General features: G+C 36.5%; 4 protein-coding genes across 4 annotated transcripts; 2 read left to right on the top strand and 2 right to left on the bottom strand.

Annotated features, from left to right (window-relative positions):
- Positions 1-14,873: 14,873 nt before the first annotated feature.
- On the bottom strand, positions 14,874-16,254 carry LOC149961053 (uncharacterized). Its single transcript, XM_090153148.1, has 5 exons — positions 16,204-16,254; positions 15,633-15,860; positions 15,452-15,576; positions 15,332-15,383; positions 14,874-15,290 (listed from the first exon to the last, which is right to left on the bottom strand). Exons 1-5 carry the CDS (start codon positions 16,252-16,254, stop codon positions 14,874-14,876), a joined length of 873 nt encoding a protein of 290 aa, XP_090009274.1.
- Positions 16,255-27,262: 11,008 nt separating this feature from the next.
- Positions 27,263-69,412, top strand: LOC149961052 (uncharacterized). Its single transcript, XM_090153031.1, has 4 exons — positions 27,263-27,782; positions 42,015-42,887; positions 68,551-69,348; positions 69,396-69,412. The coding sequence occupies exons 1-4, from the start codon at positions 27,362-27,364 to the stop codon at positions 69,410-69,412; spliced, it is 2,109 nt and encodes a 702-aa protein (XP_090009157.1). The 5' UTR covers positions 27,263-27,361.
- Positions 69,413-69,442: 30 nt separating this feature from the next.
- Positions 69,443-89,223, top strand: LOC149961051 (uncharacterized). The gene is made up of 7 exons (XM_090174919.1): positions 69,443-69,665; positions 70,071-70,647; positions 76,031-77,191; positions 83,189-83,548; positions 86,814-87,563; positions 88,229-88,413; positions 88,487-89,223. Exons 1-7 carry the CDS (start codon positions 69,450-69,452, stop codon positions 89,219-89,221), a joined length of 3,984 nt encoding a protein of 1,327 aa, XP_090031045.1. The 5' UTR covers positions 69,443-69,449; the 3' UTR covers positions 89,222-89,223.
- A 2,033-nt stretch (positions 89,224-91,256) lies between these two features.
- On the bottom strand, positions 91,257-96,722 carry LOC149961050 (uncharacterized). Its single transcript, XM_090152920.1, has one exon. The coding sequence runs from the start codon at positions 96,720-96,722 to the stop codon at positions 91,257-91,259; it is 5,466 nt and encodes a 1,821-aa protein (XP_090009046.1).
- Positions 96,723-120,863: the final 24,141 nt, after the last annotated feature.

Raw genomic sequence — 120,863 nt, 5'->3', positions numbered from 1 at the left:
CAAAGTCATATTTATCCATTATGGTGGTCAATCTATTTTCGGTATCTTTTGAAACGTTGATTGATGATTGGGTTTGGTTTTTAGCATCATCTAGTACGCTTACAAATAAGGGGCTGTTCACAAATTACGTAACGTGGTAGGGGGGAGGGGGGGTTTTGGCAAGCGTTACGAATTGTTACGTGGGGGGAGGGAGGGTTTACTAAAATGTTACGTAACACATCTTATTTTTAATATCGTAGAATAAAATTTTCATCACTTTCAGAAACAGTCGCAATTATTAAAAACATAAGCATTTTCATTGGTTTACTCACGTTTAAAAGAATTTCATACCCATGGGTATAAAGTGTTGCATAAAAATACAGTTGTAATTTCAAATGTAAGTTACAAACAACCAAATTTAGTACCTGATCTTATTGTACTTTATTACCAGCATATTAGTTGTTACGTACTATAATAATTTAAGGGGGGGTTCGATATTTGTTAAGTAATTTAAGAAGAGGGGTCTTTCCATTTGTTACTCTTTGTTACGAGGGGGAGGGGGGGGGGGAGTCCAAAAAGTGGTTTTTCGGCGTCACGTTATTTGTGAACAGCCCCTTAAACTCGGTTGACCCCATATTTACATAATAATAATCAGCTAGGCTAATACCCAAGGCACCACCTTAGGCCTAAGTCATCATGCGACTTTTGAAGCCCTTAATTCAGGGGGCCGGGTTACAATGCGTAGGAGGGTGGTGGCAAGCCCTGCATGCCACGAGATCGAGCCAACAGCTCCCTACACTAACTATTACCGTTAACCTAGACAAGTTTTTATGGAAGGGGAAACCGAAGAACTCGAGGGAAAACCCCTTAAACCAGTGGGGAGAGAACTTGCAAACTCTACGCAGAAGGAGTTGTTCCGAGTTTTCACCCAGTGCCACAAGCTGGGATCGAACCCGGCTCCTCTTGCTGCGAGGCGAAAGTGCTAACCACTCCGCCACCTCACATTCCCTCCTCTCTTGGGTGGTTTTACAAGTGATTTCAGAGCTAGCAATCTGTAAATATACAGAAATTGGTTTGGTGTGGGGTGGTCATCCCCACCTGAAGATTGTCGAACCACACCAAAATAGCGCTGTAATGGACAAATATAAAATTAGCAAAAAGTAAGAGAAAAAACTAACTCACAGTTGAAGCTTTTTTTTGCAAATCGTTGGCACATGAGAGTTTCTTAATACCATAAATATACACATTTCAACAACTCAATTAAGAAAATCTTTTTCTCAAAATATTATTACCTCTAATGGATTTTGATTGAACTTATTCGTAAGTAAATATTTGAATCCATGAGAATGAAGATCCTTTGCTAACTCCAAAGTGCTCTTCAGAGTAACTTTAAATCCTTCACAAGTTTGATTGCTAAGAAAAAAGGTTTTGTGTTCTTTGGGTAAAGAATTTCTAAATGCCTCCCACTGAATTATCCATTCTAGTGCATTTTCAAGTTCTTTTTTTTATTAAACATTAATAAATGTATTCTACTAATAAAATCACTCAATACGTATTACTACTAGCTTTGATGAATTCTGGAAAATCCCTACGCATGGCCTCCTACCATTTAGAAGATCAAAGAGTTTATCCATTCTCAGCGTAAATATCTCAGTAGGTTCAGAATCTTTAAGTGAAGGAACACACATGCAATCCCGTTGATACACTTTTACTAAAGAGCTAAAGAATAAATTAAGTATTTGACTTAAAACCTGAGCACAATGAAAAGGCAATACACACCTGAGTGGCAAGACTGACAGACATCTTTTGGAAATTATTTGGATTTACATGACCTTCCCTTAGTTTGAGAACTATTCTCAAAGAAGTATCTTTATGTAAGTCGTGAGATGACGATAATGGTTGAACACAACCGGTCCCTCGGGTGTCTGAAAATATATTTTTTTTTCATACATTTTCCGAGTAACAAGTTTCCCTGAAGTACTAACCTTACCAAAATTTTTCCATGGTTCAATAAGTTATTTCTAGCACATTTAAACAAATGTACTGCATCGCTAAACATATAAATCTTTGACTTCTCATCACAAGGATGTACAAAACTATTCACTATTGGACTGTCAGGAGTAGCTGAAAATCCTAACATCTTGAATACAGATCTGTTGGTTGATGCGCCATCAGCTACTAAACCATCAACCATGGCTCCACATTGATGCAGTTTAATAATCGCTTGAAGTATTAATTCTGTCAAAACCACAGTAGGAGTTGCCCTTGATGAACAAAAGGTCCCTATTGTTTGAACCCAGCCACCCATGTGAGGTTGAAAAAGAAACACAAGCACGTGATCTCCTTCTTTATTTTGATGAGGCTCATGACTAATGCTACCGTAGTTAACTTTTCCAATAACTTTTCTTTCCGAGGGTCTAAAGTCCAGGTGCTTACTGACCTGCATCTCATCATGCATAAGTACCCCACGGCGTTCATTCAATGGTATCTGCGATAATTTTTCTTTCAATGTTGGAAATAGCGTTTCGTCAAAGCCAAAGTTTGCTTTTAGGTTTTTTATTTTCCTATTAAGCGTTGAAACGGATGGTAGTGGAAGGTACTCATTAGTACGCTGAAATTTATAAGTTGACTGAGACTTAATTTTTATAAGTAGCGAATCCAGAAGCATTTTATCAGAATACCTGTGTCCGACTTTTGACTTGACCTGAGTATTAGATAGTGCTTGATCGAGGATAATTTTCTGCCTTTCGGGTAGCTTTTCTATTGCTTGTTTTCCACCTTCAAGTTGTTTAATTGTTTTTCGGCATTGTACTAGTTCAAGTCTTAGAACTTTGATAATGCTTGATTTTTGTTTCAGTTTGTGTCGCAGATAATACTTCTTACGAAGAACATTAGCAGAGTACGACTTGAATGGTTCTCACACGTATTATTAGATCCTAATACTTCTTTCATCGCAGCTTGATCTTGTATTGACTCTGATGTATTCGTTTCTAAAACTGATGCTGTCTCAGCTTCGTGGAAAACAGGTACAGATTCATTAGTGTCCAAAGTTGATGAACCCTCACCCTCCTGATAAACAGTTACAGAAGACTGAATACATTGCTGTAAACCACCCAATTCTGTTGATTTTAAGCTTTCAAATCTTTTACAGGTTTTTTCCCAATGTCATAATTTTGCAGTGATTCTTCTGATGTTCGTTTAGAGAGGTTGGTTCTACTAGGAACAATGTTGATATTAATTTCTTTTAGTGGAGAGTTCTGATTAGATAACTTTGATGGCGATAATGGAAGACACACTGGCATTGATATAAAAGTTGTTTTTGAGAATGTCATTTTCTTTAAAATGAAGTTCACATAAAACATTTGTGCTCTTTAACTTCTTCTCCTGAAACACCTCCTGCCACAGTTTCAATTTTTCAGGCGTTTTAGGAGCTTTAAAATAATGTATTTTGGCAATTTCATCGTCTTCTAATTTATTTTAACACCGCTGCTTGGTTCTGCAATTTGAAACCCAACATTTGGATTTGGGTTTCGCCATTTCAGAATGTTTACCAAGGCCTACGGACAATAACTTATTATTCACTTATTTATTAATAATACATGGTGCTGTTTTATATAGACTCTTTGATAATTCAACATAAAACTATTTTTCAACCATATTTACCTCTACACGTTATGACGTTAGGCAATCGTTTAGTAATAGATCTTACCGATGAAAACAGGAACAATACCTTGACAGCCAACTCGACGCGAAAAATACAAATTATACAATTTTCTATTTCAAATTCCGGCCGCCGCTCTATTGCGCTAAATACCGCATCCCAGGAGAGCCAGAAACCGAGGGGGGGAGGAATTTACTCTTTCCAAGCCAAAGTGACTCAACCATCTCTTCTATAGCCTTGCCGTGGATAATGATAATTATGGTTTGGTTGAAGAGGGTGAGGTGATTATAACGTTCGAATTACATGATATATGTAAATCAAACAAAAATATTTTAGAGTGGCTAGTGGCTACAAGAAAAGAACCTCTTGGCTAAATCTAAAAACTGTACAAATTGCGGTCTGAGTATGACACGGAACGTAAGGATTCTCTGGATGGATTTGTTTGGCGTTGCCAGAAAAAAAAGTAGGGTACAGAAGCGCAAAGCCCGGGTCTGCGGAACTTCAAAGTCGGTCAGAGACAATTCATTCTTCTCGAAATCCAAGCTTTCATTCCGAGAAATTCTCTTAATCGTTTATTACTACGTGTACAATATTTCCCCGCAATCTTTTGTATCGCAAGAGTTGTACATATCTCAGGTCACTCTTGTTGATTGGCGAATGTTTTGCCTACAACGCGGTTATTACGAAGAGCCAGAGTATTGGTGGACCCGGGCAAACTGTTGAAGTGGACGAGTCCAAATTGAAGTGGACGAGTCCAGGTTGAAGTGGACGAGTCCAAGTTTGCGAAACGTAAATACCACCGGGGTAAACGAATGGAAGGAAAGTGGATTTTAGGTGGGATCGACAGAGATACCAACAAATGGTTTATGGTTCCCGTGGAAAAGAGAGACGCAGCGACACTGGTTCCGATCCTCAAATCCTGGATTTTGCCCGGGACCACCATTTTGACGGATTTCTGGAAAGCATACGATTGCCTCGATGAAGAAGAATTTACCCATTTCAAAGTCAATCATTCTTTGCATTTCAAAGATCCGGAAACTGGTATCCATACGAACAGGATAGAGGGAGCCTGGGCCCATGCAAAAGCGGCCATGCAAAGAGGTGGAAGAAACCGCGAATGGTACGCGGGCTATTTAGCCATGTACATGTTCCGGACATGGGCCCGAAGGGAGGGCAAAAACGTTTTTTTGGCCTTTTTGTAAGCATGCGCCGAACTATATCACCCAAATACGACCACTCCAGTTGTAGATGAAGCCGGACCTGCGCCAAACGAATAATGCCCATTTTTTCCTTTTCTAATTTGTTTCTTTATCAGCCCTACTTTACCCAAAAGCTTTGTATAATGCAGTACCATTAAAAAGCCAATTTTTTCAAGTTTCCCATTTTTTGGCTTATTTTTTTTCTTGTAAAAACATGTTTCCGCAAAATAATTTTTTTTTAGATTCCTTCTTCACTAATTAACAATTAGAAAAAAATTAACAAAAAAACCAGCCCCCCCCCCCCGATTTTTTTATATATATATATATTTTTTATAGAGGACAAGTAGGGGGTTATTTTAATGTTAAATAACTTTTTGCCGGAAATGAATATTTACAAAGATATGAATTTTTAAACATTTTCCTTTTGCAGGGAATAAGCCTGTTCGATCTAACCTTGACGCATGCGCAGTTCGTTCACTGGTTCTTAAAAAGTATTGTCGAATGATAATGGAGGTAGAAATGTATGGAGAAAATCTAGTCAAGCTTAATGTAAAGAAATTAAAAGTTTATTGCGGTAGCTTATCAATTAATTGCAAGAGTAAATGGCGTAAAAAAGAATACATTGAGGCTATAGAAAAATATTTAAGGGAAAAAAATGAAAATCGTAACGTAGAGGAGTCAATTACGTTAAGCCTTAGTGAGAATTTCCAGCATCATGATCAACAGGTGGAAAGCTTTTTAGAAAGTCTGAATGAAAATGTACCAATATGTTCCTCAACACCAATTGTAAATCACACTAAAAGAAGAAAGGGCCAGTTATTGTTAAATAGGGGATGCCATAAATTTTTCATAGGTAAATTGGTAATTTGAACTTTTATATTTAAAAATAGTGTGTAATATACCATTTTTTGCTCAGAAATATCTGGAAAAGAAGGGCCAGAGCCAGACACAATAGAAAAATGGCAATTAAATCCACACCCCTCAGTAATTCCAAAGATAACTTCAGTTAATGTTTACGAGTATCTTGTTCAACGAAAGTCGAATATTGACAGTTCCAGCAATAAGAATTTCAAAGGTTTCAGTCGAGCTGTAGCACATGATGCTGCCAATGATATTATAAATGGAATTGAGACTAGTTTGGTAAGTAAAAGTTATCTAATATTAAACATGTTATTATAACTTATTTCTGTCGTAGGTTTTTGAACAATTCTTGTACGTAAAGTCTCGCTGCTACCCTTCAATGAAAGCGGAGAGTTATAGAGTTATGGTAGTCATTGACCATATAGATTGTGTTATATGTAGAGGTGTCTGTGAATGTGCCGTTGGGTATGTGGTGGGGGCCCAACTACCTTTCTGTCCTTTTTGGCTAAAAAAATTATTTTTGAATATTAACGGACTCATGATGGTCATATTTTTAGAGATCACAATGTCTGAACAAATCTACGCATAAATAATTCCGAGAGGAAAGTGTCTTTATATGCAACCATCTAAGCGGAACCAGGGTTAGAATTAGGAGAATTTGGCTGGGAGCTAGAAAAATGTGCTTTTTCCAAAAAAAACCAAACTAATTTAGACTTATAATAGGGACTTGGCAGTGCTACGTCACATTTTTTTTCAATAGATTTTAACGTGGGGAGAAAATGTTACCACAATGGCAGCCATGGCCAAAGCTACGGAGTGCCAAGTCTCTATAGAAGAAACTTTTCCCCCGCCAAAATCGGCTCCGTAAACTTGGCCCCTCCAAACCTCATAATCAAAATTTACTTAATCCATCATTTTGCTCTCATTTTGCTCTATTACGCTCCGTGTCGTAACCATTTTGCTCCGTCTCCATTAATTACTTATTAACATTTTAATTGGGGGGGCTAAGTTTACAATAGGCCCCCTCACTTATGATAAAACAACGATTAAATAGATAATTAAATTGGCTTTGTTTTGCTCCATTATGCTCCACAAAAATCAAATTTTGCTACACATTGCTAATCGAGATAACTAATTTCTAATTGGGGGGGCTAAGTTAACGCTTTCCCCCCCAGTTCACCGATCTCTTTTAAACTTAGAATATAATTTTTCGCTCTAATGCTCTAACGATTGCACTTAGTTAGAACTTTTGCTCCATATGCAATAGGGAGTTAATTGCATTTTAATTCGGGGGCCAAGTTAACATTTGGCCCCCCCACCTGTTCCGATTAATATCAAAATGTGAATTCTTTAACTTCTCATCTTGCTCTGACGACCGCTTAATTCCAAAACATTTGCTCCATTTTAAAACTGAAGTTATTCAAATTTTAATTGGCGGGGCCAAAGTCACGGTCGCCCCCCCCCCAAATCTCTTCGCAATTCGAAACGCAAATAGCCATTATTTCGGCATTATTTTGCTCCACAGTATTTTATAAAAAATTTCATTTGCTCCACAATTAATCCGGAGATATAAACCATTTAATTTTTCAAAAATTACGTTCGACCCAAATTTATTGGTAATTATTAATTAAAAAATTTACTTTGCTTCGTAATATTTCGCCGAAAATTTAAATTAGATTGAATTCATCTGGAAAGTGTTTATTATGGGTGGGGTCTCTGTAGAGGCTAACGGTTAATTTGAACCAACCAATAAAAATAATAAAGTGTTAAAGAATAATCTCTTAATTTATATATACGATAACGATAAATTAATTTTTCTATAAAATTACTTAATTTGAAAGTTATTTTTGGTAAAGTCAGGTAATTTTTTCAGAGTAAATTAATCGATATTACTTAATATTTTCGAACCTATAAAATCACCTAATGTGATAGTTATTTTTGGTAAAGTCACTTAATATTTTCAGAGTAAATTATTGGATATTACTTATTATTTTCGAACCTTTAATTGTAAATATGTTCCCTAATAATTTTATCAAAAACGTTTTAAACGAATTGCTTCATTTTACAATGTAATAACAGTTCATCTATAAAAACGTTATAAAAAAAGGTTAAAACAAGACTTTTTTCACTGACAAATGACTTAAAATTCTAATGAAATTGAAAGCGTTTAATTTTAAACTCCATTCTTAATTCTGATTAATTTAATATTAATTACATTCTACAATGTTCAACAGTTTATCTATAAAAATGATACGAACGTGTTAAAAGAAGTGCATAAAAGATTAGTTTTTTTTACAATTCTAGGTAAATTTAAAGCGTTTATTATAAAATCCTTTCTTAATTCTGTGTAATTTAATTTTTAATTGGTGGGATCCGAATCACGTTCTGCCTAACCCATAAGCCACTTCGTGATGAAAAACTCAACTGCACATTAATTTGCTACGAAATATTCCGACGAGATATTCTAAGATATTAGGCAAAAACTCATTAACTGGAGGGGCCAGAATCACGGTCAGCCCCCACAAACTACACCGCGAAGAGAAACTAAAATACCCATTATGTTAATCTCATTTTGCTCCGCAATATTCCAATAAGATATCAAATTGCTCCATATTAAATTCTAAGATATTATTCTAAAACTCATCAATTAACTGGCGGGGCTAGAATCACGATTAGCCCCCACAAACTACATCGCGGAGAGAAACTAAAATACCCATTATGTTAATCTCATTTTGCTCCGCAATATTCCGAGAAGATATCAAATTGCTCCATACTTAATTCTAAGATATTATTCTAAAACTTATCAATTACCTGGCGGGGCCAGAAACACGGTCAGCCCCCACAAACTAGATCGCGAAGAAAAACTAAAATACCCTTTAGGTTAATCTCATTTTGCTCCGCAATATTCCGAGAAGATATCAAATTGCTCCATACTTAATTCTAAGATATTAGGGAAAAAACTCATTAACTGGAGGGGCCAGAATCACGGTCAGCCCCCACAAACTACATCGCGAAGAGAAACTAAAATACCCATTATGTTAATCTCATTTTGCTCCGCAATATTCCGATAAGATATCAAATTGCTCCATACTTAATTCTAAGATATTATTCTAAAACTTATCAATTACCTGGCGGGGCCAGAAACACGGTCAGCCCCCACAAACAAGATCGCGAAGAAAAACTAAAATACACTTTAGGTTAATCTCATTTTGCTCCGCAATATTCCGAGAAGATATCAAATTGCTCCATACTTAATTCTAAGATATTAGGAAAAAAACTCATTAACTGGCGGGGCCAGAAACACGATCAGCCCCCACAAACTAGATCGCGAAGAAAAACTAAAATACCCATTATGTTAATCTCATTTTGCTCCGCAATATTCCGAGAAGATATCAAATTGCTCCATACTTAATTCTAAGATATTATTCTAAAACTTATCAATTACCTGGCGGGGCCAGAAACACGGTCAGCCCCCACAAACTAGATCGCGAAGAAAAACTAAAATACCCATTATGTTAATCTCATTTTGCTCCGCAATATTCCGATAAGATATCAAATTGCTCCATACTTAATTCTAAGATATTATTCTAAAACTCATCAATTAACTGGCGGGGCTAGAATCACGATTAGCCCCCACAAACTACATCGCGATGAAAACTAAAATCCCTACTACGTTGGCCTCGTTTTGCTGTAATAATACGCTAAAATTTAAATTTGCTCCATAATTAATTCGGAGCAAATTTAACTTTGCTCCATAATTAATTCGGAGCTATTAACAATTTAGTTGGCGGGGCCAAAATCATCTCCCCCTAATTTATTTGCACCTGAAAACTTAAATATCTGTGATATGTTGGCAAAAAATAGTTCAAAACATTTCGATATAAAGGACATCGCACTTTTTCTATGGAAAATGGCTTTCTACGGATTTTGTTGAAATTGAGATATGCTTTAAAACTTAGTCAACGGTTCAAAATTGTCCATGGCCACTTTTCCCTAGGTCTCATGGTTTGTCCAGAATTAAAGGTCAAAGTTCGTAGAATTTTAGTTTAGTCTATTTATAAAAATATATCTTTTATACCTAATATACTATTCCCTTGTGGTCTTCGGCGTACCATTGATACAGTAATAGAGTAGTTAACGTTTTTACCTCTTGAAATGATAAATACATTTTTGGTTTTAAAGTTTAGTATTATCAACTTTTCCAATCACATGTAATAAACTAAAAAATAGAAGCAGAAAAAGATTAATCAAAGGGTAAACGAAAAAAGGCTGAACGGGGTCAGTTAGAATTGTATAGAGGTTAACAAGATCGAGGAAGGATCGACGATCAACCAGAGAAGGCCAGTCGGGAGTGGCAATTCCCTGCTCACGTGGTAGGTTTCCTAATGGAAACATTATTTTCGAGGCACGAGCTGAGACATTGTCCAACCGATTGATATCGACTCCAAAATGTGGGTTCCATTTTAGTTAGTTCTATTTTTTAGTTTATTACATGTGATTGGAAAAGTTGATAATACTAAACTTTAAAACCAAAAATGTATTTATCATTTCAAGGGGTAAAAACGTTAACTACTCTATTACTGTATCAATGGTACGCCGAAGACCACAAGGGAATAGTATATTAGGTATAAAAGATATATTTTTATAAATAGACTAAACTAAAATTCTACGAACTTTGACCTTTAATTCTGGACAAACCATGAGACCTAGGGAAAAGTGGCCATGGACAATTTTGAACCGTTGACTAAGTTTTAAAGCATATCTCAATTTCAACAAAATCCGTAGAAAGCCATTTTCCATAGAAAAAGTGCGATGTCCTTTATATCGAAATGTTTTGAACTATTTTTTGCCAACATATCACAGATATTTAAGTTTTCAGGTGCAAATAAATTAGGGGGAGATGATTTTGGCCCCGCCAACTAAATTGTTAATAGCTCCGAATTAATTATGGAGCAAAGTTAAATTTGCTCCGAATTAATTATGGAGCAAATTTAAATTTTAGCGTATTATTACAGCAAAACGAGGCCAACGTAGTAGGGATTTTAGTTTTCATCGCGATGTAGTTTGTGGGGGCTAATCGTGATTCTAGCCCCGCCAGTTAATTGATGAGTTTTAGAATAATATCTTAGAATTAAGTATGGAGCAATTTGATATCTTATCGGAATATTGCGGAGCAAAATGAGATTAACATAATGGGTATTTTAGTTTTTCTTCGCGATCTAGTTTGTGGGGGCGGACCGTGTTTCTGGCCCCGCCAGGTAATTGATAAGTTTTAGAATAATATCTTAGAATTAAGTATGGAGCAATTTGATATCTTCTCGGAATATTGCGGAGCAAAATGAGATTAACATAATGGGTATTTTAGTTTCTCTTCGCGATGTAGTTTGTGGGGGCTGACCGTGATTCTGGCCCCTCCAGTTAATGAGTTTTTTTCCTAATATCTTAGAATTAAGTATGGAGCAATTTGATATCTTCTCGGAATATTGCGGAGCAAAATGAGATTAACCTAATGGGTATTTTAGTTTTTCTTCGCGATGTAGTTTGTGGGGGCTAATCGTGATTCTAGCCCCGCCAGTTAATTGATGAGTTTTAGAATAATATCTTAGAATTTAATATGGAGCAATTTGATATCTTATCGGAATATTGCGGAGCAAAATGAGATTAACATAATGGGTATTTTAGTTTCTCTTCGCGGTGTAGTTTGTGGGGGCTGACCGTGATTCTGGCCCCTCCAGTTAATGAGTTTTTGCCTAATATCTTAGAATATCTCGTCGGAATATTTCGTAGCAAATTAATGTGCAGTTGAGTTTTTCATCACGAAGTGGCTTATGGGTTAGGCAGAACGTGATTCGGATCCCACCAATTAAAAATTAAATTACACAGAATTAAGAAAGGATTTTATAATAAACGCTTTAAATTTACCTAGAATTGTAAAAAAAACTAATCTTTTATGCACTTCTTTTAACACGTTCGTATCATTTTTATAGATAAACTGTTGAACATTGTAGAATGTAATTAATATTAAATTAATCAGAATTAAGAATGGAGTTTAAAATTAAACGCTTTCAATTTCATTAGAATTTTAAGTTATTTGTCAGTGAAAAAAGTCTTGTTTTAACCTTTTTTTATAACGTTTTTATAGATGAACTGTTATTACATTGTAAAATGAAGCAATTCGTTTAAAACGTTTTTGATAAAATTATTAGGGAACATATTTACAATTAAAGGTTCGAAAATAATAAGTAATATCCAATAATTTACTCTGAAAATATTAAGTGACTTTACCAAAAATAACTATCACATTAGGTGATTTTATAGGTTCGAAAATATTAAGTAATATCGATTAATTTACTCTGAAAAAATTACCTGACTTTACCAAAAATAACTTTCAAATTAAGTAATTTTATAGAAAAATTAATTTATCGTTATCGTATATATAAATTAAGAGATTATTCTTTAACACTTTATTATTTTTATTGGTTGGTTCAAATTAACCGTTAGCCTCTACAGAGACCCCACCCATAATAAACACTTTCCAGATGAATTCAATCTAATTTAAATTTTCGGCGAAATATTACGAAGCAAAGTAAATTTTTTAATTAATAATTACCAATAAATTTGGGTCGAACGTAATTTTTGAAAAATTAAATGGTTTATATCTCCGGATTAATTGTGGTGCAAATGAAATTTTTTATAAAATACTGTGGAGCAAAATAATGCCGAAATAATGGCTATTTGCGTTTCGAATTGCGAAGAGATTTGGGGGGGGGCGACCGTGACTTTGGCCCCGCCAATTAAAATTTGAATAACTTCAGTTTTAAAATGGAGCAAATGTTTTGGAATTAAGCGGTCGTCAGAGCAAGATGAGAAGTTAAAGAATTCACATTTTGATATTAATCGGAACAGGTGGGGGGGCCAAATGTTAACTTGGCCCCCGAATTAAAATGCAATTAACTCCCTATTGCATATGGAGCAAAAGTTCTAACTAAGTGCAATCGTTAGAGCATTAGAGCGAAAAATTATATTCTAAGTTTAAAAGAGATCGGTGAACTGGGGGGGAAAGCGTTAACTTAGCCCCCCCAATTAGAAATTAGTTATCTCGATTAGCAATGTGTAGCAAAATTTGATTTTTGTGGAGCATAATGGAGCAAAACAAAGCCAATTTAATTATCTATTTAATCGTTGTTTTATCATAAGTGAGGGGGCCTATTGTAAACTTAGCCCCCCCCAATTAAAATGTTAATAAGTAATTAATGGAGACGGAGCAAAATGGTTACGACACGGAGCGTAATAGAGCAAAATGAGAGCAAAATGATGGATTAAGTAAATTTTGATTATGAGGTTTGGAGGGGCCAAGTTTACGGAGCCGCCAAAATCCCCTATTTTAAAAAGTGATCCCTTTGGGAAAAAGGACCGAAAGGTAGTTGGCACCCATGTAATAGTAATTTCTAAATAAAAATGCCTTCACAAAACTAATGGTGCTTCACATTTTTAGCAAGTCCGGTAGGTGCAGTCATGTGGGAGCATTGTTACTTTTCTTGGAGCGCTATGGTGAGATGACACCCGGAGATATCGAGATTGCATGCACCTCAACCATTTGTGGCTGGAAAGCTCCAAAATTAAGGAATGTTCAACCTAAGCCACTTAAAGAAATCTCTTTGAATAGGCCAAAACTTTACTCCAAGATGAATGAATCCACTGACATGGAAAGTGAAAATAATGAATGGGAAAAATTTGATCCTAGACACCCTGATGATAGAATTGAAGACCCTGAAAGAATTAAACGTTTTGTTAAAGCTTTATCCGCAAACTGGCGCTAGGCATTTTTGGGATCTTGATGGTGGAGCGGAAACTGTTCCTCTACCTCATCACAGCAATGAGGTGGAAATCCAGCAATGAATCAAGTTAAGATATTTCTCTTGATCTGCGCTCTCAAGCCTCAAATCTCATCTTCCATCCTGGTACGTGAAATAATTATACCTAGTTTAAGAACCAACTATAAAGACTTACCAATTCTAATTATTACAGCTTCGACATTCATCACAGTGAATGATTCTTTATTAAAAGACTTCGTTGAAAATCAGAAAATTTCCCAGAAATTAGTTGAATTCATAGAGAAAGAAACCTGTGATCAATCTTCTAACAATTTATGGAAAACCGTACGAATAGGGAGAGTAACTAGTTCAATGTTTGGACTAATTTTTAACTGCAGAGAAAAAAAAATTCCAACATCAATTGTAGATTCCATTTTACACCCCTCAAAGTTAAATAAATATGCAAGACTACCACCCGCTATTTTGCGTGGTAGAAATCTGGAACCAGTTGCCAGAAGCGAATATGAAAGCTTATTTGGTTTCAAAGTTCAACCTAGTGGCTTGTCACTAACAGCGGAGCGATCTTTTATTGGAGCCAGTGGAGATGGCATAATTACAGATCAAAATGAAAGTACTCCAGGTGTTTTGGAAATTAAATGTTTAGCAGCAATTAAGGGGACAGATATTACAAAAATGGCAGTCACTACCATTGTTGATAATTTTCCTAGCTTCTGTATAAAACGAAACAATGATGGAGTAATAAAACTAGATAGAAAATCGAATTATTATTGCCAAGTTCAAGGGGAGATGGCTGTGAAAAATCTTAGTTGGGCAGATTTTGTTGTATACACTGAAGCAACGGCAGATGGACTTTTTAGAGAAAGAATATACTGAACTGTTGCCAAAACTGATACATTTCTTTACAAAATATATTGCTCCATTTTTAATAACTATACAAGTTTAGTTAAAAGCAAGTGTTTTACTTTAAAATAATTGTTCCTAGACACCAGGTGCTTTCAAATTTTGTAATGATTTAATGAATAGATTGATTAAATAATGTTTACAAAAGTGGTTCATAGATATTTGTTATATAAGAGAAAACTGCAAAAATGCTGCTTGCCATTTTAGTTATCGTTACTGGCATAACACCGTCAAATATGTGAAATTTCTTAACTCGACCAATGGCTCTCTCTACATGAATTCTTAACTCTGCAATTCTTCGTGTTTCAATAATTTCATTTTCAGAAAACTGAGCCTTTCCTTTTAGAAAAGGAGGCAAGTTTAGTGTACATTTTTTTCTTTCAATAAGTCTTCTATTAAAAAGCCCTTATCCGCAACAACATTATCATTTTCATTAAGTTACAAAATTAAATTCGATTGATCAGTTATTGTTTTATCAGATACTCTCCCTCCCCATCCTTCAGATACGAAAGAAATTACGCCACCTGGTGTAATGCCTACAAGAAATTTTATGGTGTTATGTTGTTTATAGTTAGAAAATGTAAGGTTCTGAGCTGTTAATGATGTTGAACGTTCTATGAACAGCTCCGAACAATCAATAATTATTCTAGTGTTTGGATACTTCAAATAACCCCGCGGCATATATTTGTCAACAAGAGCTCTGGAAGGAAATGGAAACATTTCCTTTAATTCTATTTCCATTAACTTGATGCACGTTTGAAACAAGTCCGAAAATGTGGAAGGAGAAATGTTGAACCGATCAGCAATATCCTGAGAGAATAACCCTACCTTGAGTCTCATCATTACTGCTAAGAACTGATCAATTAAAGGTAGTTTAAAAGTTCGCTTTCTTATACCAGGAGTTTGCTTTTTCTTTCCTCTTTTAAAAGACATTCTTTCAGCTTTCTCCTGAAAAAAAAGTAATAAAACAATATGAAAAAGTGCACAATATAAAATTTTATTTGTTTATGTCCTACCTAAAAAGCCACAAGAAAACTGCATAAGTTGGCAATCCGGTATAAAACTTAGTTATTTCATCGTTGTCCTTTAATTTGTCAGAGCTCCACGTTCGTTGTTTTATGGTTTCTTCAAGGTTTGATATCTTTTGTTGCAAATTTCTATTTTCCGTTTCGAAATCACAGTAATCTGTTTGAGTACCTTGACTAACAAATATTTTTTATCTTGGCTATTCATTGCGAAGTCATCGTCAATAGGGATTTCCATTTGAGTATTTAATGACTCTGAAGTTTCAATAGGAATGTTTATAGAAGTTTCTCTCGCTACCGTTTCACTAATGCTGGCACCAATGTAGTCATGAAATCCTAATGAGACTTTTAGCCTTCTCTGCTGCACCATAGTATCCACAAATTGATTATACTTTTCATCCTAAAATAAGAAATACGAGACAGTGAAAAAGGCAAAGGCTTAAAATAATAACGTAGTTTTATAACCTAACAAGATTCGTAACTTTTGCTTACCTTAATTTTTTTCTTTTTTCGTTACTGATATTTCTCCTATACGTTAGTTGAAGTTGAGCTTCAGATTTCCTTATACTTTTAGGCAAATTTAAGGTAGGAACCCAATCAGGATCACTAGGTTCCCATCCTGGAAAACCCGATACGAAGTGTCTGCTACAAACTCGCGAGTTCACAGATGGAGTAAAATATTTCCTATTCATTATTTTACCCCATAGTTTAATTCTGGCGGCCGGAAATCTATGAAACCTTACATTTTGCATTCCGAACTTGCTTTTGCAACCCACGACACTACAAGAAACCATTTCCGAATTTCAATTTTTCCAATTAAAAATGACTCCCTTCAAACTACCATTTAAATAAGCTTACGGGGAAACTAAAAATGGCGCGCGTATGAACCAGTAATACCATCTGCGCATGCGCGTTTCTTTCCCCCGTTTTCCCCCTAAGTTAGATCATTCCTCGATTTGAATGCGTTTTGGATAACGTGGGGCTGATGATGGAAAATAAAAAAGTGCAAAACATTACTAACTTACTATTTTCGGTATTTTCGCGGTATTTCAACGAATTTTAGGGGTTTTGGTATGGAAAATAGGTTAGGTTATTTATATTATTAGGTTAGTTGTATTAATATCGGGTTGACGATACTTGATGCGTCAGGCTTCGTGCTGTCCTCTAGGTTGCGTTATAGATGGCCCATAGCTTTGTATAAGTCAACATCACACAGAAGTCATATACTATGACATAGTATGATTAAAAAAGCCTTAAATGCGTTGAAATACGGGGAAAATTCCCAACCCTTAAAAGTTAGTACTGTTGTGCATTTCAGCCTTCTTCTTTTTCGTCATCAGTCCTACGTTATCCAAAAAGTATTAAAATCTAGGAATTTAAAGATTCGTCCAAGTCATCAGTCCTACCTCATCCAACACGAGTGCACGGCGCCGTCAGCCGCCAAGGTATAGTCTTTGGGCATTTTTTAATTAACTTTTTAAATAATGCTTTGCGGGGAATAATTTTCGCACCATTGTATTCTCCTTAAAAAGTACTTTAAGGGGGTCGAGAAAGGGGGGCAAAGGGGGTGGCTGGGCTATTGTTCAAAATTTTCAAACCCGTCTCAAATCTCATTGAAATTTTCAAATCCCTATCAAATCTCATCCAAAGTTTCAAATCCCTATTAAATCTCATCCAAATTTTCAAATCCCTCTCAAATCTCATCCAAATTTTCAAATCCCTCTCAAATCTCATCCAAGTTTTCAAATCCCTCTCAAATCTCATTGAAATTTTCAAATCCCTATTAAATCTCATCCAAATTTTCAAATCCCTCTCAAATCTCATCCAAATGTACAAATCCCTATCAAATCTCGTTAAAATTTTCAAATCCCTCTCAAATCTCATCAAAATTTTCAAATCCCTCTCAAATCTCATCCAAATTTTCAAACCCATCTCAAAGCTCATTGAAATTTTCAAATCCCTCTCAAATCTTGTTAACATTTTCAAATCCCTCTCAAATCTCGTTAAAATTTTCAAATCCCTCTCAAATCTCGTTACAATTTTCAAATCCCTCTCAAATCTCGTTAAAATTTTCAAATCCCTCTCAAATCTCGTTAAAATTTTCAAATCCCTCTCAAATCTCGTTAAAATTTTCAAATCCCTCTCAAATCTCATTAAAATTTTCAAATCCCTCTCAAATCTCGTTAAAATTTTCAAATCCATCTCAAATCTCGTTAAAATTTTCAAATCCCTCTCAAATCTCGTTAAAATTTTCAAATCCCTCTCAAATCTCATTGAAATTTTCAAATCCCTATTAAATCTCATTGAAATTTTCAAATCCCTATTAAATCTCATCCAAATTTTCAAATCCCTCTCAAATATCATCCAAATTTTGAAATCCCTCTCAAATCTCATCCAAATTTTCAAACCCATCTCAAAGCTCATTGAAATTTTCAAATCTATTTAAAATTTTCAAATCCCTCTCAAATATCATCCAAATTTTCAAATCCCTCTCAAATCTCATCCAAATTTTCAAACCCATCTCAAAGCTCATTGAAATTTTCAAATCTATTTAAAATTTTCAAATCCCTCTCAAATCTCATCCAAATTTTCAAATCCCTCTCAAATCTCATCCAAATTTTCAAACCCGTCTCAAATCTCATTGAAATTTTCAAACCCCTATTAAATCTCATCCAAATTTTCAAATCCCTCTCAAATCTCATCCAAATTTTCAAACCCATCTCAAAGCTCATTGAAATTTTCAAATCCCTATCAAATCTCGTTTAAATTTTCAGATCCCTCTCAAATCTCATCCAAATTTTCAAACCCATCTCAAAGCTCATTGAAATTTTAAAATCCCTCTCAAATCTTGTTAAAATTTTCAAATCCCTATTCAATCTCATCCAAATTTTCAAATCCCTCTCAAATCTCATCCAAATTTTGAAATCCCTCTCAAATCTCATCCAAATTTTGAAATCCCTCTCAAATCTCATCCAAATTTTCAAACCCATCTCAAAGCTCATTGAAATTTTCAAATCTATCAAATCTCGTTAAAATTTTCAAATCCCTCTCAAATCTCATCCAAATTTTCAAATCCCTCTCAAATCTCATCCAAATTTTCAAACCCGTCTCAAATCTCATTGAAATTTTCAAACCCCTATTAAATCTCGTTTAAATTTTCAAATCCCTCTCAAATCTCATCCAAATTTTCAAACCCATCTCAAAGCTCATTGAAATTTTCAAATCCCTCTCAAATCTTGTTAAAATTTTCAAATCCCTATTAAATCTCATCCAAATTTTCAAATCCCTCTCAAATCTCATCCAAATTTTGAAATCCCTCTCAAATCTCATCCAAATTTTGAAATCCCTCTCAAATCTCATCCAAATTTTCAAACCCATCTCAAAGCTCATTGAAATTTTCAAATCTCTATCAAATCTCGTTAAAATTTTCAAATCCCTCTCAAATCTCATTGAAATTTTCAAATCCCTATTAAATCTCATTGAAATTTTCAAATCCCTATTAAATCTCATCCAAATTTTCAAATCTCATCCAAATTTTCAAACCCGTCTCAAATCTCATCCAAATTTTCAAACCCGTCTCAAATCTCATTGAAATTTTCAAATCCCTATTAAATCTCATCCAAATTTCCAAATCCCTCTCAAATTTCATCCAAATTTTCAAACCCATCTCAAAGCTCATTGAAATTTTCAAATCCCTATCAAATCTCGTTAAAAATTTCAAATTTCTCTCAAATCTCATTGAAATTTTCAAATCCCTATTAAATCTCATCCAAATTTTCAAATCCCTCTCAAATCTCATCCAAAATTTCAAACCCATCTCAAAGCTCATTGAAATTTTGAAATCCCTATCAAATCTCGTTAAAATTTTCAAATCCCTCTCAAATCTCATTGAAATTTTCAAATCCCTATTAAATCTCATCCACATTTTCAAATCCCTCTCAATTCTCATCCAAAATCTCAAACCCATCTCAAAGCTCATTGAAATTTTCAAATCCCTATTAAATCTCGTTAACAATTTCAAATCCCTATTAAATCTCATCCAAATTTTCAAATCCCTCTCAAATCTCATCCAAAATCTCAAACCCATCTCAAAGCTCATTGAAATTTTCAAATCCCTATTAAATCTCACCAAAATTTTCAAATCCCTCTCAAATATCATTGAAATTTTTAAATCCCTATTAAATCGCATCCAAATTTTCAGATCCCTCTCAAATCGAATCCAAATTATCAAATCCCTCTCAAATCTCATCCAAATTTTCAAACCCATCTCAAAGCTCATTGAAATTTTCAAATCCCTCTCAAATTTCGTTAAAATTTTCAAATCCCTCTCAAATCTCATCCAAATTTACAAATCCCTATTAAATCTCATCCAAATTTTCAAATCCCTCTCAAATCTCATTGAAATTTTCAAATCCCTATTAAATCTCGTTGAAATTTTCAAATCCCTATTAAATCTCATCCAAATTTTGAAATCCCTCTCAAATCTCATCCAAATTTTGAAATCCCTCTCAAATCTCATCCAAATTTTCAAACCCATCTCAAAGCTCATTGAAATTTTCAAATCTATCAAATCTCGTTAAAATTTTCAAATCCCTCTCAAATCTCATCCAAATTTTCAAATCCCTCTCAAATCTCATCCAAATTTTCAAACCCGTCTCAAATCTCATTGAAATTTTCAAATCCCTCTCAAATCTCATCCAAATTTTCAAACCCATCTCAAAGCTCATTGAAATTTTCAAATCCCTCTCAAATCTTGTTAAAATTTTCAAATCCCTATTAAATCTCATCCAAATTTTCAAATCCCTCTCAAATCTCATCCAAATTTTGAAATCCCTCTCAAATCTCATCCAAATTTTGAAATCCCTCTCAAATCTCATCCAAATTTTCAAACCCGTCTCAAATTTCATCCAAATTTTCAAACCCATCTCAAAGCTCATTGAAATTTTCAAATCCCTATCAAATCTCGTTAAAAATTTCAAATTTCTCTCAAATCTCATTGAAATTTTCAAATCCCTATTAAATTTCATCCAAATTTTCAAATCCCTCTCAAATCTCATCCAAAATTTCAAACCCATCTCAAAGCTCATTGAAATTTTGAAATCCCTATCTAATCTCGTTAAAATTTTCAAATCCCTCTCAAATCTCATTGAAATTTTCAAATCCCTATTAAATCTCATCCAAATTTTCAAATCCCTCTCAATTCTCATCCAAAATCTCAAACCCATCTCAAAGCTCATTGAAATTTTCAAATCCCTATTAAATCTCGTTAAAAATTTCAAATCCCTATTAAATCTCATCCAAATTTTCAAATCCCTCTCAAATCTCATCCAAAATCTCAAACCCATCTCCAAGCTCATTGAAATTTTCAAATCCCTATTAAATCTCACCAAAATTTTCAAATCCCTCTCAAATATCATTGAAATTTTTAAATCCCTATTAAATCGCATCCAAATTTTCAGATCCCTCTCAAATCTCATCCAAATTATCAAATCCCTCTCAAATCTCATCCAAATTTTCAAACCCATCTCAAAGCTCATTGAAATTTTCAAATCCCTCTCAAATCTCGTTAAAATTTTCAAATCCCTCTCAAATCTCATCCAAATTTACAAATCCCTATTAAATCTCATCCAAATTTTCAAATCCCTCTCAAATCTCATTGAAATTTTCAAACCCGTTTCAAATCTCATTGAAATTTTCAAATCCCTATCAAATCTCATCCAAAGTTTCAAATCCCTATTAAATATCATCCAAATTTACAAATCCCTCTCAAATCTCATCCAAATTTTCAAACCCGTCTCAAATCTCATTGAAATTTTCAAATCCCTATTAAATCGCAGCCAAATTTTCAAATCCCTCTCAAATCTCATCCAAATTTTGAAATCCCTCTCAAATCTCATCCAAATTTTCAAACCCATCTCAAAGCTCATTGAAATTTTCAAATCTATCAAATCTCGTTAAAATTTTCAAATCCCTCTCAAATCTCATCCAAATTTTCAAATCCCTCTCAAATCTCATCCAAATTTTCAAACCCGTCTCAAATCTCATTGAAATTTTCAAACCCCTATTAAATCTCGTTTAAATTTTCAAATCCCTCTCAAATCTCATCCAAATTTTCAAACCCATCTCAAAGCTCATTGAAATTTTCAAATCCCTCTCAAATCTTGTTAAAATTTTCAAATCCCTATTAAATCTCATCCAAATTTTCAAATCCCTCTCAAATCTCATCCAAATTTTGAAATCCCTCTCAAATCTCATCCAAATTTTGAAATCCCTCTCAAATCTCATCCAAATTTTCAAACCCATCTCAAAGCTCATTGAAATTTTCAAATCTCTATCAAATCTCGTTAAAATTTTCAAATCCCTCTCAAATCTCATTGAAATTTTCAAATCCCTATTAAATCTCATTGAAATTTTCAAATCCCTATTAAATCTCATCCAAATTTTCAAATCTCATCCAAATTTTCAAACCCGTCTCAAATCTCATCCAAATTTTCAAACCCGTCTCAAATCTCATTGAAATTTTCAAATCCCTATTAAATCTCATCCAAATTTCCAAATCCCTCTCAAATTTCATCCAAATTTTCAAACCCATCTCAAAGCTCATTGAAATTTTCAAATCCCTATCAAATCTCGTTAAAAATTTCAAATTTCTCTCAAATCTCATTGAAATTTTCAAATCCCTATTAAATCTCATCCAAATTTTCAAATCCCTCTCAAATCTCATCCAAAATTTCAAACCCATCTCAAAGCTCATTGAAATTTTGAAATCCCTATCAAATCTCGTTAAAATTTTCAAATCCCTCTCAAATCTCATTGAAATTTTCAAATCCCTATTAAATCTCATCCACATTTTCAAATCCCTCTCAATTCTCATCCAAAATCTCAAACCCATCTCAAAGCTCATTGAAATTTTCAAATCCCTATTAAATCTCGTTAACAATTTCAAATCCCTATTAAATCTCATCCAAATTTTCAAATCCCTCTCAAATCTCATCCAAAATCTCAAACCCATCTCAAAGCTCATTGAAATTTTCAAATCCCTATTAAATCTCACCAAAATTTTCAAATCCCTCTCAAATATCATTGAAATTTTTAAATCCCTATTAAATCGCATCCAAATTTTCAGATCCCTCTCAAATCGAATCCAAATTATCAAATCCCTCTCAAATCTCATCCAAATTTTCAAACCCATCTCAAAGCTCATTGAAATTTTCAAATCCCTCTCAAATTTCGTTAAAATTTTCAAATCCCTCTCAAATCTCATCCAAATTTACAAATCCCTATTAAATCTCATCCAAATTTTCAAATCCCTCTCAAATCTCATTGAAATTTTCAAATCCCTATTAAATCTCGTTGAAATTTTCAAATCCCTATTAAATCTCATCCAAATTTTGAAATCCCTCTCAAATCTCATCCAAATTTTGAAATCCCTCTCAAATCTCATCCAAATTTTCAAACCCATCTCAAAGCTCATTGAAATTTTCAAATCTATCAAATCTCGTTAAAATTTTCAAATCCCTCTCAAATCTCATCCAAATTTTCAAATCCCTCTCAAATCTCATCCAAATTTTCAAACCCGTCTCAAATCTCATTGAAATTTTCAAATCCCTCTCAAATCTCATCCAAATTTTCAAACCCATCTCAAAGCTCATTGAAATTTTCAAATCCCTCTCAAATCTTGTTAAAATTTTCAAATCCCTATTAAATCTCATCCAAATTTTCAAATCCCTCTCAAATCTCATCCAAATTTTGAAATCCCTCTCAAATCTCATCCAAATTTTGAAATCCCTCTCAAATCTCATCCAAATTTTCAAACCCGTCTCAAATTTCATCCAAATTTTCAAACCCATCTCAAAGCTCATTGAAATTTTCAAATCCCTATCAAATCTCGTTAAAAATTTCAAATTTCTCTCAAATCTCATTGAAATTTTCAAATCCCTATTAAATTTCATCCAAATTTTCAAATCCCTCTCAAATCTCATCCAAAATTTCAAACCCATCTCAAAGCTCATTGAAATTTTGAAATCCCTATCTAATCTCGTTAAAATTTTCAAATCCCTCTCAAATCTCATTGAAATTTTCAAATCCCTATTAAATCTCATCCAAATTTTCAAATCCCTCTCAATTCTCATCCAAAATCTCAAACCCATCTCAAAGCTCATTGAAATTTTCAAATCCCTATTAAATCTCGTTAAAAATTTCAAATCCCTATTAAATCTCATCCAAATTTTCAAATCCCTCTCAAATCTCATCCAAAATCTCAAACCCATCTCCAAGCTCATTGAAATTTTCAAATCCCTATTAAATCTCACCAAAATTTTCAAATCCCTCTCAAATATCATTGAAATTTTTAAATCCCTATTAAATCGCATCCAAATTTTCAGATCCCTCTCAAATCTCATCCAAATTATCAAATCCCTCTCAAATCTCATCCAAATTTTCAAACCCATCTCAAAGCTCATTGAAATTTTCAAATCCCTCTCAAATCTCGTTAAAATTTTCAAATCCCTCTCAAATCTCATCCAAATTTACAAATCCCTATTAAATCTCATCCAAATTTTCAAATCCCTCTCAAATCTCATTGAAATTTTCAAACCCGTTTCAAATCTCATTGAAATTTTCAAATCCCTATCAAATCTCATCCAAAGTTTCAAATCCCTATTAAATATCATCCAAATTTACAAATCCCTCTCAAATCTCATCCAAATTTTCAAACCCGTCTCAAATCTCATTGAAATTTTCAAATCCCTATTAAATCGCAGCCAAATTTTCAAATCCCTCTCAAATCTCATCCAAATTTTCAAATCCCTCTCAAATCTCATCCAAATTTTCAAACCCATCTCAAAGCTCATTGAAATTTACAAATCCCTCTCAATTCTCGTTACAATTTAAAAATCCCTCTCAAATCTCATCCAAATTTACAAATCCCTATTAAATCTCATCCAAATTTTCAAATCCTTCTCAAATCTCATTGAAATTTTCAAATCCCTATTAAATCTCGTTGAAATTTTCAAATCCCTATTAAATCTCATCCAAATTTTCAAATCCCTCTCAAATCTCATACAAATTTTCAAATCCCTGTCAAATCTCATTGAAATTTTCAAATCCCTATTAAATCTCGTTGAAATTTTCAAATCCCTATTAAATCTCGTTGAAATTTTCAAATCCCTATTAAATCTCATCCAAATTTTCAAATCCCTCTCAAATCTCATCCAAATTTTCAAATCCCTCTCAAATCTCATTGAAATTTTCAAATCCCTATTAAATCTCGTTGAAATTTTCAAATCCCTATTAAATCTCGTTGAAATTTTCAAATCCCTATTAAATCTCCTTGAAATTTTCAAATCCCTATTAAATCTCGTTGAAATTTTCAAATCCCTATTAAATCTCATCCAAATTTTCAAATCTCTATCAAATCTCATCCAAATTTACAAATCCCTATTAAATCTCATCCAAATTTTCAAATCCTTCTCAAATCTCATTGAAATTTTCAAATCCCTATTAAATCTCGTTGAAATTTTCAAATCCCTATTAAATCTCATCGAAATTTTCAAATCCCTCTCAAATCTCATACAAATTTTCAAATCCCTGTCAAATCTCATTGAAATTTTCAAATCCCTATTAAATCTCGTTGAAATTTTCAAATCCCTATTAAATCTCGTTGAAATTTTCAAATCCCTATTAAATCTCATCCAAATTTTCAAATCCCTCTCAAATCTCATCCAAATTTTCAAATCCCTCTCAAATCTCATTGAAATTTTCAAATCCCTATTAAATCTCGTTGAAATTTTCAAATCCCTATTAAATTTCGTTGAAATTTTCAAATCCCTATTAAATCTCGTTGAAATTTTCAAATCCCTATTAAATCTCCTTGAAATTTTCAAATCCCTATTAAATCTCGTTGAAATTTTCAAATCCCTATTAAATCTCATCCAAATTGTCAAATCCCTCTCAAATCTCGTTGAAATTTTCAAATCCCTCTCAAATCTCATCCAAATTTACAAATCCCTATTAAATCTCATCCAAATTTACAAATCCCTATTAAATCTCATCCAAATTTACAAATCCCTATTAAATCTCATCCAAATTTACAAATCCCTCTCTAATCTCATCCAAATTTACAAATCCCTCTCTAATCTCATCCAAATTTACAAATCCCTATTAAATCTCATCCAAATTTGCAAATCACATATAAAATTTGTAAATTTTGTAAATTTATGAAATTTGGGTTAAATCTTCAAATCTGGACCAAAAATTTTGAAGATTTCAAATTTCGTACGCATTTCAGACGAGTGTCGGACCCCTCGGTGGAACAGCACATCCAAGCATCATCGCGGAAAAAGATTTTCGAAAAAAGTGTCTAGCAGCCGCTCGCTAGCAGCACTTCTCTCTGAAAATATGGCCGCCGGATAACGCCGCCGAAACGGAGGGGTTCAAATCGACTCAAGAAACGTTTTTAAAGCCGCCATTATCGTTCAGGCAACCGACGAGCAAGCGCTCTACCGAAGAAAATTCATCTCCCCAAAACCGTTTTTTATCACCCTCCCCGTAGACTGCAACGGCGGATGCACAAATACAGCGCTCCCAAGCGGATTTTGAGCACGCACGCATGCGTCGTTTCAAAAACGAAGCTGGGGCACGAGCAAGCGAATGGGTGTTTTTTTGATTTTTCCACTTCGTGCAAACCAATTATCGGCAAACATGGGAAAATTGTCATAATATAAGAAGAGATTTAACTTGCAATGGTTAAATTAGAGCTCTTGAAGAGCATAATGTACATAAGATTTGTAAGATATCTTCTTCACAATTCATATCCCCCAAAGAATTATTGAAATCTTTTAATTCAACTATCTACGATGGTAAATAAATATTCGTACTATATTTAGCAAATATATGTAAATTTGTCTTTTGATAACAGAAATGTATATGATGTCTATGCTTGTACAAGACAGTGAATAATACGTGTAAGCTTTAGAAGTATACTGTTTAGGTCCGTGTATAGTGACCTCCAAAACAAAAAATTTGTGGCGGGAAATTGGGCTGCATGGACAATGAAGTTTTTTTAGGGCGATAATTTGGGCTGCTTTTTTACTAAGATTGTGCGAGATCCTTAAAAGTAATCTGGCAACTCTGGTGCGAAACTACAAGTTTTTCTAATTTCGCTCGTTCGGCTCGCTTCATGTCTCATGCGTCTCATGGTGATCGATTGGACAGGTGCATTTAAGAGTGTATTGTCTGTCGCGGTGTCTGCATCTAGCCTTCCTCGGTGCTGCGACGTCACGTGACCCATGAGCAACGAAAAATCCTGCTCTTACAACCGAGGACTTCGTATAATAATTGTATGGATTATAGTACGCTATTTTATTGATTTTTTTTAATATTGTTCATGCTGCTCAATTAATAGTTTATTATTTTTTATTATCTTTGGTAGTATTAATCTCCATAGCAACTAGCTGAAATCCGCCCGTAAGGCGGGCCATGAACGAATTGTATAATTCGTCCATCATTCCATGGGCGGGCATAAAGATTGTGTTACATATCGCAGAAAGAGAAGAATTTTTGGTTTAACTGCAGGCTCCCCCGTGGTCCTCGTAATATGTCGGAGAGACGCAACGGCTACGAAAAGAATTTTCTCTTTCAGTCGCCAGATGGCCTGCGGGCGTTAATGCCTGGTATACGAACTATTGGAGCTCCATCGTCGCAGTCAAACTGGTTTTCTCTTACGAGTAGGGGGGCGGGAAGGGGAGATGGGGGGGGGGGGGAGGAAGGCGAGAGATAAACTTGGTCTGACGCACGGTACGTTGGGGCAGCAATCACAGCATTTTGGCGCGAGACGGCCGGGGTATGAGGTCCTACGTTGTACGAATGACGTACCTTTAAGTATATGTAAACAACTTTAATATGAAAAAAATGGATGATCTAGAACGGCTGACGCGGAAAAGAAATAAAATATGGTCGATGACATCGGATCTGTTGGAAAAAATCGATCAAGAACTAGACCATGCTGCCTACACTCGGTCTAGTAGTACGCTAGAACAATTTTTAGAACAACTGTTGGCCAAAGACGCGTCATTAAAAGAACTGGATGCGTTAATAGAAAAGGAAATTACCGACGAATTTGTATACGAAAAAGCGGTTTATGAAGCGGAATGTTGGCAAGAACGAATAGTGCTTTATGGGACGATGGTTCAGCAATTGATGAAGCAGACACGAAGTTACATCGACGGGGGGGCGTTTGTGCCGTTGGTGAACCAAAATGCTTCCGGTGTAGCGGTGAAATTAGAAAACGACGAAGATGGATTGATCAGCTCGAATTTATACTGTAAGTTTTATTCTTTTATCTTTTAACACCTAGTTTTTTTATTGTTTATTTATAAATTTATGATAATGATTTGTTAAACGTTGGTGTCTAAGGCCTTCGGCCGACACCATTTGTCCGAGGGGCTAATCACTCCGCGTAATCGGTGTACAGAGCCGTACCTTTGACTGTACTAATGGGATTACGCGTAATCTTTGAAGTCCCTGCCTTTGGCAGTGGTAATCTAAGCGTAATCCGGTGTACAGATTTTCTAAGAGTGGTTAGCCCCTCGCATTTGTCTTCTCTCGTGAAAAAAAAGTATTTGCTATACAAAATATTTAAAATAAATAGAATTAAAATAATGTTTACAAACTTTACACAAATCAATTTGGTTTGTAATAAATTTAATTTGATAATAATATTTAAATAATACGAATGATACTTCATGGTTTTGAAAACAAATTTAAATTTTATAATTTAAAAAAAAACCGTTACAATTATACGAACTTTCTGGTACGTGACCCCTTGTCAAGCATTAAATCTGAACTAAATTTTACAATCACAAAATATTTATTTCTTAATCAAAAGTAGTTTTTTACATTCCTTTAGTTATAATTCCCCAAAATTTTTTATGCTAATTTTTTCTTTATCTAAATTTAATTTACCGTAATCTTTTATACTAACAGCTTCTTTAAAATATCTTTTAAAATAGTGATATTTAAACGTTACAATTTCACCGTCATTTGGTTTGCTGTATCCAAAGAACCTTGATTTTTTCTTTCGACGATCAGTGCTACATCACGCAACTTCACCCATGCTTTTTCCTATAGAGAAAAAAAACGCGCCTAAAATGGCGGCCATGGAAAAAGCTACGAGGTGATATTACTCTAATAGAGTACTGGATTTTATAATTAGGCGGGTGCCTAGGGCAACACATTTCTAGGGGCGGCAAATTTCTGGGCATTGGGTGGGTCGTTGAGTCGGGTTTTTAAATTAAGAAAAACTTACTTGATCAGGTTTTCTTTTACGAGGGTAATCGCGTTGGCTCGAATATTAACAAGGGTGTTCATTTAAAAAATTAAGTTGCGTTAATGTATTTAAAAAAAACATTTTAATTAGGCCAGGATCTATTCGTGTTCGAAAACTATCGCTACGCCCCCTTTTGTTCGCCATTGAGCCTAGATAGGTAGTAGTAGCACTCGGTAGCTCTGGCCATGGCCGCCATTGTGGATGCGAATTTTTTATTAATGGGAAAAAGCATGGGTGACGTCATGTGACGTAGCACTGATAAGTTTTTCCTCATCGTTATATGTAAATTTGACTTTATAAATAATGATTCTTGCATTTTAATATAGATTTGCATCGTTTGCTTATATTTTAATAAGTTTATTTATGAAAAAACGTTCTTATGACTTTAATTTGTCTGTACGCCAGCCACGTAAAGCTCGTTTCGGTCGAAAATAAATTAATTGGGTTTTATAATGAATCAATAACTAACTATTGAAAAATATTAATTGTTATATTTTTATCCATACAAAGCTAAAACTACTTTAATTTGAGAATAATGCAATTAACATATTTTTAAGTAAATAAAATGTGGAGTGAAAGTTTAATTTATTTAATATTTATCTGCAGAATGCAGGGTAGGAACTTTATTATAATAGCAAGTTGGCTACTATACAATTTTTAACCTTTTATTAGTTTTTAATTCATATGTTTACAATCAAAGCAGAAACTCAAACACGGTTAAACTTGTAACATTATTTTGTCATAATTTAGATTTTACCACAAAGAATTCAAAATATCTAAATCTGTTATTGATATGAAATCAAATCATGAATATACACTATGAACCTAAAAACACAAAAATTTACAAAAAGGCTCTTATCTTTCTATTCGCCACAAGCCTATTTCTTTAATCTTTTTGAAGTACTTATGTTCAGAATGGAGAAGTACTGATTTTAATGTATCACAATCAATCTGTTATTTTACTTAAGGGGCAGTTTGTTGTTAAGGAAAAGATTAAGTGTAATATAAATTAATGAATAGTTGATAAATAAGAGTCTAAAAGAAGATGAAATGACTCAAAACTGAACCTGCAACAAACGGGGAAATCCCATCGTAGAGTCAAGGCCATTGAAAGGGGAAGCAATTGTAAGTCGTGTTAACTTTGTTAAAAGTCGCGAACATAGCGACGTGTAAGTCTTTGAGCTATATTGGTGTTAATCTGACTGTAAATTGGAAGTCACTCGCGGGTAAAATAGTATCAGCAGTGCTACCAACCACCTTTCAGGGTTGCCACAGTACCTGGAAAAGTCAGGGAATTTGAAAATTATAGGTCTTAAAGTAAAAAAAAAAATTAAAACATTTTTTAAAATGCAGGTAATTTTATTTGGTTTTAAAATAGATAACTCTAACTAAAATATAATTTTAAAAATTTTAAATTTTTGGAATAAAATAAGTTAGGGAAAATCTCCGGAAATGGTCAGGAAAAGTCAGGAAATTGAATTTGAAATGACTGGCAACCCTGACTTTCGGGCATTGCCATTGGTCGTCCTTATGCCATGTCAGTTAAGCAACGGTACTGCCAAAAATTTTAATTGTTAGTAACGTAACGGGACAAGACTTTAGACGACTTGCAAAACCTAATTGCCGTGTTTTGGATCCTGTGAAAAGCGCAAATAAATACATTTACTACAATATACGAGCGTAATTATAAAAAATAAACTAAATACAAAATAGCTTTCTGATGAAACGTTGTCTACTTTAAGTGACCAAAAGCAGAAATATCAAGTTGGCCAGACCATATTTTTGAGATCGCGCCTACTGCCATCTTGTGAGGATAGTGGTAATTTTGACTAGGTCGTCTAAACCGCTGTAAAGTAAGCTTGCCCAGCAACACCATATTAAATCGACCTATATCTAAAGATTTTAAGAAACCCAAAATTACTGATTGATTAGTTAAAAACAAAATTAACGATTATTTAACAAAATGGAGCAACTAAATAATTGAAGTCGTTAATTTGATCGATGTCAAGATTTGTTTTACGATTGTTCTCTTCATATCTAGATCGACAGTGTTAATCTGATATGTTTTATCTATTGTGAAATACTAGAATAATGTACTAGTGAATAATGATAATAATGAAAGATAATGTACTAGTGAATAATGATAATAATGAAAGATAATGTACTAGTGAATAATGATCATAATGAAAGATAATGTACTAGTGAATAATGATCATAATGAAAGATAATGTACTAGTGAATAATGATCATAATGAAAGATAATGTACTAGTGAATAATGATCATAATGAAAGATAATGTACTAGTGAATAATGATCATAATGAAAGATAATGTACTAGTGAATAATGATCATAATGAAAGATAATGTACTAGTGAATAATGATCATAATGAAAGATAATGTACTAGTGAATAATGATCATAATGAAAGATAATGTACTAGTGAATAATGATCATAATGAAAGATAATGTACTAGTGAATAATGATCATAATGAAAGATAATGTACTAGTGAATAATGATCATAATGAAAGATAATGTACTAGTGAATAATGATCATAATGAAAGATAATGTACTAGTGAATAATGATCATAATGAAAGATAATGTACTAGTGAATAATGATCATAATGAAAGATAATGTACTAGTGAATAATGATCATAATGAAAGATAATGTACTAGTGAATAATGATCATAATGAAAGATAATGTACTAGTGAATAATGATCATAATGAAAGATAATGTACTAGTTAATAATGATCATAATGAAAGATAATGTACTAGTGAATAATGATCATAATGAAAGATAATGTACTAGTGAATAATGATCATAATGAAAGATAATGTACTAGTGAATAATGATCATAATGAAAGATAATGTACTAGTGAATAATGATCATAATGAAAGATAATGTACTAGTGAATAATGATCATAATGAAAGATAATGTACTAGTGAATAATGATCATAATGAAAGATAATGTACTAGTGAATAATGATCATAATGAAAGATAATGTACTAGTGAATAATGATCATAATGAAAGATAATGTACTAGTGAATAATGATCATAATGAAAGATAATGTACTAGTTAATAATGATCATAATGAAAGATAATGTACTAGTGAATAATGATCATAATGAAAGATAATGTACTAGTTAATAATGATCATAATGAAAGATAATGTACTAGTGAATAATGATCATAATGAAAGATAATGTACTAGTGAATAATGATAATATTGGAAGACAATGAAAGTTACAAATATTAATATTGAAAGACAATGAAAGTTACAAATATTAATATTGAAAGATAATGCCAGTAAATAATGATAATAATAATAATTAGCTAGGCTAATACCCAAAGCACCACCTTAGGCCCAAATCATCTAGCGACTTTTAAAAGATATAACTAGTAAATAATGATAATATTGAACGATTACCATTACTTACTAGTATATTATATTTAAAGACTGCTAGTAAATAATTATAATAATTATAATAATATTAAGGGATAATGCTATTTCAATAATAATATTTTTAAGGGATAATGCTAGTTCAATAATAATAGTTTTAGGGATAATGCCAGTTTAATGAACATAATTTAAAAGGATAATGTTACTTTATTAAACATAATTTAAAAGGATTATGTTACTTTATTAAACATAATTTAAAAGTATTATGTTACTTTATTAAACATAATTTAAAAGATAACGCTAGTGTAATAAAAATATTTTTAAAAGATAATTGAAATAATGTTTACAAAATGATTGGCTGATAATTATCTCGATATCTGCCAGTGTTAAAGGTTGAAGTGTCTTAGTTTTCCATAAACAATTCAAGAAATGTACGTTTCAAAGGATGAAAATTTTTATAATATAATGTTTGAATAGTTGAGTGTAGTTTTCCATTGGCGATCGAGTATGATATTTTATTATCTATAGCATTTGGTTTTCCATTTAATCTTATCAAGTTGTGGTCTACCACAACAAATAGATAAATTTCGATTGTGTGTTATCACGATCGTACAAAGGTTACTGGAAACGCAGGAGTCAAACCGTTTACAGAGGAAAGTCATATTAAAAAAGTACTTCAAAATCTACGAAATCTTTCACAAGGTTGCCACACGTCAGGGAAAAGTCGGGGAATTTAAAAATAGGCCTGAAAAGTCGGGGAATTTAAAAATAGGCCTGAAAAGTCGGGGAATTTAAAAATAGGCCTGAAAAGTCGGGGAATTTAAGAATAGGCCTGAAAAGTCGGGGAATTTAAAAATAGGCCTAAAAAAGGGGGAATTTAAAAATAGGGCTAAAAAAATGGGGAATTTAAAAATAGGCCTAAAGTCTGGGGAAAAGTCGGGGAATTTTAAGAATTTGTAAAAATACAGGGAAAAATCAGGGTATTCATTTTTATTTTATTTAACCCTTTTTGATGGTAACTTTAATAATAATAATAATAATAATAATAATTAACAATAATAATCAGCTAGGCTAATACCCAAGGCACCACCTTAGGCCCAAGTCATATGAAGATCTATGACAAATTCTATGATTATCATCATAAGTCTATAATATTTTTCCATAAGTTTGGGGAATATTTTACTGAGAGCTAGTAACGGAGTGAAGTCATCAAAAGAAGGAAATCTCCCCCTAGCGAGGCGATCTCAAAGGCTACGTGAGACGCGTTAGCAAGCGGACGCAAAACGGCGACGAAGCCCGTAATGTAGTTGGTCTTGTGAATAGCTCTCAGTAAAACATTTGCAAGTGAAGAAAAGAGAGTGTCACACTTATGTAAAAATATTATACACTTATGTTAACATTTATTTCCTTGAAAGTTTGACTAATTTTTTCAACATTGCCATTACCTTTTTACTGAAATATAAATCTAATTAAATTTATTAACTTCTGATCAAAGTGAAATATAAAATTAAAATTTCGGTCTGAAATAGTCAGGGAAATCGAGCTCTTAAAATGGCTAGTGAAAAATTTTGTGGCAACCTTGTTTCGGTCTTTCCCGACTTAAATAGTTAAATTCAGCTTTTAAAGGCATTACTCTACATGTATATGAAAGTTAACAAAGCAAATCACCAGATTATCTTGTTTGAAAATCACGTAACTGCCATTTGAGGTTTAAATCCTTGGACGACATTAACTCATTACCGTGACAACAAAATTTGGCCCCACGTACGAGCAGTGTAGAAAAAGCCAGTTTTAACCGATAACAATGTTGCTATTTTGAGTTCATCATATTGTAATCGGCGACGTTTTGTATGTCTGTCTGTCTGTCTGTCTGAGCGGTGAAATCGGGGACGAATTGTCTGTCTGACAGAACAAACACGCGACTTTTAAACTTTTTCGCGGAGAGGGTGGTTGAGTCAAAGAATATAAAGCTTAATATTCTTTGGTTGAGTTCATTCCGAGTGTCTGTCTTCTACCTTTCATTTTCTCTTCGCCCAGAGGGTCTTATTTCCTGCTATTTCGCACTTTGGACCCGTGTTTCCAAAATCGAAAGGATGACTCTTCCGGTGCGCGCTTTCACTTAGGGTTTTGTATCAACAATATAGAATTGCAATATGATCTGTTTTCGGCTTCCGGATTGCCGAACTCGGGGTTTTATATTTCGTAAGTTTTGACCCTTGTACCTGCTAGAGGGCGCGTTTTTTGGCGTCACCGACATCCAGCCCGAGAGAGCGCTAATTGGCCTCCAAAAATTCAAATCAGTTTTGTTTCTGGTGGCATTTGATTTGGATCGTTACAGAGCCGCTTTTTTGTACCTTTTCGAATAGTTTTACATTTTCTAGCGTATGGTTCGTGAGAAGATTTAGTCCCAGGTTGATAACGTTTAAATATCGAACAAAATTATTGCTGAACTGTTTCATTCTGGATTTTCAGGTAGAATATTTTTCAAATACCGTTTCATTCCGGATTCAGGGACATAAAAAAATTGTCCTAAAACGTAAGGGAATTTTAAGAATTTGGGAAAGGTCAGGGAATTTTAAGACTTTGGGAAAGGTCAGGGAATTTTAAGAAATCTTTCGAGGGACCGAGCAAAACTCCCAATGACTCGCTTCTTTTTCTTGGGGCTTTGTCTCCCCTTTGGTGACCTTCAGTCGCAGTCAGTAATGGGGAAAAACCCACTCTTTCACTCAAATTCCACCGAGCCCCCGACAACTTTCCTCGCATCCTTTGCCGAAGAAATACAAGAATATTTATGTACACGAACCACGAAAAAATACAGTAAGTGTGGAATGACACAGCAAAATCGAGTAAATTATAAAACAGATGGAATACAATTAATACACTTTTTACAAAATACACAGAAACCCATAACCATTTTTTTTATACAAACTTTTCAATTAAATTTTAATTGATCGTAAATCGATTTTTAACAAGCTTAGCCCGAAAAAACTCACTGTTCAGTATTTTATAGAAGCTTCCTCCGCGAAATCTATTGGGCTCGAACGTTAGTCTGCTTATGCTTTTAAAGAAACGACCAAAAATGGATAAGAGTATGGTGTTAAAAGCTGCTTTAGCACTATTCCTAACGCAATTAATATTCATGAGGAGTTTGAGGACTCAAAATTCAATTCTAAGGAGGCGAAGATTGTTATCAAAATCTATAAAAGCGCGAAATGATCGAGGGATACAGTCTCAGATAATCTGTACACCGAGTTCGTGCGTTTAGCACTGTTAAAGGTACGGCCGAGGGGTTAACCACTCCCTAAAAATCTGTACACCGATTACGGAAGTACAAAAATGAGTACAGCCTTTGGTAGTGCTAAATATGTAATCGGTTACGTAATCATTTTAGTACAGTCAAAGCTACAGGCTTGTACACCGATTACAGCAAGTGATCAGCCCCTCGGGTACGGCAGTGTACCCCTCGGGTACGGCAGTGTACCCCTCGGGTACGGCAGTGTACCCCTCGGGTACGGCAGTGTACCCCTCGGGTACGGCAGTGTACCCCTCGGGTACGGCAGTGTACCCCTCGGGTACGGCAGTGTACCCCTCGGAAATGATGCTCCAACTAGAGCAATTATATTATAAACGCAAATGAAGATGGTGTTCTCCAACTTGTTAATAACGTACCCAAGGCTATGTGGAACGAAACTGGATAAAGAAAAGGAGCGAAGAACGGTGGGATAAAATAATCAAACAATCACAAGATGAAAATTTTCGTAACGTTTGTATCCCGTCGTGTGAACAGTGATCGTTGCGCGTCCCAGCGTCATGACGTCATCGAGTCGGTTTTTGTGAACCATGAGCCTTATTTTACAAAAACCGTCAATCGTGGATTTTTTTGCGACTACTAAAATTTGTATGCCTATTTTAGAAGATGTTTTGCAAATTTTGTCTATTTGTTTAAAAAATACAACAAATTTCTTCTCAGTGCATTAGATTTTAATTAGAATAATTTTAAACTTAACTCAAATGCGAGAGCGGATGAACGTCTAATTATATTTCTATACTACGAATGCCCAATTCTCTTCAAAACTCACTGGAAATCGAACGTGTGAACAAAAAGATTTCCAAACGCTAAGAACCGCAGCGAGATCGAAGCAAAACGTATCCGAGGATACGTGTGAACGTGGCTATAGCTCATCGAAATGCCACCGGACCGACAGTCTTTCCCAATTTACGCGGGAAATGAAACTGAACAAAAACTCGAGGAAAAGAAGAAAAATAATTGCCCGTCTCTCCCAACGAAACCAAACCAAAAATCGAGGTTCTCCAGTAAAAACTAGTCGACCATATGGTCCGTGTGGGGGTATGATTTGACCCCGAGATGGGCCAGTCAGAGTGGAAAAGTTTGTGAGTCACTGGTTTCTTGGTACACAGAACACGAGTTCCAAAAGACTTTAAATGCTTATGAAAAGTAAATACATTATTTGGAAGTTGAAAATTGGAACGTTAAGTCATTTTGACTTAAATTTTTAGTGTTGTTTCCGGAAAAATAAAATGTGGAAAAATTTCCAGAAAATTTTCCGAATTGCGCAAAAATTTCCGCAAATCGTAAAAATAAAAAATTGTTACATAAATGACTTTTTAAGAATTTTTAACTTTTTATCGATATAAAATGTTTAATACCAGTAAACATACTACAAAGATTAATAGTGTTACATTGTTAAGCAATTTAAACTAGTCTAGAGGTTTAGTTTTACTTTTAGGTTCGAAAACATCAGGCGAAAATGCCGCTTTATTTAATTTTGCATATAATATTAGACTCATCTAGACAAATAAAAAATCTAGTCAAATAAAAAATCCAGTAAATTTTAAAAAAATTGAATGTATAATTTATCGGATAACTTTGGTTCATTTACTAAAAAAAATACATTTTATTTCTTTAAATGTTATACATTTTTTATTGGTATATATAAAAATTGAATGGGCGGTCATAGGGGCAGAGTAGAGGGACTACAGAGACGACGATTTTTTAGTTTTTCTGACTGAAAATATCGAAAAATATTTTCGCCGCAATTTGCGCCGTTTTCAATGGTTTTCGCCGCTTTTTCGCCTTTTCGCCGGTTTTAAAATTTATGGTGCCCACCGAGACAGTTTTCGCCGAAAACGCCCTTTTTCGCCGCAAAGTGGAAACACTGGCTCGTGGATGCCAATCGGCGCCGGCAAAGTTGGAGACGAGCCACCGAAAAAGAGAAAGCCGCCTGTGGCCTTGGCCGCTCGTCTCGCTGGACGCCACCAGGGGGCAGACATTTAGAATCCAATGGACGAGATTTTTCGCTGGATTTGAGCCTCTAAAACAAGAATGCCACGTTAATTTGTAGACAGGGTTGCCACACGTCAGGGAAAACAGGGAATTTAAAAATGGGCCTAAAAAGTCAGGGAATTTTAAGAATTTGTAAAAAGTCAGGGAGAAGTCAGGGATTTCAATTTTATCTTGGCACTTTTTTAAGGTTATTTAACTCTAGATCTATGACAAATTCTATGATCATCATTTATTCCCTTGAATGTTTGGCTATTTTTTTTCTTCAAAATTTGCAATAACCTTTTTATTGAAATATAAGTCCATCTAAATTTATTAACTTTAAAAGTAAAATATAAAAGAAAATTTTTGGCCTTTATAAGTCAGGGAAAATCTCTTAAAATGGTCAGGAAAAACAGGGAATAGTCAGGGAATTTGAATATGAAAATTTTGTGGAAACCCTGATAGAAATACAGAATTGAATTTCAGGTGTTGATAACGAAGAGACGGGCATTCGGAAAAAGGTGTTCAGGATTTCGGGTTGGATTTCAAAAGTTTCTTAGTTCAGGGTGGCCACGGTACCTGGAAAATCTGGAATTCTTGGTAAAGTCGGGAAATTTGAATATAGGTATAAAAATCAGGGAATTTAATTTCTGTTGCAAATAGGAAACTTTTACTAAAATACAGGGTGTTCCCTAAATGGTGGTAGGACCGAGCGTCTACGGGTTTACACTTTATTTTAAGACGAAAATGTACTATGGCATTTTTCGAAGCTAATTTACGTCAAGGTATTAAAATGTAATGTTAAATGGAGGGGTCGTCCATACATCGTTCGTTTCGTAACTTTGAAATGGTGGCCTAAATCGGAAAAATGCCATAGAACATTTTAGTCTTAAAATAATCTGTAGAACCCGTCGACGCTCGGTCCTACCACCATTTAGAAAACACCCTGTATATGTTAAAAATAAAAAATAAGTCGGTGAAAATCTCCAGAGATGGTCAGGGAAAACATGAAAAAGTCAGTGAATTTGATTGTGTAGAAACTGTGGCAACGCTGTAGTTTTCTTCCCTGGATTTCTAATTTCGGATTTTCAGAGCAACGTACGGGATTTTGATTGAATGTACAACTCTTCGGTTGATAATGCGCATATTTTAAGAGGAAGTGACTAGTAGAATTAAAAAGCTTGGCGTCTTATTTTAACATTCATTTATGACGTTGGAGGTCCTTTGTATGGTTGCAACAGTACCTGGAATTTGAAAAATTGCTCTTATCAATCAAGGGAATGTCAGGGAATTTAATTTCGGTTGAAAATTTGAGAACTTTTACTGAAATATAGGTGAGGAGGACGAAATATTTTAGAAAATTATTAATATGGTTGAAAATTAGGTGGATGTCCCTTTTAGCTTGGAAGGTTTTAAATAACCTTCAAAATAAATATAAATAAATAAATAAATATCATAAAAATACTTTAAAATAGAAGAAATACACATGGAGGCTTGCTTCATATTTTAAGTAAAATATGAAATAATTCTCCATGTGTATTTTTTTCTATTTTAAAGTAATATTATATCGCTTACCATGGACAAAAATCGTTTTTATTTATAAAATAAACAAAAATTTTCCTGGGCAGCACATTGGTCGAATAATAATAATAATAATAATAATAATCAGCTAGGCTAATACCCAAGGCACCACCTAAGGGCCAAGTCATCTAGCGACTTATTATGTCTTTAAACAGGTAGCCGGGTTCAATATTAACCTATAATCTATACATTACCACAGTACATTGATGGTTTAGCTACAATATCACTTGACATTTGTCCAAACTCAATCTTTGACAGAGTTAAAATGGATGTTGAGCATCTTACGAAACACAGAAAGTTGAATTTTTCGATTCCCCAAATAATAGCATCATAAAACTTAAAATTATTGACATTCTAAATCAAGCCATTTTACTAAGGCTAAACCCGTATAAGGGTACAATTAAAAATTGTAATTTGAAATTTCAGAATTTTAAAATTATTATAGGGGTGTGCAAAAATTTGGTTAGACCAAATAATTCGATCGAATACCAAATCGAATAGCACTTGGGAAAGTTCGCGAATATTCGGTTTTCTTGATCAAATAGTCCAGGGTGACCAGACTTCCTAAATTTCCCATATTTTCCTATATTTTGAATGCCTTCCTATAATTTCCTTTATTCTAACCTATTTTCCTATATTTCCTATAATTTCACGGGCTTTTGAAAACGAAAGAACTTTTTTGTACGTGTCATCATCTAGTGTAAATACTGCCATTTTCGAACAAAATCTTGAAATGTACGAGCTTTGTAAATCCGCTAAGTGATCCAATAATGCAAGAAAGCAGTGTACAAAACATTATCAATATTCTAGGTGATTCGAGTCGAAGTATACCGATATGCAACAATTACCTTATTATTTTTCCCATATTTTTCTTAGCCTATTTAGTTTCCTATAATTCGCCCATTTTAGATTTAGCCTATTTAATTTCCTATATTTTCTTAAAATTCGCCTATTTTAGATTTAGCCTATTTAATTTCCTATATTTTCTTAAAATTCGCCTATTTAGTGTCCTATATTTTCCTATAATTCGCCCCTAAAATTCCTATTTTTCCTATAAAATTTTCAAAGCTTTTCCCTGGTCACCCTGAATAGTCGAATATTCGTAAAGATAGGAAAAACGTATTTGGTATTTTCAAATAGTTTGCAAACTGGTCGAATAACCGCGGGTCTTTTTCTAATTTATTGAGTTTCAAGGCCATCAGAGGAGAACGCTGTGGTAGTTAAACTTTAAAAATATTTTAAATATTGTTTGTAAAAGTTTTCTTTGAAAAAGTTTAGTTTTATAGTTTAAATTTATTAAATAAAATAAAATATATATTATACATTTGGTTTAGTATTTTACTATTGCAAGTAAAATGAACAGTGATTTCTATTACTTTTTTATTTTGTTGACAAATATGCAAACTGTTTGGTTATTTCAAAACCAAATACGTCGAATTTTTTGGTATTCGAAATACTATTTGCTATTTGATCAGTTAACTGGCTTAAAATTTTGCTCTAAAAATATTCGACCAAATTATTTGACGTTATAAATATTCGATTTGGTATTTGACGTGCCTTGAAAAAATATTGGATATTCGATTCGATCCCCAAAAAATGGTATTTGCACACCACTAATTAAATTAAGTTTTAATTATTTACTACCTATTATTATAATTGGTAAATTTCCAAAAAAGTGTAAGATTTCTATCTATTGAATTCAAATAAAATTAAATAGTCCAGACGAAATAATTCAGGATTTATAATGAACGCTAACAGGGCTCTCAGCGATCCTATAATTCTGAAATGGTCCTATAAAATCAACAATTCTCAAATGATCCTATAAAATTATATTATTCTGAAATGGTCCTATAAAATCCTATAATTCTAGAATGGTCGTATACAAGCCTATAATTCTAGAATGGTCCTATAAAATTATATTATTCTGAAATGGTCTTATAAAATCCTATATTTTTCGGTAAAAATTTAATTGATGTAATTTGAAAATATTTAAACAGAAGCAAGAAATTTACCTATAAAATAAAATTTAAAATATGAACAAAATCAAAGAAATAAAACCTGTTGCTTTTACGTCACAAAAGAGCTTTATTAGTACTATCTTAGCACGCGCGCAGGAAAATCCTAAGTTATTCGCGTCTCCATCACGCGCCGAAAGCTTTCTAAAAGAAAGACTCATTAAAACAAGCCAAGTTCATTTATAGAAAGAACTCGCGGAATTTATCTTTTATGATTGTTACTACTACTTTAAATACACGCTATAAAACTTCTGAAAATGGCTTATTTAGAACTATTATTTTAAAATTTGTATCCTATACATCCTACAGCGTTCTTATATTTCCTATAGTGCCCTGTATTTTAACTACAAAATCTAAATAAATTAAAATAGTTTATATTCTACCCTTAAATTTTTTAATGATTCTTATTTCCAACACTGTTCGCCGATATGTTCGACTATTTCTATCGTCTGCTTATATCAAAGACTTCATACACGCTTCGCTAAAAAGACTGGCGTGTTCAATAGCTCAACTTGCGAAGCGTATACATCGTCTTTGGCTTATATATTGATACGCTTCATTTTTTTAGAAAATACCTATTTCCTACTTTGTTCAGACAGTCTAGTTATCGCTTGTCATCCGCTAATAATTTTATTATAAATATTGTTACTACTTTCAATTAATTTTTTTTTACGGTTATCAACTTTACTTTGAATGTTAATATGTTATACCCCCTTTAAATAATTTTGACAAGCATTTTCTCTTAAGTATATTAAATTTTTCTTTTTTTATCCTAAATTTACCCCCCCCCCCCTCTCCAATTTTTTCCTACATTTTCGTATATATTACTCAATAATTTCCTATAATTCCTTTAAATGATTTTAAAAAGTCGTACCATAAGGGGTATTTATGTGGTCGTACTGATAGTAAATAAACTCTTATTTTTTTCATTTTTAGATTCGTCAGATACTGTCGATGATGGTGACAATCCGGATAATTTGGAGCCTCTCGCGATTGAAATTCCTTTTAACGTCGAATTCTCCGCCGCCTGGAATCCCGTCGTCGTTTGCGATAGACTTCCGCGGCAAATCCTCCAAGCCGCAAGTCGTCAAGAGCGGTCCTACCACGTTCCTAAACCGAAAAGCCAAAGAGAGTCACTGGCGGTACTGAACACTTGCCACGACTGCAAGTTGAGATTCAAGCGCAATAAAGCGTTCGTGGGTCACCGATTGATAGTGCACCAGGACCAGAAGCCATACCGCTGCCGAAGATGCCAGTACGCGACGAAATTAAAGTACGCCCTCAAGAAACACAATTTGACGCACATCCGGCCACCAACTGAGTCGGACACCGGCCTTGGCAATTCGCATTGTCAAACAGTCGCGGATGTCCCCGTGGACGGCGACCAGACTTTCGGTAAAATGTCCGCGTTGTTGAATCGCGTCATTCCGGTCGACCACCAACCGCCGTTCGCCTGCTCCGTCTGCCACGCGACCTTCGACGACAAATCGGGCTTAATGTACCACGCGCGCACTCGCAAATGCATAGCCTACGAAGACCCGGTGGCGTTGCAGAAAATACTGAAGATCGACGAACTGCACAGGACCCTCAAGTTTAGCCCGGACAAGGGTGCCGAATTAAAAGAATCCCGGTCCATCCCTAAACGGAAATTGAACGGCCCAGTTCGCCAGACACTAGTTAGTATTAATTGCCAATTGAACGAGGACGGATTCTCAGCTTCGAAGTTGTTCCACGAGAAAAGGAACCTTGATAACGACCATCTCAGCAGTTCCTCATCCGGGATCAGTTCCGACGAAGACGACGTTCATGGTCAGTCACATTTTGGTCATTCTCATAAACCATCTCACTGGTCAGTTTCCATGGGAACATACGTACTTCACCTTTTAATAGGTTTTTCTAGAAAATAACGGGGCCTTCTGGTTCCGACGTCCCTGTCTCTTACTTTTACGAGTCTAAGAGCGCGTGCTAGAGTCCTACGAGGAATCGAAGATTATCTGGCGCGTGCTCGAAGACTGCCCGAATAAAACTTTGTGAGATGTACGAGCAACCATAAACCAGAAGGTCACTTTAGAAAGACCTTTGTAAAAGGTCAAGTTTTTAATTATTTTATGATGTAGAAACGTATATCTTAATTATTTTTACTCAAATGGTCAAGCAATTCTGGCTCGGCGAATCTTATCGAAATTTGATGCACTTGTTTTTATGATTATAAAACTTAGATTGGATGATTTTAGGGTTAAATATTTATAAGTAAAATTTATGGCAAGATTTTGAAGCAAACCTCGCGGATGTTGTCAAAGCTTTGAAATAAAATGCGAGGAATGTGTGAGTAGATTAAATTTAGTTCAGACTTTCGCAATAAAGTATTTAAATATTTGCGGGAAATCCGAGGGGTAAGACAGTCTCAGATAATCTGTACACCGAGTTCGTGCATTTAGCACTGTTAAAGGTACATATTTTCAAGAGTTCGCGAGTTCCATTTAGCACTGTCAAAGGTACGGCAGTGTACACCGAGTTCGCAGAGTGTCTTACCCCTAGGGGAAATCCCACACTATGATGCGTAAGGTTAATTTTGGACTGAAGCCGTGGCTCTACAAAATTGGTGGGGTCTGCAGGGTGGTCTTATTTAAATAAATTTGATTTAAGTCGAAGATATAAATAAGTTTTTTTAAATCATTGATTTAAATCACTTGTTATATTATATTTATTTATGAAGATGCACAAAAGTCTGCTGTCAATAGTTCTTATAAAATAACCTCGGCCATCTTGTTGAAATGTTGCCTTCCCGCTTCAGCTGTGGATCCGTTTTCTCTCTCACTAAAGAGTTTATGAACTCATTTTTAGGCATTGGCTGAACTATTCAAGGGCAACATTTCAACAAGTTAGGCAAGCGTAAAGACATTTTATAAAATAGAGTAAACTAATTTAAATTTAGTAATTTCAATGTAACTGGGATTAATCTAAAATTTTGTTTTCTTTACCGCTGAGGCATAGAACTTAAAAAAAAATCAATAAAACCAAGAAATCCAATTTAAATAAAACAAATTGTAATTAAATAAAGAAATCGACAACCTTCGGGATTTGCTTCAAAATCTTGCCCAAAATTACCTTATCTATATTTCTATCTAAAAATCTGGCAATCTTAGTAGCCAAAGCATTTAAACGAGTAAAATTTTATTATGATTCGTCGACCCATGCTGTCAAGCCAAATTTATTTATTTATCTCACTTAATTCTTATGAAATTCTCCGTTGGCAAGAATGGCAATGAAATATACCGTCCGGTTCCACTTGTCCATTTTCTCGTGCGCGAATTTAGACCTCCGCTAAATTGAGTGACCGCGTCGACAGCTTGACCGACGGCTCTGACTGTTTTTGAATAGAATATATACAATGAGCATCAAAAAAGAGGTAAGCTACAATACATGGAATTGTCCAGGCGGTCACTCATAGGTCAGAGCTGTCACTTAAGTTGTCAGAGATGTCAATCAGTTTTCACTCGTCAAAAAATTAAGTACAGGATAAGAGGGGTGGAAATTCGCTCTGGTCTCGGTCTTTAAAATGTGGTTTTCTCACATTACTAATAGACTTTGTTTACGTTTACGCCTTATCGTGGTAGTTTTGTTAGTAGGATGTACAAGAGCGTATTTAAGGGGAGTTAAAAGGAATCTGCAACGAAATATTTGAAATAAAGAGTGCTAATTCTATACGGGGAGGAAAAGTATTATAGAATAACCCCTCCCTACGTTTGAGATAAAGTTGTGTGGGGCCCATTTCTTGGAACCCGCTCGGTCGGCGATGATAAGAATTGCCTTTGTTGGTCGCCGTCCTAAGCGCCGCCCCCCCCCCCCTTCCCTCACTTAATGGCCGTCAGGGAGTCCCGACCTTTTTAATCCTTTCTTCAAAAAACACCGTGCCGATGGTCAAATCGCCAAACGTCAGAGTTTCTCGGGAAAAATGTTTTAACTTTCGTGCGGGTGACGAATTTATGACTTTGTTTGAAAGTGTATGCTTGGCTTTTGGGGGAATATTTTTACTTCTCAGGGGATTTTACTTTCTGTATAATTTATTAGTGTATTTTGGTGGGTTAGTGATTGTTGTAATTTCCAAGCCATGATGCATAAGCCATAAAGCCATCTTCCGAATAGCTTTTAAAATTTCTTAGTATCAGTTGTAAATCACAAATAATTGTAGAACTGTATCGTAACTACTCGTAATTTTTGGATTGGGTAGTATCGACTCCACCCATGGTCAGCGATTGGGTCACCTCCACGTGACCCAATCGCTGACCATGGGTGGAGTTTATACTACCCAAGATTCCGGATGAACCTTGACATCAGAACCAGGGAACTCTGGGGAATATAGTATCATTATTATTATTTGGACATTTCTATCAATCCTCAAGCTCAACTTACACGTTTAAAAGAGTTCGTAGTTGAATCATAAGTAAAAAATAAGTCGCTGCTATTTTCAATCGTCTAGTCTTCCTCCGTGGCCAACTGTACTCAACTCTTCAAATTACGTTTCCGAAGGTGACGCATCAGCTATTTGTACCGACAATTGTGATAAGTACAATTATAAGTTATACGTGGCTGGCTTGGAAAATATTTTTTATAAAATTTGACTAGTATCGGTTTAATGATTTTGTATAGTAGTAGTGTCGGGGTTTATTTGAATGAGGGTTTGGAATGTTGATACGTGTGGGTGGGGTTGTCGGGGAATTGCAACGTTATTAGTCAATATTGATTGAAATTGTGTAGGTGTTTCATATTGCATTTGTTTAAGCGTTTAATTTTTGTAATAAATGACCATTGGCATGGTAATTTTTCGTAGTCATTTAGCTCTTAACATTCGATAATTCGTGGTCGTCGATTAAATGACCGGTTAGCGGGGCGTACCAATTTTTTCACTCAGATCTATTTGGTCGAGTTTCGCGTCTTTGTTTGCTCGAAGACCTATCGGTACGAGCTATTAGCAAGTTTTTAAATTTATTCAAATTTGCTTAGGCATTTTTATCCCTTTTCTTTATGGACTAATCTACTTATTCGCGTATTTTATAATATTTAAGGGGGTTAATCCCCCACCTCCCAAAATGGATCAGTCAAGTGAGGTTGTCAATATTGTCTTTTGGTCCAAAAAGGGTGTACAATTTAAGCCAAATGAACTCCTAGATACGCAATTGAGGTAGTGTTTTTAATAAGAATCTAATTCTTCCAAATAAAATTTTATATTTTCTACTCATTTATCGAAATGGTTTTTAAATAAAACCGATATAGAACAATTCAATATCGAAATCTGACTCGAAATCAGTCTATTCTCTATAGCATTAAATCTTGCAAAATGTGTTAATAGCAATTTGACCTACTCTCTGGGGACACAGCTGTTGAAGGATTATCACACAAACGAGCTTCTCTGTAACGGCTTTTAGCACCCAAATCCGCCATTGGCTTTGAAATAATCTAGTGTTGTAAGTAAATTTAAGCGGCATTTTCGCCTCATTTTGTCGAATCTAAAAGTAAAACTAAACCTCTACACTAGTTTAAACTGATTAACAATGTAACACTAATGTTTTTCAGTATGTTTACTGTTATTTGACATTTTATATCGATAAAAAGATAAAAACTTTAAAAACCTGTAAAAAGTTTTTTATGTTTCAATCGATTATTTATCCGATTTGCGGAAATTTTTCCGCATTTAATTTTTCCCAATTTCGTTAACTAAAATGTTTTTAGTTACTTTGTATTTTTATAAGTAATTTCATTACTAGTGGAAAATGTACCGTAGAATTGAATTTTTTCGCATAAAGAAGTACCAAAGTTATTTAGCTTAGATGGTAACCGAGTCGGTCAGAAAGATCTCATCTGGGGTCGCGGTAACTCGATCGCGTGGGAAAAGAATTATCTTAAAACTTCCTCTCGCATTGATTATATGACTCTCCCCTGTCAACTGCTTCGTTGGACCGCCCCACCCGAAAAAAGAGGGAGACTGGAGCTATGTTGCAAAGTTTTACTTCTTTATTAGATATTCGGTGTCCTCAGGGTTGGCAAGTTCCCGCCAGACCAAATTTAACCATCTGGCTGTAACCGGATTGTTAAATTGTTAGAAAAATGCATGGTAGAAACGTTTTTTTAATTATTAATTAATTATAACATATTATTATAATTATAATATATTTATTTAAAAAATTAGATTCACAACGAACTTCTCTCGTGCACAGGCGTAAAAAGTTAATTTTAAAACCGCGGTTTCGGTCACCTTCATGGTGCTATTTTCATGGTTTAATCTAATTTTTTAAATATATATAAGAATCATTTAATCACGAAAGTACGAAAACTAAAACTTTCTGATTGGAATCGTCTGATCAAAACATCAACACGGGAAATATATATTATGGCCTGATTTAAGATTTTATTTACTGTTTTATACTTTATGTTGTCTTCTTAATACATCTACTCTGAGGGAAAATCTCAATTTAGGGCCCGATATAAGATTTGGTTTACTGTTGTATACTTTTTGTTGTCTTCTTAATACATCTACACTGAGGGAAAATCTCAATTTAGGGCCCGATATAAGATTTGGTTTACTGTTGTATACTTTGTGTTGTCTTCTTAATACATCTACACTGAGGGAAAATCTCAATTTAGGGCCCGATATAAGATTTGGTTTACTGTTGTATACTTTGTGTTGTCTTCTTAATACATCTACACTGAGGGAAAATCTCAATTTAGGGCCCGATATAAGATTTGGTTTACTGTTGTATACTTTGTGTTGTCTTCTTAATACATCTACACTGAGGGAAAATCTCAATTTAGGGCCCGATATAAGATTTGGTTTACTGTTGTATACTTTGTGTTGTCTTCTTAATACATCTACACTGAGGGAAAATCTCAATTTAGGGCCCGATATAAGATTTGGTTTACTGTTGTATACTTTTTGTTGTCTTCTTAATACATCTACACTGAAACAAAATCTCATATTAGGGCCTGATATAAACTTTTTCATGCTTGTGGTCTCACCCTAGCTTTAACCTGCTAAAACCTCGGATTTATCCGGATAAAACCATACTTGCTTTTTCATTTTTAGAAAAAGCCGATTTTTTTGCCAACTTGGGTGTCGTTATGAACGTTGCATCAATCCTTCGACCCCAATCGAGACCTTTTTAGAAAAGAAGCGGTAAAAACGGCGGGGTCGGGGCTGGGGTCCCAACAATGCACTGAAATGGAACAATAGCCACTGAAGGTCAGGGCTTGGGGTCATAAGCTATAAATTGGAGAACGGTACAATGTCCGAAGCGTCGGAATGTGGACAGCTCCGAATTGTTGTTAACAGAACATAGTGGTCCTTCGACGTAAAATGCTACGGGGATTGAACAAACAACTTGCTTTTCTGTAAAATTCCGAATCTGTTGTCAAAGATCTGGGTAGAAGAAGAGACACCTGTCTAACGTCACTGGGTCTAATTTATTGCGTGAAGTTGGAATGGCATTGTAGAAGGGATCATAAATAGAAATTATCGTGACTTGGCGCTGTCGGCGGTTACGATCCAGGAAAGTAACATAAAAGCATTTCTAAGAAAAAGCTAATGCATAACGGGTATCAGGAATGAAAAATGTTATTCTGTGAATATATTGAACTGCGTCTAGCAGTGTCAAGAACCCCTGGCAGGGTCATTCTAAATGGTCGCGTTAGATGAAGAAAGCAACGTACCGTTTATATCATAAGTAACATAATAAGAATGACACTTCCTATGGTTTCTATGCTATTTTCCTGACCGAACCTTTTTCCGACGAATACATTCTCGACTTGCTCCGACTTGGACTCGCACTCGAACTGAGTAGCGGTGTTATCGCGCTTGGTTGTATTATATTTCGCCTTGGGCATATTAAGACACAGAGGGCTCTGTGCCGAGAACTTAACCTAGATTGCTCAATATCTCTGAAAATCAGTGGTAATTTTTCGTAATAGAAATATTTATTTTTATATGTATCCGCAAAAGACCCTTGATAAAAAAGGTATCGGCAAAATTATCGAGGGCGTCAATTCTGATTTAAATGTTCTGTTGATTATGTGGAATTCTGAAAGGTCTAATAACCGTCGAGCTGACTAGCAAATCTTTTACTTTTGAAAAAAGATTTATTTAATGGAATTTCATTTAGATACTGACAATTTTGTTTTTAAATGTATAAAGTTAGTAAATATAATGGCAGATATAGACCTATAAAGTCCTACAATTTTGAAAAACTAGTCCTATATAGTCCTATACTTTTAGAAATATAATCCTATTTTTCCTAAAATAAATTGAATATTTGAGTGGGGGCCCTGTAATTTTACGATAGTTATTTGTTTTACTTCAACCAATTAAATTCGGTGATTAGCTGAAGGCCTTAGTTATCCTTGACATTCTTCTATTCGTTTACGTTTTATGATTATGAAATTGAGTAGCCCCCATAGAAAAAAAATTTATCGTTTGTTTTTCTAGGAGGTATGTGAATTATTACGACAAAAAAAGTGGTTTCAAATATGCATAATTTTAAGTAATATACTTCTTTTACGGTACACTGCTTAACGTGAAAGTTTTTGTGAATTCATTTTGTAGGCGCTTAAATAGTTCTTTTTATGAAGTAATGTGACCTTGTTTAAATGTTGCTCTTACGTCAGTCTCTTACTTTTACAAGTCTACGAGCGCGCGCTAAAGGCTTTTCTCGAGGGGTCGGACATTTACCAAAATCCCGTACACTTTGTCTAAAATCGCAAAATCTTTTAGCTCCCTCTATGGTAAATTAACATTGAAATCCCAAAAACACCTCAAAAAGTAATGATAAAATCGCCAAAATCTCTACGAAATCCCGAAATCCTGTACAAAATAATGGCAAGTGTCCGACCCCTCGGCTTTTCTATCGCGCGTGCGAAGAATATACTAATAAAGCCGTGTCTTGTCTGCAACATTTTTTTATCGCCATTTAAATCTAGTGATTTTTAATCGCCATTTAAATCTAGTGATTTTTAATCGCCATTTAAATCTAGTGATTTTTAATCGCCATTTAAATCTAGTGATTTTTAATCGCCATTTAAATCTAGTGATTTTTAATCGCCATTTAAATCTAGTGATTTTTATCGCCATTTAAATCTAGTGATTTTTTATCGCCATTTAAATCTAGTGATTTTTTATCGCCATTTAAATCTAGTGATTTTTAATCGCCATTTAAATCTAGTGATTTTTTATCGCCATTTAAATCTAGTGATTTTTTATCGCCATTTAAATCTAGTGATTTTTAATCGCCATTTAAATCTAGTGATTTTTAATCGCCATTTAAATCTAGTGATTTTTAATCGCCATTTAAATCTAGTGATTTTTAATCGCCATTTAAATCTAGTGATTTTTATCGCCATTTAAATCTAGTGATTTTTTATCGCCATTTAAATCTAGTGATTTTTTATCGCCATTTAAATCTAGTGATTTTTAATCGCCATTTAAATCTAGTGATTTTTTATCGCCATTTAAATCTAGTGATTTTTAATCGCCATTTAAATCTAGTGATTTTTAATCGCCATTTAAATCTAGTGATTTTTAATCGCCATTTAAATCTAGTGATTTTTAATCGCCATTTAAATCTAGTGATTTTTAATCGCCATTTAAATCTAGTGATTTTTAATCGCCATTTAAATCTAGTGATTTTTAATCGCCATTTAAATCTAGTGATTTTTAATCGCCATTTAAATCTAGTGATTTTTAATCGCCATTTAAATCTAGTGATTTTTAATCGCCATTTAAATCTAGTGATTTTTATCGCCATTTAAATCTAGTGATTTTTTATCGCCATTTAAATCTAGTGATTTTTTATCGCCATTTAAATCTAGTGATTTTATAATCGCCATTTAAATCTAGTGATTTTTTTAATCGCCATTTAAATTTAGTGATTTTTATAAATAATAGATGAAAGTGCACAAAAATAAGCTATTTAGAAATGTCAACTAAGAACAAAAGTTATTAAATTTAAATTTTAGTTAACAATATTGCTTCACTCAAATTATTAATCAATTTGTCCAGAAATACAGGTATAATGTTAAAATAATTGAAATCGTTAAAAAATCTATAAAACCCAAAACTAATTGGAAATCATTAAAAATCCGATTTAAATCAAATGAATCGTTTTTTTCAACTTTTTTAAACAAATATTTAAGGTTTCGGGGGTAGCCGAAATGTTATTAACTATTTTATCTAAAAGTCTAAAGCATGGGCTATATTCTGCAAAACAAAATATTTGGCAATTTTTCATTTAGGCCCCATAATAAATTTTTATAAAATATTGGGATACACGCTACTCATCTTTATAAATATTTATATTACCGAAAAAGAAACGTTTTTTTTTCATATTCTGAACTGGTTCCAATCATTTTATAGTAATTACCTTTTTTTACTGTGGAAATATGAATAATTTATAAGTTGAGGTTTTAGACTCTGCTGGTCGGCTGTAGGCCCATTCGACCGAAATCCCAAACGACCAACACATTTTAAAATTCAACCGAAACGGATTTTATGAAAACTCTCCATTTAGAATATACTTTTGGCGCCATCTGGTGGGCTATAGTAGCGTGCGCTTCCTATGGTGCGTTCAGGTGCTCTATAAAAAGCCATCGATGCGCATCGGAAAATAAATAATGTTACTGTACGAGTTTTTGTATTTCCGGTTTGGTCGCCACGATGCCCATAGATGATAGATGGCGCATCGGTGTTTTAGTTTTTTTTTCAAGCACGTGGAGAATATGGCTTCCACGATATAAATTAATGTTAATGTTGTTTCGGTGACTTAAACTCGCGAAAATCGAAGGTGCATCTTTGAAGCACCTATAGAAGATAACCATAATTTTATTTTATAAAATAAAAAAAATTTCTTACTGACAGCCGCGTCTAGATGTCACTACTATTCGTAAAGCCCATCGTAGTCTAGATTATCTTTGATGGCATCGATACGGGGAAAAAAGCGTACAGTAATGTTACATTTTTACTACCGTCCGTCGCCTTTAGATGTCGCTACCTTTCATCAAATCCCTCGATGGCATCATTTAAAAATAGCCAGGGTTCATACAACATTTGGAAAATTAATTTCCCTGATATTTCCAGGAGAATGATATTTCCAGGTTTTCTCCTGGAAATTTCCCTGATATATCCAGGTGCTAAAGCACCGTATGGTTTCGTTTAATCGAAAAAAATTATATATAATTATTGAGGCGCTTCCAGACTCAAACGAATTTCCCTGATATATCCAGGTTTTGGTTAAATATTTAAAATTTCCCTGATATCTCCCTGATTTTTTTGGAAAGAATCTGTTTCACTGATATTTCCAGGTTTTCCAAGTTCTCCAAGTTTGTATGAACACTGAATAGCGTACAGTAACTTTTGACGTCACGAGGCTCATCGGTGAAATCACACGAGACAAAAATTCCGTACAACTGGTACTGACGTCACGATGCACATCGGAAAAATCTCAATCGGTTTTTAACATTTTACAGCAACTGAACGTACCCGTAGCAGTGTTGTTTCGAGCGATTTCCGGAAACGTACTTCCTCCAATCACAGAACGTATTTTCGAAGCATTTTTTCGGGAAAAACGTACTTTTAGATTTTCCGCTTAGTACGCCATCTATGAATCAAATTTTCTTCCTTTTTTAAATGTCTAAATTTCGAATCCGACATGGTATCTGCTGTCAACAACTACAATGCCCTTGAAAACAGCGTGGATGTCGCTTTCAATCAGGGCCGGCGTTAGGGGGGGTAAGCGGGGCAAAAGTACCCCGGGCCCGGGCCTCGGAAAGGGGCCGACGGAACGGGAGCCTAACTAAAACTGTCTGAATTAGAACAAAAACAGTTCTTCGAACTGAAAAAACAGTTTAGAGCTCGTTAAATGTGCAGCCTTAAAGGGACATATATTATTTTTATTGTTGATTAATATGTCAAATTCATTTAAAGTATTAAAAAATATTCCTGTGAACAACAGAATGACGTCATTCCGCCTTTCAAATCACAGTCCACTGCTCCTCCAATTTTTAACACAAAATCTTTGATCCAATTTTGCCCACAATGGTATCCATATTTATATTTATTTTCTTCCCTACACATTTAACATAAATTTTTTAAAATTTATTCTTATTATTATTTTATTTTTGTTGCAGCTTATTGCAATAAATAAATAATAAATAATAATAAATTTTAAAATTTTAATGTTAAATGGGAAAAATGAGGAGGAAGGGCCTTACTGGAGGTACCCCAAGAATTATCACATGGGAAAAAGGGGAGGAAGGGCCTTACGGGTTGAGGTCGACTATGGGGTTAACGGTACCATGGAAATTATCGCATGGAAAAAAAGGGAGGGGGCCTTACTGCGGTGGTTCAACTATGGGGAAAAGGGTGCCACTGAAATTCTCGCATGGGTAAAAGGGGGAGGGGGCCTTACTGCGGTGGTTCGATTATGGGGAAAAGGGTGGCCCGGAAATTATCCCATGGGAGAAAGGGGTGGGGGGGGGGCGTACTGGGGTGGAGTGTCTCGAAACACAAAACTAGCAGAGGGCCCGCCTGTAAGGCGGGCTTCTCGGCTAGTACTATTAATAAGACTTTCAACGAACTCCAAAAAGTTAAAACGTACTAAATGTATACCAAAAATATCAAAACTTATTTTCGTATCATAAATTTTCCCAACGTACTAAATACGATTAAAGAAATCCAAAACGTATTTTCGTATCATAAATTTGAAAACGTATTAAAAAAGTACGAAACAACAATGACCCCTGCGCAAAACCAGGCCGACCCTTCGAGCGGTCGGCCACTCTCAAAGGAGTCCCAAGGTCGTTGTATCTCCCTTTTTGAGCAAATGGGCGTTTTCGGGGAAGCTTCTATCAACATAAGTGCTTTACAAGCCATTCATCCAAAATCAAAATGGTCAGTTACTTTGACAAGCAAAGCAATTTGCAGTTAACCCCTCAAGCTACAAACGGAAAAGATATAATGGAGATATCGGTACGGTTATTTTTAGCGGGGCTGAATCGATGGTAATCACGTGACTTGGTGGAGAACTGCAGCGCCATCTATCCTAAGAAATACGAACTATTATTCATTTTCTTTTGCTAATAGCGGTTTAAATTTTGATCGATTCATCTAAATTATCTAATAATTATTATTACTATTATTATTTAAACACCTTGTAATAGAAAGGTGGAAGATAATTATTTGTCTGCAGTATCTGAAAGGAATAATTTATTTATTTACCGTTGCACGACCAACTATGAACACGAGCTACCGAATCGAAGTTGGCTGTGATATGGTAGTCACGTGATTTGTTTTTCCCATTTAAACAAGTTGGTTAAGACCAATTTTACTTTGTAGTTTCACGTATTGTTTTACATTTAAATAGTTGAATGCAGTTACATCAGAGTCATAAGATTTTTATTGATTTTAGTAGATATATTAACTTCTTATGCAATTTGAGTGGAACGGTAATGTAAATAGAAAATAATTTTAATTAAATTTAATTACGATTTAAAAAGTTAATTTAATTGGGTTTGCTTTCAATAGATCTTAAAAGAAATTGATTTGAAAATCTTCATCGGTTCATTGTGTAAATTGGCGCGTGCTTGCTCGGAAGGGATAATCTTATTGGCTAAGACAAATGCAGATAAATATTGCTAAGCCCACGTGATTCTATTTTATTATCAGAATAAATAATTACACGTGCGACGAAAAAATGGGCGATATCATCGAGATTCACGCGTTTTTAATTTAAAAACCCTTCCTTTTGACGGTTTTTATTTTGGAGCGAATAATTTCTTTTAGCGTCTATTAACCTAGTTAGACAACCTAACAAAGACTTAGCAACATTTCTCAGAAAACTTTAATTCAAAAATTACAAAAATGCATTTTATACAGTTTGTTTTTTGGAATATAAAGATTAATTATATGTTCACGATTATAATTTATAGTTATGAAATTAATCGAGGTTAGTTTAGAATTATTGGAAAAGAAAATAAGAACTCAATAGCCGAAAGCAACTGTCGGCTCTATCATTGCCACCTGTATTATATAAGGCCCTTGTTATTAGAAATGGCAATGAATCATCTCAAATACGACTTTACTGGAGAGCGTGGTGCCATCTATTAATGGAAATGGGGGCTAAAATTTGAAATAGCGAAACACTAACGTCGTCAGACAATCATCGTAGAGTTATAATTAGACCACTTATATTTTATTAAGTAGATTCCAACCGTAATTATATATCCCATATAAAATATATTGTTGTCAATTTTACGAACGAGCTAATCAACGCGAGTGGTACTTTTAGGTCCCCCTTTTGGGTCCAAATGTAGCTTAAGCATCTAGTTTTGATTTCAACGCTAGCGACCTCTGTTGAAAAAAGAGCTAGTTGTTTTGAGCCGACCTTTGATTTAAACGTGTGTTTATCCAGTATCCAAAACAATTCACTTATACGTATAAAAAGTTTATCGGCGGCGGTTCGGCGCCAGATTAGAAATCGGCGACGGTTGCGTTAAATCGGCAGCGCTAGGCTCTAAGCGTATATACCCTTGGCTGCGTTCAGTAATGCTCAACGAAGTTATCTTAAAAATTATTTTCGTTGCTAAACGTGACGGAGGGCCCTCAGAGGTCGTATAAAATCCTATATTTTCGAAAATGTCCTATAAAATCCTATATTTTTAGCAAAATCCCCAAAGAGTCCTATAAAATCATATAATTTTGATATTTGGCTCATTTCAAATCCCGCCACCCAGTGCTGCTAGATTTGGCTATTGTATCACTACCGACTAAATTATCAATGCCCGTGCGCGCTCTATCCGAAGGGGGGTACTTTGACTGAAGGATTACGCGTATTTTCCCGGTAGATGGCGATCTTAAGTCTAATTCTTTAGGGGTTATTCGTAAAATCGCAAAGTAAGGGGCAGTTCGCTATGATAATATTCAAATTGCTTTCAAATGGGCTTTCTTTAAATTTTCAAGACGATATTGCTCGAAGAAAGTATATTTCCGTGTAAAGTGACCATAACATTCCATAATAAGGGAAAACAACAAAGAATAAAAACCTTTAGGCCTACAACAATTTACAAAAAATTAATCATCTAAAGTTTAGGATCTTATTTTCATTGCAACTGAACAATCACAGTTCCCATAGTAATACTTTCTTGTCAAAGAAAGCTATATTCTTACAAAATATCACAATTTCTTTTTGGTAAAGAATATTTTTTACACTTTATCACCTAAGCTTTTTTAAAACATCACAGCAATATTACTTAATATGAGTAGAGCTATAAAAAGTGAGGTAGACTTGTATCTCATTAATATTTCTACATATTTAAAACATCACAGCAATATTACTTAATTTAAAAAAATGAGTTGAACTATAAAAAGTGAGGTAGACTAGTATCTCATTATTATTTAGACTTTACAATATACTTTTTTCTGGTGCAAGAAAAAACCTTTTATCACCTTATTAGTTTTAATTAAATTTACCTAGTTACTTTAGTTTTTAGGCCAAAAAAAATTCGATTTAATAAATTTTACTTACAAATAAGAAGTAGTACATCCACATGTACTTTTAAGAGCGGCAGTGCCTGAACGATTTTACGTACTTGTATGGTCGCGAAGCAGACGACGCTTCACAAACACGGCCAATACATTCGTGAAAGCTGGCCGCAGTTTTCGACGAATAAGCGCCTCTTGCGGCTATTGGTAGCGAACTAAAATTGCCAGAAACAAAATTCGGTTTCGATGGGCGCACGGGCCTTTATAATTTAGTCGGTAGTGATTGTATAAATTCCTATACCTATTCATTCTAGTCTATACTTTTCTTATTGGTTAGCTACTATTATATTTTGTGAAGTAGCTATCAAAGATTTATTTCACTCAAAAGTGAGACCTCTGGACGGAACATCCTGTTTGTGACAGGCGGAAGTAAGGAAACGGATGTTCCGTCCAAATGCTGAGTTGCCAGGTAAAAATGTTAATTTTCGGCCCCCCAACTTTCATCCTGGGTCTAATATAGATTTGGTTTTCGAAAAAAAAACACATTTTTAGAATTATTATAATTATTTGAAGATTCGACGTAGGATCTTGTTGAAGGCTTTTTACGCTTGTTGTAAATTTTTGTAAAATATTGTCTGTCGCGGCGTCTGCAGCTATTCTTCCTCCGGGCTGTGACGTCACGTGACCAGGTTTCACGACGCCTTTTCCGTTATTTTCGGCGCGAAAACAGGGACAGTCCTGTTAAAAACGGGACGTATGGTCACGTTATGCATGGTTGACTTTAGTGGTCGGCATTCGATTAATTTTTATCCATGAATAAAATAAGCTCTGCGATATTTAAATACTATTTATTTAAATAACCAATAGTTGAATAAAAATTGTAAAATGTTTAAAGGGAATATAACCTCAGGTATTCGGTGTGGAACACCAACGTTTGCAGCTCGGGCCACCTTTGCCTTTGGCTTTAAAGGGAATATAACCTCTGGTATTTCTGTCACCCTCCGAGGGTTCCAATATTGTCCGCTGCCTCCCATGCCTTTTCACACTAGCGGCGCTGATAATCGCTTATTGTGAAGGGAATAAAGGAAATTGATGGGGTCTTCCATAAAGAACGCGTTGGAGGTTCTATTCCCTTTAAAAATGTTCGGCGCCACTGTACAGGCAAATTTGTAAAATTGAAGGGGTCTTCCATAAAGATTGCTTTGCGGGTTATATTCCCTTTAAATAATCGAAAGTGAATAAGCCTATTATTTAAATAAAACAAACAATTATTTAAATAAATACCACTTTTATTCAAATAAAAGCTTGTTTGCGTAAAAAACATAATGAAATAAGTTAAAATTATATTATTTTTACCGAAGTTTTTTAAATAAATCGGAAAATGTGTGGATAATGAATAAACAATTCCGAGCACTAGTTGACTTAACGTTTTCAACGTGACGTCCAAACCGGATACGCGAAAAATCTTACAGTTTAGATAACGTTATCTTCGTTGAGGATTGTTCAACGCTACCAAGGAAAAAGATTATACCGACTATCGTAACCTTGTAGCGAAAGCGAAGGTAGGAAACGAGTTGTCAGTTGTGACTAGAATCGATGAATCCAGTTATCTTATTCTCGTAAGTTTTATGATAATAAGATAAATGTATCAAATAATTTAACGTTAAAACAACGTTATATAGACCGATTTACAATTTTTAAGGGGCAATGACCGAGGTAACGTGGTGATGGCGTTATTTGTTAGTAGATGGCGCTTTGATAGCAGCATGACGTCATAATTTTTTATTTTCAACGATTGGTTGAAAGTTTTCAGTTTTTAGTGGGGAACGGTTTTGTCGAGATTTAAAATACAAAATTATCTTCCCTGATTGGATAGTCTAAAATCGTATTATAGTGTCATCTATGGCGGAGTGTTAACTTATGTTAAAATTAATTGTTAATTTAAATTTCAAAAACTATATATTTTTAATAAGAATTTAAAGTACTATAATTTAGTAATTAATTAATAACTTTTTAAAAAAGTTTATTTTTCATAAACCTTATAGTGTCACCATCTACTTCAAACATTATTAAATAGGAAGGTACCTCGGGTGGATTTCGCCCCTTTTTGCATATTTTCCTGTAGGCAATATGCGAATGCGTCTATAATAGGCGTGAAACTCCGCCAAAACGCGACAAGAAAAATCCTAGCATCAGCGACGCCCTGCGGCCGGGAGGAAGGCCGCCTTGGGGACCGAGAAAAAAACGGCGTTCGAAGTCGAGGGAAAGTTACAAAAAAAACCGCCAAATAATACAAAGCCTAGCGTTATTTTCGTTTTTTTTTATGAAGCCTGTGTTGGAAAATTACCGACAAGCTGCGCTTGAGACGCAACGCAGGTGGTCGGGCATGAGAGTGGGTGGGGGGACGTACAGTCGTTGGAGGGAAGCTGTGTTGCCAGACGTACAATTATTATCGTACACCTCGATAATTTAAAGCTAAATTGTAGGACGAACGTTATTTTCAAAGACAGAAATTCAGCTTACGCGTACGATAATGTACGATAATTTTTAAAATTCAGCTTACGCGTACGATAATGTACGATAATTTTTTAAATTCAGCTTACGCGTACGATAATGTACGATAATTTTTAAAATTCAGCTTACGCGTACGATAATGTACGATAATTTTTTAAATTCAGCTTACGCGTACGATAATGTACGATAATTTTTTTAATTCGGCTTACGCGTACGATAATGTACGATAATTTTTTAAATTCAGCTTACGCGTACGATAATGTACGATAATTTTTTAAATTCAGCTTACGCGTACGATAATGTACGATAATTTTTTAAATTCAGCTTACGCGTACGATAATGTACGATAATTTTTTAAATTCAGCTTACGTGACGATAATGTACGATAATTTTTTTAATTCAGCTTACGCGTACGATAATTTTTAAAATTTGCTCAAAACCAGTTAAAACCGACCTTTAAACATTAGTTCTCAATCGGTCGAACTTACGTCGTTAGTGTTATTAAAAATTGGTTTCGCGTACGATAATTTTTTTTGAGTTTTAGGAATTGGCAACGCTGGAGGGAAAATGATTTTTTCAGAATTTACCCAACCCCACGCGTGTCACCATCTATCTATCGACGGAGGAAAAACGCGAATAGGGGAAATGCATAAGGTTAAAAAATATTTCATCCCTCGCCAATCCCCTCCCGTCATTTTTCTGTACTGGGGACGAGAGGTTTCGAATGCGGGCCATTGAAGGTCATTTTAGGGGGTCTGAAAAGGGAACGCGTTAGTATGGCGTGAGGAACATCGCAATTCAAAGGACCTTGAAAAAAACAGACTCTTAAAAGTAGAGATAAAACAAGTGGTCCCGGCAGTCCCAAATAATAGTTTCACACGAGACGAGCTTTACGACCACAACGAATAGTAGTATAAACTGATTAAAGTATGAGGGATAATTCCGTTTCCACACCACTTCCGTGAGGTAGGAATCTAGGCCCTTTTTTATTTAGCGAAGGAGGTGTCGAGGGGTAAGACAGTCTCAGATAATCTGTACACCGATTTCGTGCATTTAGCACTGTTAAAGGTACATATTTTCAAGAGTTCGCAAGTTCCATATAGTACTGTCAAAGGTACGGCAGTGTACACAGAGTTCGCAGAGTGTCTTACCCCTCGGGAGGTGTCCCCCGTAGGCATAATCCTCCTCAGCCGGTAACGGAAACATGTTGAACAAATAAAATAAACGGTCGAGAAAAACCGCTCGAAATATTTTTGTGGGAAATATGGGTGTGACAATTTCAAAAATTACACAGTAGAGTGGTTGGACTACAGGGATACAAAACAAACAGAAGCGATTTCACCACGTTTAGAGATGCACTTACGAAAACCCAAGTCACCCCCCCTCTCTTCACACCTGGGGCCTCTAAGGAGGTGATAGTTACCAAATTCCACAGAATGGCTGGGCTCCGAAGAGTCGCCTACAATAGAGAGTAGCGCTCGGTGGGAGAGCCGCCATATCTTACCCTCCTTCACGCGAATGGAAGCGAGAGGCAAGCGCTGTTGCGGAAACCGTGTGCGAACGAAAACGATAAAACGAAGAGACGGAATTTACGCTAGAAGATCGCCGAATCCATTCCCGATAGCCCGGCTTGTCCGGTTGTTGGTTGTCGAACGCGCGTGTATTTTAAGGACGAAAATCTGGTAGTACTATAGCAGAATATGGTTCTGTCTCTACAAACCTTGGGTTTCTACGGCCTTCCCTCTGGTTTAAAACGCGAGCGTAGGAGGATTCTACCGTGGCGTAAGAGAACGACGTTATTGCGGACGGTGAGAATCCTACCGTGGCGTTCGAAAACGGTGTTTTTGCGAACGGCGGCGGCGGGGACTGTAGCGGCTACCGGAGTTTTACTCTAGCCTATACACTTTTTTGGGAATTTTGCTGTGCGCGTTCATGTTGAGTTTACCCCCCTTAACCCCCATTCTCCATATCCTGGGACCAAAGCAGCGTTGCCAGATATAAAAATGAAAATTATTGTATGTGAACTCAAAAATTATTGAATTCTTTGCCAAATTATTTTACTAGCATTATGTAGGCTTGTTTTGAGAATTTGGCGAGTATTTAAAAATTAAAAGTTAATTTTAATGATCAAACCACCAAAAATTGCCTTTGTCAACGTCTAGATTTAATTTAAACAAAGTAGATGAATAATCTTTTTGGTCTGAACATGAGTGCATGGTTTCGAAAATTATTGACAATATGGTATGTCCTATCAGAATTATGGAAAATATGGTACGGTCTGTTAAAATTATTACAAAATGGCGTATCATATGGCGCACTGGTGAAATTATGCTACGTTCCAAATTCATAGCTGGAATTATTGAATTGTACCATAATTATAGTACGTCTGGCAACGCTGGACCAAAGACCCGAGCCTAGACCCCCCACCGGTGGTTCCAGGTAATAGCCGACTAGCGGGCGGCCAAAAAGAGGGGTCGAAAAGACCGCGAAAAAGAGTGTATACTAGGCTCGTGTAAAACTAATGAACAGCCACTGAAGAATACCAAAAGTGTATTTATATGAGCTTAAAGAGGATAGCTGTGGAGACGATTTAAGCATTTCTCCCAATCCCCCTCAGTCCTCACGTAGTCATTTCCAATCCACAAAAAATCGCTCGCATGACGATAATTGTTTTAAATATTTAAATGTATGAATTGTATTCACTTAAATATTTAGTAAAATATAAAGGAGTACCGTTAATGTTTTAATACACCTATCTTCATAAACCATACTGAGTAGTGAACCAAAGGGACACATCCATAATGTATGAAATCGTAATGTTTATATTTGGGTACCGATGGCTTTGAAAGTAAACTCATTACTGATTGGCTAAAAAATATTTTCTGAAGTCTTTATATCCTAACGTAACGGTTTTTTCGTGTTAGTCGTGATAAATCAACTATTTATTGTTAAATTAACGTTTAATTAAATCAGAACTAACGGAAAAATTGATTTGAAAGTACGGACGTTATTTAAATTACAAAAATTAACTTTTAAAATATCGAATCTTGAAACAAATTGGTAATATTTATAAGACTTGGACCATGAGGTATTGTGAGGTGTTTATGTGCAAACAAAAAGTTTCAACTGATAAACATGGGAAAAAAGTAAGAATTGTGGGGCAAACATGGTGATATTATGGAGTATTTCTGTCTATCCAACTACATAGCTCAACTGATATGTCAATGGTGAACCCAAAGCCGCACATCCAAGTTTTGTATATTTCCATGATTTGGTATTTGGTTTAGGTATTAGTTTCTTAAAGTCAAAATTTTGGGATAAGATCCATTTTATCTTGATCTCTAACTTTCCGCCTAGCTTCATAAATCTTGGATGTCATGTCTCGGCAAGAACCATTCTCCTTCGGGGCTTGAAAGTTATATCAAGGAAGCGCAGCGGCAGTGGCGTAGACAAGGGGGGGAGTTTCCGGGTCCAGACCCCTCCCTTGGGTCTACCTTTGACTGTACTAAATTTCAAAAGCGCGCTAACTGCTCCAAATGCGTTAGCGTGTTTAAAGGCCTGGTGTGGCACTATCTTATCGAAGTGGTGTACAGCCAGAAGTAATATTTCACTCAAATTTAAGATTTATTACCAATTCATGATTTTCTGCTACCTGCTTAAATGGAATACGGGCACGAAATAATATGATCGCCTTGTTGGCGAACGATTTTTCTATTGGGTTATTTTCTCATGTGATTCAACTAAAAAGTCATGGTAGTTTGATAATGATCAAATGGATGATGTTCATACTTGATGAGTGAAATGGTTAGGAGTTTAAATTTATCACGTTATAATAATTTTACTATGGCTAATTGGTCTGTAAAACAAACTTGGTGCAATCTTGTAGCTGAAAGAAGTATTATATTGAGTGGGAAGCGTTGGGAAAAATCATACCAAGTCGATTTTCTATTCATCACGAATTCTGAAGACCGGGGCGTGCCAACGTTTTAACGAGAGTGGGGGCAAAAACAACATTATACAGGGTTGCCACGGTACGTGGAAAACCTGGAAAAGTCAGGGAATTTGAATATGGGTATAAAAATCAGGGAATTTTAAAGATTAGTAAAAAAATTAGAGATGTCAGGGAATTTAATTTCAGTTGCCAATAGGAAACGTTTACTAAAATATAGGTAAAAAAAATACAAAGTCTTGGCACAAAATATGACCGGAAAATCTCCGAAGATGATCAAGGAAAACCTGCAAAAGTAAGGGAATTTGATTGTGAAAAAACTGCGGCAATCCTGTTATAAGCACAACCAAGAATGAATTGAAGTTACTTAGAATTTTTCAGCATAGCATTAACCCTTGGTACCATCCTCACAGCTTTTGTGGAGAAAGTTGGTCTGCATTTAAGGGGCATTCAAAGGCATACCATATAGAAAACTTGAATGGGAAAGCAGACGAATTTAAGCTACAAAGGTTGCGAGGATGGGAATCAGAATCCTGAAGTCCAATATTCTTAGTCACTTCAATACATTCTTGGCACAACCTTGTTAAATATGCTGCGTCCGAAAAAATGCCGAGAGATAAAAAAACAACGGTGTCGCGTGTTTAGTCAACTTGTCTTTAGAGTCCGTCAGTGGCAAATAAGTATTTATTTATTTATTTATTCAATGAAATAACAACCGTGAAGGCAAAGGCTGACTTACGTGCAGAAAGACAAATAATCAATATAACAGAATAATATAGATAAAAAAGTATACAATAAAGAACATATTTTAAGAATTGACATTGTAAAAGAGGAATGATTTGGGGAGCGATTTCCAATCATAATAATCAGCTAGGCGAATACCCAAGGCACCACCTTAGGCCCAAGTCATCTAGCGACTTTACAGGCTAATAATTGAGGTGGCGGGGTTACAATGCGTAGGAGGGTGGTGGCAAGCCCCTACACTGACTATTGCCGTTAACCTCAACAAGTTTCATGGAAAGGGGAAACCGAAGAACACGGAGGAAAACCCCTTTAACCAGTGGGGAGATAACTAGTTAACTACGCGGGAGTTCCGAGTCTTCTCCCAGTGCCACAAGCTGGAATCGAACTCAGTTCCTCTTGCTGCGATTCGAAAGTGCTAACCACTCCGCCACCCCACAACTCTGCGCAAAGTATGTCCTGGGAAAAGTAGCAAGGGCAGCGCCCCGTGGTTGGCACGCCCCCCCCCCGTCTTCAGAAACGTATTAAACGAGTTCATTGTTCGACGCAACGTTTCGGGAGAAGCATTTTGAATCGTTGAGGGGAGCTAAAAGTCTAGTAGCAGGGTTATTTTTAGGAAGTTAGGTTACGACCCTATACTCGTAAAAGCAGAGCGTGTCCCACGCAGTCAGAGTTCCCCCCCCCCCCCCCAGCTAGGAGAAGGGGGTGTTGGAATATTTGAGAAACCTTTTGACCCGCAGGTGGGCTGCTTCAATAAGAGTAGGATGGAAATTGATGGCAGGGGAGAAGAATTTTGTCAGGATGGGAGTAGAGTCGATTCTGAGAAGGAATTGTGCAGAGGGGAAATGCATTGTTTCCGCCGCCCTTAGCTATGAATTAACCTGGTGTGGTTTTAAAAGGGGAACTCGTTTGACAAGCGCGATAAAAACAGGGTTACCCGGAAAAGTTAGGGAAATCGAAAATGGTTTAGGAATTTTCAGAAATAGTAAAAACAACGTGGAGGTTTAAGATGTAGGTGTCAGGGAAAAGTTGGGACATTTTATTTCGGATCTAAATATAGGTTAAAAAATGCCAAAATTTTCCTTAAAAGTCAAGGAAAATCTCCATAAATGGTTAGAAAATACCAGGAAATGTCCGGTAATTTGAATTTTAAAAACTGTTTCAACCCCGATAAGTTCAAATGTACAAGTTGCCACATTGAATTGCGTATTGATAAAAGGTTAAGCTATTCAATTTCACATTTAATTGAATTATTAAACGTGTAATTATATTTAAATATATAATTTTCAACTCATCATATTTATTATAAGTGTTTCAAGATGTTAAGTTCAGAATTTTAAATAAAATAAACGATGTTTTAATTTTATGGTAAAGTATAAATAAAATACGAGATAATGAGCGAATTAGTAGATAAGTCCATTAAAAAAGGGATAAAAAAGCTAAGCCCTAAACGAATAAACATAAATAAAATAAGTCTCATTTTACATGGTCATTATTTCAAATTGAAGAAGTATAATAAACCAATAAATAATAATCAACTAGGCTAATACACAAGGCACCACCATAGGCCTAAGTCAACTAGCGACTTGTAAAGCCAATTAATGGTGGCCGGGTTACAATGCGTAGGAGGGTGGTGGCCTAGCTGATTATTATTTTTATTTGAAAAGGAGCCAAATCGGGAGGGGGGGGAAACCGCACATCTGGCCACTATGAAGGGGCTGTGAAAGACTGAAGGGCGTGGCGTTTCTTCTTGATATCATCAGGCGATTCTCGGTTCAGAATATATTGTTTTTTAAAATAACAATAACACAGTGATTTTCAAATGGGACTCCACAAAAACGATGAGAGTAAAAATATTTTCAAAGATAAAGTTGATTTAAACCTGGATAAACTAATTTTTTTTATATTGTTATAAATTTAAATTGTATGGAATGTTAGTTTGCTGCTTATTCACTTCCAGCAATTAATTCAAGTAAAGCCAAGAGTTCAACACTTGCTGATAAGGAACCGAAAGGGCTAAACCGGCTGCTGTTTTATTTACTGGTTAATTATCTTGTCTTTTGGTATATTAGAATAATCGATCAATTTCTTAGTAACAATTATTTATTGTTCTTTTGCTAAATGCAAAACTATTGGGTAATTCCATGCCAAATAACCCGTTTTCGGAAAAATTTTCCCACGGCACCATGCGCGATTTCGACGTTACTTTACACGTTAGTAATATAGATAGTTTTAGTGGGAAATACAAATTTTTAGCCCAAAATTCAACGTAGTTTTTAAAATATGATTTTTTGAAAAAATGATGTCTAGGGTGTACATTTTCGAAATGCCGAAAATCTTGGTATGTGCGTACGAATAACTCAAAACGTATTCAAGATAGACCCACGAAACTTTTTATACTATAAATATAGGTAACAGTGAGTAACTAGGAAGTTTTTTTCCGAAATATATAAATAACGGAAATTTCGTTTTTTGAGGTATACTAAAGATGATGTTGTCGCCAAGATATTAAATCGGAGATAAATATGAGAGTTGATATTATGTTAAATGGAGCCAATGAACACGAAAATAGTGCTGTAAGAAATCTCAGGAATTTAGTTTTTGAGTTATAGCTACGTGAACCGACCTATTTTTTTTTTAAACTACCAAACATGGTAGTGATTGCGGCAAAATTACGGTTTTAAGCTACAAAATACGTAAGTAAAAAAGTTGTTTATGGGAGACCTAAATAACCAAAATCAAGATTCAATTTTAACTTATTTCAACTTGCTACGTAAGTTCCAAAACTTCGCACACGTGGCGCGACAAACTATAACGTTTGTTTCTAGTTTCTACCCTTAGATATTCCTTTTTTACGGATTATGTCGTGGGCTTATCAGATTATAAACAGATAAACTAAAGATTTGGTCTGCTACAAACTTCCAAAATATCGTCTAGTCACAGTATACAGGGTGATAACTAAAAAACGATACAGAGCCAATTACTCAATGTGTTTTATGTAAGAATTTGAAATTTGCAGGTTACATAGAGGGTGCAGGGGGACAAATGACAATGGAAATTTCAATGACCTTGAACCAGGTCTTCAAGGTCATTCAAATTTTATCTCTAGAATCGTTAGGATTAAAAGAATGGTTCCAATTCGAAATGTGTTCTACCATGTTTGGTAGTTTTTCAAAAAAATAGGTCGGTTCACGTAGCTATAACTCAAAAACTAAATTCCTGAGATTACTTTCAGCGCTATTTTCGTGTTCATTGGGTCAATTTTACATAATATCAACTCTCATATTTATCTCCGATTTAATATCTTGGCGACAACATTATCTTTAGTATACCTCAAAAAACGAAATTTCAGTTAAAATCACCATTTTCAAATATTTTTTATTAAAAACCTAATTTACATATTTCGGAAAAAAATTCCTAGTTACTCACTATTACCTATATTTATAGTATAAAAAGTTTCGTGGGTCTATCTTGAATACGTTTTGAGTTATTCGTACGCACATACCAAGATTTTCGGCATTTCGAAAATGTACACCCTAGACATCATTTTTCCAAAAAATCATATTTTAAAAACTACGTTGAATTTTGGGCTAAAAATTTGGATTTCCCACTAAAACTATCTATATTACTAACGTGTAAAGTAACGTCGAAATCGCGCATGGTGCCGTGGGAAATGTTTTCCGAAAACGGGTGATTTGGCATGGAATTACCCAATTTAAAATGTTAACATAAATGTATTGCCAATTTTAGTGGGTTTACCTCATTAAATTATTTGATAAATTTAGTTGAAATTTAAGATTGTGCAAACGAAAATAATTATTTCTTATAACCAATTTGAAAAACAAATTAGTAAGAATTCATAAAGTTATTTGTTTTTATAAGTTCCCCAATAATAATTTTTAATTTGATATATTACCTCAAATATAGCAGTTGGTTTTACCGTTATGTTAAATGTGTAATTTCAAATTGAAAAATTTTGAAAAACTATATATTTTTTTTAAATCCAAAATCGACGTGTCAAAATATGGGATAATGCATCGGTGACGTTGTTGTCACGTGATACTTAAATTGTTGTAAAGGTTACCATTATTTACCGCTACCATAATGAAGAATGTTTACTCTGACTATACTGAACTAATGTTGTTTAATGCTTTCTCACTTCAATTTAATAACGACGCATGACGCTGGGTGGCACGTGCCTATTACCACGTGTCAACGGGCGTGCATCGCGTTTAACAGGAATCCATACATCTACGTGGAATGCTTTTCGCGGCAGATTTTTGTGGCAGACGGTTTTTTGACGTCACCATGTTAACTTAACAAACAACAACGTGAGAGGGGAGCGTACGCTAAAGGGATTTTTTCTCTCGTAGGCGAGGCCAAAGCCGTCAGAGTGATCTTATCATACGCGATACGGCAGGATAAGCATTCCAAGTAGAGGTATGGATTCCTGCATTAAATAGAAATGAGAAATCGCCCTAATGTGTGTAGCGCTATCTTCAGCATTGTCGAAGTAAAAAATTTCATAATTGACGGTAGTTTTCAACCAATATTTAGGTATGAAAATAAGCATATAACAAAATAATGAGAAACTTTAGAGTGTTTTCCAAATGATGAATCTGTTTTACCGAGCACGGATTCCTATGACCGCTCGGTAATTGGCTAATATTAGAAAACGTAGTACTTAATCCACATATTTTACGTATGATTTCACTATTCGTGCTATAACTGTTTTTAAATTCTTTCAGATCCGGATTTTAATATTTTGGAAGAAAGAAAGAAATGGAAAAAGTCGAAGAGTCGACGTGGCAGTTCCGATAAAGCCGCGGACAATTCTGGAGAGACGTCTAACGTGCCATTCCGATGTTCAATTTGTCAATTGTCGTTTCCTTATTTCAAAAAGCTGAAGGAGCACCAGCGCGATCTTCATCGCGTGAGCCTTAAAATTTTCAAGTGCCAAAAGTGCGATTTCATTACGAATCAGCATGTCGAACTCATGCAGCATCACGAAACGCACGTGGTCTCGAAACCTTACCGCTGCAAACAGTGCGATCGAAGCTTCACTCGACAAGGCAAATTGATAAGTCACTATTACGATAACCATCCGGACGAATATCAACAGTTTAAAGATAATTTTTACGCCACTATAACCGGTAGTGTTAATCCACGCGATAGCGACTTAAATCTGAAGGTATATTCCTGTGTTAAAGAAGTTATCGACGATGTAGTTGAAATCTCTTATTTTCAAGCCAAAACTTCGATAACAGACAATGTTGAAAATGTTCCGCTTAATCTACAGTCGCGCGTTGAAGGTAGTCAGAAAATGTCTTTGAAAGATTCTAATGGTAATCAGAATTTGCCCTTAGCTTGTGACGTGCCTTTGACGTATCAAAACGTGTCGTATGGCCAGATACCTCCGTCCATTGACAATCGCGAGATACCTCTTTTCCCTGAAAATATGCCATTATCTACTGAAAATAACGAAGTGCCTTGTTCCCTTGAAAATCACGATATGCCATTATCTACTGAAAATAACGAGGTGCCTTGTTCCATTGAAAATCACGATATGCCATTATCTACTGAAAATAACGAGGTGCCTTGTTCCATTGAAAATCACGATATGCCATTACCTACTGAAAATCACGATATGCCATTATCTACTGAAAATCACGATATGCCATTATCTACTGAAAATCACGATATGCCATTATCTACTGAAAATCACGATATGCCTGGTTCCCTTGGAAATCACGAGGTGCCTGGTTCCCTTGGAAATCACGAGGTGCCTGGTTCCCTTGGAAATCACGAGGTGCCTGGTTCCCTTGGAAATCACGAGGTGCCTGGTTCCCTTGGAAATCCCGAGGTGCCTGGTTCCCTTGGAAATCCGGAGGTGCCGGGTTCCCTTGGAAATCTCGAGGTGCCGGGTTCCCTTGGAAATCCGGAGGTGCCGGGTTCCCTTGGAAATCTCGAGGTGCCGGGTTCCCTTGGAAATCTCGAGGTGCCGGGTTCCCTTGGAAATCTCGAGGTGCCGGGTTCCCTTGGAAATCTCGAGGTGCCGGGTTCCCTTGAAAATCTCGAGGTGCCGGGTTCCCTTGGAAATCTCGAGGTGCCGGGTTCCCTTGGAAATCTCGAGGTGCCGGGTTCCCTTGGAAATCTCGAGGTGCCTGGTACCCTGGAATATCTCGAGGTGCCTAGTTCCCTGGAATATCGCGAGGTGCCTAGTTCCCTGGAATATCGCGAGGTGCCTAGTTCCCTGGAATATCGCGAGGTGCCTAGTTCCCTGGAATATCTCGAGGTGCCTTTCTCCCTTGACAATCATAAATTGACATTGGATCATAAAAATAAGACAATACCTTCGGTAGGTCATAAGGTAAACGTGACAAGTGACCATCAACAGCAAAATAAAGATAAGTCGAACTCTTCATGCTGTAATGACATTCAAAAGGATTACCAAATTGCTAGTAATATAAATGTACCGAACCGCGATGATAATAGGAACATGCCGTCTCTCGATGTAAATCAGAACGCATTGAACGTAGCTACACCTTTTTCCCTGCCAACTATTTCAAATAATTCACCTCCCGTAACAAACGAAAGCCTTATTTCGTCTTGCAGCACCGTATCGAGTGAAGATGAAGAATCGTCTAAACTTATTATAGACGTATCTTGCGATACGGGTAATGAAATTAAACAAAACTCGTTTAATACTGAAGAAGTTCAAAATTTATTGTCATCTAGAGATTGTAATGTTAATTCAGCTTATAGCCTTGAGCCGAATTTTACTACTGACAAATCTTTGAATGTAGACAATGAAAATAGCACCACAACAATCCAATCAATACTTGGTAAGTTAGAATATTAAGCCACGTCAATGATACACCAAACGTCTATTGTTTACAATATGAGATCTAACTCTAAAAATGATTACCCTTCCTCCAAGCCGGTACTGTGCGACCAAAATATTGGATTTATATTTTAAAAATTTTCGATGAATTTATTGTGTATTTGATAGATCAGTTAAAACCAGAGTTTTTAGATAATTCACAGTTAACAACGGTTTCTATTTTGCTATGTATTTATTTATATATTGTGCCATATGCTAAGACCACCGAAAAAGGTGGTTTTGACAAAAAAATTCGTAAGAAAAATTCAAGTTTCGTTTAATAATCATAGCCACTACTTTTTGGTAGTGCTCTTTTTTGCGACCGTTAAATGGTTTTGATGTTTGCAATCTCCCACATCTTTCTTTAATGTTAAGACCTTTAAACATGATGGTGTTTACGATTTTATTCGCATTTCTACTTCGTTGTGTTTTTTTATCCTCCGCGTAATTGTCTTACGATTTTCAATTCGATCGATACCCGGCATATTGTGTAAGTGTTTGCTTCCAGTATTTTGCTTCATGGTCGATGCTTGTTTGTCAACTGTGTTCTTCGATTTTATTGCAATACAAATTTGAATTGCTATATCTTATCTTATTCAGGAACATTTGCATTTTTTTAAATACATTAATTAGTTCCGATTATGATCCTGTTTTCCATCTCCCGAAGAACAGTCTCGTTTACCATCGTCGTGTACAATTCGGATTTTACCCCTTACGATAAACAAAAAATACATTTGACGAACGCTGATGATTTTACTTTTTTGATTTACATTTTTCTTTGCTCTGAGTCTGATGTTCCGTTTGATAGTTCGACGAATCCCATTCATTTTTAATTATCGATATTCCTTTTTATCAGTTATGTTTTCAATTGTTGATATTGTAAATCCTAAGTCCATTTTTAGATCGATTACTTCTACCCTTTTCGTTCTTTGATCTTGATCCATGTTCCGATTATTGGCAACCATTATTACATGAACCTCGGATCCCGAACCATTTTTCGATGGGTAATCCGGGTTCTTTTTTGGGTGAAGGAACTCGACTTATTTCTGACTCTAAGATCCCAATTTATTTTTCGTTCGATGATGCCGATACATTTTTCGATCGAGTATCCCGAACAGTTTTTCGATCGAGTATCCCGAACAGTTTTTCGATCGAGTATCCCGAACAGTTTTTCGATCGAGTATCCCGAATAGTTTTTCGATCGAGTATCCCGAATAGTTTTTCGATCGAGTATCCCGAACAGTTTTGCGATGGAGTATTCCGAATAGTTTTTCGATCGAGTATCCCGAATAGTTTTTCGATCGAGTATCCCGAACAGTTTTTCGATCGAGTATCCCGAACAGTTTTTCGATCGAGTATCCCGAACAGTTTTTCGATCGAGTATCCCGAACAGTTTTTCGATCGAGTATCCCGAACAGTTTTTCGATCGAATATCCCGAATAGTTTTTCGATCGAGTATCCCGAATAGTTTTTCGATCGAGTATCCCGAACAGTTTTTCGATCGAGTATCCCGAACAGTTTTTCGATCGAGTATCCCGAACAGTTTTTCGATCGAGTATCCCGAACAGTTTTTCGATCGAGTATCCCGAACAGTTTTTCGATCGAGTATCCCGAACAGTTTTTCGATCGAGTATCCCGAACAGTTTTTCGATCGAGTATCCCGAACAGTTTTTCGATCGAGTATCCCGAACAGTTTTTCGATCGAGTATCCCGAACAGTTTTTCGATCGAGTATCCCGAACAGTTTTTCGATCGAGTATCCCGAACAGTTTTTCGATCGAGTATCCCGAACAGTTTTTCGATCGAGTATCCCGAACAGTTTTTGGATGGAGGTTCCCGAACAGTTTTTGGATGGAGGATCCCGAACAGTTTTTGGATGGAGGATCCCGAACAGGTTTTGGATGGAGGATCCCGAACAGGTTTTGGATGGAGGATCCCGAACAGGTTTTGGATGGAGGATCCCGAACAGGTTTTGGATGGAGGATCCCGAACAGGTTTTGGATGGAGGATCCCGAACAGGTTTTGGATGGAGGATCCCGAACAGGTTTTGGATGGAGGATCCCGAACAGGTTTTGGATGGAGGATCCCGAACAGGTTTTGGATGGAGGATCCCGAACAGGTTTTGGATGGAGGATCCCGAACAGGTTTTCGATGGAGGATCCCGAACAGGTTTTCGATGGAGGATCCCGAACAGGTTTTCGATGGAGGATCCCGAACCGTTTTTCGATAGAGGATCAAGAATCGTTTTACGATGGAGGATCCCGAATCGTTTTACGATGGAGGATCCCGAATCGTTTCACGATGGAGGATCGCGAATCGTTTCACGATGAAGGATCCCGAATCGTTCGATAATCCAGATGTATTTATCGTTCGATAATTCAGATGTATTTATCGTTCGATAATTCAGATGTATTTATCGTTCGATAATTCAGATGTATTTATCGTTCGATAATTCAGATGTATTTATCGTTCGATAATTCAGATGTATTTATCGTTCGATAATTCAGATGTATTTATCGTTCGATAATTCAGATGTATTTATCGTTCGATAATTCAGATGTATTTATCGTTCGATAATTCAGATGTATTTATCGTTCGATAATTCAGATGTATTTATCGTTCGATAATTCAGATGTATTTATCGTTCGATAATTCAGATGTATTTATCGTTCGATAATTCAGATGTATTTATCGTTCGATAATTCAGATGTATTTATCGTTCGATAATTCAGATGTATTTATCGTTCGATAATTCAGATGTATTTATCGTTCGATAATTCAGATGTATTTATCGTTCGATAATTCAGATGTATTTATCGTTCGATAATTCAGATGTATTTATCGTTCGATAATTCAGATGTATTTATCGTTCGATAATTCAGATGTATTTATCGTTCGATAATTCAGATGTATTTATCGTTCGATAATTCAGATGTATTTATCGTTCGATAATTCAGATGTATTTATCGTTCGATAATTCAGATGTATTTATCGTTCGATAATTCAGATGTATTTATCGTTCGATAATTCAGATGTATTTATCGTTCGATAATTCAGATGTATTTATCGTTCGATAATTCAGATGTATTTATCGTTCGATAATTCAGATTTATTTATCGTTCGATAATTCAGATGTATTTATCGTTCGATAATTCAGATGTATTTATCGTTCGATAATTCAGATGTATTTATCGTTCGATAATTCAGATGTATTTATCGTTCGATAATTCTCATGTATTTATCGTTCGATAATTCTCATGTATTTATCGTTCGATAATTCTCATGTATTTATCGTTCGATAATTCTCATGTATTTATCGTTCGATAATTCAGATGTATTTATTGTTCGATAATTCAGATTTATTTATTGTTCGATAATTCAGATTTATTTATTGATCGATAATTCTCATGTATTTATTGTTCGATAATTCTCATGTATTTATCGTTCGATAATTCTCATGTATTTATCGTTCGATAATTATCATGTATTTATCGTTCGATAATTATCATGTATTTATCGATCGATAATCCTCATGTATTCCTCGTTTGATAATTCAGTTCTATAATCGATCGATAATCCAGATCTATAATCGATCGATAATCCAGATCTATAATCGATCGATAATCCAGATCTATAATCGATCGATAATCCAGATCTATAATCGATCGATAATCCAGATCTATAATCGATCGATAATCCAGATCTATAATCGATCGATAATCCAGATCTATAATCGATCGATAATCCAGATCTATAATCGATCGATAATCCAGATCTATAATCGATCGATAATCCAGATCTATAATCGATCGATAATCCAGATCTATAATCGATCGATAATCCAGATCTATAATCGATCGATAATCCAGATCTATAATCGATCGATAATCCAGATCTATAATCGATCGATAATCCAGATCTATAATCGATCGATAATCCAGATCTATAATCGATCGATAATCCAGATCTATAATCGATCGATAATCCAGATCTATAATCGATCGATAATCCAGATCTATAATCGATCGATAATCCAGATCTATAATCGATCGATAATCCAGATCTATAATCGATCGATAATCCAGATCTATAATCGATCGATAATCCAGATCTATAATCGATCGATAATCCAGATCTATAATCGATCGATAATCCAGATCTATAATCGATCGATAATCCAGATCTATAATCGATCGATAATCCAGATCTATAATCGATCGATAATCCAGATCTATAATCGATCGATAATCCAGATCTATAATCGATCGATAATCCAGATCTATAATCGATCGATAATCCAGATCTTAAATCGATCGATAATCCAGATCTTAAATCGATCGATAATCCAGATCTATAATCGATCGATAATCTCGACCCATTTCTACTTCCATAATCCAGACCCATTTCTACTTCGATAATCCAGATCTATTTCTCTGTTCGAGGAACCCAATGTTTTCTTTGTTCAGTGATCACGGTATATTTATCGTTCTAATGATCCAAATCCATTATTCAATCGTTCATATCGATTAATTTTTCGCTCGTTGATCCAAATATATTTTCTATTTGGTTAACCAGATCTATTCATCGTGCGATGACACCTTATACATTTTTATTTTGGTGCGTCTTGTTCCATTTTTCGTTTGGTGATATCGACTGATATTTCTCACGATGTCGATGTTCCTAAACAGCTTTCGTTTGATGATCTTGATCAATGTAGTTTCTGTGATTGCGGTCCTTGTGCATTTTATGCTCTCTTGCCATTACTATTTCGAAGTGCCTATTACAATTTGCGTTCATGAATTGCAATTCAGTTTGGAGTTCAAATTAGTTATTCGTACGACAATCTCGAACGATTTTTTTCATTCGTTATCTTCGATTAGTTTTTATCCCTGGAATTATTTTTCGTACAATATCTCCAGTCGGTTTTCCCTTCGTTCGATTATTAAATACATGTTTCGACGAAGACTTGAAATGATACAAACGTCTAACAACGATGTCGCATAATTATTTGAGTTTCCTCATTTATTGCTCTATTTACATATAGAGTGAGCTAGTTTAATCGAACGAAATATTCTCTTGACGATCCCATTTCACTGGTTGACAGTTGATTATTTTGAGTATTTTTAATAACTGAATCAACACAAATAACTTCAGATTAGTGAAACATTACGCTATAAAATTTCGATGAGACCTTATTTAGATAGATAAAGATTTTTATTGTGCAACACCACTTAAGTGTTCTTCAAATAGAAACGTTCGTGTTTAACGTATATATACTAGAGATTTGCAATTAGATTTCTTAAATCGCCTAAACTAATTTCGTATTTTTCTCTATTTTCGTTTCAGAGATTGAACACGAAGTCGAATTTCCCAGTGCAGGAACATCTTCCACAACCGTTGCTAAGATCTCTGTTGACTCATCGTGGAGCGAGCAGGATGTCCTAATGATCAAGAATAAGGTCATCCCTTTCGCAATCGTACATTCGCATTACGAATGTGAACTCTGCGACATGGTGTTCGAAAAATCTGAAATGTTCATCGCGCACATGCGTGCGGACCACGTTGACTCGGCGAAATATCACTGCGAACTCTGCGATTTCATTTCCGATCGGACATCAGTGATGGCCAACCATCTGTATCTTCACCTGAATGGAGATACGGATCTCTATCTGTGCGATAGATGCCCGGGGAAGTTTAAAGATTCGAAATCGTGGACCGATCACTTTCCGATTCATTATCTCGTGGCCGAAATACAGTGCAAGATATGCAAAAATAGATACTGCAGTGATTCTTCTTTTAGCAAACACGCGATGTCCCACGATATCCCGTGTCATTGTGGAATTTGCTGTCGGAAATTCCAGAACTTGTTTCTTTTGAACGAGCATTACGCCTCTCATTCCTCGGAAGATCGCGCAAAATACGAACATACTTTGCCACTTGACTCTACATTAGGTATTTGGAATACAGCCAAAACTCCAGCTCTAAGTAGTTCGTTTTCTTATTCTTCATCAACGGATCCCGAATGCGTTTCGATGATGAAACCGGGGGTTTCCGGTAAGCGCTCTATTGTACCAAACGAAAACACTGTCGTTGAGATTCCAGGCAAGGACGGCGCCACTAATTTCGCGGAATTAACTGAATCATGGCGCAATTTTGTGAAAGATACTCAGCCAAGTCAAGAGTCGAATTTACAACCTATGAATTTAGCGATAAAAAAAATGAACGATGATCAACTACATAGGACAATTCCTTTACCATCGCTGGATAACCTGACCAACTATACCGCACCTAAAATTCCAACCATGGGAAAATATTTAAACATATCTGCCCAAGGTTCCACACAATGCGTTTCGAGTCTGCCTTCACCCTTCGAAAATACTCAGAACCAAGAAATATATACTGCTCGAAAATACGCATCTTTGGAAAATAGTGTTTGTAGCAACGAAGATGTGATTGGTAATTCCAAAAGTCGTCAGAGGTCTTCTATAAATAACACAATTTCTGTTGGTAAGTCAACTTATTCGTACTTCGTATTACTGGCAATGGTGGGTTATTCAATAGTCGGACTAGCCGCGCGCAATAAATATAAAAAAAAATCCAAAAACCACTTACTTCAAAGCGCCTTATGAGAAAATTACGCCTAAGGAACCAAATCCGACCATAGTAGCTAAACCTCCAATTATAAAGAGTACTACATGGGGTTCCCGGTATTTCCCGGGTAAATATAGCTACTTGTGATATAAGTATTGTTATGTGAAAGTTTTTTTTGTAATTTTTCAACAATAGTATTTTAGTATACTTAATTTAGTTTTTCGATTTCGGTAAACTAAGTTTTTGGTTTTTTCATCTATAGCAAAAATGTAGAGATATTTTGAACTACCAACTCTAGAGCCGGCTACATAGCGTTGGCTATGAGAAAAGCAGGGTTCCGTGTAATCTTTTTTTTTGGAAATTATTTTAAGGGAAATGAAGTTAAAAATAGAATTGAACGTACCTCTTGCGATAGGGCTACAAAACGAAGCGACGAAACCGGTGGGAGAAGGAATCCGCGTGGAGGCCGACAACGGCGAAGAGAACGAACGAGCAGGATAGAGAAGGGGAAGATAATGGGGAAAACGTGAAAGGAATCAGCCCCATGAAGGTGGGAGAGAGAAGGAGAAGAAATCGGCGGAATGCAAGCGAGAGGCCGAGAACGACAATGAGAAGGGGAAGGAAACGGCGTAGTGCATGTGGGAGAGAGAAGGGGAAAAGGCCTACGACACCGAAGAGAACGGGATAGAGAAGACGGGAAACGGCGTAGTGCATGTGGGAGAGAGAAGGGGAAAAGGCCTATGATACCGAAGAGAACGGGTTAGACAAGACGGGAAACGGCGTAGTGCATGTGGGAGAGAGAAGGGGAAAAGGCCTATGACACCGAAGAGAACGGGATAGAGAAGACGGGAATCGGCGTAGTGCATGTGGAAGAGAGAAGGGGAAGAGGCATACGACGTAAAAAGATCGAAATAGGAAATCCACGGCCACATGTTTTAAATGCCATCTCCTGGTTTATTCATACTTAATTCGATCTAATTAAAGTAAAAATTGGTGTTAGTACCCCAAATTTGGGAAGCCTAAAATGTAAATGTACTCATCTTAATATATTAGAGATAAATGCATGTTTGTTCTTAGCAAACTTAGTAGGTCGTGGATATTAGCCTAGTAGGTCGCGGATATTAGCCTAGTGGATCGCGGATATTAGCCTAGTGGATCGCGGACATTAGCCTAGTGGATCGCGGATATTAGCCTAGTGGATCGCGGATATTAGCCTAGTGGATCGCGGATATTAGCCTAGTGGATCGCGGATATTAGCCTAGTGGATCGCGGATATTAGCCTAGTGGATCGCGGATATTAGCCTAGTGGATCGCGGATATTAGCCTAGTGGATCGCGGATATTAGCCTAGTGGATCGCGGATATTAGCCCAGTGGATCGCGGATATTAGCCCAGTGGATCGCGGATATTAGCCCAGTGGATCGCGGATATTAGCCCAGTGGATCGCGGATATTAGCCCAGTGGATCGCGGATATTAGCCTAGTGGATCGCGGATATTAGCCTAGTGGATCGCGGATATTAGCCTAGTGGATCGCGGATATTAGCCTAGTGGATCGCGGATATTAGCCTAGTGGATCGCGGATATTAGCCTAGTGGATCGCGGATATTAGCCTAGTGGATCGCGGATATTAGCCTAGTGGATCGCGGATATTAGCCTAGTGGATCGCGGATATTAGCCTAGTGGATCGCGGATATTAGCCTAGTGGATCGCGGATATTAGCCTAGTGGATCGCGGATATTAGCCTAGTGGATCGCGGATATTAGCCTAGTGGATCGCGGATATTAGCCTAGTGGATCGCGGATATTAGCCTAGTGGATCGCGGATATTAGCCTAGTGGATCGCGGATATTAGCCTAGTGGATCGCGGATATTAGCCCAGTGGATCGCGGATATTAGCCCAGTGGATCGCGGATATTAGCCCAGTGGATCGCGGATATTAGCCCAGTGGATCGCGGATATTAGCCCAGTGGATCGCGGATATTAGCCTAGTGGATCGCGGATATTAGCCTAGTGGATCGCGGATATTAGCCTAGTGGATCGCGGATATTAGCCTAGTGGATCGCGGATATTAGCCTAGTGGATCGCGGATATTAGCCTAGTGGATCGCGGATATTAGCCTAGTGGATCGCGGATATTAGCCTAGTGGATCGCGGATATTAGCCTAGTGGATCGCGGATATTAGCCTAGTGGATCGCGGATATTAGCCTAGTGGATCGCGGATATTAGCCCAGTGGATCGCGGATATTAGCCCAGTGGATCGCGGATATTAGCCCAGTGGATCGCGGATATTAGCCCAGTGGATCGCGGATATTAGCCCAGTGGATCGCGGATATTAGCCTAGTGGATCGCGGATATTAGCCTAGTGGATCGCGGATATTAGCCTAGTGGATCGCGGATATTAGCCTAGTGGATCGCGGATATTAGCCTAGTGGATCGCGGATATTAGCCTAGTGGATCGCGGATATTAGCCTAGTGGATCGCGGATATTAGCCTAGTGGATCGCGGATATTAGCCTAGTGGATCGCGGATATTAGCCTAGTGGATCGCGGATATTAGCCTAGTGGATCGCGGATATTAGCCTAGTGGATCGCGGATATTAGCCTAGTGGATCGCGGATATTAGCCTAGTGGATCGCGGATATTAGCCTAGTGGATCGCGGATATTAGCCTAGTGGATCGCGGATATTAGCCTAGTGGATCGCGGATATTAGCCTAGTGGATCGCGGATATTAGCCTAGTGGATCGCGGATATTAGCCTAGTGGATCGCGGATATTAGCCTAGTGGATCGCGGATATTAGCCTAGTGGATCGCGGATATTAGCCCAGTGGATCGCGGATATTAGCCCAGTGGATCGCGGATATTAGCCCAGTGGATCGCGGATATTAGCCCAGTGGATCGCGGATATTAGCCCAGTGGATCGCGGATATTAGCCTAGTGGATCGCGGATATTAGCCTAGTGGATCGCGGATATTAGCCTAGTGGATCGCGGATATTAGCCTAGTGGATCGCGGATATTAGCCTAGTGGATCGCGGATATTAGCCTAGTGGATCGCGGATATTAGCCTAGTGGATCGCGGATATTAGCCTAGTGGATCGCGGATATTAGCCTAGTGGATCGCGGATATTAGCCTAGTGGATCGCGGATATTAGCCTAGTGGATCGCGGATATTAGCCTAGTGGATCGCGGATATTAGCCTAGTGGATCGCGGATATTAGCCTAGTGGATCGCGGATATTAGCCTAGTGGATCGCGGATATTAGCCTAGTGGATCGCGGATATTAGCCTAGTGGATCGCGGATATTAGCCTAGTGGATCGCGGATATTAGCCTAGTGGATCGCGGATATTAGCCTAGTGGATCGCGGATATTAGCCTAGTGGATCGCGGATATTAGCCTAGTGGATCGCGGATATTAGCCTAGTGGATCGCGGATATTAGCCTAGTGGATCGCGGATATTAGCCTAGTGGATCGCGGATATTAGCCTAGTGGATCGCGGATATTAGCCTAGTGGATCGCGGATATTAGCCTAGTGGATCGCGGATATTAGCCTAGTGGATCGCGGATATTAGCCTAGTGGATCGCGGATATTAGCCTAGTGGATCGCGGATATTAGCCTAGTGGATCGCGGATATTAGCCTAGTGGATCGCGGATATTAGCCTAGTGGATCGCGGATATTAGCCTAGTGGATCGCGGATATTAGCCTAGTGGATCGCGGATATTAGCCTAGTGGATCGCGGATATTAGCCTAGTGGATCGCGGATATTAGCCTAGTGGATCGCGGATATTAGCCTAGTGGATCGCGGATATTAGCCTAGTGGATCGCGGATATTAGCCTAGTGGATCGCGGATATTAGCCTAGTGGATCGCGGATATTAGCCTAGTGGATCGCGGATATTAGCCTAGTGGATCGCGGATATTAGCCTAGTGGATCGCGGATATTAGCCTAGTGGATCGCGGATATTAGCCTAGTGGATCGCGGATATTAGCCTAGTGGATCGCGGATATTAGCCTAGTGGATCGCGGATATTAGCCTAGTGGATCGCGGATATTAGCCTAGTGGATCGCGGATATTAGCCTAGTGGATCGCGGATATTAGCCTAGTGGATCGCGGATATTAGCCTAGTGGATCGCGGATATTAGCCTAGTGGATCGCGGATATTAGCCTAGTGGATCGCGGATATTAGCCTAGTGGATCGCGGATATTAGCCTAGTGGATCGCGGATATTAGCCTAGTGGATCGCGGATATTAGCCTAGTGGATCGCGGATATTAGCCTAGTGGATCGCGGATATTAGCCTAGTGGATCGCGGATATTAGCCTAGTGGATCGCGGATATTAGCCTAGTGGATCGCGGATATTAGCCTAGTGGATCGCGGATATTAGCCTAGTGGATCGCGGATATTAGCCTAGTGGATCGCGGATATTAGCCTAGTGGATCGCGGATATTAGCCTAGTGGATCGCGGATATTAGCCTAGTGGATCGCGGATATTAGCCTAGTGGATCGCGGATATTAGCCTAGTGGATCGCGGATATTAGCCTAGTGGATCGCGGATATTAGCCTAGTGGATCGCGGATATTAGCCTAGTGGATCGCGGATATTAGCCTAGTGGATCGCGGATATTAGCCTAGTGGATCGCGGATATTAGCCTAGTGGATCGCGGATATTAGCCTAGTGGATCGCGGATATTAGCCCAGTGGATCGCGGATATTAGCCCAGTGGATCGCGGATATTAGCCCAGTGGATCGCGGATATTAGCCCAGTGGATCGCGGATATTAGCCCAGTGGATCGCGGATATTAGCCTAGTGGATCGCGGATATTAGCCTAGTGGATCGCGGATATTAGCCTAGTGGATCGCGGATATTAGCCTAGTGGATCGCGGATATTAGCCTAGTGGATCGCGGATATTAGCCTAGTGGATCGCGGATATTAGCCTAGTGGATCGCGGATATTAGCCTAGTGGATCGCGGATATTAGCCTAGTGGATCGCGGATATTAGCCTAGTGGATCGCGGATATTAGCCTAGTGGATCGCGGATATTAGCCTAGTGGATCGCGGATATTAGCCTAGTGGATCGCGGATATTAGCCTAGTGGATCGCGGATATTAGCCTAGTGGATCGCGGATATTAGCCTAGTGGATCGCGGATATTAGCCTAGTGGATCGCGGATATTAGCCTAGTGGATCGCGGATATTAGCCTAGTGGATCGCGGATATTAGCCTAGTGGATCGCGGATATTAGCCTAGTGGATCGCGGATATTAGCCTAGTGGATCGCGGATATTAGCCTAGTGGATCGCGGATATTAGCCTAGTGGATCGCGGATATTAGCCTAGTGGATCGCGGATATTAGCCTAGTGGATCGCGGATATTAGCCTAGTGGATCGCGGATATTAGCCTAGTGGATCGCGGATATTAGCCTAGTGGATCGCGGATATTAGCCTAGTGGATCGCGGATATTAGCCTAGTGGATCGCGGATATTAGCCTAGTGGATCGCGGATATTAGCCTAGTGGATCGCGGATATTAGCCTAGTGGATCGCGGATATTAGCCTAGTGGATCGCGGATATTAGCCTAGTGGATCGCGGATATTAGCCTAGTGGATCGCGGATATTAGCCTAGTGGATCGCGGATATTAGCCTAGTGGATCGCGGATATTAGCCTAGTGGATCGCGGATATTAGCCTAGTGGATCGCGGATATTAGCCTAGTGGATCGCGGATATTAGCCTAGTGGATCGCGGATATTAGCCTAGTGGATCGCGGATATTAGCCTAGTGGATCGCGGATATTAGCCTAGTGGATCGCGGATATTAGCCTAGTGGATCGCGGATATTAGCCTAGTGGATCGCGGATATTAGCCTAGTGGATCGTGGATTGTTATTATTATAAACACCTTGATTTTTTTTATTATTTTAGGTGAAAGCTCTCCTGTTGATCTTGGTATGGTTGGCGTCGAATCAATGGTGACGGGTTCAAAATCGGTTGATTACTTTTGCTGGGACTGCCCTAATAGACGCTTTGGTCATCTTAAGTTTCTGGCGAATCATCGGCTGAAAATTCACGGCAATGTCGTATCTTTTCAATGCCAAGAGTGTCCTTTCCAAGGGAAGAGTTACGGCACATTTCAAAACCACGTAAGACTAATTCACACCAAGGAGAAGCCCTACATTTGCAGCATCTGCTTTGCTCGATTCCCCATCAAGAGTCACATGATCAAGCACACTCGGATGCACGAGAATCCGCTCCTAAATGCAGCTAGCGTTAAACCTCTCAGAAGTAAGTATACACCTGTTTATGCAAATTTTTAATTTTGTAGGGTGGGCTTTACTTGGATAATTCCATCTTCCATATAGAACAATGGCATGTTATTTGCAAGGTTTTAGTGCTTTAAGGTGAGTTAAATATTTTACAGATTCTGATCCAGTTCGAAGTAAAAGGAAAGAGGGTCTAGCGATGAGAAGCAGTAATGACGTACATGCCATTTTAACAACGAGTTCTGAAGAAGGCGCTTTTGGTACAAGTTATTCTGAAGAAAGTGTCTTTGCAACAGATAATAGTAAAGTAGGTGCTGTTGGACCAACGGGTGCCAATGAATATGCCATTGCAACAAAGATTACTCAAGAAGCTGCCTTTGGTACAAACAATACTGAAAAAAGTGTCTTTCAAACTGAGAATAGTGAAGTAGGGACTGTTGGATCAACGGGTGATGAGGAATATGCCTTCGCATCAACGAGTACTGAAGAACGTGCTATTGGAACCACACGCGACTATAAAAGCATGGAAATTGAATATACAGAAAGAGAAGTAACCTTACCTCAAGAAATAAATGTCACCGCGTATAGATCAAGGTTCTTATGTCGAGATTGTAACGAAGAATTTATTTTACCATCGAAATGGTCGGAACATCGACAATTTATACACAAAGAGCCATACCCGTTCAGATGTCTTCAATGTGACTTTGCCACCCAAACCTACCAGAAATTCCGCAAGCACGACACTATTCATTTAAGGCCGTACAAGTGTGATTTTTGTGAAAAATCAAAACGCTTCAAATCCTCGGAAAAATTGCAAGAGCACATTAAGAAAGTCCACGAAAACGCTCAGGTGTGGTTACGTTATTTCCTTCCCCAAATATTCCATGAAAGTAATGATCTCAGAGAAACTGTGACGTTGACAAACGAAGCGGGTGAACGTCATGTATTGCCAAATTCCAACTCCCCATTTGACAGGCAAGAATTGCCGACATCATTCAGAGGAAACATCGATCTTGAAGACCACCTTCCTCCAAGTAACGAAGTAGCGGATGAACGTGTAGTAGCTTGGAGTCAATTGAACGAAAATACGAATTTGTCCTTTAACGGACCGAAATGTCATTTATTGTACAACTCAAGTAGCGATGTTTCAAAAAATTTGTCTCTACGTACTGGAGTTGCTGGTCAAGTAGAAGAGAATTCGCATTTCCCCATCCATGATGAAACCGAAACCTCGCCTCATTCTCCAGTTAGAGCACTTCCCGTTAACGAAGACAGAGCTAGAAAAAACGCTACTACAGAATATGAAAATTCTTTGAACCCAAATGCGGAACACTCTTTGAATGTGGAATTATCGACTTCAAATTCAGATTCGGACGAAAGGTTGCGTTCGTATTCAAGTATTGAATCTCAAAGATTACCGAATGAAGGTGATTCAAATTCAATATCTTTAAGTGAAGAACAGCAAAGGAGTAAAAATATAAATCCGGAATTTCTTGTACCTCTTCCTAAAGAACCCTTCATCGTAAATGTAAATATGGAATCACAGAAATCTGTGAATGAGAATAGCGCACATGTTCCGTTACCTTTTACTAACTTAATCCGTCATGATTCATTGGAAAGAAACAGAGCGTTGACGTCCTGTAATATCCGTCAAGGAAGTACAATGTACCAAGAATTTGAACAAATAAACGAGTTTTTATCAAAAAGAAGCGATTCCGCTATTGATAATCACCACGTTGGTACTGAGATCCCCGATTTGGTACCCATAAATGACATATTGCAGAAATTCTTGATTCAAGATTCGCTTGTTGATGCTATGAAACAGGCGGGCACTGAAAGCACGCTTGACACTCTTTATGCGGAAACTTTGCCTCGTGATTCACCAGAGCCCAGTGATACTGATTTGGTCGATGATATTGAATCCACATTTATTAAGCCGAAACTAGGTTCACCGGAAATTGACGTAGAAACCGGAAATATTAACCTTGATGTGGATATCCCAACAGAGTGCCCTAATATTTTGATGGATAACGCTGAAGGTGAAGCAAAAGCCACAGTTGAAAGATATGATGTGGAAGAATCGACGCTACTACACGGCGATGTACTGCCAAATGATAGTTTTCTTCCAAAGGGCACCACTCCAGAATCTTCCATGATTAAAGAGGCATCTAACAACATTTTATCAAACAGAACCAGTGAAAAACATCACAAAACTAAAAGTGAGAATTTATCTTACGAATATTTATAAAAATGGCTGTTTGACCTCGGTGTAAAAACGTTGAATAGCTCTAGGGTAAATTCGGGTGGGCAATGTGGGAAGCAAAACGTTACCCATAAGCCCTTGCGATTCGCTAAGTATTCTATGAGACCTAAGCTATCCACGGGGAGAAAGAGTGTACGCTAGAAATGTGGTCTTATACGCAAACTAGTTTATTTTTAAAGTGGTTTGGGTCACACTGGCGTTCGAACTACGATATCGTCATTATCCATGTATGTATTCTTCTACACACATGAACACATAGCTATACCTTTCAAGGCACCAGCCAGTGGCAGCACTTAAAGCCCCGCCCCACTAATGAGTACCGGAAATAACCCACGCGCTACGAGAAGAGCGGCTCTCACTCCTATTGGTCGAAAAACAGCCAATGACAACTTAGTGTAATTCAACAGATAACACGGCAGGTATACCGAATCGTCGTTGACTTTTCTGGGCTAATTAGAGCGTTATATAAATCGAAAAATTAGTCCTGCATCTACAACAATATCTTAGTAATACAATCTTTGTACGTTCTACAGTCCTGAGCAGTGGTGGTGCCCGAATGTTTCTTGAGGTAGGCGAACAAGGTCGTAGGCCCCTATTTACGAAATGTTTTAGTTAGAAATCAAAAGAAGCTAACTAAAGCGCTGCAGAGAAAGAAATGTCATTTAATCTATCTATTTGGAAGAACCTTAATTTCTAAAGTTGGCGGCCCTTATGAACTAATTTTGGAGGCCCCTTATTTTTAAATTTGTACGCTCCTACTAATACTCAAGTAGGCAGCAATCTACCTCTGCCTGCTGCTAGCGCCGCTCAAGAGTGATATGGAATAATTTCTGATTATCTTATCTCCTAATGTTACTCAATGGTCCGCACCAATAACATCTAGTTTTCAACCACACCTTCTTTTATAATAACAAATTACCTTGTTTGAAAGGCTAGTGTTTCATAAAATGGACATGACGTCAAATATGACGTACTTTTGATATTCTTAATATTGATGATCGTTTTTTTTTTCAATTTCTTCTAGAAGGCGCTAGAGGCGACAGAAAACGGAGTTTGACTGATAGTCTTGTATCACCACTTTCACCTTCACGAGAAAACCGAAATAAAATTTCAAATAGTTCGTCCGAAACCACTGTAAAATCATTTAAATGTAGAATCTGTCATAAGGTCTACAATAAAATACTTAAGCTGCAGAATCACGTTAAAAAATGCCACAACAGCGAAAAACGAAAAAAATGTACTGTTTGCGGAATCAATTTGAAGAAAAAAAATGGTATGAAATTAAAATGCAGCAAATGCCGGAAAAAAGGCAAAAAGAAATTCCACGCGGAAGATGCCAAGCAAGTCCATAAACCTTTCAATTGTGAAGTTTGCGATAAATCTTTCGACCAAGAGTCGGCATTGAAAAAGCATACGAGTAAGTTTCACAAGAAGTCCCTTGACAAACATTCCTTTTGCACCGTTTGCCGGAAGAAATTCAGCTCGGCGTCCAATCTAAATAGACACACGCGCGTCTACCAACACGAGACAGCTCGGCATTGCCCCATCTGCCCAGGGATCTTCCACACCAAATCGTGTTTGAGCAAACACCTGCAAGTTCGACACAAAAAACCACCTACAATTTTGGAAGACAGTGATGACAGCGAACCTGAAACAATTGAAGGAAAGAAAAGCGCGTCTCTATCAAATTGTGCCACTTTGTCAGATAACAGTGATCGTGCTACTAAAATTGTGAAAGATGAACCACAGGAAACGCTCAAAAGAAAATGGAAAGGTAAATTGTAATTGGGATGCTTAGTATATATAACACTGTTAAAATCATGTAATAAGTGATAAAATACGCGAAAAAGTAGATTAGTCCATAATTAAAAGGGATAATATAGCTAAACCCTAAACAAATTTGAAGAAATTAAAAAACTTACTAACAACTCGTACCAACTTAATCGTATATACTTATCTCCACCACACTCCCCCCTATTCGGCTTTCCGTTGCTTTGCAACGCGTTTTGAAATTTTTAATGTTTAGGCTTAGTTTCTCTTTTCGATATAACAGTCGCCAGCCAGATTTCCCGCACGGTACTGATGAGTTCCAAATAGAACGAAACCGGTCTACCGTTGGAATTTCTGGCTATTTTATTTAGTTTTTATGTAGTTTATTACTCGAAGTTCTATTTGTTCCGAGATTCGTGTTTTTTGTTTGCTCGAAGAATTATTGGTACGAGTTATTAGTAAGTTTTTTAATTTCTTCAAATTTGTTTAGGGTTTAGCTATATTATCCCTTTTAATTATGGACAAATCTTCATTTTCGCGTATTTTATCACATTTAAAATCATATAGCTTGATATTACAGCGGTTATTTTCTTAGTTTTTCCTTTAAAGCATATTTTTAAATATGACCGGTCAGTGAAATATATATCGTTCGTACATTGTTCATTTCAGATGAGGACTCTCCTGATAACCATTTGTCACTAACCACTCCTGTGAAGGTATCGAAATGTAACTCTACGACGGCTCATTGTCAGACCGATGTGGACGGTGGTAAATCTGAAACTAATTTAATTAATCAAGATAATTGGATTTTACCTGAAAACATTAAAATTGAAAAGGACCCTACTTCCCTAGATGTGAGTTTTTTGTTGCTAGTACGTTTGTAAAATCAATTTATTAAAAAAAAACGTTGTTTTTTCTCATTTTCAGGACCATGACGACGAATTACTAGACACACCAGGTCAAAAAGCAACTATTTCGAGTGCCGAAACCCAACTGATGAACAGAGAGCTAAGGTGCCAAGAATGCAATTTGGAATTCGATCGTCCTAAAGATTTCAGAAGCCATCGCTTATTTACGCACCGCGATATGAAGTACTACAACTGTACGCATTGCGAATTTTCGACCACGAAGCACGCCAAACTTAGGGCGCACCTCAACAGTCACACGGCCAAAAACAGGGTTTACAAATGCCAAATATGTCAGAGATGTTTTCGCAGAAGTTCTAATTTGACACTGCACAAGCGCGTCCATAATAACGAGACAACTAAAACTTTTAAGTGCAACAAATGCGATCGAAGTTTCGTACACCCTTCACATCTAGCCAATCATGCCAGAAGACACAAGTCAACCAACGATGGAGAACTTGAGAAACGTTTCACTTTGCGTTCGCTACTTAATGAGCAAACGAAAAGGGTCGATTTAAATAAAAGCCCCATTCGGGTTTGTAAAGATTTCACAATTCGCTTAGAACGCATTGATAATAATTTAAAGAAAACCATCGCTAAATCTCAGTCTTCCTCATCGAACGCAACCGCCTCTTGTTCCTCGTCGAACGCCACCGCCTCTTGTTCATCTTCACCTATTATGCATTCAGTTCCTGTTTTTACGAACTTAAAGGACTTAAGTCTCCATCTATTGTCGGCCAGCGTCAAAAAAGAATAGTTTCAAGAAAATTAAATTAGTTTTAGGGAGTAAGTATTATATTCCTGTTTTTAAAGACTGCAAAACGTTCTACCCATCTGTTTTGTCAAACAAAAATGAAAAAGCTATAGCAAAATCAAAATTTAATGTCTCGGTTTTCTGCCAATTTATTTTTAATATTTCAAGCATGTCAGTTACATAAAGCAGTGTAATCTTAAATTTTCTAAATATTTTTATTAACTTGCATTAAATGGCTTATTGGTCGTTATTTAAATTTTGTAGTGAATATTTGAAACATGTCAGCCACAAAATGTAGTTCAATCTTTACATTTTGCTTAAATTATTTCTCTTTGAGTTGAAAAACTCTCAGCAAACAATAATTCATTGTTCTTGTGATAAGAACTCTATTGACTTTTTGATTTCTATTTCTCCGAGTGGCCAAGTTTGTAATTGGTTCCACGTGACTGTAGCCGTTTAGTCAAGAGCGAAACTCCAAAGATTTTGAGAGTGTAACCTACAGTTTCTAACTATAAAGGTATCACGAAATAAATGTAATTTTAGCTACTATTTCACTTTTTGTTTTTTAATTTTAAAATAGGAAAAAGGTATTGACATTTAATTAAAAAACCAAATATTTAAAAGGAAATATTTTGTAATTTTAACCAACATCTAGACTTAAGGTCGATTTTTTTAATTGATACTTTTTTACGATGACTAATAACAGATATAATAACGTCAATCTTTTTTTTTTCATTCAAATATGAGAAGTTTGAAATAGTCATTTCTAAAGGTTATTTTATCAAGGGAAACATTAAAAAGTGCTGGTTATTAAATGTCCAACTCTGGTTGACAAAGATTTCTTTAGTTCCAAAACCGACTAACTAAATAGTAAATTTAAGAAATATTAAAAAATTACATTACGTAATACCTTTTAAAATTGCATTTTTTTAATTATTTTGGTATAAATCTAGGTTGAAATGATCTTTCGAAAAATACGAGTAAGTGTTTGTACAAAATTTCCGGGGTGAATTTCCTTGACTTTTCTGGGTTTTTCCAGACCATTTTTGTAGAATAAATGAATGATTTGAAGTAAAATCTTTCAAAATATTTAAAATGTATTTTTAATACATCGTTGGCCTGATTTTTGGGTTAATTTTCAAATTCCCTGACTTTTACCTGACTTTTTTTTAAATATTTCCAAATTCCCTGACTTTTTGGAACTATTTTCTAATTAACTGACTTTTCCCTGACACTAAGGAACTATTTTCAAATTCCCTGACTTTCCCTGACTTTTTGGAACTATTTTCAAATTAACTGACTTTCCCTGACATTTAGGAACTATTTTCAAATTCCTGGACTTTTTGGAACTATTTTAAAATTCCCTGACTTTTTGAAACTATTTTCAAATTAACTGACTTTCCCTGACATTTAGGAACTGTTTTCAAATTCCATGATCGATTTCAAACTTTAAGCTGATTGCCAAAAAGCTATCTGCAGAGATCGATGTGTGTGATGTGATGGTTGTAAAATAACTCGGGAACTTTGACTGAGGTTATTTTAACTTAACTCTGGTTTGGAAGTTAAATAAAAAGTCGTTCTTATTTGAAAATATATAAAATAGTTTAATAGGTAATGGTTGATTTTATGGGAGCGCTTATTTTGTCGAACTTGGTTCTCTACGAAGTCTTACTACTAAAGTTTTTCTCCAAAAATCTCCTTCTTCAATTTCGAGCGTCTTCTCAGGCGCACCTGTATTTTTACCCTCCAGGCCTACTTCCCAATTTTTCCACTCTTATTGTTCGGGTCCGGTTAACGGGCTTTTCTGGGAATCGGGGCTCTGCTAGAAAGCTTATGCCTTCCTTCAACTCGTTTTTGGGGTTTTTACACTAACGCTTTGCTTCCGAACCAAATTCGACACGGTTACAACAAACAAAAAAAACACTTGCTACAAAAATATATTTTTCCTTTTTTTGGTTTCGACACATTGTGAAACACCTAAGTTCTAACAAATTCCCCACCATGAACTATCCTTATAGTTAGTTCATGTTAATTCAGTCTAATTAAGTTCAAGAGGATATAGTAGATTTATGGCCCTTCTAATCATAGATGTATTTGGCAACTTAAGTGAACAAGACCGCACTTTCGAATCCCGTCCAGCAAACACTTCTTCTATTTTAGCCATCTTCCATTGTTGACGTGGTTGATTTCTTTCGTTCACTAGAACTATCTCTCCGGTTTTAATCGAACCCTTCTTGTTTAAATCCACTTGATGCGCTGATCCTAACTGTAATAGGTAGTCTTGCTTCCATCTCCTCCAAAACCTATTTAGAAGCGTTTCTTGGTATTTATACCTCTTCACTGCTTCGATTCTTTTGATACTGGTTGATGGGTCTAGTTTTGAGTCTGGCGGCAATGACGTCAGACGGTGTCCGACTAGAAAATGGGCTGGTGTCAACGCGACTGGTTCTCCGGCATCACTGTACTGGTACGTAAGCGGCCGCGAATTTATTACCGCCTCTACTTCCGCGATAACGGTTTGCAACTCGTCGAAGTTTAATAATGCTCTTCCGATATTCTTTTTTAGCGCGATTTTCACGGTTTTTACCTGCCTCTCGTAAAACCCACCCCACCAAGGGGACCGTTCCGCGATAAACTTCCACGTAATTCCGTGTTGACCGAAATATTCGTATACTTCTTTCTTGCAGATGTTCTTCCAAATCGTGATTAATTCTTTATTTGCTTTTTTGAAACTTAGCGCGTTATCCGAATATATCGTTCTTACTAAACCTCTTCTAGATATAAACCTACGTAACGCTAAAATAAATGTGGCAGTTGACATTTCCTTGACTAACTCTAAATGTATGGCACGTGTAACGGCACACGTAAACAAGCAAATATAAACCTTGGGGTTTGTTTCTCCCTTAATGTATAACGGGCCTGCAAAGTCGACCCCTGTTACCTCGAAACTAGCAGATTGCGTAATTCGATCTCTAGGCAGAGGTGCTGTTTCTTCTTGTAGAGCCTTTGCGTTCCAAGCGCGACATTTTAGGCATTGATTTACGCGTTGCTTGACTTGTTGTCTTCCTTTTAAAATCCAGTAATTTTCTCTAACCTGCGCTAATGTGTTTGCTAGTCCCTGGTGGTAAACTCTTAAATGCGCTTCATCAATTATCAATTTTGTTAATTTATGGGTTTTTGGCAAAATAATTGGATGTCTCTCGTTGTAATTTAAATCTGAGGACTTGTGAAGGCGTCCCCCAACTCGTAAAATTCCTTTTTCATCAAGAAACGGATTAAGCTCTATTATCTCAGATGGTTTTTTTAGTTTCCTATTTTTTCTGAGGTCTTCTATTTCCCTTGAAAATGCTTCACCTTGCGTTTTTCTTATGAAATAATCCTTTGATTCTTGAATTTCTTCGGCCGATAGTGGCTTTAAATTTTTTATGGCATTCTCTCTCGCATTTCTTGTAAATCTCCTCATCCAGGCAAATACTCTTACTGGAAATTTTAGCGAACTGTAATTTTCTAATGCAATTCTTTGCTTCTGATCTTGATCTAAAGGTTTGATGTTTACTACGGTTTGGACGCTTTCTATGTAGTTTTTTCTAGTTTCATGGTCTAAGTTCAACTCAATTTTTTCTTCTTGGGTCAATTCCTTCACCCCTTTTAAAGGCCATTTTTCGCGTTCTCTCCTTAGCCATTCTGGTCCCTTCCACCAGGCTTCCTTGTTTACTAAATCCGATAGTTTTTCTCCTCTGGTGAGCAAGTCCGCGGGATTGTCTTTTCCGGGACAGTGATTCCACGCTTGAGGTTCGGATATACTCTGAATTTCCTCGACGCGGTTGGCTACGAACGGTTTCCATTTTCGGGTTAGTCCATGAATCCAGTGTATGACTATGTTTGAATCTGACCAAAGGAACATTTTTTCCTGGGGCGCCTTGAACAGCTCGTTCACTGCCTTGGTCAGCCTCGCTCCAACTAGTGCACCCAATAACTCTAGCCTTGGGAGTGTTATTTTCTTCAACGGAGCGACTCTGGACTTGGATGTGACCAACTGAGTAAAAATGATGCCCTCCAATGTCTTGATTCTGGCGTAAACTACCGCTCCGTACGCTGCTTCACTCGCGTCGCAGAAACAGTGTAGCTCTCTTTCTTGTATATCGCCTTCTCTTTGGTTCGATAGGCAATGTCGTGGAGTGGAAATCAGTCCTAGGTCTGGGAGTTCTGATCGCCAACAATTCCATGCCTTGATTAATTCTTCTGGTAGAGTGTCATCCCAATCTATTCCTGCTACCCAAACCCTCGCTGCTGACTGTAGAACGCATCTCTTCGTGTCGTTGAATCTTGCCAAGTCTTTCATTAGAGAATCAACGTTGAACGTGAATGTATCTTTGATATGGTTCCACATCATGCCTAAAACTTTATCTGACTTGGGATTGACTATTTTTGTGGTACTCTCCGTTGTCGGATTGCCCTCCCAATTTTCTTCCTTGATTCTTCGTTGAAGTGCCTCCGAATTGGTTTTCCACTTCCTTAAATTCATCTTTGCCGCTGATAGGATTTCTTTCGCTTCCTTCGCTCTCTCATACGCCATCGTGTCTTCGTCAGCTCCCGTGATGAAATCGTCAACATATAGGTCTTGATCCAGAAGTTGACATGTTTCTGGATATCTCGGCTCGTAACCCTTTATATGAAATTTGATGGTCGCAGCTAGGTGGAAGGGACTAGAAGTCACTCCAAAGAGAACTCTCGTCATCCTGTAGGTTATGACTTTTCCTGGCGTTTGATTCCATGGGTCTGGATTCCACAGAAACCTTGACGCGTTCCTATCGTCTGGAGCTATAGCTATTTGCAAAAACGCTTTTTCAATGTCGGACGTAATGACTATTCTCTTGATTCGAAACTTTAGCAGGACGTCAAGTAAATCTGGATTGAGGTTTGGACCGGGTAATAAACATTCGTTCAATGATACTTCGTTCTTTTCCCTCGACGAGGCGTCGAAAACGACGCGGACTTTAGTCGTCGCTCTCTCTTGGTTTATTACGGGCTGATGTGGAATGTAATATATTGGTCCTGGTTCGTTTTCACCCTCTGGGATTCTCTCTATTATGTTTTTCTTCTCGTAGTCCTCGATTATTGCCCTGTAATCTTCGAATAAGCGAGGGTTCCTTCGGAATCTTCGGGAGAGGCTTTCTAGTCTCTTTTTAGCCATGTTGAAATTGTTGGCCAAATTCGGGTGATCTTCTGTCCAAGGTAGCCTGACTTGATATCGTCCATCTATTTTTTCGATTGTCTTTTCGAATTTGGTTATCGCTTCTTGGTGGCTCCCATTTACTTCTTTTTCTCCCGACTCTGTAATTCCCAAGGATTCTACTTCCCAAAATGCTTTTAGTCCGTCTCCGATTTTACTTTCTCGATCTGATTCTAAAATTAGATTTATGGAACTCGATTGAATTTCTTCTTCGACTTGTGAATTCAGGTATAGGCAAGTTGTTGAAGTAGGTCCTTGGACCACCCAGCCAAATGTGGTTTCCATAGCAACCAATGATTCGCTTAATCTTTCTGCGGGTACTTGGGTATTGAAAACTTTCCAGTAATTGTCCGATCCTATTAACAATCCTATTTCCCCTTTCGTTGGGTAATTTAGTTTTAAATCATCAGCTAGTTTCAAATTCTTTTCTTCTAAATGTTTCTTAATCTCTTGACTCGGAATCTGGATTTTAGCGGCGCTGATTTCTGGTGTTTCGATCGCTTCTAATAGTAAAGACTGGTTGTCATGTATACTCTTAACTTCTACTTGGACTCTTTTTGTCATGATAGAGGTGGGTTTGGTGGCTCCGAATGGAAAATAGTTTAACTTGATTTCTCCAATAACCGGCAACTTTAAACTTTCGGATAAGTCTCTCCTTATAAAAGTCCTTTGACTGCCACCGTCTATCAAACATCTCGCGACATCTTGTTTACTTTTTCCTTTTAATATGACCATAGCGGTTTGTAATAAAATGCTACCGCTAGAAGGTTCCTTGACTCCTCCCTGAACTAATGAGTGACTTCCCGCTTCTTCAACCTCGACTTTAGTATCTCTTTCCTTACTCTTGTTAACCTCATCCTTTTCTCTACTTTCGCACATTGAAGTGTGATGTCGTCTTTGGCAATATTTACATTGTATCTTCGAATTGCAATACCTAGACATATGATCTCCTCTAAGACATCGAAAACATTTCCGTTTTTTCTTTAAAATCTCTAGTCTCTCTGTTATAGTTTTGGCTTTGCATTCGACGGCGTTGTGCGCGGCTTCGCAAAATGGGCAAATAACTTCTACACCATTTGTTAGGGCTAAAGAGGTTGACTTCTTAGTTTTTTTATATTCCTTAGAATTATCTTTTAGACTATCTTTTACTACGCTTTCCGAGGCTCTTTCGTTCATCCTTGTGAAGGCTTGAGCTCGCTCTCTACTCTCTAATTCTTTTCGAATGAATTCTAATAAGTTTTCTACAACTAACTGGCTATTCTGGTCCAACTTCCTGCTGTACTCAAGCGCTAATTCATACGGAATCATCTTGGTTATAATATGATGGAGGAAACCTCCATCAGTCGCTCTACCCAAGGACTCTAAACTTCTTACTTCTACTACGCAATGGTCATAAAATGCGCGCAAAGCTGATAAATCTGTGGAACGTCTAACTGGCGTCAAATTCGAAATGTTATTCATGTGGGCGTTAATTATTATGTCGTCTCTACCAAATCTATCTATTAATATGCCAACTGCCTTGTCGTAATTTACTTCTGTTAATGCTAATCCGGCTACGGCGTTCGCAGCGGCGCCGCTTAAATACGACTTCAAATAACTGAATTTGTCTACCTTAGTTAGCGATCCGTTGAGATGAATTGTGGTTTCGAATAGATTCCAAAAACACAGCCACTTGCTTGGGTTACCGTGAAACGACTCGAGATTTATTTTGGGAAGTCTTAACCGAGAACCTATCGCGTTATTTCCGACACTCGCACTTTGTTGAATTCCGATGCTCGTACCTTGAATATTACCGACACTTAATTGTTGTCCTCCGACGTTCGTACTTTGTTGATTTCCGAGTCCAGGTGGTCCTTGGGGAGGTAGACTTCCTGGTGTAGGTGGTCCTCCTGGCTGTGCTCTATTCTGGATCGTACCTCCTGTTTGATGAGTGACCCTCGGCGACTGATATCCGATTATCGTACTAGCTGTCGCGGATAGGCTGTTATCAATAGCATTTTCAGCTTCATCTCTAGCGTCATTAATCTCTTCTTCATACTTTAATGTACCGGCTAATTCAGCATCCAAATCTTCGATTTTCGTCTTGGCGCATATCTGCTGGTCCAGTTGTTGTAGTTCTTCCTCAATAGTTTTTAGATGTACCAAACTCTTCTGTAGACTCCTTATATCGAGCGGAGTACTCGTCAGATCGGTCGTGATTTTGTTCACGTATTTGGTGACTAATGTTCTTTTCGTAGCTCTTAACTTTTTAAGTCTCTCTAAATCTTCCATTTTTCTTGACTTACGATGACCGATTAAACTTAATTTTTCTAACTTTACTTTCAACTGTATACTAATTAACTCTATTATCCAACCATCCCGGGTTTCGGCACCATAAAATAACTCGGGAACTTTGACTGAGGTTATTTTAACTTAACTCTGGTTTGGAAGTTAAATAAAAAGTCGTTCTTATTTGAAAATATATAAAATAGTTTAATAGGTAATGGTTGATTTTATGGGAGCGCTTATTTTGTCGAACTTGGTTCTCTACGAAGTCTTACTACTAAAGTTTTTCTCCAAAAATCTCCTTCTTCAATTTCGAGCGTCTTCTCAGGCGCACCTGTATTTTTACCCTCCAGGCCTACTTCCCAATTTTTCCACTCTTATTGTTCGGGTCCGGTTAACGGGCTTTTCTGGGAATCGGGGCTCTGCTAGAAAGCTTATGCCTTCCTTCAACTCGTTTTTGGGGTTTTTACACTAACGCTTTGCTTCCGAACCAAATTCGACACGGTTACAACAAACAAAAAAAACACTTGTTACAAAAATATATTTTTCCTTTTTTGGTTTCGACACATTGTGAAACACCTAAGTTCTAACAGGTTGAGTTACCATCTTTTTCGTAATACCTAGAAAATATTGATTTTATTTATGTGCAAAATTCTTTGCTCTATCGTTCTTGAAATAAATCTGGTTTAAGCTTATGATTTAATACAGGAAATAATAAAAATTGTTTTATTATTATGTCGAAAATGGATGAATTTACCCAGCCAATGAAATACAGCTCGCTTCCATAAGGTCATGGAACGTTTAAAAGTTTTAGTGCGGTAGTGAAAATTTGCTTCTAACCCCCTTAAATCGAACATCCTTATATAAGTGTAACAAATCCAAGTATTGCGCAACCTTAAGGTGGCCATTGAAGCTTAGGTTTTAAGCACAACTCAGATCCCGAGGTAGGCGAGGGGCAGGTCACTTCCATTTTGGGTGCGTCTTAATCATAGTAAAATCATTAAATCACGGTAATCAAGATTAGATTAATCTAATCACGATTTAAACGAGATTTAATTATTCTAATCATTATCTTATCTTTTTAATCAGGATTTAATCATTTTAATCAGATTTAAACATTTTAATTAGATTTAATCATTTTAATCACAATTTAATAATTTTAATCATTTTAATCACAATCATTTTAATATAATCGGTTGAATCGAGATTTTATCGAGCGCGGTAAATACGAAATAATAATTCTAATAACATATTAAATTATTCTAATCAGCTCGTTCTAATCACGCACAATTATAATCATTCCAATCACCAATATAATCATTCTGATTCTCGTTCTAATTTCTTATCGCGATTTATTCATACCAATCACGAATTAATCGTTTCAATCAGAATTTAATCAGTGAAATCAGATTTAATCGTTTCAATCAGAATTTAATCACTGAAATCAGATTTAATCGTTTCAATCAGAATTTAATCCGTGAAATCAGATTTAATCGTTTCAATCAGAATTTAATCACTGGAATCAGATTTAATCACTGAAATCAGATTTAATCATTTAAATCAGATTTAAACATTCTAATAATTGATTAAACATGATTTAATCAAACTAAACGTGATTAAATTGAATTGAATCAAAATAATCACGATTAAATCGGTTTTAATCTTTCGAGGGGTGCGTCGTTAATCATGGGAGTGACCTGCCCCTCGGAGGTAGGGTTAATGACTTTTGCTACGGCCAGTGGCGTAGCTAGCATGGGTGACACCCGGGGCGGATATCATGGTGTGCTACTTACAAGTCTCTAGTTTGTGTAGGTTTTTATTATTTTCACGGTCGGGTGTCACCCCCAAATCACGCCCAAATGGGTGGCACCTGGTTGATCTATACATCTGCCCCAATGTATACCGATAATCAACTGCGAAATGTTTTCATTTTCAGATGTTTTGACAAAACTATATCCGATTCGCAATTATGCCGGAAAACGAGTACTACGGCCGCGTTTCGAGTACAACGTTCAATTTGAGATTGTGGAAAAACGATGGCTCGTACAGTCGTACTGAAATATTCCATTGAAAGCAACGTTTAACACCCTTACCATTTATGATTTATCCATATTTTCTCTCACCACGAGATGGCGATAGCGCATAGAGTAGCAAATACGATATAATTCTTCCCCTTCGTTTTGTCACGGCCAACTTCGATTACGCGCTGTTCGCGCTATAGCAGCCATATCATTCGCGTAAGTTCCAATGTAATCGAGTGAGCAATTTCAACTCGTACACAAATTATATCTTTTTTTATATTAAATAAAGGGGGAAAAAATTTCGAATTAAAACTGTGTTTTCGTTGTTTTTACCCAAATTTCAATCACAAAAATTTAATTGTTATTAAAGTAACATATTGAACATATTCTACCGAAATATTAACGCCAAAATATACCGAATATTTTAAATACCGTGAGAAAAACGCGTTAATAAGCCAAGTGGTAGGTTTTTTGGGCGGTGTACTTGGCGCTATTTTTAAAGCATCTATATGGGAGACGCATTTTTTATTAACCAAACGTTAATTTAAAATTATATAAAATCTTAAAGATTTTTGGTCCACAGTTAGGTAAGATTAATTGCTGAATAATTGAAAAACTTAATAATGTGTTTTAATGGGGTTTTCTTCATAATAATTAGAGAAAATGCCATCTTGTTGTGTGCCAAATTGCACATCCAACACGCGAAACAGCAAACATTTCGCATTTCACTATATTCCCGCAGATGAAAATCTTTGCAAATTTTGGCTTAACAACATTAAAAGAAAAGACTTTCAAGTAAATGCGAGGGGCAGGTCACTTCCTTGATTAACGACGCACCCCTCGAAAGATTACATCCGATTTAATCGTGATTATTTTGATTAAATTCAATTTAATCACGATTATGTTGATTAAATCATGTTTAATCAATAATTAGAATGTTTAAATCTGATTTTAAAGATTAAATCTGATTTCAGTGATTAAATTCTGATTGAAACGATTAAATCGAGATTAGTATGAATAAATCGCGATTAGAAATTAGAACGAGAATCCGAATGATTATAAAGGTGATTGGAATGATTAAAATTGTGCGTGATTAGAACGAGCTGATTAGAATAGTTTAATATGTTATTAGAATTATTATTTCGTATTTACCGCGTTCGATAAAATCTCGATTCGACAGATTAAAATGATTAAATAGTGATAAAAGTGATTAAATCCTGATTAAAAAGATTAGATCATGATTAGAATAATTAAATCTCGTTTAAATCGTGATTAGAGTGATTAAATCGTGATTCGATTTTCTAATCTTGATTAAAAATTTTAATCTTGATTACCCCGATTTAATCACGATTACCCTGATTTAATCATTTTACTATGATTAAGACGCACCCAAAATGGAAGTGACCTGCCCCTCGAGTAAATGATAAAAGTGCATCAGATGTTGTATGCAGCTTGCATTTCTTGCCTTCTGACTACTGTGAAGGTTTGTGAATATTGCTTTATCCAACCTATCTCCGTGAACCTTTATACCTGAACCATTTTATTATACCATTTAGATATTATAATTTCAAAATTTTAATATAAACATTTACATTAGCTAGATAAATATCATATTTATTTTAGTTTTCAAAGTACGGAGACTGAAAAAAGGGAGTATTCCAAGTATTTTCCCGGGATTTCCTTCTTATCTCCAGCCTAAGATTCCCAAAAAGGAAAACTGTTAGATCGCGGTTCAAATCCAATACCAAAGAAACAAGCCTATGTAGTAAAGCCTTCTTTAGCCTCCTCAGAGCCAAGTTCTCCTGACATTCCGCAAAATTTAAAAGGCCCAAATTTAGATGCTGAGGAAGTTTCACAACTATAGAAACTAGCCTATGTAGTAAAACCTTCCTTAGCCTCCTCAGAGCCAAGTTCTTCTGACATTCCACAAAATTTAAAAGGCCCAAATTTAGATGCTGAGGAAGTTTCACAACTATAGAAACAAGCCTATGTAGTAAAACCTTCCTTAGCCTCCTCAGAGCCAAGTTCTTCTGACATTCCACAAAATTTAAAAGACCCAAATTTAGATGCTGAGGAAGAAACTCAAAATTACAATCTGCAAACAAAAATATGGCGTCAAAATAAAAGGTTGCAAGACCAACAAGATCAGATTGACACCTTAAGAGATAAAATTATAATATTTCAAAATAAGCCATACCAGAAACTATCAGACGTAATAGAAGATGCTGAGCAGTCTGGGGAAGACTAAGCGGTAGTTTTATTAGATCTAATTAAAAATTACAAAGCTAAGCGTCCTTCATGGAATACAACTACTGTGAGACTATGTGCTGTCTGGAATATTGGGTCTCCGAAAGTTTATAAAACACCTAGAAAACTGGAATTTATTAAACTACCTTCTAAGTCAACTTTACAAAGATATGTTGGTAAATTTGATGGCCATTGGTCAAACTGGTTTTACTAAAGCAATTAAGTCTCAAATTATCTATGATAAAAAATTGGATCAAATATTCGGATTAAAAGACACTAAAAAACACATAGAAGACAAATTTTCTTTTGAAAACTCTGATGAAGTTAAAACTGAGCAGCAAAAACAACCTGTTGTCGCAAATCAGCTCTTGCTTATTTTAATAAATGGTTTAGCAACATATTTCTCTATTCCAGCAGCATTTTTCTTTTCGAAGCAACTAACCGGGCATGACCTGTATTTGTTAACTCTTTCTGTGATTAAAGAAGTAGAAAATTGTGGTTTTAAAAATTTTTCGAATTGTCACAGACAATCACAACTCAAATGTAGCTATGATGAGGAAGCTCGGAGGATCAAGAGATCTAAAACCAGAAATTCATCACCGATTGGACAATCAACGCACATTATTCCTTAGCTTTGGTCCCAGCCACATTATTAAGAACTGCAGAAACAAATTTATGGACACAAAATCAGAAAAAGGATCAAAAGAAATTTAGGGAAATATGTCAACCAACTTTATGAAATGCAGAACCACGATAACATCAAAGCCGTGAGGAATTTGACCAGGAAATGCGTAGAGCCAACAAATTTCAAGAAAATGAATGTCAAAAGAGCTATCGTCATTTTTTCACTGCAGCTCTGAAATACTTAGAAAAATACAGTTTCCGTCACCCTAAAGCAGCACATTTCCAAACCGCAGAACCTACCACCGAGTACATGGAAATAATTCAAAAATGGTTTGATATCCACAACGTTTGTAATAGGCATCACTGCATTGAATCTAGGAACCCCAACAAAAATAATTTTTTCTCCCTCAATGATGAAAGACTTTCATGGCTTCAGACAGCCTTTTTGGAATATTTAAATCAAGTTATATGTGTTGACCAGCAACAAATATTAACTAATGAAACCAGAAGGAGATAAAGGGGAAGGATGACACAAGGGTTCTCTACTGTAACGGCAGTCCGACCAACCTCAAAAAGGCGCGAAAATATGGCGGGAGTACACACTTTTTCAAACCAATTTACTCCCAAAACAAAACGTAGTCCCGAGAGATCTCCGCGGTACAATTCCGCCTTGTTGTCTGCTTAAGTCGACTCGAGTAACTGGACGATGTAGACTTTGTTTGTTTGGAAACCTGGATGTATGCATTTTATCTCAGATTTTAATTAAAACTATTAATAGTTTTGACTAATACCTTTTAAAGTAGTATTTGTTTATAATTAAATTATTAAAACTGGAAACTAAGGACTAGTTTGGGTCAGCATCAAAGTTAGAAAATTAGTTATTAAACAAGGCTTAGTTTAGTTTCGTATTTTTACTATCGCTTTCCTGAACTTTAAAGCCGTCTGTTTGCACGTATTTACTTAAACATTTAACTTGACTTGGCTTTATATTAACTTGGGTAGATTTAAACCTTTTACCCCGCGAAATTAAATCAACTTGATCAGATTTACTAAGATTCGCCGCCATAGCAATCTATTTTCGCGTCTTTCGCGACGTCAGTGAGTCATGTGAGATGACGATTCTGACGACATCGTATGTCATCATTACGGCATACGCTTGTCAGCCAATTAGAAAAAATCACGAAATTCGAGGTTGGTCGAACTGTTGTTACACTCGTAAAGCATTATAGCATATGGGCAGTGCCATCCTTCCCCTTTATATCCTTCTGATGAAACTTACCGAGCAATTAAATTGACAACCGAGTCTACAGTAGCCGGCACAAAATATTTACTGAATCATTTGAATTTGTGTTGACTCGGAAACTAACAAGTGACCCTGTAGAGATGTTGTTTAGTATTTTGAGACAAATGTCAGGAGCCAACGACATGCTAGATGCTAGGGCAGTCGTTTTCTCCATAGAAAACATTCTTAACAAGTCGGGCCAGGCCGTAATATTAGTTCCACATCAGTGTATTAGAGTGGACAAACATATACACCCAGTAGCGGCGCTAAGGTTTTTTCACAGGTGGGCTAATTATTTGTGGCCCCTAAGAATTTTGTGGCCCTTACAACTTTAGTGACCCCTTATAAATTTTCCCTGAAGCGAGAAAAGCAAGGACGTTTTATTGTTGCGGCTCGCGTCGCGTTAACTGGACCCCCTATGACCTTGTATCCGACCTGGAGGGGACACTTGCATGCCCGGGGTATTTCCCTAAATTCCCTTTCTTTTCTTTCTATTGTCCATTCAACTTTCTCTCAATTTCCACTCCCTTCCTCCCGAATATATCTGTTTATGGTCTACTATCTTATTGAGTAAACAAATTGATTTTGAAAGTTTTTTTTCCAGAAAAACTTTTCGTGGCAATAAAACAAATTTCTAGAGATAAAGAAAGTCATAAATTCAAATATGTGGCCTCTTAATTATAAATATGTGGCACTTTTAATATAAATATGTGGCCCCTCTCAGAAATGCAGGGGGGCTAAAGCCCACTTCAGCCCACCCTTAGCGCCGCTACTGGTAATACACCCTTAGTAGACACAGGTAGGCAAACTAATACAAAAGCTAATGAGGCTACGTGATTTATTATCTTTTTATAAATAAATTTCCACCCTAAGTTAACCCACCATCAGCTGACCCGGGTGGGCAAACTAATAAAAAATCTGTTGGGCCCATGTGATTTCCTATTGTTTGATATACAATTCACCATCCTATGTTAAAGAGTGGCCACCGCCCACCCTCATGAAATCAACCTTTTTTTCCGGTAACTCTCCGTTTAAGGGGGTTGGTCGGAGGGGGCGGAAATTAACGGCACTGCGTGCGCTTTAAAGAGTTCTATCGAATGAGACCAACTGTTTTTTTTTCGGTCACTCTCCCTTTAATAAGAAAGTGCCACACTTATTTATTACTTCTGACCATACACGGTTTCGATAAGAAAGTGCCACATTGATTACTTCTGACCAAACACGGTTTCGATAAGAAAGTGCCACACTTATTATTATTATATAATATTATATGCTCTCTGCTGCAATGTCTAACGGATCTATCTCTCCTGCCTTTACGGGTACTACTAGTTAACAATCTACTTGTACCGCTATAGAAAGTGCCACACTTATTTATTACTTCTGACCATACACGGTTTCGATAAGAAAGTGCCACACTTATTATCCCCAGTCCGACCCGCAGACCGCACCGTCAGCGGGGCCTCGCGATTCTGGGCGAGGGAGAAAATTGACGGGCGAAAAAGCCTATGTGATACGAAAAGCGAACGGAATATGGTTGTCCGCAAATCCCCAGTCCGACCCGCAGACCGCACCGTCAGCGGGGCCACGCGATTCAGGGGCGAGGGAGAAAATTGACGGGCGAAAAAGCCTATGTGATACGAAAAGAGAACGGAATATGGTTGTCCGCAAATCCCCAGTCCGACCCGCAGACCGCACCGTCAGCGGGGCCACGCGATTCAGGGGCGAGGGAGAAAATTGACGGGCGAAAAAGCCTATGTGATACGAAAAGAGAACGGAATATGGTTTTCCGCAAATCCTCAGTCCGATCCGCAGACTGCACCGTCAGCGCTCTCCTGCCTTTACGGGCACTACTAGTTAACAATCTACTTGTCCCGCTTTTGAGTAAACGCAAAATTTTGTCCCGCCCCCAATGGAAGAAAAAAACTGTTCAACGGTAAAATTTCAAGCAAAAGTTTATTGAAGACGGCGTAGCTAGGTTGGTAGGCCATGGGGTTTTTTAGAGATTACGCGGCGAGCGGCTGTCTGTGTTCGTGCCCCGGCCAAGCCAGCAATATAAATTATATTTATAAATTATTTTTCGCAGCTCCATCTACCGTGTCGTCGCTTTTCCACAACAAACACACAAACAAACAAACAACAACACTTAACGACAATCCGTCCATAGCAATAGTCCCACTTCGATATATATATCTCGATGTGGAACTAAAAAGGGAACCATTATGTCATCAGTGATTTCTTCAAATGTAGTAGCTGATAGTTTTTGTGCAATTGAAGGCTACAGAGATGACTGCGTGGATTCGAGAATTGACCAAAGGCCACTTGAAAATTCTAATAGGCAGATTTCTGAAGATTGCCTACAAATTTTAGACACCCTTTTAGTGTACCCCGAAAACCAACGCTCTACCTCGAAATTAGCTAGTTTAGCTTACAAAGCTGGATACATTTTGAAAGAACTGGGGAAGAAGGATTATGTATCTCTTGCATAGGTAGCATTTCACAACCATGTGGTAGCTCTCCTCTTCTTAACTTAATCAAGGATGTAGACAGAGGAAACCTTCGATATCCCAGTCATCAATTTGTGTGGGTCATATCGACAATTGTTACTTTTGTAGAACATGCATTTCCATTCATAAAACATTCTCAAGGTATGTACTCTGAAATCGAGTCACATGTATTTCCCAAACCAGAGATATGCCCTGTATTAACTTGCCTTCACGAAAACCATACCAAAACCATTGCTAAAATAATCTGTAAAAAATTATTTCCACCCATATTAGATAACATCATACGTAAAGTTTCAGCAAGATTTGAAAAAGGTTAGGAAGTTAAATACAAACCTCTTTCAAGAAAAATTCACAAATTGAATTAATAATTTATTTTATATTTATAGTTCCATGTGTTATTTTCAGTATTATTTATTTCTAAAAACAAGTGGCTTAAGGCTTAAGATGCTTTATGTTACTGTGCAATAAACTTGGAGAGCATCATCTCGTGACTACACATGACTATTTGTTTTACGTTTTAAAATTATAAATATAATAAAAAAATTACAGGAATATAAAAACTATTTCAACGACTTTTCAAAATTAACATTTACTTTGTTTTAATAAAATATAATTAAAAAGGTGTTTTTAAATCTTGTTTTTGTGATTTCGACATCAGTTTTTATATAGACGCCAATATAAAAAATGTGTATGAGTGCATCAAAAAATTTACCTAGCGGGAAAAGCCTTGCTCACTTAAAATACGCGTATGATATGGCCGATATAGCGCGAACAGCGCGTGATCGATCGAAGTTGGCCGTGGTTCTGGTCGTGTTAAGTTTTTGGATCGCGATCCCGTGACCGACATCCGCTAACCTATGAAACAACTTTGTACTATATGCTTTATATATTTTATTCGTAATAAACAGTTTTCCATTTTACGAATAACAATTTACTTAAGGATAATCATACCATGACGCCAATTCATTGACGCTATCGTCATAGAATCGTTTTTGTAGAATATATATATATAACGTATTTGGCTTTATAGAAGTAAATTCAATACAAACGGATATATTAGATAAAAACCCAATTTCTATCTAGTCACTATAAAACACCTTGTTATTGTTCATTTCTACACGTATAATACTTCTTTTAATTAATAACGAACTTTTGATACTATCGTTTTCTTATGTTTTTCGATAATAAACCAAATGCTTAGTGAAAGGAAACAATTGGGTCCAAGGAATAATGTAAAATGCAAAATTTGCGCGTTTTTCGACATTTTGGAGGCGGATTTTTGAAGGCCAATAGGCGATAGCATAAATTGTTTTGGTCGTAGCTAACTTGTTAAACGGCCGTATTCTGCATGAGCCCGCGAGCATGGACTAATTAGTCCATGCCGCGAGTAAGAAGGGAACGCTTATCTTGCTTCGGCCCCACCATTCGACGAGAGCTCACTGATTTCCCTCTTCTTTCCCCTCTTGCTTGGCCAATTGAAGGGCTGCACTAGAGTGACGTATTACTTGTTTCGAATTCCCAATTTCCGGTTAAAATATTCGGACATTTTGTAAAGTGAATTTTGCCGAAACTTCAATGGCGGGAATTGAAGCGATAGGCTTAGCGGAAGAAGTAGAAATTTTTATCGAAGGTAGGATTAGGTAGCATGGAACTGAGGATGTTTAGCTAAGCGCATCTTTGGAGAAGCAGGTACAACTCTCTTTGTAAATTATGATTACACAATTAATTTGGAAATACAAATATTTTTATTTGCTGATGCGTACTACACATTCCCGTGTATATTTGGGTGATATATTTCCACGTTGTCCTAACCCACATAGGCTGGGGCTTAAAAATACATCAACACGAATTATATTTACCGTAATTTTTTTTTATTCACTGGCACTAACAACATTTATATTTGAGGGCCGACGTGTCGATAGAGTATCGGAATATTATTTTATCCTGCTGTCTCTTGCATAATTTTATAATTGGAAAATAATTAAAATAATAATAATTTTAAGAATATTCGTAACGCAAGAGCACTAAACTCACAAGGAGACTACCCGAAGTGTAACACACCGATTTCCTTCAAACTCGGGGGTTAAGTAGGTCCTAATGAATCATGAAAATTCCCAAAAGGAAAAGTTTCAACGGGCATTAGTTTTGCCATGGCAACCGAAAATGTTTTTACAACACGAAATGGAAAATTACTTACTGAAAAAAACATGGGATTTTGAATTTTTCTAAGGAAAATTTTATAAATTTAATTTTTTTTTCGTCAATTTTGAAATTTTTTTTCTAGTTTTGGCATTTTAAATTTTTTTATTTTTTTGAAAAAATTTCCAAGGGGCTCTTAGAGTTTTTCAAAATCCCATGTTTTTTCGGTAAGGAATTTTCCATTTTGTGTTGTCAAAAACATTTTTAGTTGCCATGGCAAAACTAAAGCCCGTTGAAACTTTTCCTTTTGGGAATTTTCATGATTCATTTAGGCCTACTTAACCCCCGAGTTAGTCAGTTATTTCATTACTATTATACTTAAAGGTAATATTTATTTTAAAGAAATTGCTTTTTACTTAAAGGGAATATAACCTCAGGTATTTGGTGTGGAACACCAACGTTTGCAGCTCTGGCCGCTCTTGCCTTTGGCTTTAGAAATGTTTGGCGCCACTGTACGGGAAATTTGAAAAATTGAAGGGGTCTTCCATAAAGATTGCTTTGCTGGTTATATTCCCTTTAACAATTTTTTCCCTACTCCAGAAACTTCATCAATCTTCCGAACGTCTCTGGACACAGTCAGATTGTAAATGGTGAATGTAACAATTAATAATTATTCACTCGCATTATTACAACTATCTATACAGGGTGTTAACTAAAAAACGATACAGAGCTAATTACTCAAAATGTGTTTTATGTAATAATTTGAAATTTGCAGGTTACATAGAGGGTGCAGGGGGACAAATGACAATTGAAATTTCAATGACCTTGAACCAGGTTTTCAAGGTCATTCAAATTTTACCTCGAGAACCATTAGGATTAGGAGAATGGTTCCAATTAGAAAAATGCCCGCCAAGGTTTTTAAGTCAAATTACATTTTACCCGAGGTAAATAAACCAATAAGACTCCAAAATAAACGTTAAATAATTGACTTAAGACGTACCAAGTATTTTTATTAACTTTTTTGAGTTTAAATGTTTTAAACACAAAATAATCTAACTAGTAATTGAAATAAATTGAATGACCTTGAACTAATTAAGGTCATTACGAACTCTCCCCCTCAGTTTAGAGTGTCACGACTATTTTCATCCGTTAAATCTGGTAGTTTTCGATTTATAAGCCCTTAAATGTCGTGTCATGATTAGAATACCACACGACCTTATGGTTTTTGGTCTAACATTGCTCGGCTTCCCATTGGTCAAATTAGATCGGGTCAAAGCTGGTTAGACTTAAAATTAAACGTAGAACACATTTCTAATTGGAACCATTTTTCTAATCCTAACGGTTCTCGAGGTAAAATTTGAATGACCTTGAAGACCTGGTTCAAGGCCATTGAAATTTCCATTTGTCCCCCTGCGCCCTCTATATAACCTGCAAATTTCAAATTCTTACATAAAACACATTTTGAGTAATTAGCTCTGTATCGTTTTTTAGTTAACACCCTGTATAATAAAACTCTAAGCCCCTTTCGTCGCGTTTCTTTCTGACTGTTAATCGCGACTCTAACGTGGCATCGCCGCGGGTACCCGGAGGTACACGCCGAAGGTATCCCTAAAGCTTCGCCTTAATACTAGGTCATTGAGTATATTTCAGAAATCGGGTCTAACGTGACATCGCCGAAGGTAATTTCTCTGTGTATAACCTGTGGTCGTTGCGCTTCGCCTTAATACTAGGTCAAGTATATTCTGGTCATTAAGTTTGTTTTTGAATTTTCGGATCGGATTTCGCACTGGCTCAAATTTCGCACTGTAAATCGGGACTCAAGGACGACCGTATTTTTATTTGTTCGTCATGAGAGTAAATCAGCCATTCGGTACAGGGGGTTTAAAGGAGTCGTTTGGGACGCCTGCGAGTTTTTGAGTTATTTTAGCGGGGAAAACGGTACCACGGAAATTCTCACATGGGAAAAGGGGGGAGGGGGTACCACGGTATTTATAACATGGGGAAAAGGGTGTAGGGGATACCACGGTAGTTATCACATGGGAAAAGGGGAGGGAGTACCAAGGTAATTATCACATGGGACAAGGGGGGAGGGGGTCCCACGGTAGTCATCACATGGTAAACGGGGGAGGGGGTACTACGGTAATTATCACATTTGAACAGGGGGGAGGGGGTACCACGGTAATTATCACATGGGAAAAGGGGGAGCAGGCTTTACTGGGGTGGTTCTACTATGGGGAAAAGAGTACCATGGAAATTATCCCCTGGGAAAAGGGTGAGGAGGCCTTACTGGGGGGGGGGGGGTGGTTCTACTATGGGGAAAAGAGTACCATGGAAATTATTCCCTGGGAAAAAGGGGAGCAGGCTTTACTGGGATGGTTCTATTATGGGAAAAGAGTACCATGGAAATTATCCCCTGGGAAAAGGGGGGAGGAGGCCTTACTGGGTGGTTCGCCTATGGGGTAAAGAGTGCCTCGAAACTCACCACTAGCTGAGGGCCCGCCTGTAAGGCGGGCTTCTCAGCTAGTTTAATAATAATAAAATAACCAGCTAGGCTAATACCCAAAGCACCACATTAGGCCTAAGTCATTAAGTGATTTTTACCGATATATATGAAGATTTTTCCCAAAAAGCCATTATTCAAATGTAAATACTACCAGATACTCCTCGGTACGACACTTATGTAATAATCTGTACAAATGTTTTCTTTAAGCGCTTCATTTTTAACGGGATAATGAAAAGCCTGTAGAAGCTATATTTAATCGATTTCTATACTCACAATTTTTTGTCGATTAAATTTAATTTTCAATTAATTAAAAACTTCCTTGAAAACCGGCCTTGGCCATTTCGGCCTCTTTCAACTGCATCTTCCGCGCTTTCTCCATTTGTTCACTAAACCAATCAGAACAAAATACATCACCTTTGCCGCAGCCAATGAGAAATCGAGTCTATTTCTATTTCCGGGAGAGAGTCAGTCCTCGCCATAGAGATAGAATATAAGTAGAGGCCCAATGAAATTCGAAGGTTTGTTCCGCGATGCTATCCCCCTTCGCGAGCTATGCATTATAGGAAAGAAAAAACGTGGCGCCACAAACTACCATCTAAGAAACTAAACACCGTTTATGGCAACTAGCTGGGATCTACGACGTCATTGAGAGAATGTAAACAACGTCGATATTTCGAGAGAAAAAAGGTAAATTTACCTCCAATTTTCAAGATTAACTACAACTATCAATCGTAATAATATATTTCTGATAGACTGGCATTGCATACAAAATTGTCCTTGGAAAAGGACTCTTGTGGTATGTTTTCTTCGAACTGCTTCTTTCTTTTGACTATCGTTGATGTATCTGCTGATTTTTCTTAATCTTATATTTACAAATATCCTATGGGGACTTTCCAATGGCCGTTGATAGCCGCAGCCATAAATACAATGGCTGATGTTGCAATTTCGTTAGTGGCTTGAGTTTACGAAACCGGAAAATTCATTTCCTGTCCATTCAATATGTTTCTTGATTGATATTTCATATTGAAAGTTGATGATCTGATTTGTCACTGTCATTTTTAATGTAGTTAAAACTTTCAGCTGTGAAGCCAGGTTGGACCGATTTTGTTTATCCATTCTCGTAGAGGGTTGGGATGTGGTAAACAAAGGTGTTTTCTCAAGAAATCGTATGCTTTCGGAGAATAAAAATGAACTGTCATGGCAAAGCTTCGTTGTAACTGAGGGTATTGCGGTTTTTTTGATTCTTCAATCCAGTTTGGTGTACAAATTTAAACAGTTCTACTGAAGTTGGACCAAATATTTTATCTAAATTCAATAAAAGCTTTTCTCATTTCGTGAAGAGAGTTTTTTAGAGATGAATCATCTTCAATCTCGTCCATTTCAGTAGATTCAAAATCCATCCATACTGACTACAAATTGTAAATAACATTAATCACGGAATATTAATTATTAGGGCAACTATTTTCTTCTGTATATTCTTAATCTGAGGATGACGCTTCTAACTCGAAAGTGTCCAGACCATAGAATGTTTCATATTGGACATCCGAAGACGTTTTTGGGAGTTTTAATGTGGAACTGACCAAATCAATTTGAAAGCAGTAAGACCGCTATAAAGCTGTTTTTGTAATACCGATATCACTAATATTATTAAACCCGGTTTTATTGAACCTCTAGCTAAAATTCCCATTTGAAACTTCACAAGCTTCAACCATTTTCAGATTTATTTAAATTTACATAATTACTATAATTAAATTATTATAATTCATTCATAATTCCTATGTAAAAAAAGTAATATTTCAAACTTCAAAAACTATTACTTTATTTATGATAATAAATTAAGGGTTACAGAAACTTCCTTAAAGCTAGGAGCAACAAACGCAAGGAGAACGCAGCTAGCCTTTAAACACGCTAACGAAGGGTTGTGTACGAATTTCATTGGACGAGCGTCACGAGCCTTTACGATGAACGTTTTACGGGCGGGGGGAAGACATTTTACGAATTTTCCCCTTCCGACGGCAGCAGGCGCTAAAGCGTCTAGCCAATGAAAAACGTACACAAGAAAATCCACGACTTTTGACGGGTTGCGTTCTCCTTGTGTGGGATGTTGTGTTTGTTGCTCCTAGATTAAAGCCTAAAAAGTTTTGTTTTCAAAAGCTGTAGTTTTTTTTCTAACGCCTATTTCTAGTTCCTCCAGAACGGTGTGGTGTCGCTACGTACCTCTTCCATAGAGGAACTATCCCCAGGAGAGAGAATGTTATAGAAACGAGTTAACGCTTGAGGCAGGTGTCTTCCAACCCCCTCCCCTTTTTTGACGTCATAGACTGCTCTCGTCGGAGTGAGAGACGGGGCAAAACTTTTACTGCGCAGAAGCAAATTTTGTCTCGTTTTCGAAGAGGAACTATCGTCTGATTGAAAATAATAAGCCTTAAAAACCGAAGTATTTCGTAGCTTATGAAAGTTTATTCGTGTTTTTAACAATAAAATAATGCCGAAAAATAAGAATTGCCGCTTTAAAGACTGCCGAAATGATTCAAGATTAGCGCAACGTGTTTATAGAGCTTTGTCACCAAGTTATTTTTTGAATTTATGTGACGTCACACTTTTTTTTTATAAACGTTGGCACCGTTCACAGCGCCATCTCGCTCTAGCTATTTTTTAAAAAACAAACAAATCTCAGCGCCATCTTAGGTACCAGCTTAACATGGATCCACAAAGCGGTTCCCAAAGGCAAAATATAAAAAACACTAGAAAGGTTTGGTCGGGGGCAGAATATTTCGAAAATTTAAAACCTCAATTTAAAAAACGATATTTAGGCAAGATAATTTTTTTTTGCGACAATCGGGACCCTTACCAAATACCAGAAAAAGAGTATTTAGTAGTGAATAATGATGATAAACAAGACATATTAGAGGCAGCGCCGTAACCAGCCTTAAAATTTGAGTAGGGCACTAGTAGGGCACTGTTTTCAGTGGCGTAGTATGAGCTAGCGAGGCGCTCCGCAATGTATATTTTTAAATAAACCTTTCCTAATGTTCGTTACGGGGAAGGAAAACTGTTTTTTCAAGGATATTTTAGATCAACGTTATATATATTACTCCTTGTTTTTACCCTCGCTCGATTCTTGAGCTCGGTATGTCGTCTGCTGCCGAGTGTAAGTATTTACAAAACAGGGCAGATTAAAATTAATCCCAGTAATTTTAATAAATTTGTTATATCAAATGTTTAAAGTATAAAATATTTCGTTTACTTCACTAGTCATAATAGGAGGGGATTTAAATATTTAAAATAACGAAAAATTTTACATGGTTTCGATGATGTTTAACAATTATGTTTATAGTCTTGTGAACTAAGGCTTAACATTTCATTGACAGCCACAGTAGTGTATCGGGTTAAGATTAATTGTTGTTTATCATAAAATATTAGCTAATAAATATATTAACAATACTTTCACAGAGTTGATATAAGTATTGCAATAATAATTAATTCAATTAGTATCAAAAATAAATTAAAATCAGTTTGAATTCCGAAGTCACTGAGCCTAACCCGAGCTCCGCGTAAAATGTTTGGGGAAATTTTTTCCGGAAAATGCAAAAAGTACAGCCAACTTTTTGTTTAGTTTGAGCGAAATTGGTGGTGGGTGGCGTAGAAAAAACAGTGAAATCACGTAGAAAAAATTGATGGAAAGGCCTATTGATGAAAATTATAATGTTTTAACTGTCATCCAATGTGCGATGGGCAGTCAATCAGAGACTGTAACCAAAGCTGAACGGGCTCGTCTCACACTAAGAGCCCGAGCTCGATTTGAGACTGAGCCCAAGCTTTATTAAGAAAATGATTCGAGCCCGAGAAGAGACCAAAACGTTTTGTTCATTTAATGTGAGACCGAGATGAGACCATTTTAATATAGCGTATTTTTGTGATCTCGAGATGAGACCATTCAAATATAGTAAATTGCTGTGAGCCTGAGCAGAGTAATATTATAAAGTCCAACTGATACCATATTTTTGTAACGAGCCCGATATGAGACCTTCTAATTTTTAAGAGACGCTTATGTGGCCGTTTTTCCACGATTATGTTTCCCTTGGCCACTAGGGAGTGCTGCGGCGCATACCAACACGTGCCGTAACCGTACCACTTTTGTTCTCTCCGATACGACCAACTTTGATTACGTGCTGTTTGCGCTATAGTTTGGCGTGACATTTTATAGCTAAAGCTCGAACAGCGCGTGAGCACAGTTGGCCGTGTGAAGAGAGCTCTGGCCTACAGGGTTAATTCGGAGTTTACGTAAAAGACGCTTCAATAAATCATCCTCCCAGGAAATCACCTAGAAGGAATATTTCGGAATATTTCTGAGAGCCAGGACCTGCAAGTCACTGTTTATATAGTGCTTGTTAAAAAAAATTGACACTTTTTACCTTTACAAGCCACAAGCGTTCCCCATGGCGTTATATTTTAACCCGTTAGCTTTTTCGACTTAATAAGGCTTGGCAAAAACACGACGTTCTGTTTACAGGTGAAAACTTTCCATTATTTCCACAAGCACTTTATAAACAAAAACCTTGCGGGTCCTGGCTCTCGGAAATATATCTTCTTGGCGATTTCCTAGGAGGATGATTTATTTAAGCGCCTATTGGCTATTTCGGATAACGTGACTTAGCCCAGTCGTTTTCTGATTGGTCCAAAGTAGTATACCTTCTGGTATTTTCGAAGATTGTTGTAGTGAAGAGAGTACCAAGCCTGGTCGCCCGGCGGTTTCGTTTGACTTCCTATTTTTCATACTGATAAATAAATCATAAGAATTAAAAGAGATATTAAGAGACTGGAATGAGAACCGCGATTTATGCAAATTCGTATTAACTTGACTGATACGAGCCCTTGTTAGTAACAGAAATAAGTATGAGCCCGATACAAAGCACTAATGTTTATGGAGAGGAATAAGTTCGAGACGAGCTCTTGGGTTTGGGAGAAAATAATATGAAACCGAGACGACCTCTCGTGTTTAAAAAAATTCATGAGTTCGAGACGAGCTCTCGTAGTTAAGAAAAAACTATGATCCCGAGACGAGCTCTCGTAGTTAGGAAAAAAAACTATGAGCCCGAGACGATCTCTCGTGTTTTTGGGGAAATTCTTATGAGACCGAGACGAGACTAAGGCCAAACAAAACGTTTGGTGACACTGAGCGCGAGACCAAGTCTTGGTGTGCAGTTATGCCTGTAACGAGTGACGGGCGCCCCGTTTGTATTAGATTTACTGCAAGTTCATAATCTTAACTTTTCGAGTGGGGTAGGTACACACCGTTTAACTCACACGATAGAAATATCTTTGTATATCAGGTGTAATGACGAAGAGAGATATATAGACTATGGAAAATTTTAGTTTGTATTTTTTTTATAATTTTATTTGTTTATATTAATAATTATAATAATAAATAAAAGAAAAAAAGAAAAAGAAAAATGCGTACAACTGAAAAACTTTAATGATCTCCAAAATATCTGGGTAGGGCACTTTCCTCAGATTTCAATTTCATCTCAAAATTCTAGGTAGGGCACTTCAAATTCCAGGTAGGGCACGGCCCGTGTGGCACCCCCCCTGGTTACGGCCCTGATTAGAGGGTGCGGAAATGTTGCCACCATTATTATTTCCCGACCTTAACATGTACCTAATTTGTAAAAATTCCGATCTAATGGTATTCCATTTTTAAACAGGAATGCACTCGCAAAGTATGAATGAGAAGCCACTCCATACCTGGGTTGTTGTATCGCAGAAGGGCACTGTGCATTCAGGCCATTGCGATTGCATGGCTGGTTTGGACGAATGCTGTACCCATATTGGAGCTTTGCTCTTTTATATTGAATGCGGTGTTCGATATCGTGAAAGTGTGACTGTTACTGGTGTGAAGGCTTATTGGGCGATCCCAGTCACCAAAAAAGTGACCTATGCTCCAGTATACCAACTTAATCTGAAATCGGCTAAACAAAGAAAAGCTGAGTTTGATTATCTTCTCGAGACTGGGGAATCGCAACCTCCACCTCAAACAAATGTAAAGAAACAGAACGAAGTTCCACAGCCAACGGTTGGAGAGTGGTTAAGTTTCGCAAATAAACTCTTTGATTTGAGCCCCAACGCTGGCCTTTTCAAAACCAGTTCAAAACCAAAGAAATTAAATACCCTCCTGTATTGACTTAACTTTATAAAACTCAAAACTTAACATTCAATGAACTTGTAGACTACTGTGACAAAATAAAAGTGTCATTTTCCATTGAAGAAAGTAGAAAATTAGAATTAGACACAAAGACCCAGTCACAAAGTAAATTATGGCAAAAAATATAGCGCTGGTCGAATTACCGCTTCAAATTTGCGCAGAGCTTGTCACTCAAACCCAGTTCAACCGTCTCAGTCTTTAATATCGCAAATTTGTTATCCGGCTAGCCATGTATTTCAGACCCAGGCCACAAAATGGGGAATCCATAATGAAATTACAATGACCAAAATATATTGTAATGACGCTTTAAAAAAAAATCCTTTAGATGGATTACGACTAAAAAGAGACCACCCATTTTTTTATCAAATCCAAGCGCAAATTTTTTTGACAGAGCGGCAGTATCGCGACTTTTGTATTTGGACTCCAGTTGATCATTTCATAGAAAGAATATATCCTGACCCAAGTTTCTGGGGTCACGCATGCGTAAAGGCTGAAAAGTTTTTTAAATTAGCAAGTATTTTACTACTACATCAAGTGAGAGTCCTAACAGTCGATCAACTTCAAAAATATTACCAACATTTCAATTGAAGGATCAGCATTTACCAACGTCACCTTCAAAGGAACCTCTTCCAGCCACAAGTCATACCAAAAACCTCCAGCCAACCACAAGTCCCATAACAAAACCCCTGCGTGCAACTCTATCACCTTCAGGATTACCACCTACAAAGGAACTCCAACCACTATCAACTCTGATAAATATACCCCAGCTAGTGACAAATACCTCTACGAAAATACCCCAGCTAGTCACAAATACTTCAACAAAAATACTCCAGCTAGTCACAAATACTTCTACAAAAATACCCCAGCTAGTCACAAATACTTCTACAAAAATACCCCAGCTAGTCACTACATCTGCGAAGACACCACAACTAGTCACTACTTCTGCGAAGACATCACAACTAGTCACTACTTCTGCGAAGACACCACAACTAGTCACTACTTCTGCGAAGACATCACAACTAGTCACTACTTCTGCGAAGACACCACAACTAGTCACTACTTCTGCAAAGACACCACAACTAGTCACTACTTCTGCGAAGTCACCACAGTTAGTCACAACTACTCCTTTGAAGAGTTCACAGTCATTGAAAACTTCCACAAAAACTACAAAAGTAAAGGAGCCATCGCTTTCAGATAGGGTAACACTATTACCTCCCACTTCAACGGGAATATTACAGATGAAAACCTTGGATAACTCAAATAAAGGCACACCTCTAGCATTCTTGTCACCTAACAAGAAAATTAAAAGTGAACCAAAAGTATGGTGTTTCTGTAAAAAGGAAGAGGGTGATTGCCTTTTGATGGGATGCGACCGGGATGACTGCATAATTCAATGGTTTCATGCAGACTGTTTCAAAATTTATATTTTAAAAAGTGGAAAATGGTTTTGCCCCGACGGTACGAAACAGAACAAAATAGACAGGGCAATGAAACGAGCAAACAGAAAGAAAACTTAATGCTTGCCAATAAATTAAAAAAATATAAAACATGGGCTTTCAATTTACTTAAAAAAAATTGAATTTATTACTGGTCAAAACAATAAAATAAGTTTCCTTTTAACCCTTGTTAAATTTAATCCATTGGAACTACAGATGAACAGAGATTGGTTATTGCACATGCTACTATGGCCATTTTATCTATTGAAACGTCTTCGTCTGGAACACTGTCAAGTAACTCTATTGGTATTTTTGAATGTAAAATAGCATACTTCTGCCTCAAACAACCTATCACTCGTTCAACGTGGATCCGTACATTGGCCAATTTTCTAGTTGCTTCAACATCAAATGGATCTGGCTGAGCTACTTTCTTAGTGAAAGCTGGAATTTGAATTGACGCGCAATAAAATCCAACTTCTTCCGCTATATCAAAGCCTCTATCAGCTAAAATATCATCCCCGGCTACAAGCTTTTTAAGTATCCCTGAATTTATAGTTAACATTTGATAGCTCACACGCCCCCCCCCCATCCTTTTGAGATAAAATTAATAGTCCCTTGTGGTGTTATCCCAATTAGAAATTTCCCTGTATTATTATGCTTGTAATTGGACCAAGTTTCTGCTCGACTTATTACACTTGATGGTTTCTCAGTGAATGGTATAATCCCATTCGATCGAAATCCCATTCGACCGAATTCAATATGTTTCCGAAATATAGCCCAAAAGGCGGATTCGGTTCATTGGGACCTTTTGTTTTGTTGTTTACTTCTGCCCCGGGATATAGCAGGGTACGCAAAAAACGTTATACCTAAACAAAATTGCAACAGGTGTACTAACGGTAAGGTTAGGTTAGGTTAGGTTAGTCTCTCACTTCCTTAGGGTGGCGCGCTTTTATAAATATATTTATGCTTTGAACTTTTTATTTATATCAAGAATACAATAATTCGAACAATTTAATTTTTAATGTGAATGGTTAAGTTTGTAGCAATTGCGTCGAGTAAGGCTAACGCGACTTAAAAAAACAAAACCCTCCTTTGTGAGCTATTTTCTCCATTTTAGCTAACTGGCTCCAATAAGACTATCAACACTTATTTATATAAGAAGTAAACCTATTTAAAAAACGTCTCATAAAAACGAAATTTGATGTACTATAAAAATAATATAAACGTGCAAAATTGGACTGTAAACCGCACAATTGGGGTATTTTCGATCGATTGGGACTCAATGTTAAATCGTTTTCGAACGAATGGGATTTCGGTCGAATGGGACCAAAGCCAGTGAATACTTCAAAGCAATCAATTATTACAGCGACCTTAGTTCCAAAATGTTCCCTAAAACAGCGAGGCATTGTAGCTTGTAAATTTTCCCTTTCTGGCCAATGTATGCATGGTGAAAAACGTTGATACAAGGCATTTAGACAGTTGTAAAATAGTCTACCAACTGTATTGTTGGAAACATCGAAAAGATAGGATAAATGTCTGTTTGTTAGAGCTAGTCTAAGTTTCATTAATGTTAAAATATATTGCTGAAACTCTGTCAATTTCGAACGCTTAACTAAATAAGGCTTAACTTCTTCAAATATTGCCACTACGTAACTGAAACTTTCAATTCCACTGCAAAACTTTACACGATTATCATCGCCTTGAAAGGATTCTTCTAAATATAATTTCTTATTAAGATGTTTCTCTAATTCAACTATCTCATTTTTTTTGGTCTGGAGATCATTATTCAGTGACTCTCCTTCTTTAATTGCTAGTTCAATGTTTAAACTTAATTGGTTCAACTTAGTTTTGAGTTCTTGAGTTTCTAACTCTGCTGCTTCCAGTTCAAACTTAAAAGAGACACGGAACATACTTTGGGTTTCTATACTGCGTGTTTCCATTATGATAGTCTGTGTTTCTTCATTAATTCCAATATTGTTAGTTTGTATTTCTTGATCAATTAACATCTCCTCAGTTTGTATTTCTCGATCAATTCCCATCTTCTCAATTTGTATTTCTCGATCAGTTCCCATTTCTCGTTCAATTCCAAGTCTCTCCGTTTGTATCTCTTGACAGATTCCAAATGTCTCCATTGGTATTTCTTTAATAGAGTCTAGGTTTTCTGTCTGCACTCCTTGATCTGTTCTGAGGTTTATCATTTGCGTTTCTAGAATATTTTCAACTATTTCCACTTGTACTTCTGAATTGCAGGTAAACTTCACAGATTCTATTTCTTTGGTTTTTGGTTTGTCAGAAGAATTGTCATTTGTTACTTTTTCAATGGTTTCCTCAATAGATAGAGTAGAAAAACCATTATCCTCGCTATATATGCCAGTATCGTAAGAAAGGGCTGCCAAATCTTCTTCAATTAAAGAATCATTTGTAACAAAACTTGCATTTTTACTACCAGAATAATTGCTTAATTCCAAGGAAAGATTTTCGGTGGCAGTGTCATTTGAAGAAAATAGTTTCTTCTTTTCATGATATCTTCGAGTACTAGTACTAGTTTCTTCATTACGATGGCAAATTGGAGTTGACGTAGTAACGGTAGCTTCCAGATTAATATTAGGTATCCAGTCTGGGTTCATATTATCCAACAATTTTGATGGACAACCTTTCAAATGACAATCAACTCGTTAATAAGGTAAAACCGAAAAGTGGGCATGAGATTTCTTACCAGAAATGAAATGCCTTTAACAAACTTTTTGGTTTTTAAGCAAATCTGGACTAAGGCTTAATGCATTAAGCCACTGTTTACGCCTTTCGGTCGACAATAATTTAGTTTTGAAACATTGATAGCTAATTACCGTCGGAACACTAAAATGTCTGAGACTAGGATCTCTTTTGCAACTCCTACGACAAGAGTTCACACAACATACTCGTCCCATACTCCAATATTAAAATTTTCACTAGCGTTTAAAGTTTAAAGGTTTAAAGGTTTTTATTCGCTCGTAACGGCCAACTTTGATCACACGCTGTTCGTGTGAGATCAAAGTTGGCCGTTGTAACTGTAATGGCGACCACCACTTATATTTTCTAAGGTTTTTAACGTTATTTTTAATACGAGATGGCGCTGTAATAGGGCCAAAAACAATTTGGTCCAAAACCATTGGAAAATAACGTCAAACGTCGCTAACTGACAAGACTCTA

The sequence above is a fragment of the Leiobunum rupestre genome, chromosome 1 (genome assembly GCF_980474605.1).
Source record: "Leiobunum rupestre chromosome 1, qqLeiRupe1.1.hap1, whole genome shotgun sequence".
In the NCBI taxonomy this organism is placed as follows: domain Eukaryota; kingdom Metazoa; phylum Arthropoda; class Arachnida; order Opiliones; family Sclerosomatidae; genus Leiobunum; species Leiobunum rupestre.
This window is presented reverse-complemented; position numbering and strand designations above follow the sequence as displayed.

Excerpts from the sequence above, each read along its gene's own strand:
- LOC149961052 (XM_090153031.1), top strand. The coding sequence starts at position 27,362 with ATGAAAAAAATGGATGATCTAGAACGGCTGACGCGGAAAAGAAATAAA. Across the intron at positions 27,783-42,014 it reads GATCAGCTCGAATTTATACT|ATTCGTCAGATACTGTCGAT; the intron begins GTAAGTTTTATT and ends TTTCATTTTTAG. Across the intron at positions 42,888-68,550 it reads CGACGAAGACGACGTTCATG|ATCCGGATTTTAATATTTTG; the intron begins GTCAGTCACATT and ends AAATTCTTTCAG.
- LOC149961053 (XM_090153148.1), bottom strand. The coding sequence starts at position 16,254 with ATGGTTTCTTGTAGTGTCGTGGGTTGCAAAAGCAAGTTCGGAATGCAA. Across the intron at positions 15,384-15,451 it reads GTTTTCTTGTGGCTTTTTAG|GAGAAAGCTGAAAGAATGTC; the intron begins GTAGGACATAAA and ends CTTTTTTTTCAG. Across the intron at positions 15,291-15,331 it reads AAAGAAAAAGCAAACTCCTG|TTCTTAGCAGTAATGATGAG; the intron begins GTATAAGAAAGC and ends TTAATTGATCAG.
- LOC149961050 (XM_090152920.1), bottom strand. The coding sequence starts at position 96,722 with ATGGAAGATTTAGAGAGACTTAAAAAGTTAAGAGCTACGAAAAGAACA.
- LOC149961051 (XM_090174919.1), top strand. The coding sequence starts at position 69,450 with ATGCCATTATCTACTGAAAATCACGATATGCCATTATCTACTGAAAAT. Across the intron at positions 77,192-83,188 it reads AAATAACACAATTTCTGTTG|GTGAAAGCTCTCCTGTTGAT; the intron begins GTAAGTCAACTT and ends TTATTATTTTAG. Across the intron at positions 83,549-86,813 it reads TAGCGTTAAACCTCTCAGAA|AAGGCGCTAGAGGCGACAGA; the intron begins GTAAGTATACAC and ends AATTTCTTCTAG.